This window comes from Hemibagrus wyckioides, linkage group LG21 (genome assembly GCF_019097595.1).
Source record: "Hemibagrus wyckioides isolate EC202008001 linkage group LG21, SWU_Hwy_1.0, whole genome shotgun sequence".
In the NCBI taxonomy this organism is placed as follows: domain Eukaryota; kingdom Metazoa; phylum Chordata; class Actinopteri; order Siluriformes; family Bagridae; genus Hemibagrus; species Hemibagrus wyckioides.
The window spans coordinates 15059684-15203862 of NC_080730.1; the positions used below are offsets into that span (position 1 = coordinate 15059684).

The 144179-nt window shown below is 41.4% G+C and overlaps 4 protein-coding genes across 11 annotated transcripts; 1 reads left to right on the forward strand and 3 right to left on the reverse strand.

Annotated features, from left to right (window-relative positions):
- Window positions 1-7178: 7178 nt before the first annotated feature.
- On the reverse strand, window positions 7179-67803 carry kif21b (kinesin family member 21B). 4 transcript variants are annotated; one of them, XM_058373542.1, is made up of 35 exons: window positions 67467-67803; window positions 46748-46970; window positions 45772-45954; window positions 44703-44843; window positions 44042-44170; window positions 43509-43688; window positions 43031-43146; window positions 42348-42543; window positions 40783-40972; window positions 40630-40693; window positions 40313-40537; window positions 38373-38487; window positions 38154-38292; window positions 37883-38071; window positions 37598-37797; window positions 36824-36931; window positions 36320-36633; window positions 36012-36165; window positions 35722-35925; window positions 35345-35446; window positions 34984-35149; window positions 34725-34785; window positions 34586-34634; window positions 34202-34407; window positions 33961-34035; window positions 32303-32416; window positions 28230-28268; window positions 23337-23473; window positions 22184-22364; window positions 21138-21302; window positions 18568-18685; window positions 17815-17985; window positions 15469-15668; window positions 12385-12519; window positions 7179-11634 (listed from the first exon to the last, which is right to left on the reverse strand). In XM_058373542.1, exons 1-34 carry the CDS (start codon window positions 67505-67507, stop codon window positions 12420-12422), a joined length of 4995 nt encoding a protein of 1664 aa, XP_058229525.1. In that variant the 5' UTR covers window positions 67508-67803; the 3' UTR covers window positions 7179-11634; window positions 12385-12419. The 4 variants fall into 4 exon arrangements, with proteins under 4 accessions (XP_058229525.1, XP_058229526.1, XP_058229527.1 ...); XM_058373543.1 differs by lacking the exon at window positions 28230-28268; XM_058373544.1 differs by lacking the exon at window positions 12385-12519.
- Window positions 67804-81358: 13555 nt separating this feature from the next.
- Window positions 81359-86363, forward strand: lhfpl5a (LHFPL tetraspan subfamily member 5a). The gene is made up of 3 exons (XM_058373596.1): window positions 81359-81899; window positions 84705-84944; window positions 86117-86363. Exons 1-3 carry the CDS (start codon window positions 81488-81490, stop codon window positions 86125-86127), a joined length of 663 nt encoding a protein of 220 aa, XP_058229579.1. The 5' UTR covers window positions 81359-81487; the 3' UTR covers window positions 86128-86363.
- A 606-nt stretch (window positions 86364-86969) lies between these two features.
- On the reverse strand, window positions 86970-116716 carry srpk1b (SRSF protein kinase 1b). Of its 4 annotated transcripts, none has more exons than XM_058373594.1 (16): window positions 116670-116716; window positions 115618-115672; window positions 98386-98501; window positions 97499-97607; window positions 97300-97387; window positions 96945-97032; window positions 96637-96743; window positions 94273-94438; window positions 93312-93337; window positions 92999-93215; window positions 92224-92613; window positions 90938-91038; window positions 90701-90808; window positions 89729-89798; window positions 88893-88985; window positions 86970-88360 (listed from the first exon to the last, which is right to left on the reverse strand). In XM_058373594.1, exons 1-16 carry the CDS (start codon window positions 116680-116682, stop codon window positions 88176-88178), a joined length of 1932 nt encoding a protein of 643 aa, XP_058229577.1. In that variant the 5' UTR covers window positions 116683-116716; the 3' UTR covers window positions 86970-88175. The 4 variants fall into 4 exon arrangements, with proteins under 4 accessions (XP_058229577.1, XP_058229578.1, XP_058229575.1 ...); XM_058373595.1 differs by lacking the exon at window positions 116670-116716 and adding an exon at window positions 115750-116093; XM_058373592.1 differs by lacking the exons at window positions 115618-115672; window positions 116670-116716 and adding an exon at window positions 108814-109012.
- Window positions 116717-119908: 3192 nt separating this feature from the next.
- Window positions 119909-143456, reverse strand: mapk14b (mitogen-activated protein kinase 14b). 2 transcript variants are annotated; one of them, XM_058373266.1, is made up of 12 exons: window positions 143055-143456; window positions 137193-137322; window positions 134545-134603; window positions 129854-129965; window positions 127712-127741; window positions 127303-127350; window positions 127010-127124; window positions 126759-126830; window positions 125197-125276; window positions 122954-123032; window positions 122661-122834; window positions 119909-121929 (listed from the first exon to the last, which is right to left on the reverse strand). In XM_058373266.1, the coding sequence occupies exons 1-12, from the start codon at window positions 143171-143173 to the stop codon at window positions 121862-121864; spliced, it is 1086 nt and encodes a 361-aa protein (XP_058229249.1). In that variant the 5' UTR covers window positions 143174-143456; the 3' UTR covers window positions 119909-121861. The 2 variants fall into 2 exon arrangements, with proteins under 2 accessions (XP_058229249.1, XP_058229248.1); XM_058373265.1 differs by lacking the exon at window positions 125197-125276 and adding an exon at window positions 124440-124519 and having other exon boundaries at window positions 143055-143454.
- Window positions 143457-144179: the final 723 nt, after the last annotated feature.

Below are 144179 nucleotides of genomic sequence, written 5' to 3' on the forward strand. Positions count from 1 at the left end.
AAACCAGACTTTACCTGTAGAACCTATGGCAAATGAGCTTTTAGCATTTACTGTACATTCGTTTGGCTGATGAGTGTGATCATGCTGTGCGTCTTCTTTCCGTGTCCACATGGCTTTCCTCCCACCCTCCCAAAAATATGCCAGTAGGTGGATTGGCCTAGGTGTGATTGAGTGTGTGAATGCACGGTCTCATCCAGAATGTATTCACACCTCACACCCAATGTTCCCAGGATAGACACCGGATCCACCACAACCATACTCAGTATACGATAACATAATTTAATGTTTTTAGTGCTTTAAAAGTGACTTACCATCCAAGCAATCGAGGCTTTATGTGCCTAAGTGTGGCTCTCTGGCTGCCCTGTGATTTGAACTCAATCTTCTGATTACTAGTTTAGATCTGTAATTATTACGCTATTACTCGCAGTAAACTGTAGTGTTCATAAACATGACGAAAAGAATGAATGCCTTGGGAAGGACACACGACTAGTAAATATACAGAAAGGCCAAAGGGTTTCAGCTCCGGATGTATTTAGTTATTAACGGTTTACCCTTGATTTATTTTCTACTGAAACATAATGGGAAAACACACAATTCCTTTTTCTTTGCAGCTTCAGTCTTTGCAAAATTTGAGATTGAATCCAGAACATTTTCCTCTCTTCTTCCCTGAAGGTGGTTTTGTTATTTGATCGTCATTCAGTATTAGTTTTAGAATCCATAAAGAACCAGGTTTCAAGATATTAATCCAAATATTTAGACTAATTAAAGGTAATTACCCATAAATTATGTCACGCCTCAGTTACTAATAGACCTACTAGGGCATGCTGAGAAATGTTTCCGGTGCAGGTAAGAATGTCACACGTCACTGCTGTTTCGTCCACCATATCTTAATTCCCCAAGCAACAGCAAGCCATTAAAAGTGGCGTGATTGCTTTCAACCCCTCTCTGATCCCGGCTTTAGCTGAATATCCAGGCTTAGCTCCTTGAGGGAGACACTATGAAGATCTATGAACATTGACATAACCCGGTCTTGCTAGTTATGCCTCAGACCCTATCCGCCCCCTCCATCCCATCAGAGCGAGGCTTGATTTGAAAGGCCATGCTGGAGCAAGTGGGCAGCTGGATAGAGGGCTGGTGGGTGGACGTCACAAGGATGTGCAGATGTGCCTTTGATGAAAGGCTGGCATGGCCTGTGGCTTGGAGGAGGAATAGGAGGAGGGACAAGTAGAGGAAGAGAGACCTTTAAGTCTAATTGTGCACCATGTGGTGCCGGCAATTTAGAAGCTCTATGGGAAGCGAGCCTTGTTCAACCATCACTGCCAACCGAGACCTATTCATGCCTAACTCGTATTATTCTCCAAACTCCATAACAGAAAATGTGATGTATATCAAAGTAAGCCTGATCTCTGGTATGATCACAGCTTGCCGCCTGATGGGACGTGAATTGTCACAAGGAACAAAGATGGAGGGGTGGGAAAGTGATGTTTTTCCAAAGCGTCAGCCAAAAGCTACCATTCCCTGTGATTGTGGCGCTTTAATTACTGTATTTCTGCCGCATTGCGTCAAAGGGGCCAAAAATACCCCCATTCTGGATGCAATTAAGTGTAGTAAATTGAAGGGGGTGAGGACCAAATAAAGACCATCACAAAAAGAATGTGATAAGTTGATTAATGAGGAGAGAAGGGGTTGGTGGAGTCAAGGCAGATCTGTCATATCCTGCTTGGCATTTCTGTGTATGTGTGTGTATATGCGCGTGTATATGTGTCATCACCAGCATTGTATTACCGTTCATCACCATGGAGAGCCAAGATAGCAATCTAACAGAGAAAACAACACACCAGAATTCGCAGGTGTTCAAACAGTCACAAACCAACATCCACTGAAGCCGCTTGCCAAGGAAACCATGAATAAATGATGTTTTGAAAATTCACAGGGAGTTTGTTTTCTATCGGCCAGCTTTTTTTTTTCTTCTCCCGAAAATGGTAGGGAAAGGTTTCAAAAGCAGCAAGTCCATATAATCTCAGCCTTGCACAGCACACCAGATTAATCCAGGTTCTCGGTGGGATCATGAAACACCAAGCTGCCACCTTTTAGATATATTAGATGTTACCCAGCAGCGCTGCAGGTGGCTGTTTGCTTTACTTCACTACCTTTAGAGAGTAAAGGTCACCCTCAGGAGACCACCTGAAGCTGGGAATGGAACTTGCACTCTCTGGAGTATTTCCGACATGCACGGCACGTGATAAAGCTGCAGGAGGCTAATGTTTTACCTCGATATCAGATTAAAGGTCACAATTTTAACCGATCCCCTTAGGAGGAGTTCTTGCTATTCAGTTGGACTGAGCAGACAGAGTGTGCGGTTGCGAGCAAAGATTTCTCCTTCCATTTATAGCGTTTGTGTGTGTGCAAGAATTGAAAGATTAAGACAAGAAGCATGGTGGAGCTGGCCTTTTACCCCGCTGTGGCGCTGATTTATTTCTTCGGAGTTCTGCAAGCCACGAAGGCAGACCGTGTGGAACTGCCTGATAGTGCATCAGTCAATGTTTTCTGTCTGTTTGTGCTAATACAGCCACTGTGTTTGGCAATCGGCGGCTACACGGGTATGGCTACGTATCTGATCAGTGCTACCGTTTCCTACAATTGTCTGCACTGGAAGAATCCGGCACCCAGCCCTGAGGAGGACAAAGAATCGGCAAAGAACAAGAAGAAAACAAAGAAAACGAATTAAGAGCCATTTGGGGGTTTTCATTACCTGTGGCGTTTGATCTAATGGGAGTACACGAAGAGAGCAAGCTGCAAACATAAGGATTTGTCTCGAGAGCATTTCAGGAGCATTCTGTTCATTCTCTGTGGAGGAACTAGGTGCCATACTTGTTGGCTATGCACCAGCAAACCAGGGTATGGCCTCCTCAGTGCAGTGGATGTTCCACTTCATTCTCCACAGTGAATTATTTTTTGTCTAGAGGAATATGTGAATGTAAATTTCCCCTCATTAATTCACTCATATGTTTGGTCGGAGCTCACAGGAACTACGGCACGATGCGCCGGCTCGGGTTCATCGCTATCACTCGGACCGTCTTCATCCGAGGATTTTTCACAAGCACGGATGAATGGGACTCGGCCCCCAACTACAAGATGGAAGATCTCAATCAATTCTGTTTTAATAAAGAATAAACGCTCAGGTTATATTATGCAAAGCTCAATCTTAGAGCCGTTCCCCAGCTTAGTGATTTAAATGTGCAAACATTGAACTTTGTACTCCTGCTATAACAATATTAGCTGAAATCCTGCCAGCTTCCTCCCCCTTCCTCTTCTGCTCTGTATCTCTAATAGCACGTACAATGGTAATAAATTCCATAATCTGGTTCATCGCAGATCTACTCTTATGAAAAACGAATCACATTTGACATGCAATACATAAAAAAAAAAAAAAACAATAACTATGTACATTTGTAAAAGTTGAAATGCTAAGCATGTCTTATCTGAATGTGTTGGTTGGAATATTTTTGCATTGTCTCATTTTGTCTTTGTGTTTGATGTGACTGATATTTTTTTTCCCTTTTAAGCCTGAATATTTCCGATCTATCTACTGAAAAATATACATTTCTGGGAGGTCATTTTTTTTCACCCATTAATTACAATAATTGCATTAATATGTGAAAGCAATATGCTATTTTTCTACACAAACAATGCATGAAAATGTAATCAGCTACACAAATAGTCACCACCTCAAACCTGTGCTTGTTTCCTTTTATTGCTCTAACTAAAGAATGTTGCAGGTAAATACATCTCTCTTCTGCCATTACACTACAGACTTGTTTACAGAATAACTTTAGCATTATAAGGTTCCGTCGAGGTGACGAACGAGTAGGAGTTAGAAACTCCCCAAGGCCACCTTGCTTTTTCCACACAAGTTACTGTGGAAGATATGAATTCTACTTGAATCATACATTCAGCAGATGATCCTGATTTTGTTAGCAGACAGATAAAACAGTAGAACAGTAATATTCCTGCCATTAATTCGTAACCTCTCCTTTGTATGAAGCTGACTAGGATTCAAAGAATGAAATGGTAAGCGACACAAAACGCTGGATCAATTTGTAACAATAAAGGATGCTTGAGATGGGAATTTGTGCTCAGGAATACTGAATAGTGATAAAAAAAAAAAAAAAGAGCAAAAAAAGTAATGCTGTATGAGGTCACCTTATCCAAGAAGACAATGTGGTCTGAAACAAAATTTCTATTACTAGGAACAGCAATTCTATTTCTTAATAAATGGAGGATTTGGAGTCATAGATGAGCTAGAAAGTTAAGCAGAAATCTTCTGCTACAGTATAAGAACTTCTACCCCTTAGCTTAAAGCACGTGTCTGTTATATAAATTTCCCTAGAGTGAAACTATACAGTAAAAAGGTATGTAGTTATGAAAGTGAGTCAAGTCTGCTCTCACGATTAAAAGTGAAGGGGGATTAAGGGATTTTACCCAGTGTGCTAGCTAGCTCCCGGCATGTATAATATAAAAGTGAAAAGGTTAAAGAAAGGCAAAATGCAGCCATAGATTTCCCAAATACAAACAGCAAAAAATCTGTTGACAGAAGGCTTAGCTGGACCTGTGGGCGATGAATGCAGAATATCCGTAAAACAAATGGGATTATTTTAGCTCTGGACGCTGTGTTTGCACTGTGTGTCCCCAACTGGACGGAGTGATGGATGCAGGAGATGTTTGATGAGGTCTTAATGACAGCTGGCATTAAAGCCTCCTGTGAACTCCGGCAAGTCAGACGCTTCCTCGCTCCAGATCCCCGCCTGCTGTGTCAATCAAAGCAGTAGCAGGACTTGCAGATTCGCTCCATGGACCTGCTCCAGTTCGGCAGGAGACAGAGATAGTGCCTTGGAACAAGCTGCCTCTTTATCACTCACTCTCCTGCTTCATCACTCCATCCACCCCTTTTCTTTTCGCTCGAAGCGAGGTGTCGTCTCTGTTGCTCCTGTCTACGCTTTCTATTTAAAACAACAACAACAAAAAAACGATATCTATATTTGTCTCCTTCTAATCCTCTGCTCATTAGTACAGATATACCTCACTCCTTTTTGCCCGTTTTCTTTCTTTCCGTCTCTCTGGTGAGTTCTGTCATGTGGAGAAAGAGAGCTCGGTGAGTACCCAGAGATTCATGCTCCCCTGCCAGCAACCAAATGAGCCCTGGCCACAGCAGTTCTCCTGCTCATAAAACTCCCATCTTCCCCACAGCCCTAACACAATCGACTCGTTATCGCCCTTCCTCAGACTCTTTGGAAAAACAGTGTAGGCCTCCACTGCACCAGTAGCAGGGGGTCAGTTAAAGCTGCAGCGAGACATGGCTCAGGAATAGAACGAGCATGGAGGCATGTCGAAGAAAGCAGATGTGCCTCAGTGAGAGATCAGCAGTACTTTCTGCTAATGATTTGACTACACATGCTGCTTTTGCTTTCAAAATCCGGGCTCAAATGTCTACACTGTATAAAAACCCGGGCTGTAATACTGCATAGATTTGGGGATGCAAGCTACTCATAATGAACAGATAATGTGTCCCAGAAAGATTTAGAAAATATATGGGTTTTAGTAGAAGGTGTAATCATTGGAGCAGGAGTTTTTTTATGATTCCGCTACAGAACAGGTAGTGAAAATGAGCCATCTTTACCTGTGTTCACGCAAACAAGCAGCTGGATGTTTGTAGGCATGTAGTGATTGATACTGTTGTTGCTTGGGGGTGTGTACACAAACTGTAGTAGCTACATACGCTCGCCAGAGGCACCAGCGCTCTCCGTTTCTTCCTTGCAAGCTTTGTTGTCTTTGTACTCACTCTATACGCATTTACTAAGAGACAAATGACTGCAGTTATGTTTGACTTTCATTTTTGGGGAGCCAAAGAAACAACAGACCACAAGTGCTATAAACTTGAACAATCGGTCTGGAGAACTCATTCGAGCCATTTAGACCACATCCCGTCTAATTGAGACGTTAGCTAGAATGGCAGAATGTGGAATTTTTTTTTTGCTTACTGAGGATGACCCTGAAAGTATGATGTACTGCAATGACAGAGTTTTCTGTTCCCACTGCATCAATATCCCCGACTGAACTCACAAGACGCTTGTATAATTCTGACAAGCCGTTGCTCTGAATCAGAGCAGGGAAAGCACTAGCGTACACCCGAGAGTGATGAACTTTATTTTAAATAAGAGTGAGTTATGGGCTCGGTGGGTTTCTCCCTGTGAGAACACAGCTCTTGCAGAGTGCCACTTCCTCGTTCACACCACTAATTGCCCTCGTCCATCATGTCCCTACGGCGTCTCAGACCCGTGGCAGCTAAACGATGACAATCTGCACTGGAAATGAAGACGTACGAGCGCAGTTTGACTGGCACTGTTATTTCAGCAGCTACTGAGCTCTGTGCGAACTCCATTGCCACCTCAGAGCCTGGACTGCTTCCGCACTCGATGAAGAGCACTTAAAATGTGTGTGGGTTTGTATTAGCACAATCCTTTCTCATTATGTGCTTAGGTGGTGGGGTTTTTTTTTTTTGTTTTCTTTTCTTTTAGCATTTTCCGAGGCAATTTACAAATGGAAAGGTTGAGGGACGTCAATGAAGAGCAATTAGAAGGTGAAGATTTGTCATCACTCCAATCAAGCATGCAAATATTGAGCTTGATACGAACAAATGGAAAACACTTTCAGAGTGTGATTGGCTGTGACATTTAAGCACCTGCTGGGGTTTTTCTGTGGACCAAAAAAAGGAAAGAAAAAAGCCAGTGGCTTCATCATGAAAGAGCAAGAGAAGCAAGAAGTTCTTTAAAAAACTCATTCAATATAAAAACACTCATTCCAGACACAATTTTCAGACTATTGTTTTATTATTTTGTGCAGCAATGCTTGATCAAACCTTAAATAAAAACTTAATACAATATTTACAGTCAAGTATTTTACACCCACATGTAAGAAAACAGACAAACGCCACTGTAGAAACATTTCCAGTCCTTGGGAGGAGTCTGTGCGATAAAAAGGCACCTTTGACCCTGTTGTTTTTTGCCGCTGCGTGATGTACCTGCTCTCTGCACGTGCCTTCGCCTGCCAGATCTGATGCACACCGGCGAGATCCGGCACGAGGTCTGATCTCCGCTCACCTTTCCTGTAACCAATCTTGATTGTTTTTAGTGATATATATATATATATATATATATATATATATATATATATATATATATATATATAGTTGTGTTTTTTTAAACAGGGACATCCAATCTCCCAGAAAAAGTATAATACAAAATGAAAACGAAGTAAAATAACGTCGTGTATCATTTCATCTATTAAATCTATCGTAGATGCGTCTAAAGGTTAGAACCATCGCTGAGCTTTTAGGAGGCAGTGCTTTGGATCAGTCTAAGGCGGTGAAGGCTTTGAAACAGAGAGTTGGAGCGTAAGGCAAAGAGGGGCACCCCACTGTCTGCGTTAAATAAGACAGCAGTAGCAGCAGCAGTAAAGCCCAGGTTAGTGCACAGATGATTGTAGATACCTATAGTCAGGCACTGACATCCTCCCATACACAGAAAATACAGTGCAGTGTGGATTCTGTACAGTTCAGTTCTGCCTCATGTTCAGGCCATGCAAAAACACAAAAGTTCATGTGAAAGCCAAAGGGGGAAACAAAATAAGGATTTATTACATTGTGTTGTGATGGTTGTTGTCTGTGTTGAGCACCAAACTATGAAAGCGGTTGCAAATTTTTATTTATTTATTTATCTATCTATCTATCACACGCCGGCCGACGACTGTACTGTATTGCGGTCATATCCATGGCGTGAAGTGGAAGCCATTAAATCCACATTTCATTCAACACACACTAAGAGGTGATATCCCTCCATTTCAGTCTTTGAGCACTAGCCAAATAAAGCTTCCTTCCCGCTTATTTCACAGTCAACATTCAACAATATGAAATGGATAATGTGGTTTCAAAAGGAAAAAAATGCATTTCTAAAATGAAATGAATAAAGCCAGTCATCCAGTCTCTTCAGCTCACTAATGAGGGGCAGTCTTTGAAAAAGGATTCGGTTTTCAAGAGAAAAAAAAAGAAATGTATTTACTGTAGATGACTCATTAGTTTAACAACAGCATTAAAGAGAGGAGAAAGGTTGGAGGATGAAAAAAAAGAAAAGAAATAGAAGACACACAAACGCGGAACATGGTGCACTGAAGTGATCACAGTTCAAAAGGCTTTGGCAACAACTTTAGTGATCTGTCGCAATGCTGCAAATCACTTCTTTAACTACAAGTACCACTTTCACAGGCTTCCATGACTGTAAAGAATAAATAGATTTGGACCAAAACTACGGAAAGAAAAACTGAGAGATTTTGTTTGGGATGTGGATTTGGGATATTGAAGAAAAAAAAAGAAAAAGAAAAAAAAAAGTGATTCCCGGTATCTACAAACTTTTGTACACTGTTCAGAAAACCGTTCAGATCCTCCGTTTCTAGAATAAATCACAAACATTTAGATTTTTTGTATTGGCTGGTGATGCGTTATGATATGAGTAATGTTGTGAGTAATATGAGTAATTGATTCCAATAACAGCATGTTATTGAAGTGTCTGAATCTTCTTACACAAGAACTATTCGCTAACAACCACGATTTTGTATGAAGTGAAGAATGATGTACTGTTTACTTATGTTTAATGTTCCTGTATTCACATGCTATCTATCACTAATCTCTCTCTCACAAGAAGTCGCAGCAAAAAAGTCCTCCATACTAAAGACTTTATCTCTGATTGTTACAAAGCACTGACACTGGAGACTCCTTCCACAGGTCTCTCTGTGTAGAGAGAGTGCCTTAATAAAAAAAATTAAAAAAAAACCTCACAGCTGGAACTACAGTCAGAGCTTCTGTTAAATGAATCAACCAATCAGAATCAAGTATTCAACAGCGCTGTGGTACGAAATCTACTACGCTCCCATGCTATTGAGTTGAACAGCAGCTTGACGTTCTGATAAGAAAACAGTGGTATTCGCATCATAGTGCGATGGCATCATTAAGACAAAATCCTCCATTGCTTGCTTGAACATTATCATATTAAATATACCGAAAAAACTAAGGAGGGGGATCAGCTCACAGTTTTAATGGGACATCGGCTCCTTAAACACAGCTCGATGTGCCTCATCTGTGCTGCGGGGCTTTTAGCACAGCGAACCCATCCCTCACAGCTGGAAATCAGAACTCGGGCCTGACAGCCGAGCACCCACCGACAGCTGCTACTACAGATATAGATGCGCCAGGGGCCGCCCAGAAAAGATTAGGGTGATAAATATGTTTCATTAAAAAAGACAGTAAATCTGGGGGCTGGGAGAAAAGTGCAGCCCTGGAAGATGATGATTGATGCTCTAAAAATACTCAGTGCATACCAGTGTTGTGCCAAGATGAAACCTGCCATCGCCCACATACCCCCATCAGGCGTGTCGGCTCCTCTGGCACGAGTGGACCAGTTTCCTGTTTCATTTAATAAACAGCAACTGTTTTATTTGATGGGGTTTTTTTTGGGGGAAAAAAGGTGAGCAGAAGAAAAAAAAAAAAGTCGACCTACTTCTCAACACTGCTTTCTGCATATTTTAAAGAGAAGCAGCGGAAAAAGAAAATTGGGATGGATCCTACGAGATAATTCCAGATGTAGTCACAACTTGTGTCTGGCCCAAAGGGCTTTGAGAAGTATTTGATGTTCTGCCAGCGTTTGGATTATGCTTTATATTTCACAGGTTTTTGGGAGACGCAGGTCTGTGGGATTGTAGATCAGGGGTTATCAATGTTTTTGCAGGCAGAGACCTCTTTACCTTTAAAAATAAATCCCATGGACGCACTCAGTACCGATTTATTTGATGTACATCATCTAACTATTCCAAAATTAGACTGTATAAATGTGTATTATTAATATTCCGCCTGTCTGTCACTACAGAGATCCTGAAGATTCAACATTATTTAGAGTTTTTAGGTTAACGTTAATATAAAAAAACATTGAGCATGATTTCCATCGCTGTACCAAAAGTTTAAAAAAAAAACCCAGACTGTTCTTAACAGACCCCTGGAGAGCCGACAAGGAGAGCCACTGTTTATATATTGTTTTTATTTAAGAAAAACTTCCCAGTGAGACTTTTCACATGTTCTGTGAACTAACCGGGATTTGTGCAGCCATCTAACAAGCATTCGCATTTGAAAAGTCGCTGCTAATTCCTATCCTATTAAATATTAAATATTACATGTAATCCCCTAATACTGCATTACCAATGAGCTAAACAGAGCTCTAGCTCCACCCACTACAAAGCTGCGTAATATTTTCACAGATATGGCGAAAATAGTGGTAGATTTCATTTCTGTTACATTATGTCAAACAGCCCAGCGCCACTGTGATACCATGGTGAGTCTATGTGCCATATCCAGCATTAAGAACAGTCCAAAGTTGGTTCAGACTGAACCGAACTGATCAAAAACTGACTCTCAGCAGGAGATTAGCTCCTTCTAAACCCACTAATTCTGCCTGCTTAAGCACTAGAGCCTTCATTAGAGCAAACTGTCGGTTTTATTGCACACTCTGGACCGCTGCTGGCCCGAGCTTATTGAAGCCGGTCTCGAAAAGTGTCTGCTCAGCAGAGTGTGGATAAGGTTGCGTGCAGAGCTCAGAGAGCGCTATATTCACAGACCAGCAATAAGAAGACTGGGAGATAGACATGGGCTTGAGTCCTAAACGCAAATAGCTGACAGGGCTTCAGACCCAAAAAACACATTTAAACCTGAGGTAGAACATGGAAACATCACAGCACAGAAGGAGACAAGCTGTACAGAGTTGTGTTCAAGATGATGAGGGATTAAGAAGACATCGAGTCCGTATTAGATTTTGTAAGTCTTAAGTAGACACCTCAGAGGAAGGCGACAGGGCGTTTGGCGAGCGTGCCAGCACTATTACACAGTCACGTCTTGGAACAAGCTCCGTTTGTATCCAGACTCTCCAGAGAACCTCCACCAGATGGTAACAGAAGAATCAATCTCCTTCTTGCTTCCAGTAGATCACTTGCTATGATAAAGGCTGATATTCAGTCAATCAAAACACAGAAACATATGGGTCTCCAGGGGGTAAAACTGAAAAGTGCTTTCCCCCACCATTTGGCTCAGAAGTGATTTCCCAAGGCCTCCATATTGGCCTGTTTTTATTTCCTTGAAATAATAAATAAGCAAAAATGGACAGCAGCTACATCTAAAGTGACGCTTTTTTTCTTTTTCTTCAAAAAACAAATTGGCACGGAAGGACACTTTCAGTAAACGTATGCACGTGGAGTAGACACACGCTCATCTCATTATTTGGTGTGCAGTCAAAAATACCAACATGGTGGCACCTTAAGGTTCGCTATTGCCTTCACCTTCCTTCTGGTGAACGTTCTTCAACTATGAGACCTTCACGTTGCAGTGGAGCTCCAGACTGCGACCTCCGAACCTCTGAACCCTCAGGACAGGCCGAGTCGCCTTGACGTCGCCCCGACGTAAGGAACGTAAGACCATGGTTTACGCCGTCAAGCTGTCACCTCTTCTTTGCGATCCTCAGGTTCCAGATCTTCACAGTCCTGTCACTGTGGGAAGAGAGGCAGAACGATAAGAAAGTGTGAGAGAACAGAAAATAGGAACAGGAGCAGAATGAATCTTGAAACAGGCTGACAGGAACTCCTCCGCAGATGAGATGTGGTAGACATCAAAACCGGAGAGTTACCGCAAAAAAAAAATAAAAGAACGCCAAACCAAACTCTGGCACGTTTCTCCTAGAGGAAAGATTTAACCCTGACTGTGTGGGCTCTTATATAATGCGCAATTACTATGTCTCTGATACGGCAGAATCCTCAAAGGTCTATACAATATGTTATACCAGTATTCTCCACGACAAGTGTATGGCTATTTAAAACTTGTAGGGAATCTGCTGGAATATAAAGTGACTCATTTAAGTACAACTATATTATAGCGGTGAATCAGAAGCAGCAGATACTAAGGAGTCAGCGAGCCGTGAGACAGACAACAGCTCTCGGTGGTAGAGTTCGGAAAAGGACACAATTAGGAGGATTTATGCCCTTGGGATAGACTCAATAGGAACCGCAACAGAGTTTTGTGCTTCGGAAGAAGAATCTTGTTAAACGCAATGAGAGCCAAAACTGAGCTCGTCGTCCAATTTAATGGCAAGGAGGGGGGTTTTTTTTAAAGAAAAAGTGAGAGTTACAGAGAAAAAAAGAACACATACAAGTCTGTGAGTGAAGAAGAAAGAGCGAGAGAGTGTAAGAGCAATAAGAGAAGGAGAAGAGAGAAATAAAGGAAGTGTGTGAGGAAGGCAGTACCAGAGAGCAGAGGAGGAGGAGGGTGTTAGTGGAGCTCAGGGAAGGCTGGTGGCTCTGCCCTTGATGGCCAGAACGCGACGCGGCAGGCAGGGAGTGAGACCAGGAACGTAACTCCACAACTTCACCCGACAATCACTGTACACACACCAGGCATGGGCACAGAGAGAGAGAGAGAGAGAGAGAGAGAGGGAGGGAGGGAGGGAGAGAGGGGGGGGGGGAGAAAGGTTAAAAAAGTCAAAATTAGAGTGAAAGAAAGAAAGAAAGAAAGAAAGAAAGAAAGAAAGGTTAAAAAAAGTAAAAATTAGAGTGAAAGAAAGAAAGAAAGAAAGAAAGAAAGAAAGAAAGAAAGAAAGGTTTAAAAAAGTCAAAATTAGAGTGAAAGAAAGAAAGAAAGAAAGAAAGGTTAAAAAAAGTAAAAATTAGAGTGAAAGAAAGAAAAAATAAAATGTTAAAAAAAGTAAAAATAAAAGTGAGTGATTAAAGAGAAAGAAAGAAAGAAATGTTAAAAAAAAGTAAAAGTAAGAGTGAAAGAAAGAAAGAAAGAAAGAAAGAAAGAAAGAAAGAAAGAAAGAAAGAAAGAAAGAAAGAAAGAAAGAAAGAAAGAAAGAAAGAAAGAAAGAAAGAAAGGTTAAAAAAGTCAAAATTAGAGTGAAAGAAAGAAAGAAAGAAAGGTTAAAAAAAGTAAAAATTAGAGTGAAAGAAAGAAAGAAAGAAAGGTTAAAAAAAGTCAAAATTAGAGTGAAAGAAAGAAAGAAAGAAAGAAAGAAAGGTTAAAAAAAGTCAAAATTAGAGTGAAAGAAAGAAAGAAAGAAAGAAAGAAAGGTTAAAAAAAGTAAAAATTAGAGTGAAAGAAAGAAAAAATAAAATGTTAAAAAAAAGTAAAAATAAAAGTGAGTGATTAAAGAGAAAGAAAGAAATGTTAAAAAAAAGTAAAAATAAGAGTGAAAGAAAGAAAGAAAGAAAGAAAGAAAGAAAGAAAGAAAGGTTAAAAAAGTAAAAATTAGAGTGAAAGAAAGAAAGAAAGAAAGAAAGAAAGAAAGAAAGAAAGAAAGAAAGAAAGAAAGAAAGAAAAAGGTTAAAAAAGTAAAAATTAGAGTGAAAGAAGGAAAGAAAGAAAGAAAGGTTAAAAAAGTAAAAATTAGAGGGAAAGAAAGAAAGAAAGAAAGAAAGAAAGAAAGAAAGGTTAAAAAAAGTAAAAATTAGAGTGAAAGAAAGAAAGAATAAAATGTTAAAAAAAAGTAAAAATAAAAGTGAGTGATTAAAGAGAAAGAAAGAAAGAAAGAAATGTTAAAAAAAGTAAAAATAAGAGTGAAAGAAAGAAAGAAAGAAAGAAAGAAAGAAAGAAAGAAAGAAAGAAAGAAAGAAAGAATAAAATGTTTTAAAAAAAGTAAAAATAAAAGTGAGTGATTAAAGAGAAAGAAAGAAAGAAAGAAAGAAAGAAAGAAAGGTTAAAAAAGTCAAAATTAGAGTGAAAGAAAGAAAGAAAGAAAGGTTAAAAAAAGTAAAAATTAGAGTGAAAGAAAGAAAGAAAGAAAGAAAGAAAGAAAGAAAGAAAGAAAGAAAGAAAGGTTAAAAAAAGTAAAAATTAGAGTGAAAGAAAGAAAGAAAGAAAGAAAGAAAGGTTAAAAAAAGTCAAAATTAGAGTGAAAGAAAGAAAGAAAGAAAGAAAGAAAGGTTAAAAAAAGTCAAAATTAGAGTGAAAGAAAGAAAGAAAGAAAGAAAGAAAGAAAGAAAGAAAGAAAGAAAGAAAGAAAGAAAGAAAGAAAGAAAGGTTAAAAAAAGTAAAAATTAGAGTGAAAGAAAGAAAAAATAAAATGTTAAAAAAAGTAAAAATAAAAGTGAGTGATTAAAGAGAAAGAAAGAAAGAAATGTTAAAAAAAAGTAAAAATAAGAGTGAAAGAAAGAAAGAAAGAAAGAAAGAAAGAAAGAAAGAAAGAAAGAAAGAAAGAAAGAAAGGTTAAAAAAGTCAAAATTAGAGTGAAAGAAAGAAAGAAAGAAAGAAAGAAAGAAAGAAAGAAAGAAAGAAAGAAAGAAAGAAAGAAAGGTTAAAAAAGTCAAAATTAGAGTGAAAGAAAGAAAGAAAGAAAGAAAGAAAGAAAGAAAGAAAGAAAGAAAGAAAGAAAGAAAGAACTAAAGAAAGAAAGAAAGAAAGAAAGAAAGAAAGAAAGAAAGAAAGAAAGGTTAAAAAAAGTAAAAATTAGAGTGAAAGAAAGAAAAAATAAAATGTTAAAAAAAGTAAAAATAAAAGTGAGTGATTAAAGAGAAAGAAAGAAATGTTAAAAAAAGTAAAAATAAGAGTGAAAGAAAGAAAGAAAGAAAGAAAGAAAGAAAGAAAGAAAGAAAGAAAGAAAGAAAGAAAGAAAGAAAGGTTAAAAAAGTAAAAATTAGAGTGAAAGAAAGAAAGAAAGAAAGAAAGAAAGAAAGAAAGAAAGAAAGAAAGAAAGAAAGAAAGAAAGAAAGAAAGAAATGTTAAAAAAAGTAAAAATAAGAGTGAAAGAAAGAAAGAAAGAAAGAAAGAAAGAAAGAAAGAAAGAAAGAAAGAAAGAATAAAATGTTTTAAAAAAAGTAAAAATAAAAGTGAGTGATTAAAGAGAAATAAAGAAAGAAAGAAAGAAAGAAAGAAAGAAAGAAAGAAAGAAAGAAAGAAAGAAAGAAAGAAAGAAAGAGAAAGTAGCAGGTTAGCGAAGGCACTGAAGTAACTTGATGCTTGATGAGAAAAAGTCTTGGCATCTTATTTAATCTCAGTGAGGCGGTCGATGACCTGAAAATGCAGCAGCAGCAGCAGCAGGAACAGAGCTGGAATATTTCTATGTTAATTATTAAACAGTCTGCTGTCAGGAACACAATATAACACTGAGAGAGAGAGAAGAACCTTAACAGCTACTCACAACAACGAGGTGCTCAATGAGAAGATCTTTTCAGCTTTTATTTCATCAATATCTCACCACGAAGGCTAATAACTTAAATGGCAGGTTTGTTTTCCCGCGTGTTCTCTCTCTCTCTCTCTCTCTCTCTCTCTCGCAGAGCTTGTTAATCTGTCTACATGTCCGATTCCAGGCAAGAAATCTAGTCTGCAGCTAGTACCTGGAGGCAGTAAAGATCTGTTTGGAGTTGGTGCAGATAGCATTGATGGGGCTGTCATGACCCTTGATTTCTCCGATGGGTGTAAAGTTGTCCACGTTCCAGACCTTCAGCATTCCCGCCCTGCAGGCACTCAGCAGCATGGGTCGCCCGGGCACATAGGCCAGCGCACAAACCCAGTCCTTGTGTGCGTTCGGGATTTGCTGTGAAGAAACACAACACAAATCACTGCTAAGTCTAAGTGTCTGCTTTTAACCTAGCTTTTTAATATAATTTAATACGAAGTGTAAATCCGTGTCTGAATACTGAGAGCATGAAAAGAAGTGTCATCATTATGGAGCAGTTTTAGGTTTCATACCCGATAAGTGGAAGTAATTCATTTGAAGCGCTCACAAAGCGCTCGTCAACAACATCTGTGATTGCTAGCACTGGGCACGATCTGAACTGCCTACGGGGATGTCTATAATAGGATTTTTTCCTTACTTCCGGACAATCTTGTGCTTGTAATTACCGGGCAATATATGCAGTCTGTGGTGTATAGAGAGTTATAGAACATTTCCCAGTACAAACATTTCCTTTATGCGTGCAAAATGGTGCTTCGTTTATAGACTGTACGAAGGTATGAAGCTTCTAATATTGAATGACTTACCTGCTCCTAGACCATCTAATTACCCAATTAAATAAGGAGAGAATATGGCAATTAGCATAACTACTTATCCCCCAGAGATGTATAGTACATTAAGAGATCTTTCTCGTAAAATGCCCAGAACTTTCATTTTCGAAAATGAACCCAAGTCGATAAACAAGAAGCAAGAGACGGGTTATTGAAGCATGTTTACTGCATCTTCAACTCTTCGGCATACCACGGAATAAGCAGTGCTGTCAGTGAAATAAAACAAAAACATGCTGCTTCATGGAATTAAACTGAAAGACACTGTCATGAATTTCCCCGTCTTTTCGAGTCACAGCACAACGAGTCATTCTCCGAATGCTTTCATTTGCCTTTTAACCGACTGCTTTGTACTGGTTTCAGACCCGACTCCACCTCTGTCCCATCACTGGTTTGTTACCTAACTGCATCCACCTGTTCTGTTCTTGTAGATTGCAATCGCGCGTTTCTGAGAGTAGTTTCTCTGTTTGCGATTGAGCTGTGCCTTGCTTTATCATGTGTCTATGTCCGTTTAACGATGCTAGCGTGTGTACTGACCTGCGCTTTGAACCATCATGACATTTGTTGGGTTTCTTTTAATAAAGAACACACATTCACATTCGCCTTTAACTGCATATTACAGATACACTACTTTAAGAGCATGTACATATTATGGAATTTATGGAATGCACTATACATCTTATGCATATATGAATAAGACAACATGCTGCGCTGTTGCATGAAAATAATCAGTGATTGGCCGATTAGATGAATAAATAATAGATAAATAATGTTGCGGTAAAACCTTTGTATAGCATCCACAATATTTCCTCTGAATGAGTTGTTACCATAGCAGCAAAATGTGCATTAATATAAACTAATGATCCGAATTACAGCCATAGCTTCCAATCAGCACTGTGGTAGAAAACTATTAATACTAAGCTAAAAATAAAATACAGCTGTTAACCTTGTAATCAACATCTGCAAAAAAAATTAATGCAGAAATGACTCCGAGTTGGTGCTTAGAAAAGAAATGCAAATGGAAAGTGATGAACCGTAGTGTTCTCGAAACAGGGCGCTTCACAGGTATGAGGCTTATTTTTGACAATGCGATCGTCACTATGCCAAGCAATTAGTTCTGCCCTTTTCCCCGCAAAGCAAGGAACATCTACACTGAGTGGGTGATTGCCTTGAAGTTTAAGAAACCATTAAAACCCTGTCAGGAAGAATTCTCCCAGCTGTTAGACAATGCTGGTTGTCTTACTACAAGCTGAATATAAAGCAAGTTCTACTCAGATTGACAATGTACCAACTGACCAAATATTAGCTTTACAGCACAGTTAGTTACTAAGGAAAGAGTAAATGTATAGTAATACTTTAATAGAATTCACTTTATCCCCCGTCAAATGTAGAAGCTGTGATTATCAACAAGTCAGCTATGGACGGAGAAGATAAACAGTGGATTTAATATTCTCTTTATGAGCAGTTTCTGACTTTGGCATGTAATCATGCATGTATTATCAAACAGAAATATTAATTTTGTGCTTTAAAAAGTCTCTTTGCTATCCTTCTTGTTCCTGTATCAAATTATCAAGAGATCACACAAAATGTGCTCGAAACCTTCTGACATTTGAAAAGAATATCTGAAAAAAGCATCAGCTCTTACATGACAACCAGAGATTGTGCCAGCACTCCCGTACCTGAATCAGTTCCTGCTGCTCCAAATCCCACTTCTTGATGCCGTTATCGCGGGAGCCGCTGAACAGCACGTCGCCGTGCACGGCCAGGCACTCGATGCCGTCGTAGTGCGGTGGCTCGAAGTTGTGAGCGGGACCGATGTTCCCCTGCATGCCTTCCGCAACATCAAACACCTGGAAAAAGGTCACCACAGCACAGAGAGCGTCAGCCTACGTGTTGCTTCTCATTTCTCTCCACTTGCGATGTATGAAAAAGACTCCACTACATACATACACCGATCAGGCATAACATTATGACCACCTGCCTAATATTGTGTAGGTCCCCCTTTTGCTGCCAAAACATCCCTGACCCAAAGAGGCATGGACTCCACTAGATCCCTGGAGGTGTGCTGAGGCACCAAGATGTTAGCAGCAGATCCTTTAAGTCCTGTAATGATGCTTACAGGACATAAAGGAAACTTTTCATAGATACTGACCACTGCAGACCGCGAACACCCCACAAGAGCTGCAGTTCTGCCTCTGATCCAGTCGTCTAGCCATCACAATTTGGTCCTTGTCAAACTTGCCCATTTTTCCTGCTTCTAACACATCAAGTTTGAGGACAAAATGTTCACTTGCTGCTTAATATATCCCACCCACTAACAGGTGCCATGATGAGGAGATCATCAGTGTTATTCACTTCACCTCTCACTGCTCATAATGTTATGCCTGATCGATGTACAAACGCAGAACAGATGAACAGAGTGCTTTAGGTACCTTCACGTAGTGATCCTTAGAGCCGGTGATGACCTGGTCTTTGCCTCCACCGGAGTATCCCACTGTTAGACACATGACTGAGCCGATGTGGCCCGTCAGCTTCCCAGAGGCCTGCATTCTGCACAACACAAACACAAACATTACATCTCAATCCACTGTACAAAAACCATACAAATTCACTAGTGTTTAAAACTTCGTATTAATATTATATATAACTTGATATTTCAATGGCCTATGGAGTATAGTGGCTAATTAGAATTGCACAATTAGCAAAACGTTTAATGACATCATGGGATTTTTTAGCTTCTTTAATGAGTTAAAAATAACTGATTCATTCGTAAGCTTCTTATTAACATGGTTCAGCTGACTGTGTAAATCCTAAAATGTTCATATTGACCATTTAAAAGATTTCAATTTGATGTGACTGTCACTTTATTATGATTTACGGCTTCCAAACAGAATGTAGCTCGTGAAAAAGGTCTGCTTTGTGTTCGTTGACCTAATTGTTGCCACGATCCCTAAGCAACGTAAATACACAAATCTTTTATTACTTCGATGCAGTAGGAATGAGCACAAATATTTGAAAACCCAGTGAACTGTTTGAGGTTGATGTATGCAAATACAGAAATGACTAATCAGGTACTTGTTATGCCTTACGCAAACAGGAAATCAGTGAGAAAAAGTGAAAAAGGAAAGCCACATCTGGCGATATGTTGTTACAGAGAGCAGTACCACGTTGGTGTGAAGAAACAGACAAAACTCAGACACCTGAGAAGCTTGTTTAGATCAGAAGCAAGAATGTGCAGGCAGCACGGTTTAATAAAGGAAACAGAAATATCTGTGCAGAATTCCATGATTATTATAAACACGTCCTGCCACCGAGTTTGTTCGTTCCAGGATATTTTTAAACACCCAGCCCATAAATAACTAAGTGAATGCAGAGTTTTAAACTCAGGCAGTTATAACGTTCACAAAGTCTGAATTTTTAAGCAGCACCAGCACACGAGCTGCTGCGGTAGTGTAACACGCTGCAATACTGAGCTGACATTTAGTAAAACTGACATTTAGTAAAACTGACATTCATTAAAGCTGACATTCACTAAAGCTTTTGCTGTACGTTAATATTTCATTTTTTCTCTATTACTCCTGTCAAACACAAACACTTAGGACGAATGTTTAACTGCGGTGGATTGTGCCATTGTAAATACACGGTTTTCTTTTTGCTGGTGGTTAAACCAATATCCATTCATATTCATTAACGCTCACTCATATGTGAATATTAAAATTAGCCAGAAGGCACATTGTATATGCAGCTGTTTAAGCAACACTCTAAACAGTAATCTGCAGCATCTGGAATGCTAACAGCTATGAGACCATGAATTCATGCTAGCTGTGGTCACTTGAGAGCGTTATATATACATACACACACACACACACATGAATTCATGCTAGCTGTGGTCACTTGAGAGCGTTTTATATATACACACACACACACACACGAATTCATGCTAGCTGTGGTCACTTGAGAGCGTTATATATACATACACACACACACGAATTCATGCTAGCTGTGGTCACTTGAGAGAGTTATACATACATACACACACGGATTCATGCTAGCTGTGGTCACTTGAGAGTGTTTTATATACATACACATACACATGGATTCATGCTAGCTGTGGTCACTTGAGAGAGTTATACATACATACACACACGGATTCATGCTAGCTGTGGTCACTTGAGAGTGTTATATATACACATACACGCACACATGAATTCATGCTAGCTGTAGTCACTTGAGAGCGTTATATATACATACACACACACATGAATTCATGCTAGCTGTGGTCACTTGGGAGAGTTATGTATACATACACACACACACATGAATTCATGCTAGCTGTGGTCACTTGAGAGTGTTATATATACATACACACACACATGGATTCATGCTAGCTGTGGTCACTTGAAAGCGTTATATATACATACATACATACACACACGAGTTCATGCTAGCTGGTTTGCACATAATGAGCTTTACAGGATGTGGAGGATGAGCAGATTCACTATATTGCCAAAAGTTTTGGGACACCTCTCTAAATCACTGAATTCAGGTGTTGTTTTTCAGGGTAAGTTCCAGTGAAAGGAACTCTTAATGCTTCAGCATACCAAGACATTTTGGACAATTTTATGCTCCCAACTGGGGATGACCCCTTCCTGTTCCAACATGACTGCGCACCAGTGCACAAAGCAACGTCCATAAAGACATGGATGAGTGAGTTTGGTGTGGAGGATCTTGACTGGCCTGCACAGAGTCCTGACCTCAACCTCATAGAACATCTTTGGGATAAATTAGAGCGGAGACTGTGAGGCAGGTCTCCTCATCCAACATCAGTACCTGACCTCACAAATGCACTTCTAGAGGAACACACTCGTAAACCTTGTGGAAAGCCTTCCCAGAAAAGTGAAAGCTGATGTAGCTGTAAAGGGCGGGGCAACTCCATATTACATTCATGTGCATGTAAAGGCAGACATTGCAAAACTTTTGGCAATATAGTGTAGTTGTGTACCTGTTGAGGTCCCAGGTTCGGACCGTATTCCCTGCTGCAGCGTAGAGCACGGAGCCGGAAGGATTTAGGGCGATTTGGTTGATCTGGTATTCACCCTGGGCCGTGGTGATTGTGCGGGTGGTGGTGCCAGCGCAGGCATCTCCTGAAACCACCTGACCTGAGGATCTAGAATCAAGAAGTGGGAAGAAAAGCGACCAACGGTTAAACATACACAAATTTATAAGCAACATTGTGAGAGTGTCTGAGGATTGATTTATACTTTATCTACGAGAACATCAAAACATCATGCGTGAACGCTCTAGCAGTGAATTTGTGCTTGTTTTTTTGTTTTCTTTTTAAAAGTACAATTCCATGTTTCTCAGGAATAAAGCATAAAAGACAACACGAGCATAAATTCGTAAATCGCTGGGGGAAAAACTAAACCTTTCCTGATCAATTATAAACCAAGTCAGTTGTCAGTGAATGCATTTCTGAAGCGTTTTCACTCATCTGTATTCAGAAGCAACAATCAGTTCATGTACCAAAGCATTTCAGTTTAATTTCTATTTAAATCCACATTTCAATCGTGGAATGGCGGGTGATTTTTTCAATTTGTTTTTATTGAGTTGCAAAGGCTTGTATCACAGAGTGCATGTTGTGTCTATTGGGAGGATGCTGAAGAAGAAAAAAGAAAAAAAGCTGTGTGATCCTGCAGGATTAAATTGGCCGTTATAATGAGCTACATTTGGTACGAAGCATCACACTTTATATTCACCCAATCCATGATATCATGATTAGATTTATTTACAGAAATCACTGTGCGCTACAAAAACACTGAACACAGGGGAAAAGCCTGATCTATCTGCTAGCACCATTGATTCATATCAGACAATTGCGAAAGCTGTATTTCATACGTTCTTGGGTTGAGGTTGTAGTAGTAGTACACAGTCCCAGGAAGCTCTGAGACTTTACATTCAGAGGACATCAGAAATAACCTAGCTCCTTGGGTTGTAAGTTTAATCTTATGATAGTTGCGTCTGTAGCTTAACAAGGCTGGAGATACTCACGTGAAGGTGCGCACACACTTGGCAGAGTCCCGGATGTCCCACACTTTGATGAAGGACGTAGAAACAGTAAAGACCAGGCCGGAGCTGCTGCAGTATTTGACGGACACCACGTTGTTGGGATGTCCCCGCAGTGTCACTATCTCCTGCCCAGTCACCAGGTTCCACATCTTGCATGTGCGGTCTGAGGGCAAATACCAGCGCAGTTAAAAATACAACATTATGATACTTTCTGGGTTTTTTTTGTTTTTAAATCCGTAGCTATTTCCATTTTATGAAAATGGAAAATGATTATGCATAATCCTCATAAATATCTCTGTGAGAACAGCACTAAATGATCGTTCAGTTTAATGCACAACACTAAAATGTCTTTGGCTTTTTATCTCTGACCTAGCTCTAACTCTTCACATCCAACTCAAAATATAAAACCCCTATTCACTGGGGAAATGTTGTGCTTCCATCTCTTTAGGAGCACAACCTGTTCTCTTTGTCCACATTGTTTATGTTTCTAAAACATTAATTATCTTCGTTTATGCTCACCTGAGCAGAGACACTTAACCGAATAGCCTGAACAGTCCTATTAGACCCACAGCCAATGAACAGCGCTAACGCAGCTCTCTATGGCTCCATAATCCATATGGTTTATGAGCTAACAGGCAGTATGTGCCATCGGGCTTTATTATGACGATGGGTTCCACTAATGCTGCTGGATCCATTTCACAGCACCGGGACCGAAAAATGGGGGGGGGGATTACATTTCACCCTAAAGCAGTGACTTCTAGTTTCCAGAACATTTATTGTACAGTGGAATATTGAGTCTTTCACGGAATAATAAATATATATACAGACTTGCCCAACTATGGCACTAATTTGCTCTATGAGAAATCCACAAAAACTGGTTTAAAAGTCAAACAGTTCCCCTGGACAATTTGAACATTTGTTCTTTTCCACTATATGGTTCATAGGCCCTTCCTCCACAGTTGTTCTGTGCTTTGTGCAAATTTTGAAGCTGCTGAGATGTTCAATAAGGCATGTTGCGTGTGGGCCCAAAGCATGCAGAGAATGCAAACCAAATCGATTATCTGGTTGTGTGTGAATTTATTCTTATAATAATAATAAAAAAATAATAATAATAAATGCGTGTGTGTGTGTTTACCTTTGGATCCTGTAAAAAGCAGCTCGTCTGTAGCGTCCAGGCAGAGCACAGGTTTGGAGTGTCCCTCAGCCACGGCCACACACTGCAGAGGAGCCGTTCTGCCCCCCTTCAGCCCTGCCGTGGGACTGATCACACCCCTGCACACATTCAAAACTGCGCTAACACGGAGAATATATATGCAAGCAAAAACTCATGTGTGTTTGCTAAATCAACTTTGACTGATGTTTGTTTTCATGTCAAGGCATTACAAAGTCTAGCAGCTCTCTCTCTCTCTTCCCAGTAGCCCCACTGTTCCCCGCCTCCTCTTCCATACCTCCATGCTCCATTCTCCTCCGTCTCTCCCGAGTTCATTATCAATATTGCGCTCCTTAATCTGCTTCATCAAACCCCAGCTGGGCTTTGTGTGACAGACAGAAATCGACCAAAACAATGGAAGCGCTTTCATATCTGAGGCAGGTGCTAATTAAGGCCTGCTGAGCTGTTTCTCTAAGCAGCGTGAAGGTGATCAGTGAAACTGAAGAATGCTAGTGTAGAAACTGTGGCTGGACTGATGTCTGAGGCTTAATTTTCTAAATTAAACTTGCTCTTGGCAAAGAAAGAAGTGTCAGGATATCTGGGTAAGTGATGAGAGTTCACCTGTAGCTATGCAGATTTATTCATGATTGAAATGAGAATTGAAAGATGTCTGGGATCAGAACTAACTGATGAGGAGAATCTTTCAATATATAAGCACAAGCAAAGGAGAATGGAGGAATGCTAGTTTTAGATATTATAAATGAACGGTTATTGCTGCATTTGTGATGAGAGAGAAATGAGGTACGAGTAAACTTGCTTACAAATATTAAAAGATGATGCTAGGAATAGATTTTTTTCTTATTATTATTTTTATAAAATTTGTTCGTTTTTTTTTTGTCTTTTTTTTTTTGCTAGCTAGCTTTCAGACAGGAGCATGGAAATACATGACTCTGATTGGTTAACTCTCTCACCATAGGAGCTGGTAGCAAATAATATGCAATTAAGCAAAATTAAAGAATGTGTTTCTTTAATGTCTAAGCAAACTACTTAAATTGATGTTTTATGAGTTTCAGGGTCGAGCTGTGCTGTGCTTTTCTGCTCAAATGCTTTTGTTGCCCCTTAAATAACAACGAGGGACCACGTGAAGACAAATATGATTCGTTTACAGGCTTGCTTATTTATTTATACCTCCATAAAATATCTGCTGGAGACGGAGACAGCCACTGCCCTTTTTTATTCACAGACTGAACTTTAGCGAGATGCCCTCCAATTACGATCACAGCCATCACATCACCTCCCTGGCAGCTCCAGACACTTCAGACCTGCCGAGCCTCTAACACTCGCGTCCAACTGGCTTCACACTGGCTTGGCTTGAGTTACAGGTCCGAAGCGATTAGAAGCGAGGCAGCCAGACAAGAGGCAATGAAGATTACTTGCCTCCATCTTGAGGAATGTGACCCATGATGGCGGTGTCTCACGCTCTGGCGCAGGAATGACAGAATTAGCATGACACCTGCCATGCTCGCTTGCATCAAAAAATGGGCAGAACAAGAAGTACAATGCTACCGGCAGCAGCTCTTCGAATAGCACCGAGTTTCTGATTTAGCTATAACCTAAAACTTCACATCTGTCTTAAAATGATCGGAGAGAGCGCAGTGAAAGGACGTGATGCGCCGTGACAGCTGGCAGTCTGTGTTTCGGTGTGGAGTTCTGACGAACGTAGGCCAGAGGCGAAAGGAGCGGCTCCATCACGGAGCAATTGTTCAACACATTCAGTGTTGTCGAATCACAACAGAGAGGTCACTGTCTCCGTAAATGGCCAGTGAGGAATCTTTTATTGAGTCCTAGAGGGACAATGCCAGTAACAGGGAGGGTTGTTTTCACATTTTTGTTCGTTTGCAATGTGTTTTGTTCTTCTGCCCATGTGCTGAAAAACATCTGAGGTTTCTCGGAGCAGGGCAGAATAATTACCCTGTGCAAGCTATGAGAAAAGTAAAAAGGAAACAAAACAAAACAAAAAAGAAAGCACCAATTGTCAACAAACTTACTAAGAGTTTAGTTTTGTTGTCAAACCTTTCCTGGTCCGAAAGCTTCGCATCTTGCCTCCTAGAGTTTTCAGAGCCAATTAGCCCACATACTTCTATGGAACCCATGAGCAGCCTGGCAGAGCTTAACAGTCCTTCTCTCCACTCTGCAAAATAACGAGGATCTCCTCTTGAGGCTGGCAGCATTCCCGGCGTGTCTGGCCTCGGGCCATTCTCTGTCTCTGGGAAGCCATCCGAGTGAGACGGAAACGGACTGAGAGATTCAGCACAGAAAAATTTGGTCTCCAGTGAGTGAACGTAAAGGCTTAGCTGCCCTGTGTTCCTAATAATGGCCGAGCCGCCATTCAGGGTAAGTTGGACAGAGGTGACAGGAGGAGAGCTGATTAAAGAGGAAACCGGGACATGATGGCTGAGGGAGGAGGCTGGAGAACTTGTGGCAACTAGGGTGGTAAAATGTTCATACACTCATTCCTGCAATTATCCAATCAGCCAATCATGCTGGAAGCAGCGCAATGCATAATATTATGCATGTCTAGAGTTACAGGTAACGTTTACATCCAGGAAATGTATTTATGATCTTAAACCCTCCAGTTTCTGTGTCCACTGTAGCCTAAGATTTCTGTTTTTGGCTGTCAGGACTGGAACCTGACGCCCGCCTGAAGGTTTAACACATTGCGAGATGCTTTTATGCTCACCGCAGTTGAAAAGAGTAAACGGTAATTTTAGTTACTGTAACCTTCTTGAACCATCTTATTCCACTCTGGCCATTTTGTATTTCTCTCAATCTGTCATCAACAAGGCATTTCTGCCCACAGAACTGCTGCTCACTGTTGTGAGTCCTGAGAGATTTTCAAAAAAGTACTCAAATCAAACAAAACATCTGGCAACCAACAACCAGGCCATGTTCACTGAGATCACATTTTTTTTCTCAGCCCGATGTTTCATGTGATCTTGAACTGAAGCTCTTAATCTGTTTATGCATAATTTAATATATTGTGCTGCTGAATGTTTGGCTGATTGGACGATTACATGAATGAAGAAGGGTACAGGTGGCTCCTGGTAAAGGGAGAGTATATTTTAAAAGCAATTTTCTGCATGGTCACTATGATAAAAATAAAAAATCGAAATAAATGTAATAAATATGAGCTCAGGAATATCCGTATACAGTATGTGGCGCTATATACAGTCGTATGTGCTAGTTCATATTACGTGAAATGATTTCTGCTAGAGAGATAATGCTGAAATAAGCATCCGTGAAAAACGAATCGTCGGAGGTTTGTTTTGACTCGACAGCACAGCCATGTAGGATGGGTAATGGCTGATAAGCTCATTTGACCCTGCAGGTGAGTAATGATAGTTAAGCGGAGGATAATATAGTCATGCGGCGTCTTTTCAGCCCTCGCCGTTCGCCAAATCACACTCGCGCGATCACGCCCACAAACCCAGGTGTAGTGCCATGCTGAGCAAATGTGTCACGTTCAATGCTAAAATCCTCTCAAACAGGCACACACACACACACACACACACACACACACACACACACACACACAGAGCACAGCATCAAAAAAAAAACTCCACATGCAAGCACTTTCATCCTAAAATCTAATCCAGTAAAATAATATAGCAAACCCACAGCATATCAAAACAAAAGCCACAAAAATCATTTTCTAAATCAAATCTTCATGCAGCACTTAAATCAATGCAGAGTGAGCTCGTGGGTTATGAAACCGTTCGGTTTAGGAATGGAACAAAAAAACACGGGTGAAAGAATGGATTCTCCATTCTGTCTCAGCCATCAGCAGGGAAGACAAGAGGGTGAGGATGTGATGAAGCAACATGTTTAGTGGATAACCAGAGGGAGGAGGGAATCATGGTGTGAATGAACCTTATCGGACTGCTGCGGTAAAGGGATTTGCTGCTGTTTGTCAAATAAAAAAAAGGATCAGGAATTGAATAAAAAAAAAAAAAAAAAAACACACGCAGATCTTTCTGACATGTCAGTTTGGGAGCAAACAGCTAGAGCATGATTGTTTTAGAGGCTGGAAAAAACTGTAAAGGGGGGGGGTATTCCATGCTCCCCACGTTCCATCACAATGCCATTAGTTTCTAATGGGATAACGAGAGCTTCTCGACAGAAGAAAGAAAAATGCAATCACAGTGTCACGATAATAGGGCTATGAAGGTGCTGAGAGATTGCGCTGCAGGCTCTATTAGATAAGGTAAAGTAAATTACGTGGCACGCTAGAGCAGACTGCAGGCTTCGAACGAGCCAATTTATAGGAGTCTCACCTACGGAGACTAAAAGAAACAGAAACGAATTTGTGCGGCGAAACAGATTAGGCTTTATTATTTAGAGTTAACCGTCTTAAATGTGTTGTCAACCTGCGCTAATAGACAAACAGGTTGAACAGACACGGCGTTATCCAGACACGAAGAAGTAGCCTTGCTAACATGTAAAACAACTATCTTGTCTTACATCTAATGAACTTTAGGTCAATAGGGCAAAATCAATAGAAAGAAATTGTATGTTATTTGCTTTAATGAGATAAACGGGAGTCTTTTGCTTTAATGAGGTCAACTGGAGTCTCTCACACTCTCTAATAAAGAAGATTTTTTTTTTTTATTTCAAAGGCTTAGACCATAAGGTTCATTCAATGCTGGGATTCACAACAAACACACAGAACAGGAATGGGAATAAAAAAGGGGGGGAGGGGCCAGCAAAGTGGATTCAGCATGCGCAAACAGTGGCCACACCCTCCACACAAACGGTCTGACGCAGACCGATCAGGCAACAGGGCGAAACAAAAGAAGACAGTCAGACAGAGAAATCTACCTGAGGACCTCCGAGAGAGAGGAGTCGCTGTCGTCAGACCTAAAGGGCAGAACAGCAGCAGGGTTAGGGGAGGGTGGGAGGAGTCAGTTACAGAGAAGGGGAGGAGTTTTTTGTTTTGTTTTGTTTTTTTCAAAAGGAAAGAAGGAAAGCCTCTCAGAAAACAGGCAGCAGATAGGAGGAAGGGCAGGAGGAGAAGAGAGGGAGGAGTTAACAGGAAAGCGTATGTAGAGTGGGTCAGGAAGGGTTAAAATGATATCCGACTGGACATCACAGGAGGTGGAAGTGGAGCCCACTCTTGGCTGCAATCTTTAAAACATTTGCTCCGTCAGTGTGAACCAAACTCCCATTACAAACATTTAGGAGTGCTTTGCCTTTTGTTTTTAATAAAACCCAGCATCATTATTTTTCATAGTTCAATTCCAGGGGTAGAATATTTTATGCACAAAGCACAAACAAATTTCCGATAAAAACGGTCACTGCTGAGACTGAGAGATCTGCCGTCTGTGGAATTCACGCGCGACAAAAATCACCATGAGTAGCGGGAGCAAATGTTTTATTGGAACAAAATTTTTCAAATATTGGAAATATCTGACCCATCAGAAGTGGTGCTCACCCAAAAATGATTTTCAGACTGCGATGGATTTGTACATTTCCTGGTCTGATCATTAGAAAAAGCAGCAAGCCTCCACCATGTTCTGCTCTGAGGATTCATTCTGGTGCCACAGCAATAACAGCAAGTATTAAATATTGATGCAAACCAATTAAGCTACTCTAAAACACTACAGAGGGTAAACACACCGGGCCTCATTTACCACTGGTTTAGTTTATGTTTCCGTAACAGTTCTCGTCACGTTTAACAAAACTTCCAGTAACGCCGATTTTCCTTGTATTCGCGTGGGTATGTTGATGAAAGATAATCATTCACACAGTGCAGCCGATTTATATGTAGTGATGCCCAAAAAAAACCCCATAACAGGCAAAGCTCACAGAGCTGGAAAAGGCAAAAATGACAAAACAGCACATCCTAAAATGCAGCATTTGCTAAATTTTCCATGCAGGAATCCAGCTGAGCCATGGGAACCCTCTAACTCTTCCACTTTTTTTACAGAAGTTCACTTCTTTAATCCTAATTAAACACCTAGTTTTATTTGTCGACATTTTTGGATTCATTTTTTTATCAAACAAATATAAACGAAGCTCACAAAATTGTATAACTGCTAAAATATGATTGGAAGCCACTGAGGTTACATTAGTATCTCCTAATATGCTAATTTCGATTATAATTAATTTGATGCGTTTCTTTATTTTTTGTTTCAAACTCTTCATGAACCACATATCATGTGTAAACGTTTCCAAAATGTTTTCCGAATAAATTCTCTTGTATCAAGCGTGATAAATGAAGCCCGGTGAGAATCATTCAATTGTATATCTACTGGGTCAAGATGAAACAGCGGCGGAGCCAGACTGTTCCCGCAGAACATCTTGAACCAGTTTCACAATGGTCAAACCAGGCTAGACAAACAGCACAGCATGTTCACACTTGCTGTTTTACATCTCTTACATATCTCCGGACAGACGTCCCGAATTCTAACTCAAGAGAATCGAATGCTGTCACATAATTTACAATGCTCTCATACTGTAGAAGATCTGGTGGTCTGTATGATAATGGTCTGCCCCGGTGAACTTTCTCGAAAGGCGAATCTACGTGAAGGGAAGTTCAAGCACACGAGGTGATATCTCAAACCCTGAGGAAAAAAAAAAACAATTCAGGAAACCGGCAGCCACCTCTGAACAAAAGCTGAGTGAACCAGAGGTTAATGAAGTGTCTATCTTCTACTTTAGGACACCACCGCTAATCAGCATTAGTCAGCGAACATTAATCAACATGGCATGCATGCATGCATACGCACAAAAGGGAGAGATGAATAACTGTGTGAAGTGCTGGTCCAGGACTTGCTCCTGTTCTTTTTGTCCTACGCTGATTATAATGAGGACTCATAACTATGCATGTGTTAAAAAAGCGATGTCTGATTCCACTTAAAGCTAAACCGTGTCTGACACTTGCATTTTTTAGATCACTTCCTATTCAGTTGAACGATAGTATAATAAAAACAAAGCAACAGAACACATCAGGGCTCAGAGACAAATGATATTTTACAATAAGTCAGTAATTAGATCCTTCTGATGAACGCTGTTACAGGAAAATAATCGACAACAGGGCGGTGTGATGAGGATGCGACACAGAGTTACTGTACCCTTCCTGCGGTTGATTCTTTTCCAATAACCCTTTGCTAATCGCGCAGACATTTGCAAATGATTACATGAGTGACAAGTCATACTTTTTTAACAATTTATAGCAACGTTTAAAATGTTGTGAAATATCCATGTTCAGGTTATCACTTGCAATATAACAGCTGTTCCTTTCATTTTTTTCGTTTTTTTTCCAAAGTTAGTAAAAGATTTGTCATGTTACCAAAATAAAACTAGTTACAAATCATTGACATTGGAGAGCTACTTGAAAAAGAATGTTAAACATTGCCAAAAGTTTTGGGACGTCTGCCTTTACATGCACATGAATGTAATATGGAGTTGGCCCGTCCTTTGCAGCTATAACAGTTTCAACTCTTCTGGGAAGACTTTCCACAAGGTTTATGGGAATTTTTGACCATTCCCCTAGAAGCGCATTTGTGAGGTCAGGCACTGATGTTGGATGCGAAGGTCTGGCGCACAGTCTCCGCTCTAATTCATCCCAAAGATGTTCTATCAGGTTGAGGTCAGGACTCTGTGAAGTTCCTCCACACCAAACTCACTCATCCATGTCTTTATGGACCTTGCTTTGTGCACTGGTGTGCAGTCTTGTTGCGGTCATCCCCAAACTGTTCCCACAAAGTTGGGAGCATGAAATTGTCCAAAATGTCTTGGTATACTGAAGCATTAAGAGTTTCTTTCACTGGAACCAAGGGGCTGAGCCCAACCCCTGAATTCAATGATTTAGAGGGGTGTCCCAAAACTTTTGGCGATATAGCGTACATCTCCATACTTTCATCACATCGACGATTACGCCCTATAGTAACATGATTTTTAAACTAATTTATTATTAGGCTAAGTTTATGTGAGCCATACAAGTCTCTGTGAATGAGCTGTTACCATAGAAACTCATTAGAATGAACGTATAAATATATAAACCTGAGATTTAAATTACAGCCATACTGTCTGAGCTGCTGTTTTTAGAAAATCAGCTCGAAGAATTTTACACAGAGTGGCATAAAATACCATCAACAAGTCTAAGAATAATTGCAGGTAAACGAGAGAGAATCAGGTTCACTGAGCTACTCTTACTGATCCTGTATTATTGTAGCATGCAGTCATGAACAATCATTGAAGAAATTCTAAACTCAGTGGGCGAAGAGAAATTATGCTGATTCTATATGGATTAAAAAAAAAAATCACTAAGGCAATTTTTTACACCGATAAAAACCACGGAGAACACCGCAACCACCAACATCAATAACATGAATGTGACAATAACCTTTCAGAAACGTCTAGAATAAGCCCTCGCTTGCTGTGAAATACAACAATCCATGGATTCGCTGCTCCTTTTTCAATATGCAATAGGCTGAAAATAGAACGAGAGGAGTACAGACCCCTTTAGTCCTGTACGGTGATCTCAGGCGCTGCTGATTCGATTATGAAAGGAAAAGGCTAAGATGAGCCGTCTTCAGAAGGGGGTATAATTGGTTATCCTGGGCTAATTTACCCACTCGCCATGCTATAATGAGCATCCGCAGGAGCCGTGGAGCATTAATAATGGGGGACTCTCGAGCAGCGTGGAGAGTGAACTCGACGATTGGATGAACTTTGACGGATTTTCTCTGCTAAGAAAGCACCTCACCTAATTGGCAGCTGTGAAGGATGGCTCCTCAACTCATTTCTCACTTTCTCAATACCTCAATACCTTTCCTCTCAATCGCACCTTAACTCAAAACAAACCAGGAGTGGAGGGGAAAAAATTTCGAGCCAAAATCAAATCGAATCCAGTAACACGCTTTAATGTGGTGTGTCTGCGTACTCACTTGTCCAGTGCAGAACCCTGGCTCTGGTTGCTTGTAAGGCGGGAGAAAACATTGCGGTCGTTACGGGTACGGAGGGGAGGGGACGAGGGGGGGGTGTAGATGGTCTCAGGAGGTCTGAGGAAAACAAACATCAGATTAGAAGAGTGTAAGGCACTGTACTGAAAGTACAACACTGAAGTAAGTATCTTATATTAACTTTACAGAGGTGGGTAGTGTTGGAGAAAAACAAAAACTTGAGAATGCTATAATAATAACAACCACCACCACCATCCATACAGTAACTTCATAAGTTATGAAAAGTACCTAGCGAAAAGGCAGCTCAAGTAATTTGTTACTCCGTAGCCATCAAACCTCTCAAAGTAGGAAATGAGACATAACTGCTCAAAAAAAAATCTTCTAGTGAGTTAGGAGTTGACAAAATGACTGCAATCAGATGCAAGAGAGAAATGGTTCAGGCTGCGGAAATGATAATGTCCCGGGTAAGCGACCGTTTATACAAGAACGACATCGTTTTTCTTGCAGACCTCTTGGGGAAATCTACATGCTCCCAGCAGTGACACATTGTGCTTCGGAGAACAAGGAAATACGAAACACTGCAGCACTGATGAGTTGGGATCATGAAATGACAATCAGTACATTGTGCATCACGGCAACTCTCGCACCCTTCACAACCCTCACACCCTCGCATCTCACACTCCAACTCTCACACTTGCTTCCCTACATAATAAACGGTAGAACGGGCTCCGTGCCTTATTAGTGCTCGATGCTCACTGGAGTCGTTTTAAATAACAAAACCGCAAAATAATGAACTACAACATAAAGAGGCTTTATCGAGGCTAATAACAATTAACAAGAGAAAACGCCTCCTTTTATAATGCATCCTTTCCTGTAAATGCATTCACTAGACAAGAGTGACAGAATGATGTAACAATGATGTAACAGTCAAGCACGGCACAAACAATAAAATCAGACTGAAGAAAGTTACTTCCAGGTTCTAGTCTTGTGCTATTCGTGATTGAGTAACACAGAAAACTTCTGAGAGGCTTTCATGAATACGCTTTTACATTATGTATTAATATGTGCAATCTAGCATACAGAAGAAACAGACTTTATCTGTAAAAGAACAAAATGTCTAGCATTCTCTGTTTGCTGGCCAAGTTAATATTATTCCCTAGAGCTCTCAGATTCCGCCAAAACATTTTTTTTACCTGATTATAATTTTAATGAAGCTAAAACTTTAATGAACGTCAAAATTTACATCGTAACACTCTTACTTTAGCAGAGGTGTGTTTGCACGCATGAACATTAGCAGTAGAGCCACCTTAGGTGTTCGTAATCATGGACGATGAAAACATAGCTATAATGTCAGATCATAATAGACGTTAATATTTTTAATATTTATTTTTATTTACCCACAGTAACCCAATCTCCAATGAATCCTCCAGGATATTGTTGCTCTTTTAATTTGAACCCCTCCAGTGCACAGTAGGCCAAAACCAACTGGGCGTATTTAAATGCTTTCTACGCTTCTGTGTGACTGTCTAGATCCTACACAGAGCACTGTAACACCATAAAACAGCACACGGTGAAGAGAGTTTATCATAACAAAACAGAAGCACACGCAACCAGTAGGAGTAAAACGTAGGTGAGTTGGTTACCTGTATGATTGGCTTCGATCATATGATGGCCGCCTGGTGAATGGAGAAGCGTCTGAGCATCTGGACTGCCTGGGACTGAACAACGATCAGACAGCGTCACAACCTAATCATAACAGCCTCAAAGCAAACGTCTTAAAATAGGAAAGCATGTGACCACCCTAGTGCTACATTATTCTCTTTAATGTTTATTGCGTAACTCTAAACACAATATACAACGTGAAAGTCTTGTAGTCTCCCTTACAACGTGTGTCCTCGGACCGGCAGGTTTATAGTGCGGGACATGCTTTCTCTAGAGTAGGTCTCGCGCAGAACAAAGCCCAAGCCGTTCTCCTGAATCTCAGACAGAGAGGCCAGAGACTTGGTGATGTTCTTGGTGGTGATGTCCAGGACGGGACCTAAGTATTCGGCTGACACCGCCTTCATCTGCCCGGAGATGCGAGGCTCAGACTGCAGGGATGGGCAAAATCAAGCATGACATTCTTAATGAAAGTTTTAATGAAAAATTAAACAGTGAGTACTTGAGGCAGCTGATCCTAGAGAAGGTTTAGATTCATTTGCTTATACTGCACTGCCACCTAATGGACATGGGAAGGAAAAGCAGTGCAGATTTCTTGAGTGCGCGTACCTTGAGCTTGAAGTCATCCTGACTGGCTGACGATTTCATTTGAGAGTAACTGGGATAAAAAATAAATAAATAGATATGCTAAAATGATCACAGGTATATAAGCAGAGATATAAAATACAAGTCAAAGCTTAAAGTGTACCTTGTTTCTGAGGCCTGGCTAAACTCGGACACCTCCTCGTCTGTGCTAGCGTAGCCATTTTCTGTGGAAAATAAGCCCAAGCATGTGTATATGGATCTACCTCCAATACTCGGCAATTTCCAACATGCCAAAGTAAATTTCTGTGTCTGATACTATATGCCATAATATATACTGAAGATAGAACACAAAGTTTTCTACTCAGATCTGACTAACAACTACATTTTGCCTGTGTAGAAAATACACCATAGAATCTGCATACCCTGTTGGACATTGTGAATGAGAGCCTGTAACTCGGGGATACACTCCGCCTTCTCTCGCAAGGCGTCCAGGATCATGTGATTATGGGAAGAGCCAATAACGTCTGTTTGTCTCAGCTGTCCCTCTAACAGCCTGATCTGGGCTTCTTTCTGGGCCACCTGTAAGTTCTGTACAGAACACACATGCACAGTCGAGCAAATAATACATGTTCAGATCTGTGTAAAATCACGCTGATCTACCAACCACAGTACAAGCAGAAAAGTGTAATCACTGAGTCTCATTGCCACTGGGATCATTAACGTGTTTTAACTTTCTTATGGTTAAAAAAGGGGGTAAAAGTAGAAAAGTTTCAGTTTGCTCACTTTATCGATGGAGGCCTTTAGGAAGTGGTCCAGAAGGTGACGAGCTTCTGTCAGGGAACAGGAACTGATGACCACTGACATGTCCACTGAGTCCAATTCGTCCTGCAGGAAACACAGGATTTTTAATGTTAGACATTCAAAAATACACAATATTCCTAAGATTCATGTATTTCGAAATCAATCAATTTTTCTTTCAGAATAATAATTCATCCCATGTTTTCTTGCCAGTCCCTAAAACAGAAAGTTTATTATTTTTTTTCATAAAATGATGCGTTATGAACATCATATTTGCATTTTTGTTTCATTCCAGAAGAATGAACACAATGTACACCTGTGTACACAATGCACGCTGTATACAGTTGTGAGCAGACACTGACCTTGGTCTCTTCAATCTGTACAATTGTGGCCTGGCAGTCAGACAGACTGTCGTTGATGTAGTCCACGTTGGCATTGAGCACCTCGATTTCTTCATTCATCTCCTGAACAACTCGTTCGTCCTCCTCCTCTCTAGGCCCCTCGCTCAGGAGCTTCTCTCGCTTGCGCAACAGCGCCTCCTGCTGCATGGACAGCTCCTCCCGTTTCTGATGAAGTTTGATAGCAAGACACAATGAGAATAAAAAACTTGACATGTTTGAAAACTTATTCCAGTCACGCATGCAGGTGCTACCTTTATAAGGCGGTCCATGTCAGCCTCCACATTGGCAATGGTCATCCTCTGCATCACTATGTCCATGACCCTCCTCTCCAGAGCCTGCCATTTTTGCCTCGCCGTCTTTGAGAAGCTGCTGCTCACACCCTTCCTCTGTAACTTCTTCCTGCCACTGCAAGGCCCAGACCAAAAAGATATAAATAATGGTATTCTTATAAACAATATACTATTTGCTCATATTACTTAGTACATTATGCTTTATTTTGAATTTGATATCTTTCAAATAAATAAATAAATAAATAAATAAATATAAAGTGGACACTGACTTGGCCAGCCGGGACAATCCTCCCCCAGATCCCTCGCTCTCTCCCAGGTATCCATTCAGCTTGTTGTTCCACTGGCGGACGATGCTGGAGACAGAACGGCTAGACTCGGGTTCTGACGACGTGGTGGTGGAGGTGGTGGTGCTGGCTGAGAGCTCGATTCCGGAATCCAGGTTGGCTGGACGACGAGAGGCGCGGCCTGCCACACGCTCCGACATGGGTTTAGCCAGTCGACGCAGAGCAGTCACCTCCTGAGTCTTCCTCCTGAGGACGATCTCCTGCTGCCGCTTCTGCGACTCAAGAGCACGGATCTGATACTGCAGAGAGAGAAATGTCACAACCTCTTAATGCAAATATTTCATCAATTTCTTAAATATAATGCAACAAAACCAAAACCATTGAGTAGTGAGCAGAATACATATTAAACAGGCAGGCCACCCGGGCATGTTTTCTGCACTGAAACAGACAACACAAGGCTGGTGCTGTGATGATGTAATGTAATGTAACCTCTTGCCGTCGCTGTTCCTTTTTGAGCTGGGCGATCTCTCTGTTCCTCTTGGCCTCGATCATCCTCCTCCTCTGCTGCTCCTCTTTCATCTGCTTCATTAACGCTACCTACAACAGAAGGAACAAACAGCACACTGTGAGTTAATACAAAACGACACAACATTACAGCAAATTCAACATGGCTCCCGATCGTAGATTAATGAATTTTAATGATCATGATTTTTAGCTTTTAAATACACCAACATGGAGTCATCAACTGCAATAATGTGCAGCGTGAAATTTGTGTTAGATACAAATCAGCCTATAACTGATGTCAACGTGAATCTGATAATCTGATGACGATTCAGGAATGGAAAAACTCCAGGAATCAAAAATTGCTGCACACATTTCAGTAAAATTAAAAACTGTGAGTTGGAATTTAGAAAAACAGAGGCTTTACATATGATACATAAGAGAAAAGAAAATATTACTAGTCTTATCAGTCTGTACTATTGTGAATAGATTTAAATATAAAATTAAATAGCCACGATTATTATATCCGCCCTTATAGAGCATTCCTAGAAATTCTGAGCTCCACTTTAATAGATCAGAATCATGCTTTGTCACATATAACTATCTATAACACGAGTTTATAAATCTACAAGGTCAATCTGCTACCAGATTCATTTGTTTCATGTAGAAACTTCTGCACCAGACTGTTAATGGCTACTCTTTGCCTCTAGGTGGCAGAATTTCTCTATATTCTGCTTGTCCTCATTTCTGCAGCCACTGCACCTTGGCTTTCTTCATCTCAGCCACTTCAGCCTGCAGCTTCTTGAGCTCTCTCTCGTATCGGCTCTGGTTCTTCAGCAGGCGAGCGTGCTCCTTCTGCGCTGCCTGGAGCTTCATCAGATCCCTGTTCATCTCCTTCAGACGCTTCTCGTACTCCGCTTTGATCCTGTTGGCCTTTTCCTCTGTGTAGTTCTCCATGGACACTGTTGTAATCACATACAGAATGTGTGATTAGTAGGGCACACGGCTAGTCTAATCATTATAAGACATGGTGTGGCAAAGACTCACTGAGATTCTGCAGTACGCGGTCTCTCTCTAGCTGTGTATCACGGATCTTGTTCTGAAGCAGGATGAGCTTCTCCTCGTATTGGAGTTTTAGTGTCAGCAGCCGCCGCTGACTGTTTTCCAATTCATCTATGAGCTTCTGCTTGATCTCGATCTCACAGGTCAGGTCTGCGAGGTCGGCTTGGAGGTTTGCTGGAATAAAAGAGTAGCGGAAAGGTTTATCTAAATCTATTCACGTTTGTCTTAATCCGATGTATAAAGCAATCCTACAAACCTTTTTCATCCGAGTCAGAGTCTGAGTCTACCAGGCTCTCGTCACTGTCAAATTCTTCCTCCTCTCGGATCTCCTCTTCCTCATCCTCTTCGTCTTCATCACAGCCGCTCTCCTCTTCTGGCAGAGGATACATACCCTCCTGAATAGAGACACAGAATTAACTCAGGATGATGTTGCATACCACTTCCAAACGAAAACCTTTAAGAAAAGAGTTCTGACCACTTCAGGCTCGTTATCCGAGTCGCCGTCTCCGTTCTCTCTGCTCTCACAGCTCTGACCGTTCTCCTGAGCCTGGAGCTTTGCTCTCTTCTTCAAGCCCTTCTCCCTTTCTGGGCTGTAAAAGCACAATATATATAAATAAAATGCATGACTACAGCTTATATCATGACAGAACTACTGAATTCTTAAATCTGATCAAAAGGTGCTGATTCATTTTCTAATACTAATGCCATTCAAGTCAACAGTGTGATGCAAATCTTATAACAACTTATACAGGGGCTTGTGTGAAGGACTTATGCAAGGAGTGTCAAAACTGTGTAAAAGTTTCCAGGTTCTCGTTAACATGACAAGCTGTGAATTTTCCCTTATAAATCGTATGACGTTTATCACCAGATCGGTGTAGTATGAGAGGAAGTAAAAATGATAAAAGGAAGTAAGCAAAATAAGAGGAAGGTATAAGATCACAGGGATAGCAGCTGTTCCTGAGTATTTATTCCTTACATAATAAACAATAAGAACCATAGAACAATAGCTCTGGAAGTCATTTTGATGAGCACGAACAAGAAACCGCTACCAGGATCATGGATTAAATTCGGGACTTTGTCGTATTTGTTCAACTTTTTTCGTCCAATAATTGATTAGTACACTTTGTATTATTCACGCTAGGAATATACGGCTTAGGATCCGAGTTTGAAAATGTGTTTTTCTGAAAGGTCAAGGCCTCATCAATAAAACTTAATAAGGACGGTTTTATAAGTCAAGAAGTAGTCAAACAGTGATTTGACTTCACACTTTGCTGAAGGACAGGAAAGATTAATGACAGAGCTGCTGCTTCTGCACTTGCTCAGTCTGAGTCATCCCTTCCCTGTGTCATAATACCAGCAGGAACTGTGAGGAACAAAGAGCTCAGCTATTACCTGAAGCCTCTTTCTCATTACAGCCAAATTAGACTCCACTACAGCGTGTGCCCTTCCCCTTCCCCACTGCACTGAGAGATTTACTGAGGACTATTTGTATCTGTGCCAGAATGTTGTCCTTTTTTATTATTCAGGCGCACACATTTCAGATCATTTTGCACACAAATCTGTCAGATAAATCTGAGATCAGCACATTTTATAGCTCACTTCATTCCAACTCAGACATACTGCTTCTTTAATGACTTCTGGCTTCAACCAAAATCATGTGAAATTCGTTCCACTTCTCTATTTTGTTACCAGAATCTATTAAAGGGACACGCATTACAGATCCGCAGGTCGCAGGTCGATTCTGGTCTGTGTGGAAAACATGTCATCAGGTGGACTGGCTAAACTAAATTGCGCCAAACATGAGTGTGCAAGGTGCCATGCTCTAGGGTTCGATTCCCGCCTCCACCCTGTGCGCCCAGTTTGCATGTTCTCCTCAGGAGTTTCCTCCAGGTGCTCTGGTGTCCTTCCACCCCAAGTGTTGTAGACTGATTGGTAAATCTAAATCGTCCTTATTGTGTCTGTGTGTTTGTGATTGTGCCCTGCGACGAGTCTCCATTTTACAATTTGCGGTTTTTTGTTTTAAATAAACAGGGTACAGTATTAAATTGGTAAGAAAGTTAACAAAGAGAGAATACATTAGCAAGACACGCCAGCTACGAAGAAAATTATATTAGAGCAGATTCAATTGTATTGAAAGTGATTTTATCTAGTAATGGGATTTACTCCAGATCTTCTTGTCCAGCATATTAATGTTTGGAAAATGAGTTCAATTAAATTCCCACCTCTGAGACTATAGGATAGTGGCCAGCCAGTTCACAGGCATTCACAAGTCTTGTAGTGTCTAGATACAGTGGTTAAAATATTCAAGTGGACAGTGGATGATTAGGTGAGAAGTTTAGTGAAGGTTGCAGGGTAATATCGTTTACTGGCTCTTGGTGTCACTAGAAGCAACTGATCACTGTATGTGCTACTCACCTCTTGCGCCTCTGATTCCTCTCTTTCTTCTTTAGCCTCTCGATGTCCAGCTTGGCGCGGCGAAGCACGTCCGTAATCTCGGCCTCCATGGAAACGGATGGGGAGGAGCCCAGGGGGTGTCCAGGTGCAGGTGCATGAGAGGCAGGGTAAGGAGAACGGGAGGAGAGACGAGAGACGCTGCGTCTCAAAGACTCGTTCATCGCCTCGCTCTCTAACAACTTAGACCTGAGGAAGCCCGAATGACGTGACGTTTATCTCCTGACAGAGATACTTTAAACAGAACCGTTTGCATAATGAAAACTATGATACTATCTCACCTGAGTTCTTCTATCTCCCGGATGTAGTTTTGGATCAGATTTCCAATCTCCTCGTTAGTTTCCCCTACACAAAATGTATTCATTGATGATTCAACAAAGAGCTATGTTTATGTTTATGTTTATGGTGTGTAAGTCTGTGTGTGTGTGTCTGACCTGTCTTGGTTAGCAGCAAGTTAATCTCATTGGTCAGTAGTTGAGTGACTCGGGTGTTAAGATGGTCGATGGTCTCCTGCATGGCTTTCACACGCATGCGCAGGTTGTCGTTTTCCCTCTGCAGCATAGAGTTTTCCTGGAACAGGTCGCTGAAGCCTTCTGAGCCGTCCTCCCCGGCTACACGCTTCCCCTGCAGTGGAGTAGAGGAGAACAGACAGGAAGGAAGTAATTACTGACTTATAGACATGAAACTCGCTTCATGCACTGCTACCAGTCACTCCTTGTTAATGAGTTAGTACAGCTTCTCACTGTCTCTCGATATTACTGACGCTCACCGCTAACCACTAATGCCACTCAGGCGCCTGGGCTTCTCTCATCACCGGCCATCACCACACAGTTCATTTACCGCTGTGCCTCATTGACTTGACAGTGAAGTGAGATCCTATAAACCCACATCCTGCTAATCTCGGTCATCCTGCTCCTCCACAAACACTAGGATCGTTCACCTCGTGTCCCTAGGCCTTGCCTGTTTGTATCATCAAAAGCAAAGAAACACCACAGACAAGAATCTCTATACAAGATTCATGTAAGGAGAGTCTACATCAGCGATTGGAGGTAAAGCTTTTTCCACCACAGGCAAATTCTTCAGGAGAGAGGGCTTTGCGGTTTATCAATAACATGACAAGCTGCATTTTTTTTGTCTTATTAACCTGAAAACAGAAAACAGAAAGAGGCTAGTGAGGGAACAACAGTTTTTAGCTGCTACAAACTGACTTGGTTTGCAGATATGAGTTAGTCTGCACTATAACAGCACGCTTAATCATGTTTTTATATTTCTTCCTTAGTACACAAACACTGACATTGTATTAGCACCTACTGTGTTTGTTATTGTTCTTCTTATTATTATTCTATGATGGGATATTATTCTATTGCAGGTTGTAAAATTTGGCAGATAAATTGGGTATAGTGCGAATAATCATTGCACCAGTTTTGTGCGTCACCATTAGGACGATATCTATTATATTTATACTCTTCAAATTTTGAGTAGAGATGAAATATTTTGCACAGGATTCTTTAACTCAGGCTGAGTTCATTGCATTCATCATTTTCTGCCATACTAAATTTCCATCATTTGAAAGAACTCTTTTTCTTTTTTTTCTCAAAAAGGATAGAAATACAATATGACAGAAATATCCTCTGAGGCCATTTATCTAATTAAAATTTCACAAAAGTGCTTATCCTATAATAATCATTCCCTTAGTCATGTGATTCTTTGGGGGAACGCATGTATGCAGGAGAACTGATGTCACGTATGTATTGCTTCTGAATTTTCTATAATAAATAAATTGGAAAGTAACCAAAAATGTGAGGTCACATCTCTGCAGTGATCGCTGTATCTATGCAAAACAATACTGTCATCTCTCCACAAGGTGGTGCTATGTAGTCCTTGGCCTCTCAGTGAAAACTTGCAGTTCCATTTCAATATTCATTTTGCTCATTTTCATATAACCATCAAGAGTTCAATTAAAATCCTTCATTTAACCCTTCATCATAATCTTCCTCACCGTCTTATACTCCATGAGCTCCATCTGCAGACGGGCGATCTCGGCCCGCAGCGCGCTGATTTGCTGGCTGGTCTTGTCCTGGTTCACCACCACCTTGTTTTTGATGTTGCGTGCCCTGTTAGCGTACTTCAGTGTGTTTAGTGTCTCCATGAAGTCACGGTCAGAGGGGCTGACGCAGGCGATCATCACTGTCCGACTACAGGCACGAGGCGGGAGAAAGGAAGTAAATTGAACAAATATGTTTAAGCATACATGCATACACTCTCACACACAGAGTTTTGCATGCTTGTTGGAGGGTGAATCTGTGTTTACAGACCCTCATCTATAATTCAGAAATCCTCCTCATAAACATCTGTGTGTGTGAGTCTGCACATATTGTGGGCTAAATATCACCGCCATGGAGTCATGTACTTTCACACACACACACGCATACACAAACACACATTCATCCACACACAATGCAGCATGCATGCATGCATGCATTAACCTTCAAACGAGTAGGAGAGAATAACAATGCCTTCACTGTACATGTACAAACGCACTGCGTCATAAACAAAATCTCGGAAAATATGCGCGTGTGTACGCTAACATTTTTACCAAATATCTGAGGACATGAGTGTGTCTGACTGCTCAATTGTATGTGTTGTTCCTGGAAGTGTGAATGTTTGTGTGTTAAGTGTTACCTGTTCCCCCCAAGCGAATCCTGTAGCAAGCGAGTGAGTTTGGAGTCTCTGTAAGGCACATGACCGGCCTTCTTACTCTGATCTCCGAGCGCACTGATCACATTACCCAGCGCCAACTGCGACACACATACACATTCAGTTATATACACACATTTAATACAAGTATGATTAACCTCTTTTAAAGGAGCCCCAATTACTACTGATTGACTCAGATGTTGGGCTTTGATCCAAACCAAAAACAAATTGCTCATCTTACCCTGCTTTCTCACAATGTCCGACAGCTGAGCTAGCATAACGATTGTGAAGCTAAAGTATTGTCATATCACAGGGAACAGAAAGTGCTGAATGCACCAGAAATCTGTGTAGCAATAATTAATTCCAAATAAATGAAGTTAAATTCCCTGACTGTGCAAGGTTGCTATACAAAGACACGTATTAATGAAGCTAGCTTAAGAAACCTTGCACAACTATTTTGTACCAGGCCACAGTTGATGGAAATGCCCTCTCGTGCCCGCTCCCCCGTGGCTCCTGTGCGCTTGAGCCGCTCCGATCCGGCCAGATCCACAAAGTGAAACTTTGCCGTGAGGGTCTCGTACTCGCCCTGGGACATCGAAGCATCGTCTACACCGTTCACTTCAGCGCTCACAGACCCGTTCGCCTTTAAATAAAGAAAAAGAAAAATTACTGATGCCGAAAGCATGACATACAATCTTTAAATTTTATTTGTATTGTTATCAGTTAATATCCCTAACCCTATGACTGCTTACAGTTATACACTGATCAGGCATAACATTATGACCACCTGCTTAATATCGTGTTGGTCCTCCTTTTTTTTCCCCTCAAAACAGTGACCATCATGCAAGTCTGTATTCTGTATTCTATTTATAAATAAATCAACTAACAAAACACTTCAGACATGGTAACAGTAACTCCACCACATGGTAAATGTTTCCTATAACAGTATGCACCATTGTTGTTTATTCCTAATGTATTAACTAAATTGGTTTGTACCATCTGAGGACACACTCTCATCTGGCACAGGTGGATGGTGAAGATGGCGTGAGACCGGGAGCTCTGGGCGTTCATCTGAGTGCTGGCTGTGGTGCGGGACAGAGCACCGAGTTTCAAACACTGGAGGAGCTGCGAGGGCATCACACACACACACACACAACAAGATTTTGATCAGATGTTAGCCGAATCATGTTTCCAACAAAGCACAGTTTTCATGAATCCATGTCAAGCTCAAGCTTCAGGAACATTTCAACTGAAGAAAGCAGGGGCAGTTTAGTACTTTTCTGTAGATAAGGAACTAAAGAGGTTGTCATGCTGAATACTGCTGACTGAGCAAACATAAGCTTCACAAACAAACGGTTTAGCCATCAGGCAACTGCCTGAAAGTGTATTACTTCTTTTATTTTACATAACAGTTTCTGCATTGTGTTAGAAAATCAAACAGGACCATGTGGTTCTTGTTTATGGAAGATACATAAACCTTTTAGATCCTTAGAAAGATCTGGAAACACAGCTTAATGTACTGTATACATTATTCATGCTCCTGAATGTGAAACTCAATCGTGAGTAGCTCATTAATTCACTGTTTAATGCTGTGATTCCTGGATTCAAATACACACCTTACACCAACACAACACACAACATACAACTGTTATCACACCTCTTCCTCTGAGCTGACCAGGCGTGACGTCACTCCCGAAGTGTAGATGCCTCCGTTGCTGTCCTCGTGGATCTTAATGTTGGACTTCCTGCCAGGGTCACGGGCGCTGTCGAACAGGTCCAGGATTTCCTCGTTATAGAGCTGCAAGGCAAGCGCATGCACTATGAGCCACAACTGATCACCCTGATCATGAGTGATATCATCCTGCTGCATAAACACAACAGATTCAGAAATAAATTGGGTTTGAATTCTGTGAGTGATAAAGACAAAGATAATATCAAAGGAGTGAGAAAGGAGAGAGGGTGATGGAATATAAGGAAAGATGGCAAAGACATGGAGTCTGTGAGAGAGAGAGAGAGAGAGAGAGAGAGAGAGAGAGAGCGAGAGAGAGAAACCCCAAAAGTTGCACAGAGGGCTCCTCTAATAGCATAAGGGGCAATAATACCAGCCCATTAAGCCCGGCTCTAGGGACAGCCCCATTCATTTACAGCAAGAGATGCTTTTGAAAAATTCCCTAAATAATTTGCTGAGACAGACAGACGGGAAGAGCAGCGACTCCAAACATACAGCCGTCTGCACAGCTGCAGGGTTAAAACACAAGCATGCAGGTTTAAACTGATTACCCAGGCATCATTTTGTATGTGTGTGTGTGTGTGCTCTGTCTGGTCGATGATAGACCACCCTGGGCTTTTCACTTAGACTGTCATCAGGTTTTCTGTATCTCTCTCCATCCTTTTCAATTACTCTTTCATCCTGTCTGGCTCCTTTTCAACACGGATTCGATAGGATTTCCCCCCTGTACCGAATAAAGCTCTGGGGAAGTCTCACCTCTTTTTATTTTTATTTTTTTTTTATCATCTTTCACCCTATACCATGCGTCCAAATAAAATATTATTTTGTTACACACCCATACCTAGACATCGACTCAACCGCAGACATTCTCAACCGCAGAAGATAATAAGTGAATAAAGATTCACTTTAAAAATAGCTAGAGTAAAACTGACTGAATAAGCAACATTCACTCTGCAAGAAGGCACTGGTCATTTCGTGTACTGAGTGGACGTCATACCTCCAGAAACTGAGCGCTGACTTTAAACTCAGGTGGCTGTGTGCCTCTCTCCTGAGCCTCCATTCGCCGTCTCTGAATGCCCTGGAAGAGCTGACGCACAGCACGTGGGATGATCCCCTGCTCGTCCTCGCTCACCGTCACGTCGAAGCCCGTGCCCATGGTGTACGTCTTCCCAGAACCAGTCTGTCGCCATGGAAACATGAATAAACGGAAAGTATTATTTAGAGAAATGGCAAAACAGAAAAGAAACAGCACTTATAATGGAAGATCATTTATCAGGATTTTTTTTTCCCCACAATGTACATGTTACAGTGGTAATAATGCAATATGTACAAGGTCATCTTAAAATCTCTGCCATCAGCAGTACAACTCCTAACACCTCCTTATCATTTGTAACATTAGTTTTCCATCATGTCACGTTTTATTCCATTGTTAACGCTGGGGTTCAGATCCACACAGTGACAGTGAGTGCACCTGACCTTTCATTTTTACACGATACGTGCAATGACAGTAGCATTAACAATAACATTTCCCAGGTGTGACTGGAAAACAAGACTAAAATTTCCAGTTTTTCCAGGACGCACACCGATTTTATTCTTCTTCACTGAGAAAGAGAACAATTAAAAGTGGGGCAATTCATCCTGACTGCTTTCCAGTAGAGGCTGTAGCGGTGAAGTGGAGTGTGTGATGAATTAGTCTGAGAGGCCCAGAGTCTACATACAATAGCACTCAGCATAGCTGTCACATCGCGTTGACCTTTTAATGAGATCGGCCATGAGGTCAGCGCAGCTTTTACAGTATTTCTGCCTTACTTGCCGGAGCCTCGTGTAGCAGAAAAACTAGTAGGAAGCATTTACTAAAAAGAAATGTTCTGCAGAGAGCACAGTTTTACATACGTGCACCCATGGCCTTTATGGAAAATGTACTGAAAACCAAAACAGAAACATGGAAGTCATTTGTGTACTGCAAACATTACCTGCCCGTAGGCGAATACTGTAGCGTTGTATCCCTCAAAGCAACCCTCGATAAGCTTGTGGACGCAGGCGCTGTAGATCGTCTGCTGATGGACGTCCAGGTCAAACACAAAGTCGTATGTGAAGGCCTTGTCCTTACCCAGCAGCACCTGGGGTTCTCCGGGGGTTACGGAGGTGCAGATGTGGCAGCCCTCGATCTTCTCCTTCGCCATCTGAGGACGGATCCTGCCAGGAAGACAGACATGTACAAACAGTTATACACTGACCAGGCATAACATTATGACCACCTGCCTAATAGTGTGTTGGTCCCCCTATAGCTGCCAAAACTGCCCTGCCCCATCATGCACTGTATATTCTGGCACCTTTCTATCAGAACCAGCATTAATTTGAGCAACAGTAGATCATCTGTTGGATCGGACCACACGGGCCAGCCTTCACTCCCCACGTGTATCAATGAGCCTTAGCCACCCATGACCCTGTCGCCGGTTCACCACTGTTCCTTCCTTGGACCGCTTTTGACAGATACTGACCACTGTAGAACGGGAACACCCCACAAGAGCTGCAGTTTTGGAGATGCTCTGATCCAGCCGTCTAGCCATCACAATTTGGCCCTTATCTGCTCAAATCCTTACGCTTGCCCATTTTTCCTGCTTCTAACACATCAACTTTGAGGACAAAATGTTCACTTGCTGCCTAATATATCCCACCCACTAACAGGTGCCATGATGAGGAGATCATCAGTCTCATTCACTTCACTTGTCAGTGCTCAAAATGTTATGCCTGATCAGTGCAGGTTCGTATGAACTAAAGGCATCATAATAACTGTAATAATTTCCTGTGTGATTTTTCAAAATATTTACATGAGAATCGACATTCCAGTGTTTAAGAACACGCGCCTGAAAGAAAAGTCGAAACACATGACTCAAATATTTGGCTAATCTTTGTTGCATGATATAGGAAAACAGCTAAATATTGTTGAATAACTTTTTTCTCACAGATTATTCTACAGTATTTCTTTAATTTGTATCGTCTCCCTCAACCACTTAGCTAATCAGGAACAGAGGTGCCTAGTGGATGTATTAATCAACTAATCTACGTAACCCCTGCTGTGGGTTTACAAGACCTTAAAAGTACGTCATTCGAATAAACCATCGGCAAAAAGCCCAAAGAGACTATCAGGTTAATCAATGGCTCAGATTCAATAGCTCAATCAATGGAATTAGCTTAAAGTCTTTTTCCATTAGCCTATTTTATTTATACATTACTTAATTAACCACAACAGTTTATCAGACTCTCAAACTCAGTACCAAATCGCTTTGCATGAGTCTGGAAGGCTCAACAGGCATGTAATGTGATTATTTTTGGATTTGTTTTTGAGTAGCCGAGTCTCTAGAACCCCCTGCTGTGTGATATAAGCTTCTTACCATGATGAAGCTAGACGCAGAATTTACTCACAACTCCATCCCCATACTGCACCCAGCTGAACACCCACCCCCTCCTTATACAACACACAGACACATTCCATTTCCCCCCCAACATTATACAATGTGTTATAAGACACGACAACTTAATCTTGCTGTTTCACACGGGATACATGCACGTGGCGCACCGACTTCAGGGGTGTCAAATGTGTTTACTGGCTGATAAACGATGTAATAAGACATGTACATTGACGTTAACCGGTTATAAAAGTATTAGCTCAAAGAGCCTCGTCTATAGGGTTGCCAGATCTGAGAAGAACTTCCATCCTGACTAAAAGAATTGCAATAAAGGGAGATTTATTTTTCTCTATCTTTAGCAAGAACCACATTCGCTGTGGTGTGCACGCATTTCTAAATCGCATATACCTTTTAATCCTCCCTCTTACCCTCTCTTAATCTTACAGCAGGACATCATAGATTCTCCCCTAACATTTGCAGGAGTTAATTCTCCTTTTTTTTGCTTACTATTCTTAAATAAACCCAAAAAAACACCACCCACAGACTTGCTTTTTCCACCCCCAGTCTGGCGTACAAACTGTGACCCCAGCAACCCCGCTCGCCTACACACACCCACGGGCCACACACCACACAAGCCCCTCTCCGACCCCCTCCTATGCTGCTGACTATAGCAGTTCCTTGGGCATGAACGAAAAGTCTTACCGCCTCCGTCATTGCCTTCCGACTGCAACACAATACAGTAAAGTCTTTAAAGATGCTACTGAAGAGAGCTGAGCCTAACAATGTGGCCAGAGTGGAGGACAGTGAGGCCATTACGCATGGACTGATGGACTACCGTCATAACAGATAAAGCTGAGTTATATCTTCTGATTGCAGGAGTGCTATTATTAACGTGTGTGTGCTGCATTGACAGTGGCTGTATTTTATGGGGCTATAACTACAGTCTCCGAAGAAAAGCTTGTCGGAACGGACACACTCCACGTAGGTGTATGTTTCAGCTATAAATAAGATACATTCTGGATGTCTGTTATAACTCTCAAACAGCTTCGAGCCCTTGTCTTCCTGCTTAAATTGATTAATAGAGAAGCTTGACAGATGCACAAATTGATCTATTGTGAGAGGAAATGAATCACTATAAATAAGCAGGTCACACACACACACTCTCGTTCTCTCTCTCTCTCTCTGGGTCTCTGCTGGGATTTTGAGATCTGCAGGCGGGGCCTGACATCAGGGTTTTCTAATGATTTCTGCAGAATGTGTAAGTAGCTACTTATAACCTGTATGTCAATATGGCCCTGACTGTGAGCAGCAGGGATGTGACCCTGTGTCAGAGGCTAGACCTGAATAATTATATTGTTAACTGGATTTTTAATACGTACTTGTGACCCCATGTCCACGCTAGCAGACGACAAATCAATAGGCGACCTTTCTACGAAAACGTCACAGTATTTAAAGGCGTTTTCATTATACAATATGCGCTATATAAAATAGCTGACAATATTGAGATTTTCTCTGGATAATGAGAAGTTCGATGAGAAAAGATCGACAAGTTCAGATATAAGATATTTTTAATTGATTGTCCACAAATACCGGAATCTAGAATCTGGTCAGAAGATACTGAATACTTTCCTCACATTCCACATAAATTGATCAAACTGTAACTGTTGATATGATAAGATATGGCCAGAGGTAGTTCTCCAGAATGGAGCTCAGAAACCCTTGATGCTGATCATATGCCTATAGCAGGATATTTCACTCCTATAGAGTGTCATAAATCTAACTGAAAGCCTATCATTGTGACTGGATGCAATGACTTCTGATGGCAGTACTGTACTCACAGATCTGCATTACGTAGCTAATAACAGGCCCTGACATGGATCCATACACAATCGCCCTCGTCTTCTCTAGCTAGTCTGTGAAAGTCTTCGTTTCTCCATCTCAGCATTATCAGGCTGTTTAACATCACACCACCTCTCCATCACAAAGATCATGCACACTGACACACTGTTCAGGGCACATCGGAAACCCAGGTGCTAAAAATAATCTTCACACCTGAGACTCGCTCACACGGAACCTGGCCGAGTCGCACGGCCTCTTGCTTTTGCGTCAAGATGGCCGATTTGGGTCTCTCCGTAACATCTAATCGCATGTTAATCACGTTTGATTCTAATCAGCTCATTTTAATAAAAGTGATGACTTGCAGGATGTTGTGACATGAAACTCTTGAAAAATCGTTGGGAAATTAATTAAAACTTTCCCTGAAGACTCAGCGCTTCATCTGTTCATTGTTCAAAATTCACACACACACAAAAAAAGTAAAACCCTCCCTAAGGGAATCGCTTCATGATGAAGCATCTCTAGTTTCATCAAAGTCAATCTGTTATTATTCTTAAAGATTTCGTTCAAAACAGCAATAACGTATTTGTATGAGCCACGACTATAATATATACTTAAACTGCATGGGCGTATGCGCGTGTTGGCACGTTTAGGAAATGGACTTCTGTAACAGGAGCACATTGAAAGGCATTTCCAGACATTTTCTGGACATTGGAGGATTTCCAGACATTCTGGACGCTGTAGGAATCATGACCTCAGACTTTTTTGGTTTGGTGATGAAACATGAATGTGAGAGACACGTGTTATATGTGCATGCGCAAGTACACGTCTGGGTTGCTTGGTGTGTGTGTGTGTGTGTTTGTAAAATAAAATCCGGTGTGTCATCACTTCGCTTTCTGCATTTCCGCTTAATGAACTGCAACTTCCTGTTGAGTAATGAAACAGAGGCGACCGCAAGGCCGAGAATCACACTGCTCCTTCCTGCACAACTGACAAAAAACATTAACTGTTACACACGTTTCCCTGTAAAATACTGACTCGCAGATTTGTGTATACACGTACGCAGTTATACAGATGAAAACCCAAAAAAATTAATTTAAAAAACTATAGATGATACATCATGATTCTGAGATGACGGGAGTCATATTCTAATCTTTCTAGGAAACTCATTTAGTTTAAGAACTCGTGATAAGGGCAAGAACAAAACAGGACCTCAGAGACAGACAGGGCACACACAGCACACCCTGTGAGAGAGTTAGAACAATAAAACACAAACATAGATACGGTTTCTCTCTTTTCTCTTTCTTTTGTCTTCTTGTCAACCTTAAAAAGGCAGCAGGTCAATCCTGACAGGCTGAAATGATGAGTTCATGCTTAATACCAGCTAGCCTGATCAAATCAACAATGCTAGGAGTCATGCTAGACTGCAAGAGGCACAATTCATCCAGGCCAACCTTCAGTGGCAGGTCTTTCAGTATCACATTAGCAGCAGTGTATGCAGTAATTACTTATGCGTCAGTTATGGAAATCACTCCACGGCTGTGCTTTACTCGTATTACAACCTTCTGAAACTATAGGATACTAAAACACCTTGTCTTTGTTGTCATGCTAATGAGCAGATGACATGACGTGGGGAACCTGAGGAGATCTGGACGTCTTTCATGATCCGATTCAAAACAAAACACACTGTGCTCTTTGAGGAGTACTAACCTGCTAAAAGATTTCATAAGGATTAAACAATATCTTCAGTATAGAGCACATGGGTGGCCAAACTGAGCAAAGAGCGCAATACCAGTCATTAAATATAGAGAGTATGGTGGTGTGAACTGAGTTGAGCATGGAGAGACACTGTCCCACAAGACAGCAGTTCAGGTCTGCATATATCTAGGTCCATGATGCTCCTGATTGAATGATATTAAGATCAGTGCATTCGTAATAATAATAATAATAATAATAATAATCATCATGTCCTCTATATGCTTCATGAGGACGTGGTTTGTTTTTCATCCACCCCCCCCCAGCCGCCCGTTCACCTCCCCCTCCCCGCACTGGAAAAGCAGATCGGGTCATGGGGAGGGGCAACAGCACAGGAAACGCTTGGTTTCATTTCCTCTTGCTTTGACAGCAGTGAGTGACCTTTTTACAAACACATGCTGATAACTTCTCATGCACAGAGCTGCACAGTAATACTGAAACATTTACGTGTTTTCATATCCGCACTATTATCCACATTTTAGTCCTTACACTCACACTCTCTCTTATGTCTCTATTCATCTTATGACCTGGGTTGTATACGCACACACACACACACACACACACACAGATAGAGTCTGACCTTGCTGCACCCTGGCACCACATAACACAATAGCTGATGACATGAATGCAGACGTATCAAGCATTTCTCCTTCAGCACGCCTGGCTATCTAAATAAACTCAGACGGGTGAGCTGCCCGGTTGATTTAGGGCCGCTGACAGACCATCGAAAACAGTCGCCTCATACAACCTATCTATCTGAGATCCATCTCAACATCATAATAATAATAATAATAATAATAAAACTAATAAAAATAAAACAAATTAGATTTAATTCATTTTTACATATTCAAAGAAGAAAAATATTTTAAAATGCTAGATAGCAAAAATGTACACCAATTAGTCATAACATTATGACCACCTGCTTAATATTGTTGAAGCATGGACTTCACCAGATCCCTGAAGGTGTACTATGGTATCTGGCACCAAGATGTTAGCAGCAGATCCTTTACGTTCTCTAAGTTGCGAGGTGAGGCCTCCATGGATTGGACTTGTTTGTCCAGCACATCCCACAGATGCTCCATTGCATTGAGCTCTGCGGAATTTGGAGGCCAAATCAACACCTCAAACTCGTTGTTGTGGTCATCAAACCATTCCTGATACATTTTTGCTTTGTGGCACTGCGAATTATCCTGCTGAAAGAGGCCACAGACATCAGGGAATGCTGTTTCCATGAAAGGGTATACATGGCCCGCAACAATGCTTAGGTAGGTAGTACGTGTCAAAGTAACATCCACATGGATGGCAGGACACAAGTTTTCCCAACAGAACATTGCCCAAAGCGTGACACTGCCTCCGCCGGCTTGCCTTCTTCCCATAGTGCATCCTGGTGCCATGTGTTCCCCTGGTACGTGACGCACATGCACCCGGCCATCCAAGTGATGTAAAAGAAAACATGATTTATCAGACCAGGCCACCTTCTTCCATTGCTTCGTGGTCCAGTTCTGATGCTCTCGTGGCCATTGTTGCCGCATTCAGCGGCGCACAGGGGTCAGCATGGGCGCCCTGTCTGGTCTACGGCTATGCAGGCCCATACGTAACAAACCGTGATGCTCTGTGTATTCTGACACCTTTCTATCGGAACCATTGCAAATTTTACCTGCTTCCAACACAGGAAAAATGCCTAATATATCCCATGATGCCATAATCAGTGTTCACTTTACCTGTCAGTGGTCATAATGTTATTGCCTAATCAGTGTATATATAATTGTACTCACTGACCAGACGAGCTCACCCTGAGTAGTCAGTCAAACACTTTGGACAGAATGGTGCGGAAAACTAAAAGCATCCTGTGAGGAGGTGTTTTGTGGAAAGACACACCTTGCTGATGAAAGCTGTCTGCTATGAGGAAAGGCTAGGATAACTCCAATAACCACCGAATATTCCACAGAAACAGAAAAAAAACCCTTTCGTTCATAAATAGAAATGTGTTTCAATCCCATTTCCGTCTAACACAATCGACCCGATGCTACCTTGATGGTTCGGTGATATGAAAATTTAGAGAGAGAGAAAATAGCCTATACAGTAAAGGCTCTATAGAACTCAGCAGACGCTTCTTCTCTTGGACTGTTATCTCTGTATAGCAACCAGTGGATTTACATGAGCATGTAAAGGATTTGCACACAGCCCACAACTCCTTTCAGGACATGGCTCATCAGATACAGGTATAAGGAGAGAGTGCGTGCTATATTTCTTATACACTCTGCTGAAAACTCATGTTCCGATTCAATACATGCTCTACAACAGAATTAAAGATTCTAATACGCCTTTCTTACATCTATACAACATACATTTACATAACCCTCACAAACACACACTGTTCAAAACAGACAGCATCACGTTCTAGATGCGACATCCGTAATATCATTTTCATGTCCGGAAAACAAACAGGATTGAATTAGCAAAAAAATGAATCCTGTCTGAATAGGGATAAAATAACTAGAGCAAGCGCACACACACACACACACACACACACACACACACACACTTGGCTACTGCACAGTCGCCAATCGTCAGAATCGCATTACCGCATCGTAATGTCATAACAGGGTGGCAAGAGCCATCTCTCTCGCACATTCACGCTCGACTTCTGACACGCTCGCACTAAAGCAGTGCTCCGAAGCCAAAATGGACGATCAATCTTGCCTGTTTTTTGGGCAGAGTGCCCAAGAAGACTTTTTATTCTTGGCTCGGTTTCTTAGATGCACACATGGCGTATAATCAGTGCTGGGTTTCATTCTTCTGGTATTATCAGTGTGCCAACACAGCAGTACATTAAAGCAGGACTCTAGCAATAATGACCATGGAACGATATTAAAGCGAAGCTCTTAATATTCATATAACTGTCCAAAGAAGGTCTCTGATTGTTTCGTGCTTAACCCTTTCTACAGGGGAATGAGATGACTGCTGTCTTTGGGGCATTTCTGTTCTCTAAAGGGAGACGACAATGGCTGTAGGGACGATTACGGGCCAGGGAATGAAGCTGTGTTCATGCTATAACCATGGTAACCAAACTTGCTAAGCATCACTTGAGGATTAACTAATTTACACGTCATGGTTAGTGTCTGAATTTTTTAAAATCTCTCATATATTTGTCTACCAAAGCAACTGAAAGTTCTGTTTACTAAATACACTGATCAGGCATAACATTATGACCACCTGCCCCATTTTGCTGTCAAAACAGCCCTAACCTGTGTATTCTGACAGCTTTCTATCAGAACCAGCATTAACTTCTTCAGCAATTTGAGCAACAGTAGCTCGTCTGGATCACACGGGCCAGCCTTCTCTCCCCACGTCTATCAATGAGCCTTAGCCGTCCATGACCCTGTCGCCGGTTCACCACTGTTCCTTCCTTGGACCACTTTTGATAGATACTGACCACTGTAGACCGGGAACATCTCACAAGAGCTGCAGTTTTGGAGATGCTTTGATCCAGTAGTCTAGCCATCACCATTCGGCCCTTCGCTCAAATCCTTACGCTTGCCCATTTTTCCTGCTTCTAACACACCAACTTTATGGACAAAATATTCACCTGCTGCCTAATATATCCCACACACTAACAGGTGCCATGATGAGGAGTGTTATTCACGTCACCTCTCACTGCTAATTATATTATGCCTGATCAGTGTACTTATGAATGTAAAAGTCAGCATTCACAATGACCGAGTGTGTTTAACGTCACTGTGCAGGAAACCGCTAAACATTTCGCGGCTTTAACTGGGAAACCAGATAGACAGGGAAGTAGACATGAGCGCATGAACAAACGCAGCTACTTTTGTATCAGGTATGAACTGGCTTTAAAACAAACAAAAAAAAAAAACAAACAGACAGAATCAAAGGGAACTGATAAGCACTAGTGTCTCTGCAAATCCTCACATCTAACAATGACAAAAAAAACACAGAGTAGAAATGAAAAGTCTGTTTACGCTTCCCAGTATACTGAAACAGAATCCAGTTAAAACTTCGGCCTTTACTGTACATCAGAAATCTTGTCTGCTCACTATCTCCGCCCGCCCACACACACACACACACAATTCCTCTCACTAATCCATCAGAAAATTAAAACACAACTGCAGGACTATTCCACTGTTACATACAAGCTTAATCATCTGCCCGCGTGAAGTATTATTCTAATCCGCCCCACTTCTCTTCTTTCTTACATACACACACTCGTCCTTCCCTCTCGTTTTCCTCTCTCCCCCTCTCTCTCTCTCATATTCCTCTTAAATAACGTCACTCCTGACTGAGGCTGATAACACGAATGTGTTGCAAAGATTCACAGCCTATACAATCAGCCTGCTTTTTCATGCACACACACATTCATGTATAAATACACACTCTAGAAATGCAGTGATGCTGAGATCTGCCTTTGACCTTCCCTAGAAAAACACACACACACGCACGCACACATACACGCACACACATACACGAGAAGCATGTCTAGCAAGGATACAAATGCAAAAACAGAATGTGGCAGACTCTGTGTGTGTGTGTGTGTGTGTGTGTGTGTATAAAGGTGGGCTCTAGCTGAGAGGGACGCACTGTTCAGGAAGCGCTGTTAATCAGAGATCCAGGAGGGTAGGTTGTGGAATTTTCCACTCTACTAAGCTACTGTCCTTCATATTTCATTAACAGCAGTATGTTTCAGTGTGTGTGTGTGTGTGTGTGTGTGTGTGTGTGTGTGTGTAACACAGTGAAAGAAAGACCGAGTGTAGCACCTTTAACCCCTCGTGTGTAATTAAAATGGAAGGTGTGTTGGAATGTGCATGTGTGCATGCTGGGTTAGTGTGTGATGTGTGTGTCTCTTGACCCTTGTCTGTTTTCGTTGTCAGGGAGTCTAGGTGGACCATGTAAGAAAAATATTGTGATACCTGTTTCGTAACAGAACAATACTCATCTTTTATAAGCATCAGACTGTGCTCTGTTTCATTTGGAGATGTCAGGCATGTTCATTACTGCTTCACTGATGGGCAGATGGTTAGCCACTGTTTTTGAGAGAGCTCCTAATCAGATGGAGAAGCCGTGCAGGACGAGTAAAGAGTGCACTATTCAATAAATATTGAGCCTTTATCTACGCAAAACCCATCCACTGACCAGACCGGACCCTACACGCCGTATTAAAATTCCGTTGGCTTCACGGAAACGTACACAAACACGTCTAAATGATTTCAATTCTTTCTGTGTTATTTCCCCAGAGCTGATAAAAATAGGTCAGACAGGTAATGAATAGACTCGTTGGTTTGCTCCGTCGCCTTCCCGCCACAGCCCCTTGTCTTAACTGCACCTGCCCTGCGGTGCCCAAAACAGAAAACAATCAAGCCTTGTGACGTTCCCGCATGATGATAACTGCAGCCCAGGGTAAAAAGCTAGCCTGATGTGCTGCAACACTGCACTGATAAAAATCTGTCTCAAGCCTCAAAGTGGGAGTTTATTAAAAGCCGTGTCACATGGGAAGGAAGGTGTCTGTTTCCCGAGTGGCTATGAACACAGAGATTTGTGTGTGGTATTCATAATGTGACGCGCTGATTGCATAACAAAATCAGCAACTCCTCAAAGCCCACAGTGTGTTCGTTTAAACCTCATATTTGTCTATGTCACATGTACCCACAATGCCGTTCTACCTGCTGATCATGGCGCCGGGGAGACTTACGCTGCATTCACTTAACTCAGAATTGGGAAGTTGAGACTGACAATGGCATCATGGTTGACCTTTGTGCTACTTTGTATACAATTCAGCTGAGTTGATTTGACGTCGCTTTTGCTGAACTTGGAGTTTTGAGTTGACAAGTAGGAATTACAGAAAATCTGAGAGCGTTTCTCCTGGTCGGAAGTCGTAAATTCATTCAATTATGACTTGAAGTCGAATGCAGCATACACCCTCCATTTATCTTGATGAAATAAAAGCGATGCAGCAGCAACCACAAACTTCTCAATGAAAAAGAAAGTACAACATCAGCCATCAAGCACCAGACTCATTAAACACATCACAAACATTTCAATGCAAATGTATTATATGTGATTCAGGACAGCGTTTTCTTTAAAGATAGCAGCATGTTAAGATGTCTTTATTTGTTACATAGAATTTTACTCTGCAGTAATGTATTATTTCTTCACATATCCCATCCTTGGGGGTTGGGGTCAGAGCACAGGGTCAGCCATGATGAAGCACCCCTGGAGCAGGTGGGGGTTGGGGGCCATGCTCAAGGGCCCAGTGGTGGCAGCTTGGTGGTGCTGGGGCTTGAACCCCGATCTTCCGGTCAACGACCCAGAGCCTAAACCTCTTGAGCTACCGCTGGCCCACTGAACGTGTGAAAATGTTTAAAATGAAACTGACTTAAAATCATTTTCAGCTTGCATGGGAAATCGTTGACTTCCGCCATTTAATTTACCACAATGTAATAATAATTTCACTTATTACAATACAAATGGCTGGGGGCCAAGGACGTGGTGACAACGCTGAGAAATGACTCTCTAAATGATCGCTGAGTAGTTTGGCCTTTGGCTTAATGGTCACTTTTCTCTCTGTGCCGCAATATTGATCACATCGATTTTTCTAAAAATAAATAGAAGCTCCATTAACACACACACACACACACACGCCACCAGTAGTCTCATGATCACCCTGTGTAGTTCAAATCCTGTTTAAGACGACACACACTACATTAAAAAAAACTGCTCTGACATCACTGCTCTGTAGCATTAGGACTTAAACTGGATTGAATAGCAGTCAACCTTGTTTCCACACTCACACACACACACACACAGGCCACCAGTAGGGACTACACGACAACGTCTGTTGCTGCAGACGCCATATGATCTCCAACCTCCCCCTCCTCTTTCTCAACCACAGCCAAGACGACTGGTCACAGCAGGCCTTCATATTGTATCTGCTCCACAGTGGACGTTTATTTCTTTCAGCCAACTCCTCTGTCTTTGGGGAGTCCATTCTTGCCCCTGAGGAGTGAAGGAGGCCGCAGACGGCTCAGTGGACTGATTAAATGGAAGGCAGTTGGTGGGCACGGTGTGGGAGGAGTAAGTGTAGGGGGCTGACGTGCTGTTCGCTCACCTTGTCTGGCACGGGACTGGGCCTCACGCCCATACGGCTGCCGCGCTGCTCTGCCCAGTCGCAGCACGGGCAATGAAAAGGTGAGAGAAGCTGAAGGACGTGGCGCTTCTTGCTTTTCCGGTTAGACCATATGGAGCACTATAGCTTATAAGTTCCGGTCATAAACTCTTATACAGGATAGCAGCTGATTAGCATAAAGGACGCGACTGACGAGTTACTTTGCTAGATTGCAACTCCATGCATCCTTCACACAGAGGGCAAGAACACGAGATATAAAGATGGCTCACACATACACACACAGTGGCAAGGATATCCTGTATGCTTGCTCAAGCCCATTATGCTAACTTTTTATTTATTTATTCCAGAATTTCCTCCTTATGCAAGTTTACAGTCACACAGAATGAAAGAAAAGAATTCATCAGTCAGGTTTAGCATCACTGTGATCAAAATCAAACTATGATGACCGGTCATTAACGAAACACATCCTGAGTCAAGGAGACATCCATGTGTGTTCCTGGATCAGACAGACTGACAGCGTATGCCTTAGTGCCTACACTTAGAGAACGTTCTGACATTCTGATTATCTGTTTTACAATCTGACCGAGATTTTATCCATTTCCCGTACATCAAGACATCATAATCTTTAAAGTCGCTTAGTAAAGCAGTCTATACAACGATCATCTGTACAGCCAGGAGACTGAGCCCCGTCTCCTGCACTCTAAGCCTGCAGTCCCAGAGGACCGTTACACAGCCGAGCCCTGAGCCGAGAGCCCTACAGGATGGGATTACAGCCATTATGAAGATCCAAAGAAAGCGTTGTGCGATTTGTAGTCACGTGCTGGATGGTGTGTGGGAAAGAGGGCAGGAGCTGGAGTGCAACTTTAAAACATCGGGGATAATAGGCTCTTAAATAAACAATGACAGAGCGGAGACTACATGAGGTCAAGCGCGTTATGGATACTGTGGCGAAGTGGGTGTGAGAAGTGAACTGGAGTGGGAGTGTGGGCGTGATACTCGTGTGTGTGTGGTTCAGAAAGCAGCTCTTACTAAGAAAATCAACATGGGGCCGTCTTTAATTTCTTAAACCGAAAGAAAGCATTGCTTGTACTTGATGATGTCACACTTTCTTCCTGATATTAAAAACAGATGTAACTTCCTCCCCTATTTATCTGCCCAATTTGGTCATTTGCCAATTCCCACCCACTAGGCCAGCTTTCTCCCATCATAACACAGCTTCTACTAAGCTCATCATCTTTTTAAACCGCTGCTTGTGTAGCATCTCAGGGCAGCGTAACACGAGCGAATGAAAGTTTTATCAGTCCTCTTGTGCTATGCATGAGCTCTAGAGCACTAGTGTCATCATAATTTAATATGAAAATATGACTATAAAGAGTGTGCCATTCCTCTGAGAAAAGAAATTCATTCAGCCTTATTCCATGTGCACACACACACACAAACACGTCACCCACATGAAGATTAAAAGATTACTTTCGCATGGCTCAGCCTAAAACGCTGACGAACCACATATACGGAACCCAAACATGAGCGGGCGTCACGTAAACACGTCCCGGCAGTTCCAATCGAAACAGTTTATGGAAACGTATGATGCAAAAATAAGCAAGAATTAACATGCGAGAATTAGGAGGGAGCACACAATTCACCCAATCTCACATTCACATGAAAGAAGAAGCCTCAGGAAAGCAGCAGCCAGGTTCATTTAGTGCCTCTCTCTGACGACTTCAAACAAACAAAAAAAAAACAGGCATGCCTCTGCATGTGTGTGTGTGAGAGAGAGAGAGAGAGAGAGAGAGAGAGAAAGATAGAGAGAGAGAGAACAAGAGAGAGACAGAATGAGAGAGAGAAAGAACAAGAGAGAGCCAGAGAACGGGAGAGAGAGACAGAATGAGAGAGGGAGAGAGAGAGTGAGAGGGGGGGGCAAGAACAAGAGAAGGAGAGAACCAGAGAGAGAGAGAGAACCAGAGAGCATGAGGGAGTGAGAGAGAATGGGGTGAGAGAGAGAACCAGAGAGAGAAAGAGAGAGAGAGAGAGAGAGAGAGAGAGAGAGAGAAAGAACGAGAGAGAGAGAATGAGAGAGAGAATGAGAGAGAGAGAAAGAGAGAGAGAAAGAGAGAGAGAGAGAACAAGAGAGAACGAGAACAAGAGAGACGGAGAGAACCAGAGAGCACGAGAGTGAGAGAGAATGAGGGTGAGAGAGAGAACCAGAGAGAGAGAGAACAAGAACGAGAGAAGGAGAGAACCAGAGAGAGAGAGAGAGAGAGAGAACCAGAGAGCATGAGGGAGTGAGAGAGAATGGGGTGAGAGAGAGAACCAGAGAGAGAAAGAGAGAGAAAGAACGAGAGAGAGAGAATGAGAGAGAGAATGAGAGAGAGAGAAAGAGAGAGAACAAGAGAGAACGAGAACAAGAGAGACGGAGAGAACCAGAGAGCACGAGAGTGAGAGAGAATGAGGGTGAGAGAGAGAACCAGAGAGAGAAAGAGAGAGAGAGAAAGAATGAGAGAGAGAGAAAGAATGAGAGAGAGAGAGAGAGAGAGAATGAGAGAGAGAGAAAGAGAGAGAGAGAACAAGAGAGAACGAGAACAAGAGAGACGGAGAGAACCAGAGAGCACGAGAGTGAGAGAGAATGAGGGTGAGAGAGAGAACCAGAGAGAGAAAGAGAGAGAGAGAGAGAGAGAGAGAGAGAAAGAATGAGAGAGAGAGAGAGAGAATGAGAGAGAGAGAAAGAGAGAGAGAGAACGAGAGAACGAGAACAAGAGAGACGGAGAGAACCAGAGAGCATGAGTGTGAGAGAGAATGAGGGTGAGAGAGAGAACCAGAGAGAGCAAGAGAGAGAGAGAGAGAGAGAGAGAGAGAGAGAGAGAGAGAGAATGAGAACGAGAGAAGGAGAGAACCAGAGAGAGAGAGAACCAGAGAGCACAAGAGAGTGAGAGAGAATGGGGGTGAGAGAGAGAACCAGAGAGAGCGAGAGAGCGAGAGAGTGAGCGAGAGAAATAATGAGAGAGGGATTACGCAAATTGCAGTGAGTGATGAAGTGGAGAAAAAATGAGAACCGAAGTTGTCATAAATCCAAACAGCCGCGTATTCCTTAAAAAACATTCCCTCTATTCCTCTATTCCTCTCTATGACTCCGAGGCGAGTCTTCTGTAATCAACGCATTAACCTTAAATCATTATGTGTTGCTGCGCTTTAAGGAACACATTACGGTAATTAATTTCACTTAATCTTTACCTAAAAGCATGTCTGCATTAGCATGCCATCCGCCTCTCAGCACTCCATCTCTGGGGTAAATTAACTAAATGCCACACATATGCAATGGAAATGAGAGTTTAGTTTGTGCACGAGTGTGTGGCTGTGTGTGTGTGTGTATGTGTGTGTGTGTGTGTGGAGTAAAGAATGAATAGAGACATGGCGAAACACACGAATAGCTCTGTAGACGTCACGTCTGACATTCAGTGCAAATGGGAAGCAGGAGAGAGTCTGAGTGGCATTAACACAATGGATGTAGAGGTTTGTAAATAGAACACCATCAGCATCTCGGTGCAAGAGCCTAATGCCGGACAGACTCAAGGGCTAATTCAATTATGTACAATACACACTCACCGGCCACTTTATTAGGAACATCGATGAGGTTTTCTAATCATGTAGCAGCAGCAGCACAATGAGCTCCGGTTCATTGTTTCTAGTTTCGGTGACCTCCTGCTCCCTGAGATACTTTTCTGCTCACCACGGTCGTAAAGAGTGACCACTGTCTGCTTAATCCATGCTGGTCACTCTCTCATCAATGGCTGTTTTTCACTCGAGACTGTTGTGTGTGCAAATCATTTTTTTGTTCTCTATTCTAATATTTATTTGAACAACTTGAACCGATTAGATAACTGCAACAATTCGCAGTCGTACAAATCGTCCTACTAAAACTGACCACAGTGATGTTTAATGCGTGAAATTGAAAAACGGTCCCAAGGTGGGCTGCAATCAGGAAGAGACATGTTTGTGATAACATCTGTCCCAGTATGCAGGCTGCAAAAACATGGCTGTCTTCTAAGGGTCTTTATTTGGGACATTTTTTGGAGCAGTATTGTTTTCTACACTATATTTTAAACTAGCTAAATGGAGTTAAGCTAGCTAAATGTCTAACAGACAAACATTGTAGCTATTGGTGAAAGGTTTTGCTCTTTAATCCGGTAAACAGGGGTCGCTACATTGATCACTATATTGATTAAAGTGGTGTACGGTAAGCAGTTCAGGCCCAGCGTTCACTCTTAGTGACTAGTCAGCATCTTTTAGTTCATGTTTGGTTAGCTCTTATCACGACTATCTGCTCAAGCAGCTGTGCATCACCAATAATCCAATTCATTTTACGTCCCTTAGCTTTAAAGCAGACTGCCATTTTAACAAAACAGGAATCGTGCCAATGCTTTCATTTAAAAAGATTTTGCTTTAATTGGTGCTTTTCCCACCACAGAGCAGTACCCTTGACTTCCACTCATTTCAAGAAAAAATCCCAAGACTACAATACAGAACCCTGTTTAAGCTTCTTAATACAAAAGGGGCTTAATGACCTACTGGTTACCAGTTGTGAGAGACAATACCAGAACCCTGTTTCTGATCTGGAGTGGCACAGGGTCTTTAATCAAACCTGCATCTCAAAGACTCTAAGCATTGCCGCCATTCTCTTCATTGTTCCTCTCCATCCAACTGGTCAGTAGAGCTGGATGGTAAAAAAAAAAAGAGGGGTCGCTAGGGGTCGGGAGGATTAAAAAAAAAAAAAAAAAAGTAGAGAGACGAAGCTGTACATGAATAAATAGCTGGAGTGCGGGAAACTCGCGCTGCAGAGAGGCTGCTGGAGCGAGAAGCCGCAAACTGCCTCGGGTATGTGTATTTAAACCTACAAGAAATGAGCTTTCATTGATATTCATCAAACTTCAGCTGTACGCTAGGGTGTGGAGAAAAAAATGAGTTGAGTTATGCACAAAAAAACTCAGGCGTCTGGAGATCGCTGATGAGACGTTTATAGGGTGAAGATTTACAGAAATGCCTTTTTGAAGAGTAAGAGTTATTTTGAAGGATGAGCAAGGACGTGTGAACAAAATCTACACAAAAAGGGTCTGACATTTTGAATGCTTATGCATTAAGGTGTGCGGTTACAAAAAATAAACCACGCTGAGGTGGTGTGATGCGAACGGAAACGAACCACAAGCATTCTTGTTTTTGATTATTGGTATAAACGTATAATAATATAGTCATTGTCCTAATGCTTATTTTCTCCGGCATCATCTGTGTGTGTGTGTGTGTGTGGGCTTCACACCTGGCTCCACACTACATCAGTAAGTCTTTTACTGTTTGTCCCTTGTGCCTGCTTATTCTCCATTGGTCACTGTGTGAGGGAAACTATAAAAGCGGTCCAGCTGTACATCTTTAGATCTCTCTCTCTCACACACACACGCTATCTATGTTACACTTAAAATGAACAAAATGTCTCTCTTTGTCTGCTGCAAGTGAGAGCTAAATGTTTATTTTTTTTCCCTCCGCCGCCCTTTAGACACCAAAAGAGAAAGAGACACTTCCTGCTTTCTCTCTTTTTCTCTTTCTCTCCTTCCCTCCCCCCGCTTCCCCTCCGCCCGATCTCTTCCCCTTTTCAACTCAAACACAACTAGTCTTTTCATTCTGCCAGGCAAAGGAGTTGAAAAACGAGCAGCATCTAATTAACTAAGCAGGACATTATCAATTGACTCTCTCTTTCTCTTCGCCGCTCGCTCGCTCTGTCTTCTCCTGTTCTTCCATTTCGTTTAAAGCATCTGGGCTTTTTTAAAAAAATAAATAAAAATAGAGATGCCTGTATGTCTGCAAATAGTGTTATGGCTGCTTACTATCCAGTTAAAGAGCCAGAAGGACTGCTGTATGTTACAGGAAAGCAGATTAGTCCAGATAAGTACGTCATAAAAACATTAGTGACCCTATTGACCTTCACTTCCTGTGCAGTGCTTTCCCTAAAATCATCCAGCACTTTAATGTACCTGGCGTTAACGAAACCCTACAAGGCTTTTCACGTTGTCTGATTTAACCCAGACGTTTAACATCACTCTGCAGGTATCTTTGCTTTCGCATTTTATCTCCTCAACAGACGTGTGGCAGAGCGAAGTGTCAGATCACCGAAGGCGGGCTCATAGTGCACATCCTGCACCCCTGACGTGGGTGAGATGTCTCTAAACGCTGCAGTAACAGGAAGCAGCAGGAAGGAGTGGCTCGGACCCGTGCGGCTGAGAAGAAGTCATTCTGTTGCTAATGGGGCTGTGTGAAGAGACTTGAGCAGACAATAGGCTGAGCCACGAGCCAAAAAGAAACAACACTAGCACCTAAAAAAGAACCCAAATAATGGCTCAGGGTAGTGGAGTGGAACTGATGAGTGAGCTGAATTAACCGTTTTCTCATGATTGAGATTTTTATTGTGCTTGTCACAAGTGGACAATTCTGCAAGCATGGAGGAGAAAACAAGCAAGGTGTCAAAGGTTTCACTTTTGTTTAAGGTTATACTTTATTTGTGCCGTTATCTGACATAACAAGAACTTTTCCTCTGAACATGTGATTCCAATGAGAAGTAAATAAACAGCGGGTCTTTAAACTCACCATGACGTAATTTTTTTCCTATTTAAGAGGTGACCTTAAAGAGCCAGAGCTATTCAAGCTTCACCCCACAGTCGTGAGGAAGGAGACCATTCTAATAAATCGTACTATTATGAGACCGGTTCCCACACAATTCACCTCTCAAAAAACCAGCGTCCCCCATCCCCCAGAGAGCAAACTCTCAGACTGGCCGAGTTCAAACAATGTTAGAAGGAAGCGGACTGGACATGTAAACAGGACGTCTGTTTTTCACTGAAATGTGGCATCACTCAGAGTCTGCTATAGGACCTAAATCTGAGTGCAGACGAGGAGTTATATTTAGCCATGTAGGATTACAAACTCTAGACATTTCCCAGCGGGAGCATGAGGTAGGAGTTATCACCAGCCTCGAATATTTATGCCGTATGAAAGTCTGAAAGTCAAGTTTCGGAGATAGAATCGCCAGCAGCATCATTTTCTATTCAGGTCTAATCATCATAAACAGTGCTGATGAGTCAACACTTTGGGAAGGTGGGTGGAGAACAGCAAAAGGATGGAGTGGAGATAACATGAGGAAATGAACACACAAACATGCACTGTGAGGCATTAACGGTGATTGCGTGCGTGGTGGGGGGGGTATATAGAGGCTGTCAGGAAAATGCTCTATTTGATTGATGTGGTAACAAAATGAATGTCACTTTTCTTTACTAAAGAGCGGACTTGGACCTAACCTACCCATTGTCACGTCAATACAAGAAAACTGTCATACAAAGGTTTGAGGGTGTGGACCTAGAGAAAAGGAAACGCCTGCCTTTCTTGTCTGTGTGATTAGTGTGTGTGTGTGATGCACACAAGGACTGTACGAGCACTTCAGACTGTTTTCTTGCAAGGTGTCTGCATGTACAGAAAGCCTTGGACACATGTGTAACATGACGTAAGGCTTTAAACTGGCAGCCTGGCACACAGAGACAAGCATGCGAGCGCTTCATCCGTTCAGCAGCACCCTCCCATGTGCAGGTGTGACCTCCACGGCATGCAGCAGACTCCCAGACTGGCACCACCAGGACTGCGCCTCATTATGGAGCATGCATCTGCAGCATCGTTTCCTAATATTAAAACCACTGACCAGCGCAGCAATAAAGCAGCCCCTTTTCTTTGCATTTCACAAAACAATGCGTTCTCTTTGCACAAAGGAACCATACATGTGTGTGTGTGCGTGTGTGTGAAGGGGGGGTGGCGGTTTGTGTTAAAGCCCGGGGTAACTAAACCACCGGTCATGCATGGCTTCTAAACAAAATTACTGCTCATTTTCCTGCAGACTGAATTGCACTTACTTCCCTATGATGGGAAAGATCCGGTGGCCAGACAAAAGCTCCAGGCATGCTTCTGACCACACATTTTTATGACCTGCAGTATCGGTTTTACAGATCACACTGATGTTAAAATAGCATGCTGATTGTGCAGTGATTGTGCTTAAATTATTTCTCGAGACCGGCTTGATGGCTGAAATCAGAAATCAGGCTTCGGCCACTGATGCATGAATGACATTCTCATCCGGTGTGAAATCTCTGCATTTGCACACAATTCCTGCAGCGAACATGCCACAATGTGGAAAGTGTAGGTGAAGGCGATGGTGGAAGTCAATAGAAGAAAGGTATGGTGAGAACTGTCACACCTCAGAGAAATGCATTAGCAGATTTGTGTGTTAGTCTGCATTGTTTTAACTCACAGACACGTTCTTATAATAATGTGCCTCACCCACTGACCTTTGCCTGTGCAACTCTATAAAACGCACGAGCACATGTGAAGCCTCGCAGGTCTTCGCCTTGGTATTAGAGAGCTCGCGCACAAAAGAGGAAATGAGTGTTAAACCCAGCCAAACCGCCTCCTCCTCCTCCTCCTCCTCCTCCTCATTCTGCAGCATTTTAACTGCAAACCAGTCCGTCTTACCTCAAGGAGACTTTCACACAGCAGTCGTTTTGTGTCGCCATGGCTTCCGCTGGCTGTTGTTGTGGATGTGAAAGCTGTCAAAGCCGTGAGTTTGTGTGATTGTATCAGCAGAAAGGATGATGTGCCTAACAAACGCACAACAACGGCATTCTGATCGTTCACGTCGGAACGACGGTCAGCTCCGCGAGCGCGCACATTGTCCGTCGCCCTCTTCTAAACCATATTTATCAACAACAAAAAAGAAAACAAATAAATATCCCCTCTCCGGCTCGTAGTATCCCGTCATGAGTCCGCGCTTGTGTTTCGGCGAACCAGCGGGCGCTGAAATGCCACTGCGTGCGTTGCACACAGCGGAGTGGGCGTGTCTTCGACTGACACCCTTCCAGCCGCACGCGCCCAACAAACCCCGCCCACTGAAGAATAATTGGCCAATTAGAGACGCCAGTGAGAAATTAGCATAAGGCAGACAAGCGGCAGTTGTAGAGCGCGTGAGCGGCGCAGCAGCAGCATCTGAGTCGCGTTTAACGGCTGTAAAGTGAGAATACTTCAGAGGGGGGAGGGGTCAAAGGGCAGATTTTAAAACACCCAAAGGGTCTGAGGGCAAACACATGGGTTGGGGGCAAAAGAGGGAATGGTGAAGGGAAATGAGCTGTCTGGGGCTGTTAGAGAGAGATGAAAGAGAAAAAATGATTCCAAGCAGATTTGCAAAGCATCATTTCCAATTAGATATATAACCAAAACAAGTCAGAATCTACTGTACTGTGTGAGAGAATCCACTGTACTGTGTGAGAGAATCCACTGTGCTGTGTGAGAGAATCCACTGTGCTGTGTGAGAGAATCCACTGTACTGTGTGACAGAATCCACTGTACTGTGTGAGAGAATCCACTGTGCTGTGTGAGAGAATCCACTGTACTGTGTGACAGAATCCACTGTACTGTGTGACAGAATCCACTGTGCTGTGTGACAGAATCCACTGTACTGTGTGACAGAATCCACTGTGCTGTGTGACAGAATCCATTGTACTGTGTGACAGAATCCACTGTGCTGTGTGAGAGAATCCACTGTACTGTGTGAGAGACTCTATTGTACTGTGTGACAGAATCCACTGTACTGTGTGAGAGAATCCACTGTACTGTGTGAGAGACTCTATTGTACTGTGTGACAGAATCCACTGTACTGTGTGAGAGAATCCACTGTACTGTGTGAGAGAATCCACTGTACTGTGTGACAGAATCCACTGTACTGTGTGAGAGACTCTATTGTACTGTGTGACAGAATCCACTGTACTGTGTGAGAGAATCCACTGTGCTGTGTGAGAGACTCTATTGTACTGTGTGACAGAATCCACTGTACTGTGTGACAGAATCCACTGTACTGTGTGAGAGAATCCACTGTACTGTGTGACAGAATCCACTGTACTGTGTGAGAGAATCCACTGTACTGTGTGAGAGAATCCACTGTACTGTGTGACAGAATCCACTGTACTGTGTGAGAGAATCCACTGTACTGTGTGACAGAATCCACTGTACTGTGTGAGAGAATCCACTGTGCTGTGTGAGAGACTCTATTGTACTGTGTGACAGAATCCACTGTGCTGTGTGACAGAATCCACTGTGCTGTGTGACAGAATCCACTGTACTGTGTGACAGAATCCACTGTGCTGTGTGAGAGACTCTATTGTACTGTGTGAGAGAATCCACTGTACTGTGTGACAGAATCCACTGTACTGTGTGAGAGAATCCACTGTACTGTGTGACAGAATCCACTGTACTGTGTGAGAGAATCCACTGTACTGTGTGAGAGAATCCACTGTGCTGTGTGAGAGAATCCACTGTACTGTGTGACAGAATCCACTGTACTGTGTGAGAGAATCCACTGTACTGTGTGAGAGAATCCACTGTACTGTGTGAGAGAATCCACTGTACTGTGTGAGAGAATCCACTGTACTGTGTGACAGAATCCACTGTACTGTGTGACAGAATCCACTGTGCTGTGTGACAGAATCCACTGTGCTGTGTGACAGAATCCACTGTGCTGTGTGAGAGAATCCACTGTACTGTGTGAGAGACTCTATTGTACTGTGTGACAGAATCCACTGTACTGTGTGAGAGAATCCACTGTACTGTGTGAGAGACTCTATTGTACTGTGTGACAGAATCCACTGTACTGTGTGAGAGAATCCACTGTACTGTGTGAGAGAATCCACTGTACTGTGTGACAGAATCCACTGTACTGTGTGAGAGACTCTATTGTACTGTGTGACAGAATCCACTGTACTGTGTGAGAGAATCCACTGTGCTGTGTGAGAGACTCTATTGTACTGTGTGACAGAATCCACTGTACTGTGTGACAGAATCCACTGTACTGTGTGAGAGAATCCACTGTACTGTGTGACAGAATCCACTGTACTGTGTGAGAGAATCCACTGTACTGTGTGAGAGACTCTATTGTACTGTGTGACAGAATCCACTGTACTGTGTGAGAGAATCCACTGTACTGTGTGACAGAATCCACTGTACTGTGTGAGAGAATCCACTGTGCTGTGTGAGAGACTCTATTGTACTGTGTGACAGAATCCACTGTGCTGTGTGACAGAATCCACTGTACTGTGTGACAGAATCCACTGTGCTGTGTGACAGAATCCACTGTACTGTGTGACAGAATCCACTGTGCTGTGTGACAGAATCCACTGTACTGTGTGACAGAATCCACTGTGCTGTGTGAGAGACTCTATTGTACTGTGTGACAGAATCCACTGTACTGTGTGACAGAATCCACTGTACTGTGTGAGAGAATCCACTGTACTGTGTGAGAGAATCTATTGTACTGTGTGAGAGAATCTACTGTACTGTGTGAGAGAATCTACTGTACTGTGTGAGAGAATCTATTGTACTGTGTGAGAGAATCCACTGTACTGTGTGAGAGAATCTATTGTACTGTGTGAGAGAATCCACTGTACTGTGTGAGAGAATCTATTGTACTGTGTGAGAGAATCCACTGTACTGTGTGAGAGAATCCACTGTACTGTGTGAGAGAATCCACTGTACTGTGTGAGAGAATCTATTGTACTGTGTGAGAGAATCCACTGTACTGTGTGAGAGAATCTATTGTACTGTGTGAGAGAATCCACTGTACTGTGTGACAGAATCCACTGTACTGTGTGAGAGAATCCACTGTACTGTGTGAGAGAATCTATTGTACTGTGTGAGAGAATCCACTGTACTGTGTGAGAGAATCCACTGTACTGTGTGAGAGAATCCACTGTACTGTGTGAGAGAATCTATTGTACTGTGTGAGAGAATCCACTGTACTGTGTGAGAGAATCCACTGTACTGTGTGAGAGAATCTATTGTACTGTGTGAGAGAATCCACTGTACTGTGTGAGAGAATCCACTGTACTGTGTGAGAGAATCTATTGTACTGTGTGAGAGAATCCACTGTACTGTGTGAGAGAATCTATTGTACTGTGTGAGAGAATCCACTGTACTGTGTGAGAGAATCCACTGTACTGTGTGAGAGAATCCACTGTACTGTGTGAGAGAATCCACTGTACTGTGTGAGAGAATCCATTGTACTGTGTGAGAGAATCTATTGTACTGTGTGAGAGAATCCACTGTACTGTGTGAGAGAATCCACTGTACTGTGTGAGAGAATCCACTGTACTGTGTGAGAGAATCCACTGTACTGTGTGAGAGAATCCACTGTACTGTGTGAGAGAATCCACTGTACTGTGTGAGAGAATCTATTGTACTGTGTGAGAGAATCCACTGTACTGTGTGAGAGAATCCACTGTACTGTGTGAGAGAATCCACTGTACTGTGTGAGAGAATCTATTGTACTGTGTGAGAGAATCCACTGTACTGTGTGAGAGAATCCACTGTACTGTGTGAGAGAATCTATTGTACTGTGTGAGAGAATCCACTGTACTGTGTGAGAGAATCCACTGTACTGTGTGAGAGAATCTATTGTACTGTGTGAGAGAATCCACTGTACTGTGTGAGAGAATCTATTGTACTGTGTGAGAGAATCCACTGTACTGTGTGAGAGAATCCACTGTACTGTGTGAGAGAATCCACTGTACTGTGTGAGAGAATCCACTGTACTGTGTGAGAGAATCTATTGTACTGTGTGAGAGAATCTATTGTACTGTGTGAGAGAATCCACTGTACTGTGTGAGAGAATCCACTGTACTGTGTGAGAGAATCCACTGTACTGTGTGAGAGAATCTATTGTACTGTGTGAGAGAATCCACTGTACTGTGTGAGAGAATCCACTGTACTGTGTGAGAGAATCTACTGTACTGTGTGAGAGAATCCACTGTACTGTGTGAGAGAATCTATTGTACTGTGTGAGAGAATCCACTGTACTGTGTGAGAGAATCCACTGTACTGTGTGAGAGAATCCACTGTACTGTGTGAGAGAATCTATTGTACTGTGTGAGAGAATCCACTGTACTGTGTGAGAGAATCCACTGTACTGTGTGAGAGAATCCACTGTACTGTGTGAGAGAATCTATTGTACTGTGTGAGAGAATCCACTGTACTGTGTGAGAGAATCCACTGTACTGTGTGAGAGAATCCACTGTACTGTGTGAGAGAATCTATTGTACTGTGTGAGAGAATCCACTGTACTGTGTGAGAGAATCCACTGTACTGTGTGAGAGAATCCACTGTACTGTGTGAGAGAATCCACTGTACTGTGTGAGAGAATCTATTGTACTGTGTGAGAGAATCCACTGTACTGTGTGAGAGAATCTATTGTACTGTGTGAGAGAATCCACTGTACTGTGTGAGAGAATCCACTGTACTGTGTGAGAGAATCTATTGTACTGTGTGAGAGAATCCACTGTACTGTGTGAGAGAATCTATTGTACTGTGTGAGAGAATCCACTGTGCTGTGTGAGAGAAACAGGTTATACTGAGGCCTTTTCTTCTTCTTCTTCTTCTTCTTCTTCTTCTTCTTCTTCATCTTCATCATCTGCTTCATCTTCTTCTCCTCCTCCTCCTCCTTCTTTTTCTTCTACTTCTTCTTTTTCATCTTCTTCATCTCCTCCTCTTCCTCCTCCTCCTTGTTCTTTTTCTTCATCTAAATGCTATACTCCATGCCTAAATGTATACCCGATACTCATCTTGTAATTATTCCATACTTATTTGTGGTCACATTTGCACCCATGTAAGACTAACTGCTGATAAATTACTGCCATTACTCAGATCTCTGTGCCTATTGGAGCTTCTGATAAATGCTGAGACAAAACCAGCCAATTTTAATTTGTAATTTAAATGATGTGTATAGAGACACGTACATGGGTGTGACGGTGACAACACTAAGATTATGCTATTTTTTCTTATTCTCTCTATTTTGGGCTTGGCAGGCATACACCAATTCAAATTCTTTATAATAGACCTTGTTTGTGATTCACTTGAAGCTGAATAGCTTTGTGCAATTGCTTTTGGGAAATTTAGTGGCTGAGGAGAAATATGGGAATGCAGAGCTCAAAGCTAAGCAAAAATACATGCATTATGTTTCTTTCTAGTTTCATACAAAAGAAGAATGGAAGTTGAATGGTTTCGTGTGAGCAGAGCATGTTTTTATATATTGGTGGAGACTAAATGTCCTCACAAACATTTATCTCTCATAATAAGAAACATTTTCTGCAGACACAATTACACTGAGAGAGAAGTGGAATGAAATACACAGAGCATGTGCTCCTTGTGGATGTTAATAATTGTATGAAAAATGGCCGTTTTAGGGAAAATGAATGGCTGAAATGCATTATGTAATCTGACTAAAAGAAGTGTACTAACTTTATCATATTTTACATTGCAGTGTGCAATAATACACTATATTGCCAAAGGTTTTGGGACACACCTCCAAATCATTGAATTCGGGTGTTGTTTTTCAGGGGTTGAGCTCGGCCCCTTGGTTCCAGTGAAAGGAACTCTTAATGCTTCAGCATACCAAGATATTTTGGACAATTTCACGCTCTTAACTTTGTGGGAACAGTTTGGGGATGACCCCTTCCTGTTCCAACATGACTGTACACCAGTGCACAAAGCAAGGTCCATAAAGACATGGATGAGTGAGTTTGGTGAGGAAGAACTTCACTGAGTCCTGACCTCAACCCAATAGAACACCTTTTGGGATGAATTAGAGCAAATTTTCCAAAAATTGTCCAAAATGTCTTGGTATGCTGAAGCATTAAGAGTTCCTTTCACTGGAACTAAGGGGCCAAGCCCAACCCCTGAATTCAATGATTAGGAGGAGTGTCCCAAAACTTTTGGCAATATAGTGTGAGCTTCATTTATCATTTAAAATGGTTTATTTTCTACCTTTCACATCATACGATTACAAAGAGCAGTTAATACAAACAACATGATCACCTGCCAACCTGCCAATCATAAATATAAAAATCATGACTAAATTCTGTGACTCTTTCCATTCTGTTGGAGTTTCCATCTTCTTCTTCCTCTTCTTCATCATCTCTACCACAAACATCACAATCGCCATCTAATTCTTTTTCCTTCTTCTAGCAGTTCCTGCAGTATAGGCTGTGGAACCAGGAATCAATTAAAAGCTTCTTAAAGTCTTGTCTTGAATAAACAAAGATAAAAGATACTTGGTGACTAGCCAGAGATATTAGAAATGAAGAGGAAACATTTCTTTTTCCCCAAAATAAGAGTTTCTTTTCACACAGGAGCAATATAATATACACCTTTTGAGAGATGGGAGGAAATCGACATGGACATGGGAAGAACATGTGAGGACAGTAACATGAGCTCAGGTTCAAAGCTTAGTTCACTTCAACCTTAGAAACACGACATATATCATGAATCATGACACCTGGCCATGTCTGTAAGTGTATAAAAGTGTGAATTTCAGTAATATGTTAGGGTGCAAATGCATATACCATATGTTCGCATGTAAGAGAGAGAGAGAGAGAGAGAGAGAGAGAGAGAGAGAGTCATTAAGGCCACTCTATGCAATGGTCATCTCCTGCTGTGCTCTATATCACCAAACAAAGTCTCCCATGTAACAGTACAATACTTAACAAAGGATGTGTGTGTGAATGTGTGTATGTGTGTGTGTGTGTGTGTGTCTGTATGTATAGATGTAGGATAAGCAGCCTCTAACCACAGTCCAGGTCTGCTGCTCTTTTGTGAGCACACATTTGGAGATGAAAGAGAGGACACAGAGTCAGCTGGTTCTGACTTCATTTAGGTCATCAATCTGATAAGTGTGCCCTTGAGCTACAGTTGACATGCACACACTCACACACACACACACACACATATGCACACATACATACCCTACATGCACACTACCATCTGTGCAATGAAGCTTGGGGCTTCTAGGTTTATAATAACACCATATTCCCTCTAAATGGGTTCACATTTACAAAAGGGTCAGTATTGCTTGAGGTTATTCAACTGCTCTTCTCAATGGCTGCATGGTAAACAATGCTAGATTCAGTGAGCTTTGAATGGATAAGTTAATATGTGATCTACAGCTCTGTATTAAAAGAGCTCCTTGTCCTGCATCGTGTACAAATCCATAGTTGGGGTTTTTTGGTGTCGTGTGGTCTTTGAGAGCCCCTGGGGTGCGAATAGTGGACACTGGGGGTGGGGAAGAGCTCACATGCTGATTGAAGTAGGTTAATGCCACACAAGGCACAAGGGTAGTCCATATGGAAGGGAAGGGATCAGAGGGGTCACAGAGGATCAGCTGGGGAGTTTTGCTAGCTCTGCACCAGTGAGCAGAACAGACATTTACTGGACTCTCACTGGACCATTAAAGACTCCAGGAGCTCATGTGAAGCAGACAGGAAAAGACTGGTGGTGCCCTGGCTGGGGGTGGGTTGTTGGTGTGTGGCATGAAAGACAATCACTGCTTTTATATTTTTAACCATTAATAATGAATCTCAAAAGAATGGTCAGGATGAAGATATCATAGCACCAATGATTAGCACGATTAAGATCATCAAACCATCAAAACCTATAAAAAAGCCTTTTGTATGCTGGATCATTCAGGATGTCCCCAATGTGGGTCAGTCTCGACAAACAGCTCTCCTTCCCACCTCAGGCAAAGGACATCACAAGATGAGCATCTGCTTCTCGCAGAGGGCGTAAACATCTGAACAGACTAAATCTAAATCTAGGTCTGTAAATATCTACGGCCTAAACAATTCAAGTTTGTTCTCCCTTCATTGTTGGGTATCAGTGAATACAGAGAGCAAATGAATCGAATTGAAACAATTTGCTTTAACTGAAATGTACATTTTTTTAATACACTTCTCATTATAGTATATAAATGGGTCTTGATGATGGATGAAAAAGCCACTGGAGGACTGACACTCCATTCTGTGCATGAAAATTGAATTGCTGCTTAACAGTAACCTGATTACCGGGCCTTGTCTCAGTTACTGTACGATATCTGTGTGCAGAATTTGACCATCTAACAAGTTTAAGTAGCTAAAACGCTTAGTAGTTTGACAGCTAATCATATTACTTTCTGTTTGCCACACTGTTATAGTGGAAAGTGGGTCACTGGGTCACACTTGGGGAAAATTTGATCCTGATACGTTATGGTTAGCAAATTAAACGGAAAAGAAAAATTGGCAGAAGAGTCCCCAGATACATGTTTATTATTACACATAAAGGTTGGTAGATGAACCTCTGATCTCCATGATAATAATTAATCTTCTACATCTGGGAAACAGTTTTATCTTTACAAGTGAGGTCAAAAATTAGCCTAACTTATGCAAATGCTGCAAAAAATACAACGATACACAACAGAAGAAAAGAGGCGGAGGAGGTCCTAGTTCAGTCTGGACTTCAGTCTGGTCTTGAGATGTTTTCTGTTTAGATTTGGACTAGTCACAATCTTTTTGGCATTTGGACTCAGGCTTCTCTCCGTCTTAGCCATCTGAGAGTTTGTAAGAATAATGCTTGTATTGTCTTTTCTTTACAAAGTTTGACAAGAAATCATTTCTACTACCAGAAAACATCTAATCCACGGGTGTCCGGGTTTGTCTGGAAAGAGCCAGGGTGGGTACAGGTTTTCAATCCCACCAAGAAGAAGCCACACTTGAGTCTACTGAAAGCCAAGATCATCTGATTAAACAGGTGAAATAAAAACTAGCATACACATGGATTGGTTGTGGAAGATTGGACACTCCTGATCTAATAATTCGAGCAATGCACACACAATGCCTTCTAGTTGGAGTAAAGGCTTGGTCTTGAACAGGATTTGGTGGTGTTTGGTGGTATCTTGACTCTATATTGACTAGTCTTGGTCTTGGATTTAACTACAGTCCTTATAGTAGTCACAAAGCAGTCAAACAAACTTAGAAACTATGTCATTATCTTATTCAGCTAGCTAAGTCAGCCATTCATTCATTCATTCATTCATTTATTCTTTCTTTCATTCATAATCAGTAACTGCTTTGTCCTGATCAGGGTTGCAGTGAATCCAGAGTCTATCCGGACAAACTGGAACACTGGAGACAAAACAGGAATACAGCCTGAATGGGACATTAGTCCATCACAAAGCACATAGCTCACACAGAAGCAATGCAGTACAGCCAATTCTCCAACTAGCATGTAGAAGGAAACCAAGAGAAACCTATGTAGACACCAGGAGACCGTGAAACTCCACGTAACTTGATTGAACAAGAGAGCTGTGATGCAGCAACAATGCCCACTGTACAGCCATGCTGCCTGGTCAGCCAGTCCTTCAATAAAGTTAGCTTATTACAGTCTCGTCAGGTCAAGACATCGCTTTACAGTTCTAAAATGTTTTGGTGGAAGATTTGGTCCATACATGCTAGTGTGAGTCTTAACATATTCATAATGTGCTGCTTTGCCGTTCAGTGGCTAATGCACAATCCTTAATGACGTTTTGCATGTCAATTAGGCAAAATAGCACACTATCTGCAAGAGCAGATGGCAATTTCCGTCAATCACTTGACCCTGGTTTGAACAAAGGCAGCAGGACAGTTGAATTGAGCAGATGAGATCCTCATTGATTTCTTCAGGCGCGTTGTATTGTTCCACTTGTCACACAGCCATTCATTCATACATTTTAATCGTGAATTATTAAAGAATTATGCATAGCTGGGCAGGTGATGGTGGCAATGCTTGTGGCATGATTTCCCTTCAAATGTCAGTGTCATTGCTTCTTTCTTTACCTCATAATGGTGCCAGCTCCACCAGTTGCTTAATCTGACAACGTCATTCTTTACAATCGGAAGTAAATGATTATAGATGGATGTGATGTAATTACACCATACAACACTCTAAGCCCAATGAGCCAATAGTCCAACGGTCTGTGTTAACAAGACGGGTGCATAATAGGCAGCTGCACCCTTGTCCTCTGAATGATGACTGAAATAGGACTCTGTCTTATTATAGGACCATGAGTCAGAGAGGAGAGGGGGAAAAAAGTGTCCTGCTACTACAGTTCATAACATTACAGCGCCTCCTAGTGTCGAAATACCACCATCATGCGCCCTAAGAATGGGACTCGCATTTACTTTTTATATTTTATTTTTATTAGTGTCTTGAGTCTACATTTACATTATTTAAGTCCTAAAGTAACACATTATTACACTATACAATACTATACTACTTCCTATTGTATAATACTAGGTATAGATACAGCAGTAAGGAAAAAGGCAGAGATTTTATTTTTTATGTAGATGTGTGTCATTAAAATATATATATTTCCAAACATGAATTTAAATATTAAACATTAATGCTTTAGTAAAATTGTTTGAAAAAAAGTAAAATATAAAAAAAGAGAGAAGAGAAGAGAAGAGAAGAGAAGAGAAGAGAAGAGAGAAATAGAGAAATAAATAAATTAATTAATTAAATAAATAGTGATTTCATTTTGATATATATATTTTATATATTTTTTTATATGAATTTTTTTTATATTATCATTTTTGAAAACATCTTATGAAAGTCATGTACAGCACATTTGCAAGATAAACAGATCAGATAAATAGATTTTATATAGATATAGTGATGTGTATACCTTTATAAGAATTGGCACAACAGAATTTTAAAACGGTTAAGAAATATATATGAAATATCTATGAAAATGCCCAGTGCCTTAGACTGAGACAAGTCCAGGTCCAAGACCTAAAGTGAATTGTACATCCCTACCAAGGGGATTATTTAAAGTCATGAGGTGCAGGGGCAATTACTGTGGTTTACAGGGAGATGACTGACAAACATAAAGGCCTAGCATGGCATAAGTACACTGATTACAGATCCAGGGAGAAGGAACAAGACACCAGTACTCCACTGAGTGGATAAAACAAGTGGTATATACTTATCATGAATTAATCATATCTCGATCTCCAGGAGCACAAAGGACCTTGAATGCAAGTATTTAAACACCGCTGTGCTCCACTGCTATTTGTGCAATTCATGCAGATTACCTGCCTGGAGGTGTGACTTATAAATGTAATCTAGTGAGAACATGATGCACAGTGCAGTGAGCAATAAGCTTATTCACACCTTACACTGAAGGCTGATAGACTTATACTCATTTCTAGCACCTAGCATCTTTCCTAAAGGGGCTGTTCAGGGCTTCAAAACTGTCTTAAAGTCCAATATGCTCTCTCCATTGAAGAATAAATGACTTGATTCTACAAAAATGTTAGAAAAGGTATAGAATTATTGCTAATTTTGCACTTATCAAGACACAGATATTGTGTTACTATGCAAATATTTCTAACCCCACATATGCCAGTGTTTATTGTTCCCAGTGAAGCAGTGTAAGGTTTCATATACACTCCTGTAATTTGCAAAAGGTCTATTTGCATACTGAACCTGAGACGGTCTTTTACATATATATTTTTAATACAAAAACTGGATATTCAAAGCTGATGCAAAACATGATGACAAGAATATACCAATCAATGTACACTGACCACCTGCCTAATATTTCGTTGGTCCCCCTTTTTTTGCCAAAACAGCCCTGACCCTTCATGCACTGTGTATTCTGACACCTTTCTATCAGAACCAGCATTAACTTCTTCAGCAATTTGAGCAACAGTAGCTCGTCTGTTGGATCGGATCACACGGGCCAGCCTTCGCTCCCCACGTGCATCAATGGGCCTTGACCGCCCATGACCCTGTCACCGGTTCACCACTGTTCCTTCCTTGGACCATTTTTGATAGATAATATATAGAACATTAGAGAAGGTTTATGGAGGAAAACTTTCCATACACTCAAAGATGTCCAAGATATTGCAAAATCTCCGAACGGAGTCCCACATGCATGTTTTCTTTTCTTCTTCAGTTTAGTAATGTGTGTGGGGAGATTTAACTCATATTAATTGCCTATCAGTCTGAGTGGTTAACTCAGTAAACAGTCATTAATCAACGCATTAAGTTCAATGAATTTTTATATCTGGTAATTATGTAAATTATTATTTTTGGTCCAGACTGAAAGGTGTGCTGTCGCTTGTTGCCCCAAGTCATGCGTGGTGTCTGTATTTCTGTATATTTTCTAAAGCTTAACTTTAAGCAAATAGGACTGATGAAATTATTTGACACTACATCAGATCCTCCTATAAAATATGTTCATCCCTTTCTATTTTTTTGCTTCCCAGGGATTGTATAGATGTATAGAATGGACCTGTTTATACTCACATACTCACTTTCAGTTACTGCTCAGGATCGTGGTGGATCTGAGATTACATACTGAATGGTTATCCTAGTCCACTGCAGGGCACCGTGCATACACATCCTAACCACTCCACCTACTGGCATGTTTTTAGCAAGGGTGGGAGAAACCTGGAGAAACCTGAACACAACATGCACACAAGCTGCAAACAGACAGTAACTTGAACTCAGGACCGAACAGGAGGCTCTGGAGCTGTGAGGCAGTAATGTTACCCATCATGCCACCACACTGGCAATTTATTTATAGATTTATGACCTTAGACTGATTTTTGTAGATTTTTGAATTTTGAAAAACTCCTGAATAATCCTAAAAACATGTTTTTATGAAGTTAAGTTGACTAAGCATCCACGCCTTGTGTATTTTGCCACGATGAAATCATATTAGCTCTACAAATGGTATTCTTTCAGAAAAATGCGGGTACTTTACCACTGCAGTGGTGTCCTCAAAATTGCATCATTTATTACCTTTTGTGTGTTTCTCTTACCTAGAAAGATGTACCTTAAAAGTCATTTTAGAGCTAATTAAATACAAGCCAAGAATTATGTACTGCTTGATATAGTGTTGGTCCCCCTTTTTCTGCCAAAACAGCCCTGACCCATCATGCACTGTGTATTCTGACACCTTTCTATCAGAACCAGCATTAACTTCTTCAGCAATTTGAGCAACAGTAGCTCGTCTGTTGGATCGGATCACACGGGCCAGCCTCCTCTCCCCAAGTGCACCAATGACCCTGTCGCCACTGTTCCTTCCTTGGACCACTTTTGATAGATACTGACCACTGCAGACCGGGAACACCCCACAAGAGCTGCAGTTTTGGAGATGCTCTGATCCAGTCGTCTAGCCATCACAATCTGTCCCTTCATCAAACTCGCTCAAATCCTTACGCTTGTCCATTTTTCCTGCTTCTAACACATCAACTTTGAGGACAAAATGTTCACTTGCTGGCTAATATATCCCACCCACTAACAGGTGCCATGATGAGGAGATCATCAGTCTTATTCACTTCAGCAGTCAGTGGTCATAATATTATGGCTGATCAGTGTATGTTGAATCACTTTAAAGGTAATAACACAGCAATAAGACGATGCTGTTTAATAACCTTTCTTCTGAGAGCGTACACATCTCTCAATATTTAACAGCTGTCGGTGAAGACCCGCCCACCTTTAATTTGATTGGTCACCTATGAATCGATCGCCTGACCACTTCGGATCTTTTCTTCAACCGCTCAAGTAACTGAACTTTTGAGTCCAACACCAAATAAGACGCTTGAGTTAATAAAGAACCTGAACCGGATGCCTATAAGAGACGCAGACCCCTCGCAGCAATGCCTAAATTAATCCCAGCTCAAGAAGCGGCCAAGATCTACCACACCAACTATGTGAGAAACGCCAGAGCCATCGGCGTGCTCTGGATTATCTTCACCATCTGCTTTGCCATCATCACCATGGTGGTTTTCATTCAGCCTTACTGGATCGGGGACAGTGTGGACACCCCGCAGTCTGGATACTTCGGTCTTTTCCATTACTGTATCGGAAATCCCATCACAGGGGAGCTGGTGTGTAAAGGAAGCGCACTGGACTTCGGATCCATTCCCTCTGGAGCCTTTAAGACGGCTATGTTCTTCGTAGGGATTTCATTCCTGCTGGTTGTGGGCACCATCGGCTGCTTCAGCCTCTTTTTCTTCTGTAACACCGGCAGTGTGTATAAGATCTGTGCGTGGATGCAGCTCGCAGCCGGTATATAATCATAATTATTCATATATTTCATTTAATACCCGGTCCCCTAAAGCTGGGGTTCTTAAAGCTTTTATTTGCGCACAGGAAATGTTTCCTTTACTGTAGAACAAATTCCACAAGGCAGATTTACTTTATGAACATACTAAATATTAAAAAAGGGACTTCCACCAGAAGGTCCACATTATTTATAGGTGTACTCCTATCTGAGTGACTAAACTTTAAATCAAACCCATTCCACTGAAGTGACTATTAAAAATAGCTGATCTCGATTTAAAACCATTATACCTTCAATTAACGGTAGATTGTGATTTCTTCCACTGTAATTAAATAGATTTTTACTACTTAGACTTTTCCTTCTATTGTCTTTTACATGGAAAGTGCATGGAAAGAGTTTTCAGAGCTGTAAAAGAGCAGACTGGTTCTCCAATTATGTACCTAAAAGTATATTTAAAGGTAAAACACACATATTAAGCACCAGGTAAGACAAACATCAAGGAAAAGTAGTTTGATTTATGCCCGTATAACTAATTTACTAATGAAAGTGATTTGATACTGTAACAGATCCCAGGGCTGTGAGATAGAAGATTCTTGAGTGCTTAGCTCTGTACTTAAACTCAAATGTGAGTCACTTTGCAAACACATCTGTCAAATAAATAAATGTAAGTGTAAACCTCTGGACAGACGGAAAAAGCTTAACCCTGACACATTCAGCACCACGGTCAGCTCCATCAGGACCTACATTATAGAAGGAGAGTGTATTGAATACTGTATATTGTCTTTACCTTAACATTTGTATTTATATATTTATGTACATAAGGGTCTTGCTTATTCAAGTGCCTTATTCAGCAGTGGCTTTCTGACAGTTCTGGGATTTTTACTCACCTTTATCTTAACCAACATGCTGCATTGTAAACAATTTGAACAGTTAACGGTTCAGGACATTGCATGTTTTATTATCTGTATACAAATATACAGGGTGGCATAATGTTAATTACCACCTCATAGCTTTAGGGTCCTTGGTTTGCTCCTGAGGTTACTGTCTGTGTGGTGTTTTGCATCTATCCCCTATGTCTGTGTGGGTTTTCTCCAGCTTCTCTGGGTTACTTCCACTTCCTAAAACATGGCAGTAGATGGACTGTCTACTCTAGGTGTGATTGAGTATATGAATGTATGTGGTTGGTGCCTTGTGATGGATTCAGGGGGTGTAGAAGTATTGAATGCCCGTCAAACAGCCACTGACACATAAAAGACCTGTAACGTTCCTGAGAATTCCTCTACACACCGTATTCCCTTTAAAGAGCCAGAGTAAGTGAAAGTACGAGCACTCAGTAAACTAACACCTGAGCCTGTGCCAGCTGTCCTGCTACATAGATATTATATGACACTAAATAATAGATAGCAGTTTAGCTCCCTACAGTGAAAGCAGGCCTGGCCAGAGTTGCCTGGCAACAGTTTTTCATATTTATTGCCTTCAAGTTGCATATTTCATTGCTGCTTGTCAGGTGAAGGCATAATGTTTCACTTGGTGGAACAATAAAGACAATCTGTTTAAGTAATAATTCACTACTAGCCCATGTGATCGAATGAAAGTGTTTTTATGTAATAGCTGGGAACATTTTATGCTGAGGTGTGATTATCTTGATAGGTTTATGTGCTAGAGGTCCGTTCCTTCATCTTTTTTTATGTCTGGTTGTATCCATTTTTTAAGGTTTATCTTAGAACCAATTCAGACTTAAAGGTGGAGCCCAGAAAGACTCGAGAGAGAGATTTATCAAAGGCATCATTTTCCATGTAGTTGTATATGTACTGGGTTTTTACAGTAAACCACCAGGTGCTTGCAGGGTCAAAGCTGCTGCATGTCTGTTAGGTAAGATGTAGAAAACTTTCCATTTACATCTTCGCTGTTCCTATTGTAGGAAAAAAGATGTTGCCTCCAACAGACAAAGAAAGACAGACCCTGAACATTTCTAGTGTCCAAAACAGACACACATTATAATTATTTGAGAAACATCCATTTGTCGCTGTTTCTCTCAAGAGCCTGGTCATCCTAGGTTCTATTTCTATAATCGCTTTCTAATTATCATTACAATTTAAAGTGTTAGATTTAACATTTCTGTCCTTTTTTACTGTTTGGCCGGAAAAAAGTGCCATTTCAGAGAATTTCTGATCAATGATTTTCCATAAGAAATATAGTTGATGAACTATATACTTGTCTCATGTTTACAAAGTCATACATATATTGATAGATTTTATTTCATATTACTTATCTCTAAATATTCTCCATTCACCTTCGAGTCCAGACAAGAGCACTGGACCTTAGATTACTAATGAGAGGTTGGGGTAAGTGTCCATGGTTTCCAGTGGCGTTAGTTAATATCCCAAATGTCAATCATTCCAGATTCATGTCAGCTGGTTCATGTGCCATTTTTATTAGAGGGGAAAAAAGGCATATTTTGAAGGATAACTCATAACTGCCATGAACAAAATATATGCAAAACGCCAACCATGACATTAATCACAGCCCAGGATGAAATCACAGACCTGTGAGGCACCAGCAATAATTTGTATGCCAGTCTGCCAACCCCTGCAGTTTATCCCAGAGGCACTGGGAACTATTAGAGGGCATCGGAGATGAACAGAATGTATAAAATCTAAGTAACTAGCAGTCCACTGTAAAGCTCTATATTCTGTCACTCTGAATAAATTGAACTATTTCCATGTGAATATACACAATGAGTAGCAGATGTCTTTGAGAAACCTTTTAAATCTATGAAGCGGTGATCAGTTTGTTTTTCTATCATGTAGCTACATGTATGGTCATAGGCTGTATGATATACCCTGATGGCTGGGACTCGGAGGAGGTGAAGCGCATGTGTGGCCAGCGGACAGATAAGTACACGCTGGGGAACTGCACGGTACGCTGGGCTTACATCCTGGCCATCATCAGCATCATGGATGCCCTCGTCCTCTCTTTCCTGGCCTTTGTACTAGGCAACCGACAGGACAAACTGCTGCCAGAGGACTTCCAGGTGGGAGAGAGCACAGGTATGATGGTAGGCTATTTGTATATATACACACACTCAAGAGAAGAAAAAGGGTTACATTCATCTAAAAGTCCAATTAATTAAGAATCCTAAAGTGTGTATTATAAGACAAAAACTTCTGTTCCTTATTTATTGCTGATTAATTTTCTACAACAGCAGCTCTAACAGTAGTTACACAACAGGTATACACCGATCAGCCATAACATTATGACCATTGACAGGTGAAGTGAATAACATTGATTATCTCATCATGGCACCTGTTAGTGGGTGGGATATATTAGGCACCAAGTGAACATTTTGTCCTCAAAGTTGATGTGTTAGAAGCAGGAAAAATGGACAAGCGTAAGGATTTGAGCGAGTTTGACGAAGGGCCAAATTGTGATGGCTAGACGACTGGATCAGAGCATCTCCAAAACTGCAGCTCTTGTGGGGTGTTCCCGGTCTGCAGTGGTCAGTATCTATCAAAAGTATCCTTTAAAGGATCTGCTGCTGACATCCTGGTGCCACAGCACACCTTCAGGGATGTCCATGCCTCGATGAGCCAGGGCCGTTTTGGCAGCGAAACAATACAATATTAGACAGGTGGTCATAATGTTATGCCTGATCAGTGTATATTGAGGTGCTCGCCTAAATACGTTCTCATTTCTATAGTAACAGCTTTCAACAGGCATGTCTTGTATGCCAGATGTTCCACAGATTAAAAATAACTTGTTTATGTGATGTTTTCTGTGAAGAGATATTGATGTAGCTATAAATGGATTTTTAAAAAGTAATGAGTTCTTTTCTTAATGTAATGTAAATTTCACCAAAGAAAGAGACAATAATCAGCGAGAGGAACAAGGGCTCGTATTGTACTGCTGTATTCGACAGCACATTTTGAGCCTCCCACGATTTTTACTGTATCTTCTTAGAAGAAGCAAGCTCAAGCCAAAGACGGCGACCTTCACTTCGAAACAAACTTGAGTGCATCTTGTTTCTAAGCAACGCAATATTAAAATAGACAGTCGGGTAACTTTTGTTTCTTCTCTCGAGTCATTCGAGTCCCAGGAGACAGCAGTGCGTTGAAAATACCACAGCGTTGGGGTTCACAGTCTCAGTGACGCGTGTAGACGCTGTTTTTTTGTGGTCTGCCAGATTGTGAGGTTGATACATGACGGTCTTTTTCACTTACAGAAGCAGCATGAAGCCTCTGATCTCCTCGTCGACTCGTGGCTCTGCATCAGCCAACACATCAGTCACCATTTTTCGTCTATGGATTTTCTCTACATCTGGATTTTTCCCCCACTACTATTAAGGGAAGAACTTTTGATATTGATAACACAGCAGTTTTGTACTCTTTAGCCTTTATCGGATTTAAATATTTTTTTAATAATACAAAAAAAAAAAACCCACTATATGCCTCTTGCAATACAAAAACAAACGCAACTAATAAAAATCCAACAATTTTAATAAAAAATATTTCATATGTTGGGATTCTGAGAGCTTGATTTTGTACAGATAAAACTTTCTATGCTTTATGTATATTTTTAGTGTATTTAACTGTGACTTAGAAGTGTACACATTTTACCATTTGTATATTGGTCATCAAAATGGTCTGGTCTATTTCCAGTCTTCCAGCATCACTGTCCCCTGTAGCATCAGATTCCTGTTCTCGGCTGACGGGGGAATGGAATGGTCTGCTGCTGCTGTAGCCCATTCACCTGAAGGTTTGAAGTGTTGTGTGATGCTTTTCAGCCCACCACGGCTGAACAGAGTGGAAATTTGTTAGTGTAGCCTTTCTGTTGGATCTATCCAGTCGTTGTACCCCTCTCTTCAACAAGTGTTTCCACCCACAGAACATGGCTTGAAGCCAGCCTCTCTGGCACCAGGTATCATACCACGGTCAGTCACCAAGTCACGTCCCCCCTGAACATTAACTGAATCTCTTGACCAGTATACGCATGCCCTATAATCCTATAATCCACTCATTGACTTGAATTTTAGATGGACAGGGGTGAAGAAGAGACAACGGACAAACACCAACACAGCGACTTTAAAGTCTTTATTTGTAACAACTACAGAAAGGGTTTTTATTTATGAAGCAGCGAACAATCGAGAGCTTAGCGGCTGAGGAAAAAGAGAGAGAAAGCGAGAGAAAAGGACGTGCTCGTGGAAACGGGTCAAAAGGTGAAAGTCTTTCGATACAAAAAGAGCAAGCACAGTTCCAGGTCCTTCGCAATAAAATTACCCTACGTTCATTTACACATAAAAAATATTTCACCGATCCTGCTTCGAGCAACATCAGTAGGAGAATCCCCCAAAAACCCAGAGAAGCTGTTTATCAAGGCATCTTCGTATTGGTTACTCAAACATTGCCATCGAGCCACTGAGCAAAGCAATGCATGAATGCAACAATACTGACACTGAAGAAGAAGAAGAAGAGCGCCAACTCTTTGGTACATGTATGTACAAAACACAATATATATTTTTTTTCTCTCCCCATGACACCACCACCTCCACGGTGAAGACGTTCACCTCTTCCATACTGCGTTTCTTCAGTCCAACACATCCCAAAGTTGTGCTTTTTTTTTTTTTTTTTTTTTTTAAATACATTTTTAATTTTTTTTTTTTAAGTTACATATTACAAAGTGACTCTCACACATCTGGAAATCATTAAGCTGAATATTCACATCTGTTTTATACAGTTAATACCCATTTGCAACCAGGCCATCGGTGCCATCACCGTCACTGTAAATCATTCGCTTGTCTCATGCAGCCTGTCCTGAAATGTAAAACTATCCAGAAAGAAAGAAAAACAATAAACAACAACTGACCAAACCTTTGAACAGCCTTTTCAGAGCAGAACATCTGTGTTTCCTTCGGTACTGCCAAAAAGAGTATGGCCGTCTGTCAAAAGACGACCGATTACGACTAAAGCAAATGTAGAGAAAATTATTTACTTGTATCGTTAAACTGCTATTGTACCCTTCATATGAAAACAAGCATGTTGTTAGACGCTGTCACACACGAGAGAGGAAGAAAAAAAAAAAAAGCGCCGAAACGGCTACATCAAACTGCACCCGGTACATAAGAAAGGAACGTTACGAGAAATAAATATTACTTCTGTTTGATTGGACCCTTTCATACTCCATCACCAACCGAAGTGTGCCATTTGACCAGACTGTTAGTCTTTATCAGAGGTGAGTATCAGTGTGCATGTATACATGTTTAGGGATTTTTTTCCCTACGCCTACTACGATGTGATCCAGGCGTGGCGGAGGCACTCAGCAGCTGTGGCTCTTTTCTCGGGAATCAGATCCAGCATGGGGAGGAGGAAGCTGCTGAAGCACTGCGCCTCCTCCCTCGACCACTCGTACTTCTCCACCAGGACGTCCAGAAGCCCCCACGGCTTCAACTTAGTGATGTGCCTCAACTCACCTGGGTGACGCACACAATCATAAATAAATTCAGATACAGGTAAGGATGCTACATCCAAATACAAATTCATTATATTATGCTCATATGTGTCCCCCGAGTATCGTAGGGTTATATTCCCGCTTGCTATGCTGGTTTATTCTCACTGCTTACCTGGTTAACTACTGCTGGCAGTCACGCCATTGAGAATGATCCCTTACTTCAATCTTTACCTAATGACACTGATGCGGCGGCACTTTAGTACCTGTCCAGCTCTCGCTTCAGGATGCAGCTTTCCTTCAAGACTAAAACTGCTCATAATGTATTTTGATGGTTTACGGTTACTAGATAATTCGTCATGTCAAGCACTCATTAGCAAAAGTTGTGTGTCATGCCAGGACGAGAAAGTGAGGGGTCGATTTCAGACGTGTTGGTGCATACCTCATTCATCAAACATAAAATTCATACAAGGTTGCTAAACGCATTAAGCACTCTCGGCGTGTAGGTGGCAAAGCCGCTTAGTTATATGTGGAGAAACGAGAGAGCGCTGGCCGACCTTTCTTGGTGAAGAACTCCTTTGAATATTTGCCATTCATGATGAGTTTGCGAGGAACCTTTCCCAGCAGCTCGATGATCAGAGCAATGTGATCTGTTCATGGGAAAGAGGGAAGAAAAAGGATGAGGAAGAGGATTCAAATGTGAAGAATGCTCATGCACATCAAAAATGGCACGTTAGGCTACCGTAGAGATGAAGGTTGGACCTGTCTTGCTCTTTGAATGGCGGAAGCGTATTTAACGGTAGCTAGCTAATTGGTAACAGGAACGCTATTTGATTTAATTTAATTTAAAATGCTAAAATGACATAAAACAGCATTGCATATACACTGTAGTGGTCATCATGATGATCATGCATCGGTAATACTAAGAGTGTACGTCTAATCCTGATCTGTGGCATTCACACTCACAAATAAAGATAAACGCAGGCCGAATCGGAGTTCCCCAATCCATAATGACAAGCGTAGATTCTACGCGAGGAGCGTGCGCGTCGTGCGATCCCATTAAACTTGCATGACTCTCGCCCATGTGCTAATTAATGAGCACAATGGGGTTTAATATTTAACAGCACTCTGCCACCAACGCTAGCTATTATTCAGTGAAGAGGGATGGAGAGAGATTCAAAGCTATTCATTAGAGCTAATACTAAGAGGTGGTGTACGAGTATCGAAGACAGGACTGGGTCGGGGATGATGAATCCTGATTTATAAATGCGTATGGATCGTGCTTTAAACAGAGAAGAGTGTTTCGTTTTGTTTTTACGGCAAGGGAACTTGTTAAAAGCTTTTGCGAGAAAAAGAAAACTTTCAAGGAATATAAGGGTTGCTTTTCTTTTACCTTCATCTCTGGAGTAATCCTCTCCTGAATGCGGTTCAAACAGGTAATCCCCTGTGGCCAGTTCAAACGCCTGCAAAACACATTCCATAAACTATAAGTGTGTGTAGAGGTGTGTGTATTCACTGTGTCGATGCACTTATTTAAGTATAAAGGTGGGTTAGTTTGTGTATGTGAATCCTCCAGGTCATCACATTCCCATGCTGGTGGGCAGCGAGCTGAAGGTCAGGAGGTGTATGAGGTGTCACAGTGTGTTGCCCACCATTGTTTAAGAGCTGGATTAAAATGCTGATGGCGCTGCAGGGTTTACCCCGCTCGGCTTTTATCATGAAAGGTATGCTGAGTAGGGACGTTACACGAGAGGGCCAAGTGCCAAAGAGTAAACCAGACTAGTCAGCATCACGCCGAATGAAATCTGCCCCACTGAGTTTTCAGGATTTGCTTAAAAGTATATGCAGATTTCCTATGAATGAACTGTTTATATGTACCTTGATGCATCTCAAAGCACCGGCATAAATAGTCTGCAGGCATTACAACTCATTACCAGTCAATTATTCTAAAATATTTCAAAATTATCTACCAGTAATCTAAAAATATATGTTTTTAAGACTTCATACCAATTCACCTTTAAACAAACCTTTTTATTTTATTCAGTTAAGTAGATAAATGAAAAGGATGTCAATAAGTCACTAGAAGAAACGCTTCATTATCTTATGAATGAATTTATATCACGGTGCTGTTCAAATCTGATTGGTCCATAAGGTGACGGAACATTTCACAAAATTAAATAACTAATAATGGATAAAAATGCGTCACTCTTTAAGAAAGAATTTTGAAATTATGTGGAATAAACACACATTTTGGAACAGGAAATGAACTGATTTTAAAGTGATTATTTGTTTCTGTTTAATTCTTTACTTATTTAATTACCGCTTTTTAATCTTTCTATCCGAGTGTGTGTGTGTGCGCGCCCACCATGCACGCTGTGCTCCAGATGTCTGCTGGTGTGCCGTAGCCTGAACCGATTAGTACTTCCAGAGAACGATACTGCCGCGTCTGAATATCATCCGTGAAGTGTTTGTGCTGGAGAGAATCGCGGGGAGGAGAACGGACAGAATGAGAGACTTTATACTAAATGACTGCACTTACACTGCTCCGAAATAACAGCTCGAGTAACCATGATTTTCAGCATGAGATTGTTCTTCTACTCACCACCCAGCAGGCGTTCCCCAGGTCAGCGATTTTCACCTGGATCTTGTCAGCGTTTAGTGGATCCAGCAGGTTTACCAAGAGATTCCCTGCGGCGAGCTTAACTGCAGAACAACAAATACAGTACGCGAGGGTTAGACAGAGAACCTGAGAATCAACACTACAAGACAGATACCACTAGCGAGGCTGAACGGGACGTGTTCGCTGGTGTAGCATTTAATCAGTGAGTCTGAGGCATTTTAAGACAGATCGATTATATTGATCAATAAAATGCTTCAGTGAGCCAGCGAACACATCGGCACTCGACGAGGCTGACGCTGCAGGGACTCTTTCAAAAATAAATAAATAAATACACACACTGTAAGGTCCAGATATAGGGAAGCAGCAACAAGTCATTAGATATCACTGACACAGATTTGTAGGAGGAAGTGGGTTCTACTGGAGCTATGTTCCTTGGAGTAAACTAAACGTAAAAAGCTCAATGACACCTGGCTGATGTCAATCCAAACTTGGTCGATAAATCCGCCGTGGATATACACCAATTATTAATATTGATTTTGACACAACTTTACTCTCACCCCAAATACGGTCACGTTGTTCGAGCAACTCTTAACACTATTCTACTACACTGTGAGGATTAGACTATATCCTAAAACACATGAACAGTGAAGTATGAAACTGCTGAACTGAATCCTGTATGAGTCAGATATCTAAAGAAAACATTTTAGGTGAGATTGAATAGCACTTTGATGACATTTAAGAGTAAGTGGAAAGTCTGATTTGGTACCGAACAATTCTAAACCCCAGCTCAATAAATAACAAGGACAAAATATAGTTACCGTGCATCAAACATGTTTGACAACTGCTGAACGAATAAAACCAATTAATCAACCAAAAAAGCATTTTGCCTTAACTTGGAGTCTCAAAACTTACATGCAAAGGGACATTGTGGCTTTTATTTCAGACAAAAAAGAGCCACAGCTGACAGGGCCAGGATCATTCCAGTGTAATCAGGTGCGACTCCCATTTGTTCGAAATTAAAACCTGCAGCTCGGTCACATTTTGCAGATAAGTCCGGAATCGTCTGGTCTAAACTATGCGTTTGGTTGTTAAAGGTTCATTGAGCAGCAACACCACATAAACCACACAACAAACAGAAACATATGCACTACAAATCAGAAACAGCACATGACTAGGGGAAAGGTTAGAAAAGCTGGTGGTTGGAATACACGGACACAGAGGTGAAGGTTAGTACAGAAAAACACCCTCCACCAGGCCTCCTCACTGACCGTCCTCCAAGTCTGGGCCTGCCTGTGCACTGGCCTCTGCCTCTTTCTTGGGTCTCGACTCCAGCTCCCATTCGTTTACAGTGTTACAGGCGTTCAGTTTCTTTGTATCCAGTGTCTCCTGTTTCTGCTGCGGCTCAAAGACGTCACAAAGCAAAGGTCCATTACCATCAGGACAGCCCGGCTCGCTGGGTGTCATCCCGTTGCACACTGGGTAGGGGTTTACGGGCTGGGACTCCGCCTCTCCTGTGACATTGCCGTAAGGGTTGATGGGAGTTTCGTCCTTCTCTTGCTGCTGCACGTCGGCGGGTTTTATGTCCTCGGGGTGCTGGCTGTTAAAGTTTCCATCCATGGTGCATTCTCTGTGCTGAGACCAGGGTTCAGGAACTCCATCTGGATGTAATGAGATGAGATATATATGCAAGAGAGAGAGAAATTTATACATTCAACTCTAGGTTGTCATTAAAAACGCCCTTCACCTAAACTCATATTTAAAAAAAATCTGCAGCTGTTACTAATACGGGAGCGAGTCTGGAGTGAGTCATCGCTATATTCTGAGGCAGGTGTGAGTCACAGCATCTACTGAAATTGAATTAACCTGGAGCTGAGATTGTTTCTGATTCAGCTCACCGCCAAGGATTTTGTACTCTATTCCTCAACAGGATGTCACTGTTCTGACGTTTCATCTGCAAAGATTTCATTACCAGCATGCACTTGAACATTATCAATTCTAACTCCTATATCTGCCATCTGTCTCTCTCTCCTTTCTCACTCTCACCCAGGGTGGCCTCGGCTGTGATTTCCTGCAGAGTCTGACTGTTGGGTACTGTCGGAGTTGTGTCGGGGGTTTCCGTTTCCTCGTCCTCTTCATCCTCGCCCACTTCGTTCACTCTCTCGAGCCCTTCGATGTCCAGGATGCGTTTCTCCAGCAGCTCGGCCTGCCGCTTCTGCTTCTTTTTCAGCTTCTTCTTTTTGTTCTTAGACATTTTCACCATCTGACAGAGAGAAAGATCAACACTTACTCAACAAGACATACAATGATATTAAATGAAAAAATGATTGTGTTAGGAAAAGAATAAAAGATAAAGTACCTGTTTTGGAGCTGGAGCTGTGCTTACTGTAAAAACCAAGAGGAAAAATATATTTCAAAATGACAAACACACCATGAAACCAGGACAAGCCACATGCTGCTGAAGTAATTAATATGTAGAGAGAATAACCTGGCAAACTTCAAGCACAGCTTCACACAAAACCTCTGGAGTCTTTAACTATAGAGTGCGGTTCTGAAGGTAAAACTGAGTGTATGAAGTTTGCAAGCTTTGGGAAAACAGTTCTACGAAAAATCTGCTTGCCACCGAAGCACCAGTCTCTTGTCTAGTTTATTACGTTCATAGTTTGGGAAGTCGAACCAACTAAATTGATTAGAAAACAACACAGACAGGTGCTGTGGGAGTGGACAGGACCGGTCAAGCACAATTGTGTATTTCCATACATCACTTTTAGTTTTTTATTAGTTTCCTTTTAGAAAGCAGGGCATGTCATTGAGGAGCTGTTTTTATATACAGGAAGATTTGCAGACCAAGGCGCACGTTTCGCCATGATTCCAACAAAGGCAAGCTAATTACTGTGCTCCAGTCCAAGAATCAGGATTTAAATAGACTATATGACAAAAAACCTGTGGACCATCACATCCATGTGTATGTACTGAACATGCCTCTGTGCCGTTACAATAACCTCCCCTATTCCGGGAGCCTACCACTAGATTTAGGAAAACAACTATAAAGTTGTATAGCATAAAAGCCATCACTGACTACAGGAGTGTGTGTTCAGGTGTGAAAATGCTCTTAATTTGCCTAGCAAGACAAAATATTTGATAATTATATACTCTGTGCTTTTCATTAACCCAGAGACAATGACAATAAGCAAGCCTCGCTTGTTTAGTTTTCATATTAGTTGATGTAAATGGGTCAAGTGATGAACAGTGTAGTACTAAAAATTACGTCAAAGTGCTTGTTCGTTTGGCTGACAAATTGTTCATTATTCCGATCTCACCTGCAGAGCCGGATGGTGGAGGAGCTCCAGATTTCTGCCACTCCGTGGCCTCGGCTGCCAGCTTCCTGATGTACGACTCGTCGACGGTCATTAAGATATTTTCTGGCTTGATGTCTGTGTGGATGATTTTGCACTTTGTGTGCAGATAGTCCAGACCCTGCAGAACCTAAAGGAGGAAATTATCATTTATTTTTTACTAAAGCAGCCATGAACGCTCAGATATGATTGGTCCATAAAGATGTTGATTACTTTTCAACAGCAGCAGCAAGGCATAATCTCAGGTGCATAACACCATCCCGATTTTATTACTGTTTCTATAGTGACTTGTATGGCAGATGAGCCTTGCCATCTAAATCTAATAATGTTTAAAATAATGAAATGTAAAAGTAAACTGTGTAATCATAGAACTGGTGCAGCTTTCTTTAACCCTTTCGCATTCAGATTACCCTGGGGCAGTTAATCCCTTGTTCATATTGTTCTACAGTTAATTATGCTTCAGGAGGTCACCATTTTTTATTAAGTGTATTTTTGTTCATTTTTGTTGTAGAATCCTGATAATTTCACATAACCTTTGTCAATACCTACTACTAGGCATGTATGACTTTACAATTTCCGTTTTGTGTAAATTTTTGAATTTGATAAACAGGTGAACTTCATTAACAGGTGTAAAATATAGTAATTTCATAAAAAGTCATTAAAATGAAAATTTTGTGTTCTATCATGAAACTGTCCAAAGCTTTGCACAGTGTTACCTTAAACATAACACATGGATAAAGTTTCAATTTGCTAGCTTTTAGCAGTTTTTCTCTTTTGCTAGGAACACAATTTACATACTTCCTTCCTACCACCGATTTCTCAATTTTCTGTAAGTCAGCTGAATCCCTGCTCACATTGCTTAGCTTTCCTCCCAGCCTTATGCTTTCTAGATGAAAAGCTGGCACACAGCTGAGATGCCACATCAACTCGAAACTTCATGTGGTCGTAGTGGATTCTTGTAGCTCTTTGTTACAATTGTGAAGTCTTTCATTGTGTATACATTCACCAAAAACCACATGATGCATCTCCTCCATTTCCTGCCAGGACATCCAACAGGATAGTAGGAGGTGTACTGATCAGACTTGTCAACTCCGCCCATGCGTTTGCTGTAGTTTTTTATTCACATGTGGTCTTCCGTCCTCACTGACCCTTGGCTGCTGATTTGCCTCTTGTCCTTGTATGTGGGAGCAATAGCCGGAGTCCGATTCACAGAGCTCTTATACCTTGATGCACCATTTGGTCGGTTTTGCAAGCATATATTGTCGGAAATGCACTCTTCCTTTGAAACCAATCATAGTTTCATCTACACTGAGGTTTCTCTCAGGACCAAAGGCTTCTTGAAATTTCTCAGTCTATAAATCCAACAATAGTCGTACTTTGTAGAGTGGATCATAGTTGGGATCATCACGGCCAGGTGCATTTGATGTGTCCCAAAAATTCCACGTTTTTGGCATGATGCTGGAGATCACCATACCTTATGTTTGGGCTCCAGTAATTCCACAGTCTTGGTATATGCTTAATTCCAAACGCTTTGTTTACTGTAAAGTATACTTGGATTTTTGATGCCTCTGTAGGCCACCATATTGGATCCTGTCTACCACTTGCACTGATCACTTGTTGAGCGTACCTATTTGATTCTTCAACAACAGTCTCAAAGAATGATTGAGGCAAAAACAAGAAAGAATAGTCTAATGACCTAGCTTCTGGAGGTAGATTTAGTTTTGGACCAGTATTTACCACTAAATTTACCTCACGATCTGGCGTCGTATTTTTTCTTCCATGTTGCTGAGATATTCTGAACTGCTTCTTTAATATCTTCGTCAAAATATTCCTCACCCGATGAAGAAGCTTCCGTCACGTCGATGTCAGGTTCATTTGATGATAACTCACTAGTTTTCCGTTCAGATTCTTCCACATATTCTGCCGTAAACCTTCAAAATCCGACTCACTAGTGTCCGTCTCCATTGCGATCTTATGCTAGTCCATTCAACAACTTCAACACTCAAAAACTCGTATTTTTTTCACTTTTGAATTTAGGTGGAAATAGGTTTAATCTCGCAATTTCTCACTTTAGTACAAGGGTTTGAGGATTATCAAACCTACTTTTAGAACAAATTAATAAAGCAGGGGGAAAACCGGCTGATTTGAATATTGTGGCGGTGAATTTCCGTGGCCGGTTAAGCGAAAGGGTTAAGCCGAAGCTTATTTAGCATTTATAAAGGAGTCTCGAGTTTGTACCGTCACAGAAGTAATAATTCAGTTATTAAAAGATTTGGTGACATTCAATATTAGTGTGAACGATGAGAGCGGTGCAGAAAGGTTCTTTACCTGCCGAATGATGCTTTTAACACAGGGTAAGGGCAAACCCTGGTAGTTTGATTTGATGATCCACTTGAGCAAGTGGTGACCAAGAACCTCAAAAACCATGCAAACATCTGAGAACAGCCGTAGTCAAGGTGATAAGCACGAGAGAAAGAGAGAGAGAGAGAAAGAGAGAGAGAGAAAATGAAATGCAGCAGAATAACACTATGTTCACTTAAAGCTCATAACTCTTAATAAAAAGCTAAATAAATAAACAATGCATCAAGTTGGAATTCTGACTCGAGCGTCTCAAGAAATAATGGCTGAAAGGATACGAGTGCCATTGACGCCTGAAATCTTGAAGTCGTCCAGCAGCTGCACTACTTTCTCTCCGCTGGGGTCGTTCGGGTCCGAGGTTCGCACCTAATCCAGACAGAGCGTTTCGGACATTTTAGACAGATTCTGAGTCACACTTCACTTCAACCCAATTTGCCTCCTTTCATTACATCTTCTTAACTTTAAGAGCGTTTCTCTGCAGAGGAAATTACATCCCCTGACCACTTGGAAATAATAAAAGAAACAGTAAATGTTATTAGTTTCCAGGCGCGGAGGGTAATATTCAAGGAAGCAGCTGACGCAAAGCAGGTTGCAGTGGTCACCATAGCAGCAGTGAGGTTGGTGGATGCTCACCGCACGCAGGAGCTTGATCTCATCCAGAGCTGTTTCAGTGTAATGCTCTGCACTCTTCACTACCTTCATTGCCACAAAGCGCTTTCCCCTACACACACACACATTAAAAACAGTGTTATTACATCCAAATCATATACAGACACACAAATGCTCACGTATGTAATCATATGCAGTGAAAACAAGTGGAATTCTAACTCACTGAATGTCCCATGCCAACCACACAGTGGAGAAATGCCCCCAGCCCAGCTTGCGGATCACATGGTACCGACCGTTGAACAGGTCACCAATCTTCACATGATGATAGCCACCTGAAAAAAACAAAAAACAAAACAAGAACAAGTGAGTGAAAAGAAAAAGAAAAAACTAATCTGCTATTTTGCACTGCTTGTGACCTGTGTAATGTTGCATATCATAACCATAGCACCTATTCATCTACCCAAGTATCAGTCCATCCATCATCTCATTTACCCAAGTACACATCCATCTTTCCAGGAACATTGCCATTCTTTCACCCAAGTACCCATTCATCTACCCAGCCGAGTATCCATCCATCTCAGCAAGTACACAGCCATCTATCCATGCATTCACTATCAATTCTCCATCTCACAACATACCTTCCAACTCACCTGTCAGTCCATCCATCCATCCATGCAAATACTCATTCATCGAACTTTACATGTACCCTTCCATCCTTCCACCCACATATTTCATCTAGCCAACTACCCAAACATCCGTCCACCATCAAGACAGGTACACAGCCATCTATCTATCCATGCATTCATCTAGCCAAGTACTTATCTATCCATCTCTCTAGCCAAGTAAACCCAGGCACTCAAGTTTCAAACCATCCACCCTTCTAGACTGGTATTCTACCCATCCATCCAAATACCCATATATAAATCTTTCCATCTAGCAAAGTGCCCGTCTATCCATTCCTGCATCTCTCCAAATATCTATCCATCTCCAAGTTTCTAAGCAACAGCACACAGTTATTTGAATATTCACCAGTGGGGCCGATTTTTTCATCCACTGATCAATAAACAACTTATTTAACTTTGCTAACACACATTTTACCCACATGCTTACCCTTGCAGTAGTCATTGGGATCTTCCTGTTCTTCATCGTCAGAGCCCAAGATCTCCTCCTCTTGCTCCTGCAGAGCTGAGTCAGGCTGAGCAGCTCCCCGCGGGTGGGGATCAGGTCTGGTGAGGGTGGAGAATACTTATCAGCACACAGCCATGTAATACCCAAGCTTCCAAAATGTGAGTGTGTGTTTGTGCGTGGTAACAGCTCAATTCTGCTCAGCTCAAAGGAACAGATCGCTGCAGTTAATACTTCTGAATGAGGGAGAATTATGTTTCCAGTGTTATCACCCCTATTAGCACTCCACAGCTGTGTGTAATATACATACGCATATTAAAAATGGCATCGCAGTGCACACTGCAATAATAATTCCTTTTTAAAAAAAAAAAAAAAGGCTGTTTTAGATTGGGAACAAGAAAAAGCAATATGGTGCTTTCTCAAGATCATTTGCATGAGAAGCCAAAATAAAAGAAGAAGAAGAAGAAGAAGAAGAAGAGACGAGATGATAAGATGCGTCTTCTCTCTGTGTTGCTAGTATACATTCTTTTCACGCCTGTTCAATCCCTCCCAAGCCGTCTTCAGGAGGGAGCCACTGTGGGAGGCTCAACAAGAGCGCTGAAAAATGCTTAATCTAGCTGGGTTTATTTTGGGTAAGGTTCAGGTCAGCCAAAAAGGATGTGTTTATGTGTAAAGAAGCTAAAGAGGCGTCAACACCGTAAACAACAAAATTCATCAGGCAAAAGAACATCATATCGAATCAGAGAAACAAAGCGGTTTATTTCTCTGTAAGAGGGAATCCCCGTGTGAGAACACTGGCTGAAAGATTGCTAAAGTGAGATGGGGAGAAGAGGCTGAGGCGTGGGGGATAGGGGCTATTCTGGCACATTTTGGAGTGATAACTCGCAGCATACTTCAATGTTAAAATGTGGAACGTGTAAAGGTTAGTAAACCTGCTGCAGGCATTTTTCCATATCGGTTTCAGTCGAGTAAGAACCTTAATTTTAGAAACTCCACTATGGCTATGAGCCATACAGCAGGAAACTAATGATGCTCCAGTTTTGGGTGACTGAAGCTTGTAGAGATTGGATGACTTGTATTGAAAAAAATCAATATATGACACGATCAAACTGTCTGAACTTATTCACCCCCTGCCGTGTTGGCCGATTTTATAGCTGGAGCCCTTATAAAGATCTCTGATGAATCCTTTAACTTTATGGCTACTATATCCATACACCACATACACCATTATTCGACTTCTCTTATCCATGCTCATGCATAACATTAACGTTACTACCAATGGCACTTTGTGTACTTTTTATTGTTCTGTAGTCTGGAATGGAGAAGAAATCGCACTGCGCTTGAAAATCTGCTCTAACACGTGTGCTAATGTGTAAGAAAGAAAGAAAGAAAGAAGGAAAGAAAGAAAGACTTGCAGTCTGGCCTTGGCTTTCTAAAAGACATTCCTTCTCTACAGAATGAAGACAATTCTTTCAAAAAGCAATCATTTATGACTTGCATAACAAACACCACCTTAAGTCTGCTATAATTAGGCTAGAAAATTAATCAGAATAAACATACGATTAAAGCAAACATATTTGCACTGGCTTAATGAGTATAGCGATGTATGCACAGTCCTCTAAAAGAGAAAAATAAAAAAAAAACTGCTGAAAAAAGTGCCCGAGGCAAGGGGAATGAATAATAAATGTGATCAAATATAATAATGGAGGACCAAAAAAAAAAAAATGAGAGGAAAAAAGATTAATGCAGTAAAAATAAAAAAGATATCAAAGAGGCAAAAATTCTACAGACTGAATCTTTGGAGAAAATGGAAAAAAAAAAAAAGAAAGAAAGAAAAATAATAATCTCGCCTTCGGATCATGTCTTTCACAGCCAGAGCCAATTTTGCGCTTCATGAGCCAGGCATTATTTGGGTAACACAGACACCATCTGGGAAAAACTGCAAAAACACCAAACTGCACAATGGTTCGAGCTTATGTTTAACACTAATCCGAATATTTCTGCCGTTTCGCAGAGTGCTACTGAATTCTGCCCCCGTCGAAGATTAGCGTATAAGATGAGAAGAGCAAAGCTGTGACTGTCCATGAGCACACTATGTTGCAAGCACAGCTGCCACTTCTGCCTTTCTCACATTAATGAGACAAACTGCTGGTGAGAATTCATTAGTAAGCCTGAGTTCTGCTGCTGGCCATCACACACACACACACACACACACACACACACACACACACACACACACACACACACACACACCATGGCATCACATCAAACAAACTTTCAAACATCATTAATGTCAATCGCAATCAGCTTGCTCCATTTCTCATCTACATACCTGCTTCAAGCCAAGCTCTAGGTAAATGACACGGTTGTACATGATTCTCTATTGAAAATCATTTCCTGTGAAGACCAAGGTAAGCTACTCCATATATACATCGCATTTAGCACAAATTCAGCCTAATCTTGGACTAAAAGTCAATCTCCATTTCAAAAGACTAGTCCTGAATTCAGACTAGCTAGTAGTGCATCACTTGTATGTTCTCTCTTGAGGCTGTGTAGCAATTACTGCTATTGTTTGTTGAGCGAGTGCCAACAAGAAAGAATCTATTTCGGACTATACGGCTTATAAACACCACCGTTGTTTAAAACGTATTGAATTTTAATATATAGGTTACACCATATAGCCAAATGTAAGTGAACACCCAGAAGACTGAACATCCTGTTCCAAAGCCATTGAGTTTAACATGGAGTTGATTCGCTCTTTGCTCTAGATTTCAATTAATGGCTATGGGGATTCACCGCTTCAGCCATAAAAGCATCAGATCAGGCACTGACGCTGGGAAGGGGGGGTCTGGTGTTAAGTTGGCATTCCAGTTCATCCCAAATGTGTTCAGTGGGGTTGTAAGATGGGTAGCTCAGTGTTTAAAGCCGCTGCTGGGTCCTTGATTGAAGTTCAGGAAATTCTCAATTGCTCAGTTAAATATAGATAAATGAGAGAAAGGCGTCTTCCAAATGCTGTAAATGTGGTTGAGGTCAGGGCTCTGTGTACAGCAGTCGTGATCTCTGACCTTGCCAAATCATGGAGCTTGCTTTGTGCACATGGGCATTGTCATGCTGGATCTCTTGGTTCCAGGGTAAAGAAATTGTAAAACAACAGCATTTTCTGTGATGGTCAGGTGTCCACATACTTTTGGACATACCGTGTCTGCGTTAGGCTTTGTATTAGCTTCAATAATAGATCAAGCAGGCTAATGGTACCTGCTATGTTTAAATGCTAATTATTTCTACTACATCCTTCCATATTTTATATATATATATATATATATATATATATATATATATATATATATATATATATATATATATATATATATATATATATATATATATATACATACATATATACACACATATATACATACACACACACACACACACATATATAAATAAAATACCTATACACATTTACTGAGGCAGACATTATAAGCTGAAACTACTATGGGAGAACGTAACTGAAAAACTGCACCATATATACGTTACATGACAGGTCCAAAAGATCATTAGTCACTTTGCTACATCAGTAATTTGCAGAGGAGTGAGAAAACCTCAAATCAAATTGCTTGTTGCTTTGACACTTGCCACTGTTGCTGAAAAGACAGACGGATCGTTTCTCACTCGCCGTGTGTCTAAATCTAGCCTTTGTCTGCAATTCTCTTTGCTTTTCTACATCCGTGCTTTCATGGAAAAATACCCGGTACTTAAAAACCAAGTAGCAGGAATTGAAGTTCAAGTGAAGTGCTGCTGACTCGAATCAACCGCCAAGACAAGAAAGAAAAATCACGGTGATGAAGAACGGCTGACACTCAGCCTCATTTAAACTGGAATTCTCCTGCCTCATCATAACTTCAGGGGGGAAATGGATAACAAAACGGCTGCACTTTTCATTTTTTTAAATGAATGAACAGCAGAAGAAAGCAGAGGATCTGACAGATTCATCGCCATTTAGAGTCGCACTAACTTCTCTTTAAAACTCGAACCGTTAGAAGTAGCGGAGTCGAATAAAACAGGAAAGGCCGACAAGAACCCCTGTTGTGACGAAACAAACGCTCCCTTATCTCCGAGCGACACAAGGCTCAGACCTTTTTCATCCCCCGACAGCAGTTACATTCAACCCATGAAACACACAACAAACAATCTCTACAAACACACAAAAAATGAGGCTTTGGGAAAGGACCAAGACGCCATTTCCAGTCTTGTAGCAATAAAAGATTTCAGCATTGTCATAATGTCAGTGAGGATACTTTGGCCTCTGCTCTGGCGGGAATACCGAGTGTCTGGGAAGGCACCGTGGGCGTTTCTGTTTTCTACTGTTGGGACAACAGACACTGCTGTGCTTTGCCTAAATTCCTCGCATTTCATTAGGGTGAGTTTCTGACTCACTCCTACATACAGTATGGAAATCAGCATCTTGTATAACCTGCCATTTAAAATGGCATTACGATTATTGCATTTATGACACTGAAACCTTCTCGCACGTCTCCTTCGCTCAAGCAAGACTGAAATGAAATGGGTAGGCATCTGACTAATTACACGCCCTGACTGAAACCCACCTCGCCGGCTCGATACGGGATCGTTCTAAACCCTTAAAAAGCCCTTTCTATTAAATAAGCCGAGGCTCCGTCTGAAATAAACGGCTGCTTGCGGAGATTGCGGCATAACCCTGTTGCTTAGTAATGATAGTCTTCCGTTGCAAATAATTGGCAGCTCTTTTTCCCGAGCTGTGTTTTAAGTCTTTGTTCAGTCTGGCCATGAAGTGGGCGTTGGAGGCGTTCGGGAGTCTGGAGGTGTACAGAATTGCGTGAGTGAGGAACATGGTGTTAGTTTTGATGGTGGATGAAGAATACAGGTTGGACGCAGGGGAAGAGGAGGAGGAGGAGGCGGAATTCTGGAGTTGAGATTTAGGACATCATGAGGGCAACATGCAGTCTGGAAACATCAGGCTGCCTCAGAGAGAGTATACAGGCATTCAGCTTCGATAAAGTGCTCGTAATATTCTTTCTGGTCCGGTTATAGTACCACTGCACCGTAATAACAACAATAACAATGTCACTAAATGTCATGGAGGCTCTTTATTCCAAAGCTGATTTTTCATCATGTGAGGATTTTATTACAAACGGAATCATTAAGCGACAACAAGCACCATTTTGTGGTCTCACACACAAAATGACTAAAATAAACACCTTCTGACACAATAAACTCTGACCAATCAGAACCAAGCACTCATTATTAAATGTTTCGTTAATTAATTTTCCATAACAGCAGCTTGTATTTTATTAATTCGCTCTAGTGGGTGATCATTTCTATTGTCACGGCCAATGTATTCTCCTTATGAACAGATTTTTAAAATGTGTCTCATCGCCGATTTATGGAAGTGTCAGCGCCTTAAAAAGTTAAAGCTGTAACTAAGTTTCCTGACGGCTTTGTGGTGTCTTGTTAACCTGGCAAACCGCATTTATTTTGTCTTATTAGTGTCATGAGATAATCGATAAATAACAGAACATCGCTGATTAATTGTTGATTCATTTCCAGAAACAGCACAGCGCTTTTACGTGCACAATAATAAGCATGAAAAATAATTTTTGCATGCTCCAGATAAAGCTATCACCCAAATGAAATAACAACAACACTGACGATAATTTTGAAAGTCACACCGCTCGACAGTCATCTATTCATCACAACACCAAGCGAGACCAAAACAAGTGTCCATGCGCGAGTGGGCGAGAGCAACGTCTGGTACAAACGGGGTTAAAACCCCGAGCTCAATGCGGAGCTCTGGCTTTTGCAACTTCGCCAGCCCACATGCGCACGCTGCATAACGCTGACATTCCAGCATGCTGTCTGCTACAAACACATGTACAAACTCTTACGAGCTACGAGCTGAATGGGGTTTTTTTTTTTTTTTTTTTTTTTTTTTTTTTGCATCGTCTCCGAATTTCTTCTCTCTTCATTCCTCGTTCTTGCTGCAATGCAGCAGAAATGCCGGGCGCTTTAAAGATAATGCTTGAAAAAGAAAATACATTTTCACGGTTAAGAAAGCTCTGACTTGTGCTGTATGGAAGCTGGAAATTAAAGCTGAACCTCTGCAACAACCAAGTTCTCAGGTACTGACAGTTGAGTGGAGTGGAACATGAAGGCAAAAATCAATCAAAGCGAACCAAAAAACATAACGAATTAGAATGAATAAATGAATAAATGAATGAATGAATAAATAAATAAATAAATAAATTAAAAAAAACAGATGGACGGATGGAGAGATTTGTATGAATGGGGAAAATGAGGGTAAAGGAGCAGCGGGGATCCTGTCCACCTGCTGCTAGCAGACCAGTGTCTCTCTAACACACGCGTTACATCTTTTCAAAGACACGCAGTCATGCTTTAGTCACGGCTTCTTTTTCTTAAATCCGACTTGTTCCTTCAATAAGCCAACAACAAAGAAGACGAGTGATTTTTGTCTAATTAGGACCAAACTGGCAGGAGAGTTAGAGTGCGAAAACGAATGAAACGCTTTTCTCCATCCCGTACATTTGCCTTTGATAAGGAGTCTCTATCTCTGCACTCATCTGTCTGCTCTGTGAAACTGCACTTATCAGAGAAAGCCAAAATCCTGCGAGAAGAAGCACATGTGCATAATCGGCGTCCAAAAATAATACGCAAAGAGCACAGTCCAGGATCGTGTACGGAAAAATGGAGATGCTCGCTTACCTACAGGACGCTCGGATGCCCATGAGAGATGGAGGTGGCCAAGGCTCACAGGTGAGAGCCAAAGCCATGAACCAGAGGCTGCAGCTCGTGCGCTCTGCACACTGAGATATGCCAACAAGCAGAGGCTCTGACACACTCCCTCCCTCCCTCCCTCCCTCTCTCTCTCTCGCTCTCTCTCTCCCCCGCTACACTGTCACACACTCACACAAACATCTTCCTCGCTCTCTCACTTTCATAATCACATTTTCTGTCTCTGTGTGCCATGCTCTGCTGGCGTCAGCCCGTAAAGCCCGCCCCTTTCTTTCCCTGCCTCGCGTTCTGATTGGCTGGAGCAGCCTGGCACTGCATTGCAGGTAAAAAAAAAAAAAAAAAAAAAAAAAAAAAAAAAATTACCCACTCCTTATTTCTCCTTCATAACTGCAGAGAGCTCTCCTTCTCTCCATGGGGCCTCTCCTGCGTTCCTCCTCATCTTTAATTTCTTGCCATCATGAGTTTCTTTCTAAATATAGAACTTCTCTTGTTCTCTCTCTCTCTCCTTCACTCTCACTGACTGTGTTGTGGAGTGGAGAAGTGAATCAGACACTTGCTCTGATCAGATCCGCGTCTCCACCCCGCCTCCTCTGATTGAAAACTTATTATTAGGCATCGCAGGTAGTGCTCAGCGATGCCCCCTGGTGGAAACAAATAGTTAATGCAACTCGGTCAAATAAACTCCTTCACCTCTACATGCGGTAATAGAGCATGATTTCTACCACAATAAACACTGGTTCTTGCAGACAGACAAAGCAGTATCAGATGTGCAGTCCTATATCCGCTATATTAGTTATTAGAAGTCTAAATATAAGTAACGAATAAAACAAAACAGTGTTTGCTGTTATTGGAAAATAACCAGTGATGTTTAGTGTGTTACCACATCGAAGGTGATTTTATTTATTTTTTTATTTTTAAATAACTTTATAATTAGAAACACATTCAAAAGATCATATTTTCTTGCATGCAATGCTCTCTTCAGGCTAAACCAAACAAGGAACAGTTGTTTTCTGTGCTTTGTTTTTCCTTCCCACATATTCAATAGCTGTATTGTAAATTGACGTAATTCCGGCAAATCTTTTCCCATCTGAAACACGTCAGCTTAATGAATCTTAAGAGCGCGACATGTCCAGCTCTCGGTTAACCGGCGCTGCTGGTGTTGGATTAAAAGCCGAGCCTAATTAAAGCCGGGCGCTTTCTGGATGAGACCCCTATAATCTTGTTGCTCAAGTACTTACAGAGACACAGTAAAGCAAATAAAGCGTGAAACCATGCCCTAGCGCTCTGGACGCCCACACTAACAGGAGCCAGATTCTAGGAATAATCCTCACGCATCTTAGCGCATCTGAAGGGCTTAAGGCTGGCCCGAGTCAAAGAGCCTGAACATTCCCACACTCTCTCTTTATTTGCATCCTATAAAAAGACTTTTTCGCTTAGTCTCACGAGTCAGACGTTACTGAAAGACACTTTTTTTTTTTGTTGTTTTTAGATCAGCATGGGAATTTGCTCTACGTGATCCTGGATGTGTTATACAGCCGTGCAGAAATCATCGGATCGTGCACCTGCTAGTAAACCAAAAACAGCTCCTTCCACCACATCTCAAAGTGAAACCTGCCGTCAACAAAACATCACGGTCACGCTACCGCTGGTATCGTCAGGCACGCGTGCGTCATCATGCTGGAAGTGTTCGTCAAGTGGGGACAAACTGTTGCCATGGAGGGATGAAGTCACTCAGAAAAGATGTTCAGACATTCTTTAATAAGAATCTCTGGGTCACACGTTTCTGAGCTCTTTAAAGTGGAACACTTCGGAGTGGCCAGGGTCCCAATACAGAGCCGTTTGGGTTTGAACCCTTAACTATCCAAACTGTGTGTAAAGCTTTGCCAGTAGACACCAGGGTCACAGTAACTACCAAAAAAAAAAAAAAAAAGGTCAGAGTTTATTTCAGAATTTAGTGTCAACTGTGATGGATGAAGGCTGGAGATGGTTTAATGTAATCGAGAGTAATTAATATAATGAGTGATTAATGTAATCTTAGTAGCCATCTGCTGGAAAAGGATAGGGATGGGTGTGTCTGCTATCCAGCAAACTTTGCTAATTATAGTCTGCATTTTCAATGACTTTCTTCTGCATTCTCTGCCTGATATAACAGCACATTAATTGTTGTTTATTTTTTGGGCACACAGCATACACACATTTTATCAGGAACACCACTGCATCAGTAAAAAGCTGAATTGGATGAAAACAGGCAGGAGACAGAAAAGTTTTGTCTGATAGCGATATAGATTAAAAACACTGTTAACTATTCAAGTTTCCTTACTCTCGTCCCTTTTCTGACCACATCCTCAGATATTCCGCGATCTCCTCTCTTTCCTCTTCCCTACAGATGGGTCACTGTAAGTGTTTCGGCTGTGTAATCCGCTGCTGTTGTTAAGATGATACATTGCTTCCTCGGCTGCCACTAAATCAGCAAACGTTATTTGATTCAAGAAATGCTGGCTTGATTTGTTTTACACTACACAATGTGCGGCTCATGTGCGTTCATTCATCTTCAGCTGGAGCCTTTCCCAGAAACACTGGGTACAAGGTAAGAATACATCTTGGATGGGATTTGAGTCTATTGAAGGATACAAGACACTTATCACCATCTACGAGTGTGCAGATCTACTTATCGGTGTGGTTTTGAGAGACCGGTCAACCCTAGAGAACTGTGAAGCAGCACGACCCGCTGCTCTACTGAGAGAAGTGAACTGCACTATTCATAAACACTCGTCAACTCCGCTGTCTGCTTTAAGAAAACGACAAGCGCTCTGTTTTTTGTTTTTTTTAATTACCGTCATGCAAAACAACAACAAAAGGTCTCAAATGTCACGAGCGCCGAATTAGTGTCATCATTTACTCTTTAAAAACCAAACACGTTCATTACTCCATAACAGCATCTTTGAAGAAGTGTAAAAACCTTTCTGAGAAGGTTGCTAATAACCCTGGCCTGAGCAAACACACAGTAGTAAACAGGAGAGTGCAGTATCTGCAGAGTGTGCATCTCCTAAAGCATCTCCCCATGGCCTTGTTTGGTGTGTTTGGTGCGAGCTCTCTGCAGTCGAGCGCAGCCCAGTACTGCAGCTGAGGAGGAAGGTGCTTACATAACACAGGCACTTGCTGCAAGCCACTCTGTAATAATGCATGAAATACTTGTCTAGCACTGTGTATTTTCTATCTGTACTGCTCGTCGACTGTTTGTGGGCTTCGTTTGTCTCTTCTAAACTATAGCGAGAAAGAAGTTCGAGAAACACAGTCAAGTGAACAACTCAATCCGGACTGAAGATGAACAGCAGCGAGGAAGCAACGGGTGAAAAGAAGACAGGTATAATCAATAGCTCTAAGGACGAGTCAGCGAATTCAGACAGTGTCGGAGACATCAGTATTCGTCCCACAGACTCAGGACACACACACACACCGCCCCCTTACAGTCCCTCCACCCAAAACTTAGGAGGTCCAAAAACCACAGTAGGTCAAGCTCATTAAAAATAAACTGGCTCATCAATAAGTCAGTCAACGTCCCGCCGCTGCAGCATTGCCTCGGCTCTCTGCCTCTGTCACTTCCACACACACACACACACTTACTTGCACCTAAGCCCACTGGCCAGCTTCACCACAGCGGTGTTGAGTGAAACGATCCAGTCCAAAAGCCACATGGCGTGGGACGAAAAACTGGAACAAGACGGTGCAGCCAGATCCTCTTTCTTGTTATGCCTTTTGTACTGCTTTATCTCTTCCTTATCTCTCTCTCTCTGTCACACTGCCTGCCTGCTTCAGCACTACTGAATACTACTGAGGCAGAAAACATGAAAATGATGGGGAGGGAAAGAAGAGGAGGAGGAGGAGGAGGGGACGGAGGTGGTAGCTCGGCGACTTGAGTGACACTTGCTCTACCCAGCAGGATGGCGCGCACAACCGCAGGAGCGAGAGGACACGTGCAGCGTGAGCAGAACATGAACACAAACATCGCAGCTGCGCCGGAGCAAATTTCATCAGTTTGCATCGAGCAATTACTTTGTAGCTTCCTCGCAATTATTTACAGAGAGAGACTGATTTACCCCAAGAACACTGAAAACACATGCTTTGTTTGATTTTGCAGACTTACATAAAGGGATGAAATTGGTCTACAACAAATGATCAAATCTAACAATTATAAACGTTAAATAAATAAAATTCGTGGACAGATAGAAATAAGAAAATATCCGAAATCATCCTGTGCCATTCAGCACTCAGGTCAGAGGAAACGTTTACTGAGAATCACCTAAAATCCACCATCAGGCTTAGTTTACTCCTGCCACCGCCAGCCAGCAGTTCCCGACTGCACAAATGATGATGATAATATAACGTGATGGTGTAAATGATCCTCCTGGACCGAAATCAGCGCACAACCGCTTGTGTTTTTGAGGATGAATGGACACAAAATGGCACAGCCACACTCCAAAATCTAGTGGAACTCCATCTTGGCAGTGTAGAGTCTGTTGCAGCAGCTTTGTTCATTTGGCCATACAGTATCTCTGTCACAAATCTGTAGTATATGTGTGATTACTATGAGCAAGAATTTTCCAAACCTTTCTGAGCACTGAAGCAAAAAACGGAGAGGCAATTTACTTAAAATTGACTCATAAGCGACTCATACAAGTCTAGGGGCACTTTAAGTACATGTAAGCTCTAAATCAGTACTGCTGCCTTATCAGAGATCAAACTGTTTTCAGAGGGTGGTTATGTATTCGCAACGTAGCCGATATATCATTAAATAAACACAGCGAGTGCCTTGGGATTGGGCTGAGTTTACATATGCTCATTTGGCAGAAGCATTTATCCAAAGCATCTTTGAACTCGGACCACACGTTAAAAGTAAAACCCAAAGGAATACAAATTCGCAGCCTGCCTCCATCGGCCCAAAGTCTGACCACACAGGGCTACCCCAAGACCTTCAGGGTCCTAGGTTACTGCATTACTCCAGTACTTTGGATTGACTTCTTCCTACACCTTAGATTCTACTTATATCAACAAAACTTAAATGATATTACTATGGTTACCACACGTGAGATGCAAGCAGTGGGAACTACAGACAGGTGGAGCAGAGAGTGGTTTATTTAAAGCCTTTATAGTTGCAGAAACACTGGCCGACATTACATTGTGCCATTCGTGCCTTTAGTTAACTCACCTTGGCGGGATGTAGTGAAATGAAATGTACCTGGGATACTGCTGATGATAAAGGATTAATGCTTTGTGCTTTAGATGCCATTTGTTCATGTGTGTGTGTGACCTGCGATTTAATCTAAATTATTCAAGCTTGAAATGCCATCCCAAGTCACCTGGCTTTCCATCCTGAGAAAATGGTTCGAAATACGCTACATGTGGAGTAGATGCATAAAAGAATGAAAAGCACTGCAGTATTTCTTTAACTTGGTGAGGTTTAGTTGATGGAGGAGGCAGAAATGAATAACGCCAACCAAAAAACAAGCCACAGCAAGGAGTATTACTGAATCTCGCTTCTAAATAGAAAACCACAAATACCATAAAGGTTATTCAGCAGGCATGGAGGAAAAGGTTGGATAAGTTACAGCACCTTTTCCCCCAGAGGATCCTGTCAAGATAAAGCAGCTCTGAATTTCTGGTCAATGAACTTGCGTCAGACGTGCTGTGCACAGGCCAGAAATAAGAAACACATGAGCTTTGTCCTCAGTGTGTGGTATATAGCACTATTGCATAACAGACCTCCTCGGGGCCGGAGACTCAGCCGTCTCGAGTAAGAGAGAGAAAAACAAGCAAACACACAGACGCATGCACACAAAATCACACACTGTCCCAGAAGTGTGAGCGACATTGCTGGGCCTGCATCCCAATTTCTGCCACTATTTTGGGCTCTCCGGCTCAAAGGACTACAGTGACCCCATAACTATCTGTACTTAAAACTCAGTACAAAACTGGCTGACTTGGGTCACTTATATTTAATATGAACACTGGTGCCACTGTTAATGTGGTAGTTAGACCTCTCTATAGCTGTAGGTGTGCACCTTCAGCTAGTCCACTAAGGCAAGCTTGTGATAACTTGCTATCCTTTATTTAGTATAACTTCCGGGTGAAAAAGCTTTGTGTTGTCCATCCATGAAAATTTAACGCATTGATGGCATTACAGTCTCAAGATATAGAATGGGCACTTTTTGGAAAGGGATAAGAGCTACGCTTATCACTTGCAAGCGTGTATCCAACCCGTGTCACAGAATTGCTCTGTGATATTTACTGGTTCAAGCCATTTGGGTTTGTCACTTTCTAGATGTCGTAATGGATTTACATAAAAAACAAACTTATATTCAAATATCACTTGTTGCTCAGCTGCCGGCTTTCGAACCTCCAGGGTCCTGCTCTGTAAGAGAGTCTGGCCTTTAAACAGATAAGCAGTTTGTTATGATCGTGGAGACTGCTAAGAAAATCTATGTGCATGTGCAGCATTTTCTGCATATTTGGTAATGAAGGTAACTATGTGCCGCGCACCGCAGATGACTTGAATTTGAATGGTAAAATACACCAAAGGCAAAAATTCACCTGACAGGGTGACTACGTATCCACTACAGTCGTAACACCGAATGCGCAGGTTAATGCATGAAAGACTAAACTAAGTGTCTGTATAATACCTGTACATAATAAACTGGCCACAAGTACAAGTGTACTAGATAACACATGAAACAATGAATCTTCCTGTCTGTGTGCTGCAATATAGGTGCATTTTATATGTCACTACAATCAGAAATTAATTTGAACTTGTTCCTGATAGCCAAAATAATGCAATCATTTTATATTTACATAATTACATAGTGAGATGCTTTGCTACAGAAATCACTGATTTGTTCCACAACACTTTATAAGGTCCTGGAATTACGCTCTCTTGCCTGTAGGTGGCGCCAAAAAACACTAAAATAATTCAAATTAAAGCTGAATAGAATTTCTAACTATAAAACTATTGCATGGATTAAAAGTATTTCTAAACAGAAAAACGTTTATAAACTATATATTTATTTAATCATATAAACCTTGGCGATGACTCCAACTATGTGTATCTACAAACTGCATCTGGTAAACTCATTTAAAAGGACATAAGGTATAGTTAGGTAGTTTGAATATTTTATTGTATGTGATGCATAGCTAGATAAAGTAATAGTTTTAACAGGTTTGTGCGGGACCAATGAACAAACCTCGCATCAAGTCAGCCATCTTGGAGAAAGCAAAGTGAGACGGACATGATTTGATGGGACAACTGTCATATTCACAAACAGTTAACAAATATTAGTTAAGCACATAGTGAAGTCTTTTTTTGCTAACGTAGTTTAAACCTGATTATCTGCGTTATCCCAACATACACTATATTGCCGAAAGTTTTGGGACACACTAAATTCAGGCGTTCCAATCACTTCCATGGCCACAGGTGTACAGAATCAAGCACCTAGGCATGCAGACTGCTTCTACAAACATTTGTGAAAGGATGGGTCGCTCTCAGGAGCTCAGTGAATTCAAGCGTAGTACAGCGATAGGTTTCCTCACTACTAAATATTCAACGCGTCAACTGTTAGTGGTATTCTAACAAAGTTGGCAAAAACAACAACTACGAAGTGGTAGGCCACGTAAAATCACAGAGCAGGGTCAGCACATGCTGAGGCATACAGTGCGCAGAAGTTGCCAACTTTCTGCAGAGTCGATAGCTACAGAACTCCAAACTTCATGTGGCCTTCAGATTAGCTCAAGAACAGTGCATAGAGAGCTGCCATGGAATGGGTTTTCATGGCCGAGCAGCTGCATCCACGCCTTACATCACCAAGTGCAAAGCAAAGCGTCGGATAGAGTGGTGAAAAGCATTCTGCCACTGGACTCTAGAATAGTGGAGACGTGTTCTCTGCAGTGACGAATCATGCTTCTCTGTCTGGCAATCTGATATACGAGTCTGGGTTTGGCAGTTGCCAGGAGAACAGTACTTGCCTGACTGCATTGTGCCAAGTGTAAAGTTTATTTTTGTGTAATTGTTTTTCAGGGGATGGGCTTGGCCTCTTAGTTCCAGTGAAAGGAACTCAATGCTTCAGCATACCAAGACATTTTGGACAACTTCAGTCTCCTAACTTTGTGGGAACAGTTTGGGGAACACCCCTTCCTGTTCCAACATGACTGAGCACCAGTCCACAAAGCAAGCTCCATAAAGACATGGATGAGTGAGTTTGGTGTGAAGGAACTTGACTGGCCTGCACAAAGTCCTGACCTCAACCTGATTAAACACCTTTGAGATGAATTAGAGTGGAGACTGCAAGCCAGGCCTTCATCAGTGCCTGACCTCACAAATGCACTTCTAGAGGAATGGTCATAAATTCCCATAAACACACTCCTAAACCTTGGAAAGCCTTTCCAGAAGAGTTAAAGCAGTTATAGATGCAAAGGACAGGCCAACTCAATATTAAACCCTAGGGATTAAGAATGGGATGTCATTAAAGTTCATGTGCATGAAAAGACAGACGTCCCAAAACTTTTGGCAATATAGTGTAAAAAGTATCCAAACCAGATAAAGCAGATAACGGATCACAATGCGTGCTATTTGCCAGGATATAAGGTGGCAGTGGTGAAGTATAAGGTTGAGGAGGAAGTATTTGTAGGGAAGAGGAACAAGATAAAAGCTGGCACATAATAGGTGAGATCAGCGTTTTAAAAAAAGCCACGCTCTGGGCTAATGCTGTAAGACTGTGTACAGACAGAGCTAAAATAGAGAATATTTCCCATGAGCAACAAATCTGTTAATCCAGAACTTTTCATGGCTCATATGGCTTTCTAACAAACTCTACCCAAATCCTAACTAATCCCAATCAAAAGACGATCCCGGATATGGAATTACTGCAGAGCTGTACAATGCCTTGCCGCATGCATGTTGTATTTAGCTCCGACCTTTAAAAAAAGTTTGTTAAGGGCATGTAATATTCTGTTTTAAGGTCTGCTTTAACAAAAAAAATCTCTCAAGTCTGAGGGAGGTGGTCTTGATAGACTTCTAAATGAAATCTATTGAGAAACAGAAATGAATCGGATTCGACTCAGCTCTATGGGATCGCATGGGATTTTATTTTATTTTTTCTGCAGAGGTTCTAAACTGAGCCAAGGGTTGGTAGAGCTGCAGAAAGAGTCTGTGTTTTGGAGATTTTACAAGCACCACAAGAAAATCACATTCTAGCCAATAAGCTGTGGAAGGTCAACCACATAAAAGCACACAAAAGCTTCAGAGAGTCGAGAATAAGTAAACACAAATAGATAAAGCTTCTTCTAAATCGGTAATGTGTTATGAAGAACGAAACACTAAGCGAACAGGTCCTGTGACATTTTGGAGTAGATTTCAGAAAACTTAAAACTTTCAGTCAGTTCAGACAGGTTCACAGAAGACTGAATGTCTTTATCTGGACACAGTGGCTTGCAAAAGTATTCAGCCAAACGTGCCCAACCCTAAAATTAAACAGGTTCGTCTGAATAGCAAATCAAATATGCATATTCTTTCTGTCAGTATTTTAATGGCATGAGTATTCTGAGGAAGGTAAACATAAGGTAATGGAATTGCTTAACTTGGGAATAGTCCCAGTACTGTCGCAGGAAAGTGCATCACACCACCCAGACACTACCTAGACAAGACCGTCTGACAAAGCAACAACACGTCTGGCAACGAAAACCACCATGAGGCCAAAAGTCACTCTGAAGGAGTACAGAGACTAGACGTGAATCAGACATGGGAAGGTGGCTAGAAAGAAACCAGTGCTCAATAAGAGCCATATAAAAGTACAACAAGAGTGATGGTGGGATCGAGATACTGCATTCGGATAAATCTCAAAGCGTCATTTGCAGATCGTACCTTAAAATAACACCATCCCTGCATCACACCAAAAACATGGTGGTGGTAGCATGATGTCCTGGGGATTATTTTACCCTCAGAACCTGGGCTTATAATGACAAAAAAGTAGATAGAGCGATAAACACGGAGGGTATTACAAGAGAAAGTGCTTCGAGTCGGAGTACTCTAGATCTGGGGGTAAATCTGTAAGGAAGACTAGGTGAAAATCACCCCGAAAATCTGTGTAAAGCTTGAAGGAAGACTCTGAAGCTGTTATTGCAGCAGAGGTGGTTCAACCTGTCTGAAAGGTTCATTATTATGCAAGCAGCATTTGCCTTTTCAGGTGTTTGCTCAAATATCTGCTGACAGATCATGCATTTTGACTTTAAAAACATACATTTAAAGTATAATGATTTGCATTTAGGGTCGTTTGTAATCGTGACGACTCCGCTGACTTGACTCTAATCAGGGGGGTCAATACTTTTGCACTGCACTTTCACCCCCCCACTTATTTTTAAGTTTCAAATAAATAATAAACTTACTTTTTGCCCGGTTTTTTCGGCTTGGTCCTTTTCTTCCTCGCTTGAAGTGCAAGCACTGTCATAGAAAAAACACAATATGAAAGCAGAAATTATAATAACGATAACATTTCTGTTTACCGAGTTTTCACTCACTTCTCAGGCAAACTACATGAGCTAATTTCAACGTGCTAGCAAGGGTGCGACTGCTAATAATCTGGGCCCAATCCCAAATCCATTCACATTCCCTTGATAAGTGCACTACCCAGCGGTTCAAAAAATAAAGCTCTCGGGAGTTCGTGTAGCGCCCTGAAAGTCTCCTAGAGAGGCATTTGGGACACGTCCTTAGATATGGAGTAATTTCTTTCTTTAAACTTAGACCTGACGAATTACGTGAATTTTGTGGGGACAAAACAGACGACGCGAAGAAATCCTGCCCGCAGAAGTGCTCTATTTTAAAGACGAAAACGCAAAAAAGATACAAACTGTGTTTATTGTTTTCGTGAGTGTTGAATTACCCGCCTGAAAACTTGAACAGTGAAAGTTAGCCACTGCTAGGTGGCTAAGCCTAGGGGGTGAAGAAGCAAGGCAGATATCCGACATGTAGCACATTTATGTTTGTTTTTCCTTTACGCAAATGTCTAATAAAAGTTAATTATCCACAGCCTGGCGTGAATGAGTGGAAAGAAAGCAAAACATCGTTAAAATCCAGCTGTTATTAATGCAAATTGCGCACGGTGTTTACATGTAAACTACAAACTGTGGACATTTACATGAAGCCTAACGGGACGTTAGGTATTATTATTATTATTATTATTATTATTATTTTAAACACTGGTGTGACTTGTTTACCGTTATCAAGTTAGCCCCCATTACACTGTGTGTGTGTGGGACTCAGCAGTAACATGAGGCTTTTGTTCAGCAATCAGTGAACAGTCCTACTCCTTGTTTGGTTAAATGTCACATCTCTCACTACCACACAGCTAACATTTCCCTAACACACTGCAGTGTGTGATCGTGTACAGGAATGTAAATAACAGTGACATTATATTACGTATATATATATTATCGCTCACCTTTCCTCTCCATGCTGTAATGCCGGCTCTGCCGCGTGTTTCTGTCACTGGAGCCGCGCCGGAAAAAAAAAAAAAAACCCTTAACACAAAACTTCCTTCTGAATAAAAGCCAGGCAGAGATTACTTTCTGTATTCTTTTTGCAATTTGCATACATTAAAATAAGCAATATAAACGTCTACAATACTGTATACTATTTATCATCACAACAGCATACCGATATAATATTAATAATAATAATAATATTAAGCCCCGTTTTTCAGTACGCTCTTTATATTTGCAAGCTTTTGGCGCCATCTGGTGGTCACTCAGTGGTAGCGCAGTTTATTTCATTCACCCACTTGACGGTTTCTAAGTTGTTTTAGTGGTCCAAAAAAATAAACATTAGAGTTGTTTAACCCTAATTTAATAATAATTAATTAATAAGTATTAAGTTAATTAATAATTAACTCTGTCTTTCAGCACATTCTTGATATGTAATTTTTATATGCACCATATTTTCAAGCTTTTTTGCGCCATCTGGTGGTCACTCAGTGGTAGCGCAGTTTATTTCATTCACCCACATGACGGTTTCTAAGTTGTTTTAGTGGTCCAAAAAAATAAACATTAGAGTTGTTTAACCCTAATTTAATAATAATTAATTAATAAGTATTAAGTTAATTAATAATTAACTCTGTCTTTCAGCACATTCTTGATACGTAATTTTTATATGCACCATATTTTCAAGCTTTTTTTGCGCCATCTGGTGGTCACTCCGTGGTAGCGCAGTTTACCTCGCTCACCCACGTGACGGTTTCAAAGTTTTTTTAGTGGTCCAAAAAAATAAACATTAGAGTTGTTTAACCCTAACTTAATAATAATTAATTAATAAGTATTAAGTTAATTAATAATTAACTCTGTCTTTCAGCACATTCTTGATATGTAATTTTTATATGCACCATATTTTCACGCTTTTTTGCGCCATCTGGTGGTCACTCCTTGGTAGCGCAGTTTGCTTCACTCACCCACGTGACGGTTTCTGAGTTGTTTTGGTGGCCAAAAAAAAAAAAAATGATTAGAGTTGTTTGTTTTACCTCCCATTGCTTTCTAATTTATTTTTATTTCATTTTGTTTAGATTTTTGTTTTTGGAAAATGATGCAAGCAGGCAAAAGTATGAGCCGTTAATTTTATTTATTAAAGCTTTAGTATACACTCACCGTCCACTTTATTAGAAGTCCAGTGTGGTCTTCTGCTGTTGTAGCCTATTCACTTCAATGTCTGATGATTTCTGCTCACCTTGTTTACTCTTCTGGCTTGAATTTCCCAGTACTTCACCGACTTCAATTGACGTCTTGCTGCTTTTCCAGACAATTTCATGTGAAGTCTGAATCCACCTTTCAATTGACTCCAGCAGATGTTTCCTTGAAGCGTATATTGCAGTTAAAAATGGTACTTCAGCAGAGTCTTGTTTACACCAGAAGTATGCAAATGACATCGATCTGCCAGTGATGATCTCACATTGGTTAAACCCAGTGTCTTTGTGGGTGGCTCTTATACTGCACAGCACAATAGGGAGCATACACATTAACATTAACAACAATAACAACATCTCTGGTGTCTTCTTCCTTCCCTCTGCGTTATTTTTCAAATGGACTGTGCACCTTTGTGTCACGTATTCCACTTCCTTCCTGTATGCTCCTGAAAAGTGTAGCTAGATACGACTTTGCAGAATTTAAAATCTTGTCATGGAGTTTTGAATCATTTCCCATCCAGGACCAAACATCCATCTTGTAGTTCCTTCATGTTTGTCAGGTCTCGTACTTCCAAGTTCAGCTTTATCTTGTTCAGTGATCACTTGAGTGATTGTTGCTTTGTTAGCCCATTTCCCTGCGGCTACCTTCATGGCCTCCTCTACTAGAGCATTTCCTTTTGCTTTTTCCTTGCTTTGTTTCATGTGTTTTGGTTGTTATTGGCTGACAGGTAGCCTGACTTACACAAGTTTACTTTAAAGCTTGATGGGTTATAAATAAAAAAAAAAGTATAAATGTCTATTCCTTACACAATACAACAAGGGAACAAGGCAAGATCCTAAACACATAGATATCACAAGCACTCCATCTTCATCAAATTCGATCAAACCAGAACGCTAACCTTGTGATGATGTTAGATTTTAGATATTTATCTCCACTGTGTAGGCTCCAGCAGACCCTTGTGACCCTAATTAGGAATAAAGTGGGTATAGACAATGGATGGATGGATCTTCACTGTGAAGAAGCTCTAGAGTGAAAGAATTGCAGAACATTTTCTGGGAAAATAATATCTTTACTGTTTACTACTGTAAACACCATGCACTCAGTATTAGACAAAAATCTAATGCAATTTTTAGAATATTTAGTTAAATGTAAATATAAATAAAAAAAAAAAAAAAATTAGAGGAATTTGTTTCCAGTAATATCCTTCTAATTAATAAGGGGGAAAAAATGCATCTTGTTTAGTTAAAGAGAAACTGACCTAAACGTTTACTGTGCCAGAAAACTTTAGATGACTAAGCCTCAACATATCCATCCATCCATCCATCTTCTATACCTGCTTTATTCCTAATTAGGCTCACAGGGATCTGCTGGAGCCTATCCCAGCACACATTGGGCGAAAGGCAGGCGTACACCCTGGACAGGTCGCCAGTCCTAATTTAGGATTACCAATCAACCTAATACATGTTTTTGGACTGAGGGAGGAAACCGGAGTAAACCCACACAGGCACGGGGAAAACATGCAAACTCTACACAGAAAGGCCCCTGCCTGTTCGAACCCAGGACCTTCTTGCTGTGAGGCAACAGTGCTAACAGTGTGAGGCTAAGTCACCATGCTGCCCCCCCCAACATTCAATGCTTTTATTTTATTTTTTTATTTGTTTACTATCCTGCTTTTTGATTAAATTATTAAAACAACGTAGACTAGAGAAAGGATAAAGTATTATAAGGAGTGCACTTGCAGCTGACCAATCAGGATTGAGAATTTCAACACGTCTGTGATTTAATAACAAGAATAATAATAATAAAAAGAAGAAGTAGTAGCATTAGCAGAATACGATGCGCAAAATGGCCACCAGGGGTCAGTGTTTCTTTAGGCAGAAGCTCAACACCACCGCGTTAAACATTACTGATGCAAGAGGAAGCAGAGAATTCCTCATGAACAATAAGGAGACAATAAGTAGTATTTTATTCTATTATGCACAATGAAATAAGGACAGGATTGTCCGAGTGTTGAAAAATAATAATTGCCTTTATTGTACTACCAGTGGTTTACAGGTTTGTCAGCTGCTTGCACTGATGAATTAAGCAAGTGGTACAAAAGGACTTCAACGTGTTTCCTTTTGTATTCCAAACAGACCACAAGAAAACAACAGGGTTAAGAATAACCTGGTGTATGACTGACCACTTCTGTGATTGTAATGAATTATTTGTAAACATACAAAAAAAAACCAACAACAGCCTTACATTCCCTCACACGTTTGCTAAATCATGCTGAAAACAGAATATTGCAGAATGAAATTAATAATATACACCATGGAAAAAAAAAAAAAACACACGAAATAATCTTAACAAATATTACTATTATAATAAGTTAGATGCTGGCACGGTTTACTGTGTTAAAAAAAAAAAAAAAGAAAGAAAGAAAAGAAACAAAGAAAGTCTGTGTCCCAAACCCCATGCACTGGAATATTAAAATAGTAGGTCACTTGCATGTATGCAGTTATTTACGTCTCATCCCATTAAGTAGAGTAGTTTTAAGGGGTTGGGATGTACCCACGTTATTGGAGTTGGTCTTTCTGTGCTAAAATGGGATCAGCTTTTTGGCTCAGATTGACAAGGTCTCGAGCAGCACAGAGACCTGTTCAAAATACCAGCAAATGAGGATCATCAGTCTGTGGAGGAAATAAAATGAGGAGACCCAGGAGATCCTACTGGAGCAATCCACTGTGACTCTATTTGAAAATCTATTTATCCGTTCGACTGACCGAGCACTCGGTCCGTCCTGTTGAAATTCACCGCTTTGCAAAATGATATAAATAAGAAGATATACAGCACTAGAAAGGGGGTCAGAGAGCCAGGCTGTAAGACAGGCAGTCGGATGCACATTTCATCTAAAGGACAAAAAAATTCTGTCGAATTTTTCATATTTATAAATAGCAAAATCCCATGTTTAAACCATGAGCCTTGTAGAAGAAGGAAGTCAGACATTCTTTTGCTCATCAAGCGCTACTTGAGATAAATTTTTACAATTTGGAAGAACAGTTTTATGGGGTTTCCTGAAAACCCTAGCCGCTCCACATTTTATTTTTTTGCTCATTTCAAGCTCGAAATGTGTCTAAATCCGGCACTAAGGTTGTGCCTGGAGCTGGGAGCCTGGAGCCCTGTAAGGATTCGTATACCAGATAAACGTTGAGGTTTAAGAGAGATAAAGAGCGTTGACACACAGACATGATCCTGCAAATCTATTTTACATTCACTGATTGATGATTCCTTCTCCTTTATTTACAAGCGTAATGTTTTATTTACAGCTCTAAAAACACTAATGTGTCTCGTTTTAAGAATGCCTCTCGGCCGCCGGAACCAGACTGAAAGCATTGGGGACTGTACTGTCATGAATAAACTACAGGCCAAAAAAAAAAACAAAAAACGTGTGAGACTGATTGCTCTTTCCTCAAAACCAACCCCCCCCCAAATTTAAATAATAATATTTCTCATAAAAAGTCTACTATTATTGTAAAACGACATTTGAAACAGATAGAAAGGAACAGAACTAATAAACAGCAAGAGAGAAAAAAAAATATTACTCAGTAATACTCTACATTCTCAGTGTCCATAGCGGAGGAGTGTGTGTGTGTGTGTGTTTTCTTTTTCCTCCACCTGTCAATAGTTTCTGATAATCGGGAAGCCAGTACTGAATGACGGTACAGGCACTTGTGACCAAACTGCTAATGCTAAAACACTAATAGAAACCAATTGCCCCCCTCCCCCAAATCTTATTTGCATGATGGTAATTCCAGGCTACTGCTTCCATTCTGGATGAGCATTAACAGTATTTGGTCAGACTGTTCCATTAATATCACAATGAAATGTGTATATATATGTGTGTGTGTGTGTGTGTGTGTGTTTTTCCTGGTGGTTATGAGGCAGCTTCTGTCGCTGAAGGAGGCGAGGAAGGACAGACTCACGACTCCATCTCATCTCCATCAAACACGGGCGGCTCGAAGCTCAGGACTTCCTCGTACGTCAGCCCTGAGGACACAGCAACATCGCTGCTTTAAATCCTCAAGCAATTTCACTTTTACACTCTAACCACGGCTGTGTCTCTGAAACTTAATTTGAGATCAATTCCCTTCAGTATATCAAAAGATGATCAGACAGTTTCCTTACAAAACACTACTCTAAACATCAGTCAGCAATTATTACGTACACTAGATTGCCAAAAGTTTTGGGACACCTCTGCAAATCATCGAACTCGGGTGTTGTTTTTCAGGGGTTGGGCTCGGCCCCCCAGTTCCAGTGAAAGGAACTCTTTATGCTTCAGCATACCAAGACATTTTGGACAATTTCATGCTCCCAACTTTGTGGAAACAGTTTGGGGATGACCCCTATTGCAAAGCATGACCCCTATTCCAACATGACCGCACACCAGTGCACAAAGCAAGGTCCATAAAGACATGGATGAGCGAGTTGATTGTCCTGACCCCACAGAACACTTTTGTCATAAATTAGAGCGGAGACTGCGAGCAAGACCTTCTCATCCAACATCAGTGCCTGACCTCACAAATGCGCTTCTAGAGAGGAATGGTCAAAAATTCCCATAAACACACTCCTAAACCTTGTGGAAAGCCTTACCAGAAGAGTTGAAGCTGTTCTAGCTGCAAAGGGCGGGTCAACTCCATATTACATTCATGTGCATGTAAAGGCAGATGTCCCAAAACTTTTGGCAATATAGTGTATCTATTATTTCATCATCCGCTTACTTTTCCACTCCTCGATGTCCAGCTCTCGGCTCTCGAAGCTCTGGTCGTACGGCTCGGCCTCAGGCTCGTCGTCCGGGTCGTGGTACTGTGCGAAGTACGGGTGGGCCAGTGCCTCTGAGGCTGTGATCCGTGTATCCGTGTCCAAAACCAGCATCTTCTCCAGCAGGTCCACAGCTGAGAGACAGCATCAACATCAAACATCAGACATTCGGTTTGCGTTCGGTCTAGCAGGCTGAGCTGATCTTATACTCAATTTCAGAACAAAGTTAACAAAAGAGGAGATTAATTAATACCTAATGGGTTGGCACCAATGAACACATCTGCGAAGTTCCTCTTTGGCATGTGCGGCAAAGATTTTATGTAGTTTCTGGCCTGTTGAAAAAGGCGACAAAAGACAAATGTTCTCTCAAATATTTTTCAAATGCAAAAAGTAGAAATTAGCAAAACTCCAAACCACAGCCAGGTGTATCCACTGGAAATGAGTACATGTGAAATTATTTAGGGCATATTTTGGGGCTTCATAACTACTGTGCGGCCCACATGAATATTTAATGATTCTCCACTGACTATCTGTCACACAAAGAAGAAAAGCAGCATAAAATAGTGCGCACTAGTGTTTTACGCCAGTGTTAAAGCTAAGCCATTGCAAATTCTCCGCTGAAGGTCTGGTAGGAACTGGGTCAGAGCTGACACAAAGCAGGCAGAAGGCAATAGAGAGGGGGTTGGGGCGACTGGAGGATAAACGATGAACCGAGGTAAGCATCGCTCTGAAAATCACTTTCCATGATGACAAAAGATCAACAGCGCAAGCTAACAAACACGGCCGCGTCTCCGTTATGGTCGTGCGGTTAGGTGTTTAAAGTAATACCTCACTCAAAAATGTTAACGTTTCCGACAATCAATGAAAGTCACCAGTTAGCATTAGAACCATGCAGGTCCATACTGGGTTTACTGGGTAAGTTGAGCATCCAGGTAATTGTTGATTAGAATTCTGTTCACATCCCATGCTAAAGGTTGTCTCTTCTTTTTACACGACATAACAATCTGTGCTAAACAGTCTTCTTTGCTACACTGCATATGTCCACCTTTGGAAAATACCTTCGCTGGACATTCATCATGGGGTCTTATAAAACCAAAAAGTCTCATAAACCAAACTCTCAAAAAATCCCGAAAGCATGGTGGTGGTAGCATCACGATCAGAGTACTCTTTGGTTGCTTTGACAAATTCCCTCTTTACCTTGTGACTGAGTTTGAGTGATCGGCCTTGTCCTGGTTGTGCCATATTCTTCCAGTTTCTTAAATAATGGACTTCTTAATGCTTTGTAAGAGGTCTAGGATTTTTTTTTTTTAAATATCCAAGCCTAGACAGATTATTTACCAGAACCTGTTTTGATACAGGCGTATCTGAACTGATTATATCGATTCCTCTACCTTTGCTATTATTACTGCTTATATTGTATAGTTTCATGAAATATAATCCCAGATAAATCCAATGAAGTTATATTCAGGGGAGTATAACACAAACCACTCTCCTGTGCCTTCGATTTTCTCGGTTTTGTCTCTGTTTGGAGACATATACTAATATTAATAATGGTGTTGATTAGTACTGTGTATATTTCGTAGATTTTCTTTCAGTCAGTAATAAAATCTTTCTCATCGTCCTCACTACAGCTGCTTACAATAAGCAAGGTCTACTGAATAAAAAAAAAATAAAAAAAAAATTTGAACCAGTGAGACTATGAGCACTGTTATGGCCCTAACAGACAGGTTCTTGCTCACCTCGTGGCTGGGCATCCTGCTTATTAGTGAGGCTGGAGGAGTTCCAGTCAGGCGCATTATCTGCTGGAGCTGGTTTATATCTAAGGCACCCAGGTCAAGGGGCTTACAATAGCAATGCAATTGAGACACTATCCATGGCAAAACACGCTGATGCACGTGTTCGTGTGTTTTATTCCAAATCGGGAAGAAGACCAGCACTGCACCATTGTTCGAGCAAGAAAGGGACATGTAAAATGTGATGGTAATGTAATGAAACACAAAAAACAGGAATACATCAAGGAATATTATGGAACATGCACAGACACACAAATATAAAACGGGTGACGGAAAACAATCAAGGGATGACAATGTGAAAGATTAAAAGATGATATGTGACACGGATAAGAAACGGTGAAGGAGGCGGCAGATCAGTTCTGAGGAACATTACCCTCTTAGACTCGATGATATTTCCAGAGCCTAAGGCAGGGTTGTGAGTTCAGAATGTGAAACCTCAACAGTGACAACAGACATCCAAGCCCACGTGTGTCAGTAAGGCAGCACACTACCTAGCAATTAGATGACCCAAACAAAGAGACAGCAGTGATTCATGCTCAGAGTGCAGGGGGGGTGGTTGTGGTGGGTGAAAGGGGGAAGTTCGATGCTGCAAAAGCACTGGGTGAAGCGTGGCCGGCTGGAGCGAAAGCAACACGCTGGGAGCGAAACGCCAAGCCGTCGAGAGGAAAAGAGGAGTCACACTCAGGCATAACTCAAAACTCACAGACTCCGAAGATATTTTCATCAAGAGCTCGGGCCCTGGGGTTCCGACGAGCATCAAGATAAGCTTCAACTGATCAACATCTTTAAAGAGCAACATAAAGGAAAAAAATGCAGGGATGACTATGGAAAGGGGAAAGGGGGAGCTGCGGAAACAAAACTGAATGAAGTGTGCTTAAATAAACTCAAAAAAAAAAAGAACCTAATAAAATAGAAAATTAAAAAATAGTCATTGCATAGTATTAAAATCTGTAATCCGCAGGACGTTAGTGAACAAAGCAAGACCAAAGCCAACATTTTATGCATCTGTGGGTTAATCCATAATACCATGAACGCATTAGTGTGAATCCACAGTCCCAGATGTGCATGTTAAGCAGATGAAATGTGGAAACCTCTGTGTGTAAAACACTACAATAAAAGGAAGTTCCAGAACAGTGCTGACGCAAGCCTGTGTTTGCGTGAAGAACCTGACATGAGTAATATTAGGGCTGAACGTCGGAAAATGTCAGAAGCGACGTATCCAGAAGCGTCGGATACATAGTACACGATTAGTAATGTCGAGATCGAAAAAAGGAAGTGATAAACAGTGGCTGAATGATGATGAGTGGATGAACAGACATGCACACAATTAGTCTCCATATTAAGTAAACACTCAAAACAAACGACCAAAATAAGGGAAGGGGGAAAATAAAAAAGAAAAGAAGGAGGAACCCTTTATATGGTCTGAAAATTCTGACTGGCCTTGTATGCTGTATGTCCTGTTTCAAATCCATGGAAACAGCAGGTAATTCGTGGAATGAAGTTAAGTGCATCATCTGTGCAAACATGCACCGAGCACAGAGCCACCAATCACTAGGGTGGAACTAATCTCTTCAATTTAAAAGCAGTTACATAAACACTACATACACACACACGCACAGGTACAAATCCAAACACAAGGTTCAAACTGCAAGAAAAACTGTTTGAAGGAATTGACAGCATACCTGGCCTCAGGTGAACTAGAACCATTCACCTGCACGGTTTATCTTTTCTTTTTTTTTTTTTTTAATTCTGTTGGGTGTGTTTTTGTATTTGTTCCAAAAGCCAGATGCATTTTATAAGGAGCTTAGTGCTATACGCTGATACTCCTGGTGTGGCGTGTATGGACTGGTTTCGAGGTAAGCCTGGGAGTGTGTGTACAAAAGTACAAGCAAAGTTCACATTGTTGTGAAGAGAAACAGGCCCAGTGAGTTATTGCAAGGAATTATGTTCGTTTTCTTACAGTTCCCTCCAGACAAAGAGGGAGTGACTGATGGGTTGGGGCAAATTTTAAAGCAGCTCCTTGAAACGGAGCTGTGGGCATCTGCGTTATTAGATTCCTCTTAACCGTGTTCTACAAAAAAAATCATAAATTCCCTCAGAAAAAAACTACAGCTCTGAGCGGCATTTACATAGTGCGGGAAGCCGAAGCCCTCATCTGTGCAAGTGAAGTCTTGGCAGCTAAAAGATCAATTAACGCCTCACTAGCAGCTTTTTCCTGAAAGCAGGCAGGTTTGATGGGGAGAAGGTATATGGGGGAAAGGATACGATCAGTGCCAGGAAACAGAGTCCGTCCAGTGAGAAGCTCGGCCATGATGCAGCCCACAGACCAGATGTCCACTGCAATACACCATAAAGACAAACACAATCATTTAGGCCACCAGCAATAATCAAGACATCTGCTGTATTTGTTCCACACGCACTCAGAGATTTTTAACGAAATTAGCCCCAACATTAGACCCATTATATATTACTACAAATATTTTTCAACCGATATAAATAAACACAAAGCTTGCAACCTGTCATGTTGTAGTGCATCCAGTTGAGCATGATCTCAGGCGCACGATACCATCGCGTGGCCACATAGCCTGTCATCTCGTCGTCCGTATGCCTCGCCAGGCCAAAGTCCAGGATCTGAGCATAAAACACAATGGAAGAGAATCAGTCATAAAACGGCACGGACTTATCAGCACGTTTAATTAGATCTCATCTTGCCATCTGTTTTTCTGCACTATAAACTCAGTACTGGTCATCACAGGTTACACAACAAACAATAACAAGTAAAGCATGGTGAGAGAACATGCCTACTGACCTTAAGCTCACAGTCTTCATTTACAGCCAGGTTACTGGGTTTCAGGTCCTGCAGGGAAATACAAGAGAAAAACTTTACTGTCTCTGCTTTCCTAACAGCAACAAGAATCATGAGGGCTGATAAACAGTCTGCTCATAATTACCATACTTATGGCATCATAAAGCCTTGTTTACAGAGTCAGTGATGCCAGAAGCATTTCCCCAACCCGGAGCACCGGGGCACAACCCGCAATAAAATCACCACACCGAAATAATGACAAAAGCCAACAAGACCCCACAAGTGAATATTAAGCTGAGCATGAAGCTCTCAGGAACAGTCTGTGCTTTTAATGATTATCACAAAAGGAGAACAGAAACATGAAGAAGAAGGAGAAAGAGGGGGAAAAAAAAAAATAGAAGTGTTCACTTACCCTGTGGATGATGTCTGCTGAGTGAATGTACTAAAAGGAGAAAAAGACAAACTGAGTGAATTTGTGTCAAGTGTAAGGTAGTAAGCTCAAATCCCAGCCTTGCGTTAACCTCACATAAATTAATCACTTGCAGTTTGTTAGCGAGACGCTGGAAAGGCAGTTAATTATACACTAAAGTCACTTGAGCATAATACGCGCCAATGTTTTGAATGCAATTTAGCAGTTGTACAAAATCATAATAAAAATAAAGCTAATTGTGTCCCGACTACACGTTAGCTACGTAAATAGAACACTGCCAGCAGGAAATTGATTTTTGTTTGGTTTTAGCTAACAGATAGACTAAACAATATCCTGGTGCTGGAAATAGCCTTTCATCTGCATTCATCTTACACAGAATGTACTATTGTGTCTCACCGGGGTGGAATTAAAATGTGTTTAAGGTACAGTCGTGGTCTTTAAGATCTAACTGTGTACAATATAATATATAATACATTTCATTTACATACAGGCAGAACAAGACGATACCTTTTTACTGAGTGTATAAACACACATGCATTTACTGTCATTATCAACTGCAACTATTGTAGAGAAACCAGACAGTTTTGCACTTATCCGGGAATTTCAATACTAATAAGACAATATTACGATAAGTCAGCGGAAACACAGCCTCAGCGAGTTCTATGTTAAGATTGGAGTGAACCTTTGTACTGAAGTGATGCTGTATGAATTAGCCCATGCCCCAGATAAATGCTTATGGCTGTTCACAGGAAGCTCTTTTTTTTTTTTATTGCACTTGAGTTAAGCTGTAAAGACAGTCTTGGGTATAATTACGTCTATATTTACTCTTAAAAGAAGCAGTAAAGCTAAAAGTTATAGACAAAATTAGAAAAGGCAGTGATGTATTGAGACTGCAAGATGATTTGCAAAGCATCAAAACACACTGATTCATCAGAATGATTCATCATAATACTCACAGAAACATTCAGCTAAAGAACGCCATAGCAGAGCAAAGCCCCAACATTAGCTTTGTCTCAGAGCTAGCATTAAAGACTGGCTAACAAACTTCTGACACACTTTTCATTCTCAGTGTCAGTCCCATACTTCATACTTCTCAAACAAAATTCTTTATGGCTCCCAACAAGCTAGACAATCCAAAAAGCTAGACAATCTAAAAAGCTAAACATGCTTAGCTCACATTCATGATGGAGTTGGCTAGCTTCCTGGAAATCCTTCTAGATTAAGAACGATAAGAGAGAAGGAAGTTTCTAACTATCCAAGTTAATGTTAGTAATTATAGTCTTATATATGTAATGAAGCTAGCTTCCTAGTTAAAGAACACTAACAGAAAACAAACATTTTCTACGTAACCCAGTGAATTTCCTTCTGTCAATACACAGAACAATTAATTAGCAATTTCGCTCATTTTTCATGAGGTGAAATAGGCGATATCTGATATATAATGTGGATAATTAACAAAATCATCAGCAGCTGAACTGCCAGAGCTTGGTAAACACAGTGCTTTTTTTTTTTTAGCATTGCTGATTGTGCTCTTATGCTAGGTGTAGAATGTGAGGCTTTAAGCTACAATAAACAAAATAAGCACCGACAGCTTTATCAACGTTACTTCAGTAAAAAATTCTTTTCAATCACCATGCACTCAAGAGACACCTCAAGATGCCTCTTTATATAAATCTTTGGTGATCCACATATTTGAATGCTACGTTAAATAAGCTCAGTGCAATTTCTATGCTAACTCGGAAGTATTCTCCCGAGCCATTTGGACAACCACTAATTACAATGGAAAATGAACATTCGTTAATCAAAATAATTAACGGTTTATAAGTGTCATGGACCTAATTAGCTTTCTGAAAAGTTTTCTAGTAGATGAACGCTAATGCTAAACATGCTAATTATCACAGGACTCTCTAGCTAGCCAAACATTAGCAATCAAAGGAATTTATGGGTTAAATATCTTCTGGACAGTTTAGTAGTTTCAGAATCTGAGTGATGTTAGCATGCAATTGTATTTTTTCTAACCAAAAAGTGTTGCTTGTTAATTATACAGCCTTCTGTAAGATCAATGACAGGCTCAAGGTTTACTCGACTGCGCTGCTAATGGCAGATTAAGGAAGACACACTGACCTTTAGGCCACGCAAAATCTGATAGATGAGGAACTGCACGTGGTCGTCCGTTAGCTTCTGGCATTTGACGATGTTGTTGAGGTCGGCGCCCATTAGGTGAGTCACCAGGTACCTGGGATTCAGGAGACACCACTATGACTTAATAACAGACCAATGGCACATATTAAGCTGAGGTTAACATACATTTACTAACAGGTGACACCATTACGTTTGTACATATTACATGACTTCATTTTAGGTTGTGGCTTGAAAAAAAAAAAAACAGCACAGATTTGACGTGATTGTACCCATTAATAAAGTCCGATATCACATGGCCCACTTCTTCTTCTTCTTCTTTTTTTTTTTAAGAAACGTACCAAATGTGTTAAATAAAGCAAAATGCTAATGTCAGTGTGTGGCAATATCGCTGAATGTACACTACATGAATTTTTCCCCAGACTCTGGGGACTGTTTGTGTAGTGTGTGTGTTTTAGAGACGCAAATTTCCCCGTCTGCGAGTGAGGTGTTTGAATATTTTCAAGTTTTTGGAAATGAATCCTGTAGCATGAGCTCTTCTATGAAAAGCAGCAAGAACAGTGATGAGAAACAGCCAATGAGAGTCCAAGAAGAAATCAAATTCATCCGCTGTCATGTGCAATCAAGTTCAATCGGCAAAAATAATATAATAATGCTTCTGTAATATTAATTCTTGGCATGTTATACACAGAGTCTCCCCACAATCAATCCCTCCTATACATATACCTGTATTTCCATCCACCACCACTACCTGTGCAGACTCCTCAACACATGATAGACAGCTCTTATTATTATTTTTGTAAGAAAGTAGGATTTAGGGATCAGGCATTGCTTTGCAGGATTTCACCATGGGACAGATCGTGCGTGTACAAGCATCATGTAGGATTGTTCATGTAGTGGGCACACCGCTGTGGGCGAGTGATCAAACTTTTGTTTGTGCAGATTAAGTTTAATATGCCATAAAACACCCTAAGCAACAGAATTGTTCTATATTGAGAGCACTCCTACAAACAGACCGACGGAGACAGGACGTGGATGTGATTAATACATAGCAGAGACTCTCAGTGGCAGAGCGTAGTTCCAGTGAGCAAGCCACTGTGCTTTGATAAGAATCATAAGCAGCAGTTAGTGATGCAAACACTGAGCTATAACCTAAACAAGTAAGGAATGCTTTCCTGTAAAGTTTCTTCAAAGCTTTACTGCAAGCACACACTGCAACATCGTTTTCCATTAAGAGGTTGCGGGTGCAGCTAAATTAAGCGCTGGACTTATCCCCCTTTGCCCCTCTTGGAGTATTCTTATCTCTGTCTCCATGGTTTTATGCTTGTGCAAGAGGAAGAGTATGAGAAGAACAATCAACATAGCTGTGGGCATGTGTGCATGTGCATGTGTGTTATTGCACTTAAGAAACATTCACTTCCCAGCCAGCCACGACTCCACTGTGTGTGTGCACGTGCATATGGGGTGTATGTGTGCATGTGTATGTGCTTGAGCGTGTGTGTGTGTGTGTGTGTGTGTGGTCATGGTGTCAAATACCCTTCTGAACTCGAAGGAGAAAGTGCAAACTGCTCTGCCCCTGTGTGTGTACAAATAAAACTATACAAACCCTCTCACAGTTTCTGCCAGATCCAAAGAACTATCTACAGATTAAGTGAATAAGAACATGCTCTCTGAAAATAGAAAATGAGCTCCAGTGCACTGAGGAAATTCCCATTAAATCCCCACGTAGGAGTTTCCCATAGTCGTTGCCAGGAATTTTATCCAACATCCCAAAAGACAACAGTGCTGAGCTTTAGGGGGGAAACATGCCTTTTAAAAAGGTACAAGGCAAAGTAATCAGCATTCACTTGGGAAGCAGGAGCTAGTCAATTGGGTTTTCAATATAATACAGTAGCTAACTAGAGGCCTAATTTAATCCAGCTCAGTCCTCACCAGACAGTTACTAAAGATACAATCAGTGCATCACAACAATGCAAGCATGTACAGGTTTATGTGCATGGGCTTTCTTTGCCCCATAAGATTGTTATCCAGCAGCCATCTCATACCCACACGAAAGTAAAAAGTGCATGAAAGTGCATCCTTGCACATCACTAGTCAAGCCCCAGCACCAAGATGCCAAAGACTCTTGAGCAAGGCCTTTAACCTTCTCCAGCTGGCGCTATATCATAGCTGACCCTGATCCCAACTTCCTAATGAGTTCTGAGATATGAGAACTAATAAGAATGCTGTGAAATGTATTCTCTTACCACAAACTGCATAATAAATCATATGGCAAAATTGCAGAAACACAACTGTTGCATTTATATTTACCTTTTTCAGAGTGACTTCCTTTTTTTCCAATCTCAGTTTATATAACTGAGCAATTGAGGGTTAAGGGCCTTGCTTAAGGGTCCAGAAGTGGCAGGTTGGTGGACCTGGGAATCAAACTCACAACCTTCTAATCAGTAGTCCAGCAGCTACCTTTAGGCAGCAAGTGAACATTTTGTCCTCAAAGTTGATGTGTTAGAAGCAGGAAAAATGGACAAGTGTAAGGATTTGAGCGAGTTTGACAAGCGCCAAATTGTGACGGCTAGACGACTGGATCAGAGCATCTCCAAAACTGCAGCTCTTGTGGGGTGTTCCCAGTCTGCAGTGGTCAGTATCTATCAAAACTGGTCAAAGGAAGGAACAGTGGTGAACCAGCGACAGGGTCATGGACGGCTAAGGCTCACTGATGCACGTGGGGAGAGAAGGCTGGCCCGTGTGATCCGATCCAACAGACGAGCTACTGTTGCTCAAATTGCTGAAGAAGTTAATGCTGGTTCTGATAGAAAGGTGTCAGAATACACAGTTCATGACGGATCAGGGCTGTTTTGGCAGCAAAAGAGGGACCAAAAATATAAAGCAGGTGGCCATAATGTTATGCATGTTCAGTGTAAACTTGGTAGCATGTGGTTTTTGTGGCGGAAATCTGCTGAGTCATTTTTTAGAACCTTGAGCTAAACCACTTGTGCTTGCCATCCTACAGACCTGCTCCATATTGAGAGATGAGAATGTGCTGTCCTGCAAGCAGAAAATGTTTGAGCAGTTATTTGATCTACAAATATAAAAAGTTTGAGCTTTGGGGTCTGAAGAGTTTCAGGAACTAATTAAGGATCTGATTTGCCCGTGTGCACTGGCACTGGTGTAATAACTGCATGTAGTGCTGCATGTTTTCATCACAAAATGCATACAGTAAGAGGAAAATCTGTCAGCTATTGCAATATATTCTTCATATGTAAATTAGATGCAGCGTTTGAATGGTGTTTAAAAATATAGAACGTTTTTGAAGAAACCACACGAGGTACAGATTACACGTTTCCCGTATTGCGTTTCCTTACAGATTTTCATAACATCTGCACTTTGAAGCAACATCGGGGGAAATCCTCAAGAAGAACAAAGGTTAAAAAAAAAAAAGAAAAAAAAAAAAAAGAAAACAACTGGCTAGAAATTGAGACAAGCAATGATGATGATCATGCTTTAGATTCTTGAGTCAGCTACGTCAGTGACCCGTACTTGCTCCAGCTCATCATGCCCCTGTTTGGTACTCATGGTACCTTCGGCAAGAATCAAGTGACTTCTGCATGAGTCATTTATTGGTGTCCCATACTTCACAGTCTGCTGAAATAATGCTGTCTGTTCACCTGACTGTCTCTCGTTCCCTCTTTCTCTTTCTCTGAGTATCAGGTTTAGAGAGCTGAAGGTTACTGCACATTCAAATATTAGGCATAAAGGGGCGAAAGCCTGTTGCCATAGGAACTGTGGATATTCCCAGCACGTGTGTGCTCTAATCCCTTCAGGCGGTCACACTGCTCACATACACACTGTTAACACACACACACAGAGGGAGAGAGCGAGAGAGAGAGAGAGAGAGAGAAAGAGTCCGATCTAAACAGCGAAGGGGCCCCTGTGTGCATATTGTCAACAAGCACATAAAAGTGCTACCGGTGCATTTTTTTCAGTTTCACAGAGGTTGTTTACAGTTTTGTGTGAGTGTCTGTGTTGGTGACCATGCATGCAGAGGCAGACACACACACACACACACACACACTCTTGCTAAAAAGAGCAATAGCCAATCACGAAGCAATGTCCTAGCATCTGTGATTCGTCTTCCCACCAAAATGGACCTCCTCTCACCGTTCTGCCTGGTAACCAATCGCGCGCACGCACACACACACACACACACACACATTACAATCAACCTGCCTGCACACCGCCTGCTGTCTCGAGTCTGACTCTGCAGCATGCACTGGACTACTTTGTTAGATCTCTTTATGAAAATCTACCACACTCAGAGCTGAGAGAGAAAAGTGAAACATGTGTGCAAAAGACTGCACATGTGCCAGAAAAATGATAAACGGCTGACCTAAAAACGTTGCAGGTGCCCAGCGAAAGTTGTGCCTCAGTGGTGCCTTTCTTTATAAATTGTGCACTTGAGCCCCAAATACATTTAGATGCATATTTAAACAAAAATATGCAATGTCCTCTGTGTGTGTGTGTGTGTGTGCATGAGGTATAATCGCTGGTCCGTGCTGTCAGCGTAGAACAGTGCTATAACAGAAGTAATACATTAAATGTGCATGATCGATGGAGCTGCAGTTCAGGCTGATGAAGTCAAAACAGCCACAAAAAAAAATAATCAACATAAATTTACTCACACGTCCGTAAATTCCTCGAGATTGTTGGCAGGCGTGAAAACATCCAACAGGCCAATCACCTGCGAGAAGAGAGACATTCAAAAATTCAGACGATGCAAATCAGTCTGCATGCAGCGTGTGTTTAGGAAGCAGACGCTAGAACAAACAAGTTGGGTGCATGTACCGAATTTGCATTTAGAAATAAAGTGAAAGCTCCTTCCAATGAAATTATTAACCACAGTGATCCTTCCTTATAAAATGCAACATTAGTTAGCAACCTTTATTTACACAGGATAAAAACTCACTGAGATTAAATCGCTTATAACAGTGACCTGGCCAAGGAGGAGCACAAAAATTCAAGATATCAGATTAGATAAAGATAGATAAAACCATACAGTTATACACAACTTCCAACATGCTTATTCTAGAATAAAATGAGAGCAAAGTAAACTTCAGTAATTGCTTTTGTGATAAATGCAAAAATGTGAATAGCCTTTGGACCGGATCATTATTCCCAGACATTCTAGTGTGTCAAGGAAAAGTCAAAAAGCCACTATTAAGGTATTAACATTGAGGAGGAAATTCTGACGTCTTTTCTCTTCCTTTTTAACAGCCTCCAAAATCTATTCTCCGAGCAGCTGTTCACTGTTCAGACGTGTTATTAACCTCTAGTCTGAGTGACCCGATCACGAGCGGACAGGAGAGACAGATCACCATTTACACCTGGCTCTTTCATGCGTCCAAGATGTCAAAACCTGCAATTTCTGGACTGGCGTGAGTCTCCTGAGGCAGCTAACTGACTTCTATGTTATCAGGGTTGCACTGATGTCAGAGCGTTTATTCTGCACAAGTAATACAGCTATACGTGACCACCTGCAAAAGGGGTTTGAACGAGACACTGAGACACCTTTCACATCTGTTCTGTGCTCTCTATCAGATCAACAGATGTTGATACCAGGTCTGAATGGGACTGAGAAGAAGGAGAGTCAAAGTTTTTGGAGAATGTTCCAAAACTGCAAATTGCTTGACGTGTGTTGTTCTAACCTGTTCAGCATGTTTAATGCAGAGAGACACCTGAATGAAGGAGAAAAGAAACAGCTAGAAAGCAGAATCAACTCTCTTAGGTCACATGATCTTCATCTCCCGAAAATAGGATGAAACCTAAGCCCTTTTTGGATCTCTCCTTGCCATAGAAACCAGTTGGTGAACAGCCTCTGAGTAACATCACCCTGGTAACTGCAGCTGTGATACACCGTCACCCCACGAGTCTTCCAGGCTTTTCTGGGCTCAGTGGGACCGGGAACCCCTCTGCATGACCTCTGTGTGACTGTCTGAATCACTGAGCTGCTCTATAATGACGACTAGGCTCGAGTTACACTGTTCAAGCCACGCTAGATCGTCGAGCAGCAATTAGGTCAGGGGTGGCCAGCAGTTACAGTAGCGTTACAGTAATGTTCACGGTTTTGAAGAGTAGCAAGCAAATATCAAAAAGCTGAGAAAACACAGAAATCTTAAAAAAAAAAAAAAAAAAAAAAAAAAGGAAGGAAGCAGGAAGCAGTGGCAGTGTGTAGTTAGGTGTGTGTTAAGCCTGGGTGTGTGTGTGTGTGTGTGTGTGTGTGTGTGGCAGAGGCCCACCACAGTATTTCACCCACGCACTGACACCTACTCTAGAGGAGGGGGAAAAAAAAAGAAAAAAAAGAAGCTTGTTTTCATATATGCAAGCAAACTAAGCTGAGCAGCACTCAGGAAGAGCTTGAATACTCAGCACTGTCTGATTGCCTAATTCTTCACATCACAGCTTCTTCTTTTAGTCTCTGTCCTACTTTAACTTACAGTCATTCATGTGTAGTTAATGCTCTTAATCAGACAAGGAAAGTCCCAAATGCCACAATGAACAAAATCCAGGTAGGTTTCATAATAACGGCTGATATAATATTCACGATTGCAACACAGTGCTGTCGAATTCTCCACTCTGATTGGTCAGAAGATGCTGAGTCATTTTTAATAACTCTTTCTAACATGCCATCGTTTCTCGTAGATCATATTTTTAATGTGGAGGTTCAGGAAACATTTAAGGAAGGAGTCTCCAGTGTTAGCGCTGCGTAACAGTCAGAAGCAAAGCCGTAGCTGAACATGTTCTACCACAGAGGACGATTAGGCAGAGGACTACTCTGGGGAAAAATAATAATGATAATTTTGATGATTTACATGATTTTACATTAAACCACAGATCTCTTTGACAATATACAATTGTAAATAAAGCAAGTCTCTGTGTTGAATATTTATGAAGTAACATGTAACTCTCTCACACGCACACAATCTGCAAAAGTGAGATAGTGATCAATAATGCTGCATAAGAAATGGAGTCGGGGTTCATGCTCCCTCAAGCAGAGGATGTTTGCGTTTAGCTGGTTTGTGGATATGGTAAAAGGAAGTAAACACTCGTAACATGGTCTAAGTGAGAGCACAAGACGAGGCTCGAATCACCATGACGGAAGCTGTATTGATGTATGTGAGAAGTGGGTTAGACATTCCTTATAATACTCATAGCCCTTGAGTCAGGAAAGCACAGAGTATGTTTTTGAGCACATGCACCTAAACTACTAATATTTATAACTCTGGCTGTTACGCTTCTTCTTCTGCTGTTGTAGCCAAGGAGCAGAACTCACATTCTCGTGTTTCATGTGCTTGAGCAGCCGTAGTTCTCGGTAGGTGCGCTTGGCGTGGATGATGGACTGGAAAGGTCGCGACAGCTTCTTCACAGCGACCTTCAGGCCCGTCTTTACGTCATACGCCGAGCTGCAGAGAAGAACACAATGTCACTGCTCTTATCCGTCACAAATCAGAATCAGCAAACAATGTAAGCGGCACACTGAGGACTTTTTGATTACTCTGGAAGGGCAGAGACAAAAAAAATGAGTCATCTCGAAAAGGTGGAGTTTTCAAAAGTGCTAAAAACAGTACACTCGGATATCGGAACATGGAAACAAGGACACGGAAAGATCCTTTATCAATGAAGGATCTACTTTGCTGCACATGGTGGATGTGATGTGAAGCATGAATCTGTCATTGTATATCATTAAAACAATCTATTTAGAATAACAGAGTGTTTAATATGTTTTCTTAATACTTAAACCAATAAAAAAAAAAGGCGTAGGAACACATCTACACCTGCCAAGGACTATGAATACACTGTACGAGACGTGTACTTTGTCAACACAGTAAATTACTCCCTTCCTATCCTACATAGCTAACTGGAAAATTAACTCCTACTAGATTGCCATCATTTTGTCACCGTCTAACATTTCAGTATCAGAGACTCAACTTGTATTGTCATAATCTCAGTTATTTACATAACAAACCAGGTAAAATATACCACAGCTGCTTTATGTTAGCCGAGTTAGCTTGCTAGCTGGCTTAGCGCACATGCTCTGCAGCTTCTGGTGCTTTAAATGTAAAGAGATGCTCCACACAACAGTTACTAAACAGTGAAGAAATGAACACCAAGTATGAACTGGCCAGAAAATTAAGCTCATGATTTCGCTAGCTAACACCAGGGACAGTTTAATTAAAGAAAAGCCACAGCTAAAATATAAACAAAGCGTGCAACATGCAACATGGCAGCTGTATTATGTAAGACCAGTAAAAAGAACTAACTGAAATGGGGCACTTTGCAATATTTTTTATGTTATATTAGCCAATGACCAGATGTTTTAGTCAGATTTTAAGAGACATTTCAAATCCATGTAATAACTTCATCCTCACAATCTGTTTAACAGCATTGCTAAGATGGCTGCCACCTGAACAGACTGACTTTTCGTACTCTGCCCTAAAAATGTTCTCGTCATGGACAATGCGAAGGCTTAACTGTAAAAAAAATAATAATAACAGAGATCTGACAGGAACATCAACATTTCTCTCAGCTGTGTCGGGAAATGACTAAGACATGATGCTTATATCATTTAAATGCCATTGTAATTACATATAGCATCTGCTGCTAACAGAATGAGACTTTACTACACAACCCAGTGTGACCAGAAGTGGAAACAGCACATAAATGGGTTATTTGCGTGGAATATAAATGATGACCATGGCCCTATTTAAACAGCGGTAGCTCCCGATTACCACATTGTCCTCATTTGCATCCAGATCTCGATACGCTTAAGAGCTTGAGCCTATTTTTGATATCAAAATCTGAGCTCATATATAAACACTCTGTATAAACACTCTGTATGAAATTATAATGAAAAAGCACTGAGCACTTTTATGCTAATCAGAATATGAATAGTTAATTTAGTCCATTTTAATGGCCTGGACACTTTCCAGGTCTGTCATCAACCTTTATAACAACAACAACAACTTGCTTGCAGGATAAATGAAATTCATGAAAAGCTAATTGTGTGTTGAATCCGTGCAAAGCTAATCATGCGTGATCTTTGGGAACAATGGCCTGACAGTTACAATAGCACTTTGCTCTGGCTGGCATGCTTTAAAAGCGAGTCAGTAAGGATTCCAGGAAGTGTAACTAGGCCAAGCTTGTACATATGGAGGAGACAAAAGGTACAGGCACTACTAGCAGTCCCTGAAGAATAGGCTTGACAACACGGTCACTCGTGCTGATAAAATTACTCGAAAAGCTAAAAGGGAAAGCGAGTACACCACAGGAAGCAACAACGAGAAGGCGTCTATCCAAGTCCACACAATATAACAAGCATAATCTGTATAAATATGCGGTTTATATGCTGATTAATTTTTCTGTAATAGGAGATCTGGAGAAAATATTATACTAATGCACTCGTTTGAATATGTTATGGTTATGGTTATTAAGAGAGAGGAAGGTGAGGGAAGGACTGTGTATGTCTGCTATGATAAAACAGATAACAGGAAGTACCTCACAGATGTTCTGCACTATAAAACAGGACCGTGAACAAATAAGAAGTGTGCATTAATAAAGTCACTGTATATCGGATCCACCTGACTGAACTGAGTCACGTTAACACGATTATTTTTCCATGCTATATGTATCGTCACGTATTTTCAAAACCCCTCAATAAAATCAAACGCAGGGCGTGAACCTGAGCTGAGAATCGAACCTCGCCATTTTACTCGCCCGAGTTACTGCAGATCCAATCAGAGTGACGCCCTTGTGTGATTTCACAGTGTAACTGAACTGATCACGTTCACTCTACATCATTCAATCTAGTCATTAAGCAACCTGATTAAATTTAGTAGCAGCAGTGAAATCATGTTTTGTTGAGAAACTTAGTATTTTTATGTAACAGAAACAGTCTAAAATCTGACTGACCAAGTGTGTGTGTTATTTAGTAGTTATTTTTATGTAACAGCATTATAACATTCCTATAACACATGCACACACACATATACACATTATATATATATATATATATGAGAGAGAGAGAGAGAGAGAGAGATGCACCAGTGCACTAGTGATCACATGATCATCCATAATACATCCAGCAGTAATTACTTATAAATGTGTTGATATTTATTTACATGTGAAAGACAAATCTTTAGTTTCTGCACCAGGGGAGTCAGCAGTGTCGTAGTTTTCTGCTCTACCTTCCTCTGTACACCTTATATAAGAGTAAATGTGACTCAGATCAGCCTCGCTGCACAGCCAAATCCCACTCAAACACACGGACTTAAAAAGCACGAGAGCGCTCCACACAAAGCCTGCGCTGTTAAAACACCGTCTTAAGATTTTCAGCAGTACGAGATGCCGCTATGACATGTACCATCTGTGCACAAATGCTTAGGAAACTGTGACTCAGATTAAGATTGTGAAACTCGGGAAACCACCAGGGCTTGAGGGACAGCTCCCATTTCCTTATCTAGGCACAGGAGACTCTGTTACACATTACTCAGTGCCCAAGAAGGCCAGGGTTATAGATTAGATCAGGGACCAACTATCTGTGCAGTATTAGTCAATCAAAAAAATAAAAAAAGAAACTATGTGAGCAATGCCCAAGGAACTGTTTTTTTCCCAGCTTCCATGTGTCAAGAATGCGGCAGAGCTCCTGAAAAGACAGGCATGTAAACGAACGCATAGAGAACTTCAGACAGTCAGAGCTGAGATGCAAAAAATGCAATTTATATATACAAGAAAAGAGCAAGGACAGCTCACAGTGTTACTCGAGGGAACAACACGCAGTAGAACACAGTCAAAAATCCCCTAAAGTTCCTGCAAAAGACACCAAAAATTCAGCCAGATGGCCTGGCCCCTGAACACGAGACGCATTAATGCTGAATTTCCTGCCTGCTGGGGCCAGATCCAGAAAGACTGTGGTTAAATAAGAGCAACCGCTCAGCACTGAAGAATGCTCCAAGCATCCTGTACACGGGTTTTACGTCTGAAATGTTCTCTGTGATTTGCACATGTGAATGAACACTAAGTTATGTTTTTTTAACCATGAGGCTTTAGAGATGCGGCACACCTCTACCTGTGCCCACTGTTCCCTGCGTCTGCGCACGGAAAACATTCCAGAAGCTTCACAGGAAGTGGAAAGCATGTCACGGCACACTTCGCCCTCAGCACGTGCGTGATCTCCAAAAAGATTCGGAGCGCCTCAGAGAAACTAAGCACTACGGCGCAGATATTTTCCTTTCAACTCAACTGGAAAACGCAAACAATACCACACCTTTGCCCACTGACAACTAGGTGAAATGACAAGAGTTCAAAAAGCTGGAGGAGAAAAAAAGAGAACCGCACGCAATTATGCTCACGGGTTTTTACGCGGAGTTGCATTTATTCTGCAGGTGGCTTCCTGATGACTACAAAGCTCCAGCAGTGAAAGGACTGAACCATTCAAGCCACAGCCACAGAGCCTGATTTACCAAGCTGGCATTTATATGGCAGGGAGCAGTGATCTATTTATGCCCCGAGCATGCGGGAACAAGATGCTCCTGCGCTTCTAATCCAACTCAGACAGACACTTTGGACGAGTGCAACAGAAGAGATTCTTAACATCTGAACACGGTCCAAAACAGCAGCTACGCCGTAACGCCAGTGTAATGCAGACTTTTCCGCACTGCTAGGAGCTATAAACAAAGCCAAACCCCTGCTGCTCTCGCATCCAGCTTGACTGAGCTCAAAGCATGCTTAAAGCAGCAGGGTGTCATTTTCTGAGTCCTTCTGTTGCCTCTGAGGCAAATTACAATAACAATGCAACAAACCTCCAACCTCACGCATACCTTTTTCTTTTTTTTTTTTTTTTAAGTTGAACGGCTTGTTACAACTGAGAGAGGTGCCAGAAAAACAAGCCCTGGTTGTAATGTATGCAATACATAAGGAACAAAACACTCCTGTGCATGCTGTTATAAGAACAAGTCATGCAGTCAGCAATACGTTCAATGAGTGCAACTTTTTTTTGTCTTGTGCATGTTCACTGTTTATAGTAACAATGGATGCTGTTACTATAAACTACTATGAGCTATGTTAAAGCAGCTATAAAGGGTTGTTCCCTCATCATCCTCTCTCTCTGCTATAAATAATATTAAGTTTTACCAGTTAGCTTTAAGTATTTCTGAATACGTTTCTAATCCATCTTCATCTCCAACCGCAGCTGCCTTTAAGTCTGTTTCGCTCAAAACAAAACTGAAGGAAAGTCATTAAAGCAGCGGCTTGCAGGTTGTAGGAGCTTCGACCACCTGAATGAATCACCACCAATCCAAACCCTTCCCCTCAACTGACGCCACCCCCCCCCCTGATAAAATGACATCGACCTCGCTTCGAGTAATGTTTTCTGGGCCAGAAAAAATATAAACAAAAGCTTTAAACAAAAATGAAAGACAAACCTATTGTGCAGCAATAGTCTGACTCTTCTATGGCTATCTTAAAAGTTCCATGAGGAAGAGTTGCAGTAATGGGACAGAGGATTGCATTCAAACACCCACAGATGACATTCACAGCACAACCATTACATATTCTGCCTCTCACAGGGCAGGGATACGAGAGATGTGTCTCTGTAAAAGATCTCAATATCTTTTTGCCTGCTAATATATCACACACATCCCGGAGGGATCGGAAGCCCCCATCAAGCATGAGTCACCAAAGCAGCAGTGAGGAGACCACCTAATCCTGGAAGTGTGAGTCACAGACACGCTGGGTGACATCATTCTGTCCACCAAGAACACTGCATAGCATGTGCCTTACACAAATGTCCACCTCATTCACACATCAAACAAATACTCACAAACCTGGACGTGACCGTGCAAACACTTAATAACTTGTGCATGTTTCCTGTAAACAAAAGAAGCTACTGTTTAGGGAGATCAGCCGATTCCAGGGGTTGGGGGGCATGCATGCACAAAAACAAGAGAGACAGTGAAGAGGAATATATGAATGTTTAAAGCGTGCAAATGAAAAGTGGGAAGCGGATTTAAATCCCTGGTGCCGATTTGTGCAACTTTGAGCAAAGTGTGCACGCGCATACGAAAGACTTCACGAGCTCGGGTTGTGCAATGCTCGAGCACTAATGCACTAACTGCAAAGAAAATAAAGTCATATTTACCACACGGATCCATAAGCGCCCGAACCGACCGGAGCGAGGTTCTGGTACCTCTCAGGTACCTCCCAAATGGTTTTATTAAGCTCCTGTCGGTAGAAAGCGGGTCTCTCCTTCTGGGACATTCCTGCCGATCCTCGGCCCCCCTTCCTCTCCCAACAACGCGAGCTCAGTCCGGCTGAAAAACTTCTGCTCCCACCCTCCTCCTCCTCCTCTGTCTCTCTACGATGGCTTTCACTTCCTGAACCGAGGACTCACAAGAAACAACATCAAAAGCACTAAAAATCAATATCAGTGCACAGACCTCTGCTGCAGGTGCAGTTTCTGGTCGCGCACACGCACTCGAGCTCGCGCTCGCTAAGTTGCTGCGCGTCTCCTCTCGAGCTCAACTGTTTGCTGTTGGAGATTTTTTTTTTCCCCCTCCGATTCCGTGCCGCGTTCAACAAGCAAACGTGACGCACTGTTCATAACAGTTTCCAACCGTTCAGTTTGGGTGAGAATTCGCAACGTGTTGTTTTGTCATTGACAGCATCATTGCACAATCCTTAAATGAAACCAATTCTCGAAATACTACTTCTTTACATTATTTTTAACACATGCTTTGCTTTTGAAATAGTTTAAATTAAATATTATTATTATTATTATTATTATTATTATTATTATTATTATATGCTACAGTCCCATACATTTTTTAGATTGTTTGTTGCCTTTTAATTTATAATTGACTGATTTTTTCCTGCTACGGTTTATCACGACTCAATATTAAATGTACTCTGATAAAAAATGAAATTTTTTTTCTGTTCTGTTTTGTGAAAAGTCACCAATAAGTCACTGCGGTAAGTAAAAATACTAATTCACTAATTCACTCTTTTTGCGCAAACCTTTTTAAACAATATACAGGAATATCTCATTTATCATCTCAAATGTTTAAAATGTGCTGTTTTCTTATATATATAATTTTCTTTTACAATTAAAAAGTAAACAAGGCACGCGTGTAAAGCACTTTTTCTTTTCAAAACACTGTGAACGTTTCATGTTATTGAAGGCTGCACGCGTCCTCCTGTTTGTCGTCATCGTGGGAGCGCGCACGCGAGATGCTCGATCTCGCGTTGATTGGGCGTGTGTGTGTTT

What these genes read in the sequence shown, in the direction of transcription:
- kif21b (XM_058373542.1), bottom strand. Translation starts at nt 67,507, where the DNA reads ATGGCGACACAAAACGACTGCTGTGTGAAAGTCTCCTTGAG. An exon ending in TAAAGGCCTCCATCGATAAA is followed by an intron (nt 35,150 to 35,344) that starts GTGAGCAAACTG and finishes TGTTCTGTACAG; the next exon opens with AACTTACAGGTGGCCCAGAA. An exon ending in AGCCAGGCCTCAGAAACAAG is followed by an intron (nt 34,635 to 34,724) that starts GTACACTTTAAG and finishes TTTTTATCCCAG; the next exon opens with TTACTCTCAAATGAAATCGT.
- lhfpl5a (XM_058373596.1), top strand. Translation starts at nt 81,488, where the DNA reads ATGCCTAAATTAATCCCAGCTCAAGAAGCGGCCAAGATCTACCACACC. An exon ending in GTGGATGCAGCTCGCAGCCG is followed by an intron (nt 81,900 to 84,704) that starts GTATATAATCAT and finishes TCTATCATGTAG; the next exon opens with CTACATGTATGGTCATAGGC.
- srpk1b (XM_058373592.1), bottom strand. Translation starts at nt 108,884, where the DNA reads ATGTGGCTTTTGGACTGGATCGTTTCACTCAACACCGCTGTGGTGAAG. An exon ending in AGATCAAGCTCCTGCGTGCG is followed by an intron (nt 97,033 to 97,299) that starts GTGAGCATCCAC and finishes TGTCTGGATTAG; the next exon opens with GTGCGAACCTCGGACCCGAA. An exon ending in CAGCTCCAGCTCCAAAACAG is followed by an intron (nt 93,216 to 93,311) that starts GTACTTTATCTT and finishes TCTCTCTGTCAG; the next exon opens with ATGGTGAAAATGTCTAAGAA.
- mapk14b (XM_058373266.1), bottom strand. Translation starts at nt 143,173, where the DNA reads ATGTCCCAGAAGGAGAGACCCGCTTTCTACCGACAGGAGCTTAATAAA. An exon ending in CTCGAGGAATTTACGGACGT is followed by an intron (nt 129,966 to 134,544) that starts GTGAGTAAATTT and finishes CCTGAATCCCAG; the next exon opens with GTACCTGGTGACTCACCTAA. An exon ending in AGATTTTGCGTGGCCTAAAG is followed by an intron (nt 127,742 to 129,853) that starts GTCAGTGTGTCT and finishes TTCTCCTTTTAG; the next exon opens with TACATTCACTCAGCAGACAT.